Genomic DNA, 144,179 nt, shown 5'->3' with positions numbered 1-144,179 from the left:
GACAGAAAAACAGAGCGGGTGACAAACGTGTGTGCACCTTCGTTCTGTCTGCAAGCAAAATAAGACCGTGAGCTTCCAGGTTCCTGTCACTGCAACATCCGACTGTGCTCCCATGCCTGCATTTCAGTTTGGTCTGCTGCAGAGCTCCCGCATAGCACAGCGCGATTTGAAAGAGCGGAACGTCATTTCCTGCCGAGACACCGTGCAATCTTCAATGCCCAGTATCGAATTCAATCATTTTAGACCCTGTCCACCTTCTTTCACGCTCCTGCCCCACCTACACATACCGTTCGTTCCAAAGGCGGATCGTTTGGCTCGAAAATCTCTCCCTAGATGCAAAAGACCTGCTGATTTTGTTCCGATATTTCTGCTTTTCTTTGGATAACTTTATTCTGTTCTGATCACCAGCATTCAGGAAGAGTGTGTTTGCACAGGAACGTGGTCAAAGGAGATTTACCAAGGTGGTGCCTGAGCTCGACCATTTCCCCTGAAAAGTTAAGCGAAAGTGAGGGCTGCAGGTGTTGGAGCTCAGAGTCGAGAGTGTAGTGCTGGAAAAGCACAGTACATTAGACAGCATCTGAGGAGAAGAAAATTGCTGCTTCTGGCACAAGCCACCGCCATTGCATTCCCAGCCAATGCCTGGAGGAAGTACGTCCCATATTCCACCTTAGGACCCTGCAACCACAGAGGCCAAATGTGTATTTTAATAGCTTCCTCATTTCACCTCCCCCCACATTATCCCAGTGCAAAGCCTCCAACTAGGCACTGCTCTCTGGACCTGGCCAACAATCCCCCCTCTGAACTACCACCATTTCCCTAACCTTCATCCACCTCTCACTTTCCCAGCTACCTGACCACCACTCCCATTCCCCTCCCTCAACCCCGACTCAAAAGTCTCATTCTGATGAAGGGCTTATGCCCAACACATCAATTGTCCTTCTGCTGGGATGCTGCCTGACCTGCTGTGCTTTGAAAGCACTACACTCACGCCACTGCAAAGATAGATGAGCTCGACTGGGGCTCTTTAACTGAGAGCGGAGAAAGCTGAGAGAGGAATTGATTAACGTGCACAGAAAGGAGATAGATATGCGTGACAGGAATAAACTTCTTATGGGAAGGATTAATAACCAGGGATATAGATAAAACGCGCGAGAGAAAATGTTCAGAATAGGTTTAGGAAGAAAGTTTACATCCTGAGAGTGTCGTATTTGAACGTGTGGTGAAGCTGAGAGTCATTAAAATGCTTCAGGAGTACTAATCTGAACACTTGAGGAGCTAGAGCATGCACGGATGAGGACCAAGTACTCTGAATTGAGGCGTGTATAAACAGATGTTTGATGAAAAACTTGAAAACAGTAACTTTAGATGCAGTAAAATGGAGGCTAGTACAGCTCTGTGGCACAATGAAAGACGTGTTGGACTTCTACTGCATTGTTAAGGTTGCGATTCAAAGTTTGTGATTTTGAGTCCCACAGAATTGGAGTTTAGTTTGGATTTCAGCTGAATGAATGTTCGTTCTGCTGATTCATCATCAGTTCCCATCGTCTGGAGTTCTCCGCCCTGCTACTGACCAGAGAAGATTCCTCACTTTCTGGGTGGTGAGTTTCGAGGGAATCATATCACTTGAAACTTGTTCAGCCCAGAATCGGCCTCTCATTCACAAAACCCACTGCAGAAGCCCACTGTCTCTAATCGCATTTCCCTGCCACAGTTGCAGAGTTTTCCGGTTTATTCAGTGTCTCTTTCCCTTTGGGCGACAGGTTGATGTGGATGGGCTGGGAAAAGACGAAGCCATGATGACATCAAATGGAGGCGTAGCGCTGGCCAGAGAAATTGCCTCCATCTATTCCTCTCTGTCTGTGCTGTTTCTGATAAATGGTTTTAAACAATAACATGAGGAGGACCCTGTGAACCTACACCACGGAATACCAAGGACCTCCCTTTTAGCCCACTGCTCTCACAGCTGGAATACACAGCTCCTGTTGTCGCTTTAGATCAGACAGTGGAGGATTCTCCCAGGCGCTCTGTCAGACTGCATGCTCCTTCACACAGGTTTCCAACTGGGCACATGGAGCAAACGGTAGTGTGGATATTGGGGATTCAGGGACAGATTTCCCTTTGCCTGGCTAGAGTTCTGGCCACGATAATAAACATGAATTTGGGAAATTCAGTACATTTCTCTGGCTTCTTATCACTTTACAATTTAAACTGAAATTCAATTTACTCTTGCATAACATTCTTCTATCTTTAGTATTGATGAAAACTGTGCAACACGTCCTTGGATGTAGCCATGATGAAGATGGATGATGAGTGCAGTATGTTTCATGTTGTCTGTAGGAACTTGAAGAAGGAAGTTAGTGAAGAATTGTTGGATCGAATTCTGCACCAAATTGAAGCCGACAGATTAAGAAGCCCTGTGACAGCGATAATGTAACATTGTCTGTAAACAACACAGCGACCCACGGAAATCCAGTTTTCAATCAAGTCTATTTTGCGCAAGATTTTTCTGTGTCCCACTTCCTGAACATGACGCCCGAAAATTCACAGGTCCCTATCAGTTCCTCCTCCTCTACCTTATCATTAATTCCAGAACTGCAGCAAAAATAGAAAAGGCAGGTCGAAGGGCCCAGAGGTACGAGTAGGGCACTTTATCAGCTTGCTGCCGGTGGGCTCCAGCGGAGAAACTGATCAGCGCATGGCACTGAACAGTGTGTTAAAATGCCGCAGTTATAATTTCAATCCTTATCTAAAACTGGTTTTACTGACATTGTTCAGGAATTATTGGAGCATCACACTGAAGAATAATGTCGAATAAAGCAGCATCTATTCTAAAACTCCAGTTTCTGATTAGTGGGATTGTTCTGTCTTTGGGAAAGGTATCAATTATTAACCGTAAGACTGCGCATTTTCCCTAAGTGATTATCCATCTGTGGATCAAGGAACAGAGGTGATATTTTAGCTTGATGAACTTTTTCAAATCTCTAACACTGCACTGGATTACATTCTTGAAAAGGTCTTAAACTCGTTTCCTATAATCCTGTTTGCTGCAAACTCACACAGCTCATTAAACCGTTCGAAAGGAATTAGATTTATCTCTTTGGGTAGACTGAATGTTGTCAGTTAATGTGGTAAAGTTATGACAAGTAGTTTTGCTGCTGTGCAGAACAGAGAGTTCCAACAGGAATAAGAACGAGTTTTGTCGCTGGATTTTTCGGGAGGAGATCCGTGAGAGTTAAATGGACTCAGTCCCGTTCCTGGTCATTGTGAACAAATGTTCAAGGCAACAGATGGCAATGATAATGATGCTTGACATTGACAGGTCCATTCCTACTCACTAGAATCACCATTGTATTACAGATCACATGAGTGGTGGAGATGATGATGCTTATGGCAACCTGAGACAGTGCGGCAATTAATCCCATGTTGTTAGTCTCACTCTATACTGAGCTAACCGGCTGCCATTTAATGCAAAGCTAAAACAAGCAGCTCAGTACATTAGCAATTTGTAATAGTTCATATCGAACCAGCTCCTACACCTTTCAATATCACCAGCTCTTCTTACACTTAACATGTTCAGTTGCAGGTGTTATGCAATTCCTTTCTGATGAACGCTAAACGATTCGTGAGTGAGTCACTTTTGCCTCCCCATCAAGGCAGCCCAGTATCCCTGTCCCTGTTAAATTCGCTCCTTGTGTGTCTGCATATGGCCTTTTAAATATGCTGGAATCATCTTCTAAAATGTTTCTTTTTCGTTCTGAAAAATCATCACCGATTTCAAAAACTCAGGATAAAAGTATCTGCTGCAAACTTCTTTGACGTTACTCGCCGGTATAATCTCTAGTTATACCCTCACCTGAACGAGGGAATTTCCCTCTTATTTGCCCTTACCAACGTCACAACAGCTGGAAAACCTCCATTAGGACACAACTCAGTCATTCCTGATTGGTGTCGCGTGAATCTTCATCTATTTCACCATCTCATTAAATCCCTTCTTTACTTTTCTCGTGTCTTTCTCTCCCAGAAAATCTCATTTCCGTCGTCTCTAACGATATTGTATCAAGGGAACTCTGACCATATCCTTCCTAACCAAATTGAACCCCCCAAACCCCGTGTATTTCATCATGTCTTTATAAGCCAGTAAATGTCGTTCTGAGAAATGATGTTGGGTCTAATTCAACTCATTAAAACTTACCACTTTGCAATGCAATCGCATTAACGGTACAGAAAAGATGAGGGCTATTTCACATACAGCTGAATTGTTGTCTGCAGCAACATTGGGTCATATCGCAGTCACACAGGTGACTGCTGTTCTCATTTTTATTCCTTCTCAGTGTGTGCTGAAGTAACACAGTGAGAAATAAATTAATATTGTTAGACATATATAAGGGGGCGTGTTACATCTGAGGTTAGGAGAATAGGGCAGTTTTGATTAACATAGACCAGAGATTGTTCAAATCTCAGGCACCTCAGATTGATACAGAGCGATGTTGAGCGAAATAGACTGTCTTGGCAAATGCCAGTGTTATGAACTTGTGGGTGTAACGTACTTTTAATGGTGTTGAAAGGTCTGGCTGGCACAAGGAGTCCAGAACAATGTACCCACATAACATTTGCTCGAAACAGCTAAGCGCTGTGTCACGTGGATATAAAAAGAAAATTCGATTTGGACAATCAGTTTAAATTATGCTCCAACAAAGTTTGAATTTGTTATTTTTACAATGTTAAAACCAGTGAAACGATCCAACGTTGTGTGGGACAAATATCGGACATTTTGAACAATTACCTAGAGCGGCAAAGACTAGCAAAGAGAGCAGCTAAAAGACCAACAGATGTAGGATGTTAGTAAAATCTCCAAGAGGTGCCTATCTGGAGAAATAGATTGCATAGAAAAAAAGCATCAACACCGACCTGGAGAAAAAATCTTCCGAGGAAGATACAAAGACAAGATTCGACAACTAGCAAGTTTTTAAATTTGAATGTTTTTGTAAAAGTTACTGAGCTCGAGGTTGGGGAAGGTATTGTCGAGCATAAGGTTTAGAGAAAGGAGTTGTAGGTTGATTGTTCTCTGTCAATAAAAAAAACAATCAAGTTGTTATTTTTAACTTTAAGTAGTGATTATTGTGTTAGTTCTCTGCCTGTTGAATTTTAACAGAAGACAGCAGGGGTGAATCATTTCTGTCTTGTTGGTTGACATTAGCAGAGGGGGTTTAACCCGTCACGTAACACCAGTTCCTGTGGTTCCTTTATTGTTTTACTCATTTGTGCATTTTGCCTCAGTAACGATTTTGAAGTTGTCCCCTCTACACAAAACGTCCGTGCTTTAGCACCATTGTACAAAAGGAACAGTGGGTCTCGGCAACAGGGCTCCCTACAATAACATTCGACGCTGATTCAGTCTATCTATCCTGATATTGACCCATGGAAACAGCACTGCCCACTCTCCTCCAGCCTGGAAAACGATCTCTTCACAGATAATGTTACATCCCGCTCTCAAGGGGCTTCACAGAATCCGTTTCAACAGATTTTGTCACTGAGTCATTCCTTTGTTTGTGTTCAAATCCTGTGAGCAGAGGGTCATAGTTGGAGCGTACTGAGCCCATAACCCAGAGGGCTGACCATACTCTGTGAACTGTACGCTCCTGTTCATCATTTCACTAACAGCAGGTAGATGTATCTATGCTCTGCAAATTTTCATGCCTGTTTTAAGAAGCAAGATAATCAGTTCCTGGTTCCTCCTTTTGTTGTCACACAGACCAAGATTGTAAATGCTGGGAACATGGTCGGGACAGTTTGCTCTACCACATCCATTTTCTCCCCAGCAGGTGGTAAGATGATGGTCTGAATCGCCTTTTTCTGTTCCCTGTCACTCTGGGATGATGTGAGCTGTGACATCTGAGCTGGGGGTAACGTGATAAAGCTTATACACATCAGGTGCAATGTGCCTGAGCGCCAGGACTCGCTGCAGTAACATTCCATGCTGGTTCAGACAGCATAGTCCTCCTGTGAATTCGAGAAGGACACATAAACTGTTCCTGATGACTGAGAGAGATTCTCTCTTTCCCTGCAGTTCTACACATTCCGATTTATCTCAGATGGCGTTATTTGCTCAAGGTTCCCAAAAGGATACGAGGTCCTGTGAATGCGTGATCTCCATTTTGTTCCACCTTCCAGAATTTCCATAACTCTCACTCCCACTCGCCCCCTCCCGCGCTCCACAAGCCCGTGTTTGATAGAAAGCTGAAGAGCGGACTCACATTGCTCTCCCACGGCACTGATTGCCAAGAAAAGATGAGTTCATCCAGCTGCCACTGGTAGGGGCCCACTCGCGGGTAAAGTGGCTCGCACTGCCTTCGGGGAATCGGAATTCAGAATGGCAAGGAACTGTTATTAAAACTCAGTGCTGTCTTCACTCCGAAGCAACAGAAATGTTTTTTTTATACAAGCAAATTCTCCTGGTTTATGGATCATGCTTCTGCTGCGGTCTGGCTTGTTGGTCTTGGGTGTGATATTGCCTCGGGTGGGTGATGTAACTGCGAGAAGTTACACTTGAGCCCTGGAGTTTTGCATCCAGTTCCATGTTTGACTCTGAAAGTATATTTGTGATGAGATCGAGGTCAGATCAAGGTACCGAAGCTTCAAGACACACAACAGCAGTTTCTTGTAGGTCGTTACTCGGCAGAGAAATGGATTCTCTAACTTCAAATGATGATGATCCTGTTAATGTGGATTTTGCCGAGTGCACGTCCTGTGCGGAGTAATTGAAAGCCTTAATCTGCTCAAAGTTTTGTTTTTTTCATGGTGTGATCTGCATGCCCTTGATTCCTATGATCTGCCTTTACCAATCGCAAGCCAAGGTTTTTACTGTACTCGGGTTCATGTGACAATCAATCAATCAATCAATCAAATAACGTCAATCAGTCGAACCACACAGACAAATCCTAGTCGCACAGAAACCCACCGACTATCTCAAACAAAAACTAACAAACTTAAAAGACCCAGTACAACCCATTGACGAACGTCATTGTGCGAGATAAGTGGCTGTCCAGCCCCATCTACGGCACTTTTTATTTCCCTTCCCAGGAACAAAGACACGGAGGAGTCTGTCCAAAACTTTTTCATTCAAATTTGCAAAGTCGGGTGCTGTTCCCAAAGGTACACACACACAAGCATAGTAATCTCCACACATTATATACATGTATATGTCGGCTGGGTCTACTACTGCTGCCTTGACCAACGAGTGCTCGGATTCCCCACTGTTTTCCTTATTTGGGTTCTGGTGCCTGCGATTATTTTGTTATTCACTTGGCCAATCAGTGTTTGAGCTTCCCGTTCTTCCCTTATATGGATGATGTTGTACAACTGTGGTTAAGGGCGGCCTCTCAACTATCGAGGAAAGCTGTTACAACTGTTTCATTCATATAAACGTGGGGGAGGTCCGGCAACAGTTTCGAGTGTCTGCTTGTGTTTACTATGAGGTAGAAAAGACTAAAAGGCAGCTAACCGTCTACCCCCTACATGCTTGTGTTTACTATGAGGTAGAAAAGACTAAAAGGCAGCTAACCGTTTTAAAATTACACTACCCCCTACAAATCCCCCGTGTCTTTTCTTACGGCCTGTAATTTTTCAACCGTAAGTTTCTTCTCCAGGGCATTTAATAACTCCCGAGCTTGTTCATCAAACTGCCCGTCTCTAATACTACCCCCGCCCAAGAGGGATTCACGTTGTTCCATCTCGAGATTTATTCGTTCAACCTGCCCATAGGGAACATCCTTCTTAGTAAGGGTGGTTTCGATCAGTCGTTGAGTTAATCCCCGGACACAGGGAATAACGCAACACCCAAGGGCAGTGAGTACCCCTGCCACCACTATACATGAGACAAGAAAGGGAACGACCACCCCCGTCCATTTACCGAACCAAGCTTCCAACCAGTCCGTGAGGCCAGAGTCGATGCCCGAGTTTTCGGCCAGTTCGTCCGCCAATGTGGTGAGTCCATCCAGGGCGCGGGTGATGGACCCATCAGGTGCTGTGTTGTTGGGGATGAAAGTGCAGCACTGAGTGCCTATCATGACACAAACACCCCTCTTCTCTGCCAACATCATGTCTAAGGCCAACCTATTCTCCCACGCCATCCTACTAGTGGCGTCCAGTTGTTCTGCTATTCCTTTCACTGCATCCCGGGTATAATTAATGAACCTCTGCTGATTGTAGTAAATATAATTAATCCAATCCACATTCTTATTGATGGTCACCCACCAGAACAGTGACGACTCAAAACCCGCCGCTATCTGGTTCCTAGCCTTGTATTCGTCAGGAACACCCCTGGGGACCCCTATGGCATCTAAATATATGTTATCATCGAAAGAGGTCACCAAAGCTCTCTCAGTTCTTCCACTAGAACGGGGTTGCTCTTGTTTTTCGAATACCAGGGTGGATGGGATGGCCAATTGAACGATCGCACAAGTGCCCGTCCATTTTTGGGGCAGGGTCGGTCGCAGAACCCTCCCACCACAGTACCACCAGAGGTCTGCACTAGGTACATGAACGTGGGAGTAATTCCCGCCCCCGGTAGTTTCATTGACCAGCCGAATTGATCCGCTGCACTTGTCAAATGTCCCCACATCGTCGTCCCACTGTCGTCCCGTCCGAAAGACGCAGGCCTGGTGCGTACCCGTTACCCCTGAGAATGATGGCGGGCGGGGCGCCCCCTCAGACCTGACGGGGGGAAACTTCAAACTCAAGGGTCGACAAGTGGGGTCGTTCCAGGTCTCTCGGTCCTGGTACAGCCTTATCATGCAGTCCATGGCTCGTGGGTGTTTCTCCCATCCCAGCGGGAATGGGACCACCTGAGGGTTAGGGCGGGCACTCGTGCCTGCGTAGCAATCACTCTTTTTCATGCTCCTCACAGTATATTTGACCCATTCCATCCAGGCATTCGCCTCCCCGTATCCCGTTTCTATTTCAAAGGTCTTTTCCAAATCCGTCGTCTCAATTATTCTAATCTTTTCCTGCTTATCAGTGGTGGATGAGCCCCCAGACTCAGCTCAATGGCCGTGATATACGTGCAGCACAGCTGCACCCCCCCCCCCAGTATTGTTCTAATACAACTCTAATACCCAGTATTTTTCTATTAAGTCTCGCCTCGTTCTTTACCAGTTCTTTATGGTCAGATAAAGCGGATTGCACTGATTCTGCCCACAATCTCGTCCAGGGGTGATGGGATCACGGACAACTGACACCATAGCCTGGACCCCGGGGCCTGGAAGCCTACTTAGGCCTTCCCTACCATGCAATTGTAATACTAACGTCTGACCCTGGAATCCCCTTTCTCTCTCTAGGTTCCGCTTAGTTTGGTTCAGTTGACTTTTAGTCCTACAGGGCACCAACTCACATAGGTCTAAGCTAAATGTCTGTGTTGATTGGTTGGCAAGCACGGAGATGGTGAACCACTGACGGTCCTCTATTTGTTTCATCCGGAGGCCAAATTGGGTAACACGCACACTATGACCTAGCCCAAGGATAATGGCATAGCAAGTTAACAATACGATTGACCGCATTTTGTCGCGACACCCGTAGCCCGAGGGCACAGTTCCTTTAGACTCGCCAAAGTCCGATTAGTTCGTTCTCAGAGTCTCTGTTCCTTAGATGCCTTTGTCAGAGAGGTTCGTTCGTCCTCCGTCGGTTGTGGCACTGGTCCCTTGACTCGAGTGTAATGTGTCCAGCCCTTTTCGGCCGTATGGACAGCCGTTTCGGTCGTCAAAAGTACCAGGAAGGGACCGTCCCAAGTTGGTTCGAGGGTACGTTGCTTCCAGCATTTAATCAGGACCCACTGACCCGGCTTGACGGTGTGCACCGCAAACTCGAGGGGCGGCGTCTGTGCCAAAAGTCCCTGTTGGCGTAAACGAGATAGAGCAGACCCCAGAGCCACCACATATTTTTGCACAAACATATCCCGAGACTCAAATACAGGAGGTTCCCCCTTCGGCCCATGGAACGGGAGGCCAAATAACATTTCGAAAGGGGAGACGCCCAAATCCCGCCTTGGCTGGGTGCCAATTTGCAACAGGGCAAGGGGTTGGCATTTGGTCCAAGGCAGGCCGATTTCACTAGTGAGCTTGGTTAGCTGCTTTTTGATGGTCTGGTTCATTCTTTCGACCTTGCCCGAGGAGGAGGGATGCCAGGGGGTGTGCAAATCCCAGTCAATCCCCATTGCTTGCACTACATTCTGGAGGACGGTCGAGGTGAAGTGGCTCCCCTGGTCAGAGTCAATAGCGCGGGGTAGCCCAAATCGTGGGATGATTTGCTCGAGTAGAATCTTGCTAACCTGAGTTGCCGTTGCCGTGGTAGTGGGGAAAGCTTCCACCCATCCTGTCAGGTGATCTACCACTACTAATAGATACTTCAGGCGACCTATGGGGGGGGAGCTCAGTGTAATCTACCTGGATATACTCAAACGGCCTATAAGCCGGACTCCTACCCCCTTGTCTTGCATGCTGCCGCAGCCCCCTTTTGTTAATCTTTCGACATGTTATGCAATCTCCTGTGACCTGCTTGGCTACTGTGTACAGACCAGGGTGAGCATATCGGCGCAGGAAGGTATCGCACAGTGCCTGGGCGCCCCAGTGACCCCCTTGGTGTAAACGGGCAATAATGTCCCGCGTCAACGGTCGATTTAGTAGCTGGCTGCCATCGGGTAAGGTCCACTTGCCTTCCCTATCCTTTGTACCCCCCAGAGACGCGAGAAGAGTTTCTTCTTTGTCAGTAAACGTGGGCACTTCGGTAATTTCGGTGATCTGTGGAATCATTACCAGGCAGTTTATTACTTCCTTCCCCATCCCAGCCAATTTTGCCTGTTCATCTGCCAATTGATTCCCCAGGGTCTCTATTTTATCGTCTTTCTGGTGTCCTTTCACATGTACTACAGCAATCTCTTGTGGCAGCAACAAATCCTCCAAGATCATGGCTACTAGTTCCTCGGGGACCAACTCCTTTCCTCTACTATTTATCATTCCCCTTTCTTTCCAGATCTTCCCAAAGGTGTGTACTACCCCAAAGGCATACTTAGAGTCAGTGTAGATTGTCCCGGCTATTCCCTTTAAATGCCTCAGAGCCCGGTGCAAGGCGTACAATTCGCACGTTTGTGCGGACCAGGCATTCCGTAGCCGTCCACTTTCCACTAATTCCCAACCAGTCTCAGTAATGACTGCATAACCGTTGTGTCTCTTCCCATCTATCACTCGAGAGGACCCATCAATGTACCACCGCCTTCCTGCATGTAAGGGGGTATCCCTCAGATCTTCCCTCACTTTACTCTGGTACTCTATTATGTCTGAACAGCAGTGTTCCAGTTCCTCCTCCCCTTCCCCTTTCCAAAGAAAGTCCGCCGGGTTCTGGCAGCCCCCGACTTCTATTCGGAGGTCTTCTCGGTCTAACAATATGGCTTCATATTTCAGAATTCTCGAGTCAGTCAGCCACCTCCCGGCCTTCTGATTCAGGATAGTTCTAACTTGGTGGGGAGTAGTAACTGTCAAGGGGGCCCCGAAAGTCAACTTCCTGCTTTCCTCTACCAGCTTTGCCGTGGCTGCCACCGCTTGGACACACTCCGGCCACCCTCGGGAGACTGGATCCAGAATTTTTGACAGGAAAGCCACGGGCTTCCTTTTACCCCCCCAGTCCTGGGTCAATACTCCAAGAGCGGTTCCCTTTCTGGAGATCACAAAGAGGCGAAATGTCTTACTAAAATCCGGCAAGCTTAAAACAGGTGCGGCCATCAATTTTCCTTTTAGGATTTCAATTAACTTTTTCTCCTCCTCCTCCCATTTTATTCTGTTGGGTGCCTCCTCAATGAGTTTTAGGTACAAGTCTTTAGTAAGGGGGGCATAGTCGTCTATCCATAACCGACAATAGCCTAAGAGTCCCAAGAACTTCCGCAACTCCCTCTTGGTCGTTGGGAGGCCTAGTTCGATTATTGCCCGCACTCTTTCCGGACTTATTCGTTTCTGTCCCTGGCTTATCAAGTGTCCCAGGTACTTAACCTCTTTCTCGACATATTGGAGCTTCTTCTGACTCACTCTTAACCCCTTCTCAGCTAGGTAATTTAACAGGGCATTAGTCCCAAGTAGGACGTCCTCCTCCGCCGGTCCGGATAAAAGGAGATCGTCCACGTATTGTATAAGCTTAAGGGCCGGGGACAAGGTTAGTCCCTCCAATAATTGTTCCAGAATCTGCCCGAACAGAGTCGGGGACTCAGTGAATCCTTGGGGGAGTACGGTCCACCTGTACTGTTGTTTTCTGCCAGTATCAGGATCCTCCCATTCAAAAGCAAGAAGATCCCTACTGTCCTTGTCCAGGGGACACGCCCAGAAGGCATCTTTTATGTCTATAACACTAAACCAGCCGTGGTCCGGGGGGATTCGCCCCAGAATAGTGTATGGGTTCGGTACCACAGGGTGCCGTACTTGGACAATTTTATTTACTTCCCTTAGGTCTTGGACCATTCGGTAGCTCCCATCCGACTTCCGGACCGGCAGGATGGGGGAATTGTATCGTGACATACAGGGCTCTACCAATCCATCTTTTATTAGGTCTTCCATAACTGTCTTCAGGCCCTGCCTCCCTTCCCAAGAGATGGGGTATTGGCGCACTCTGACGTCGGGGCTCTGGGGCTTTAATTTTACCTCCACAGGTCGAATTGCGAGTCCCCCCCGGTTCCCTTTGGCGACCCAAACCCTAGGGTCTATCTCTGTCAATCGGGACTCACTAAGGTATGACATAGTAACGGCTAATTCTTCCTATTCTCCCACTTCTATTCGCAATCCGAAACGGACTATCAAATCCCGTCCCAACAACCCATAGCGAAGATGGGGGAGGTGAAGGAGTTCCACCTGGAGCTCCTCCTCCTCCAGCCGCAAGGGTTGTGGTTCGAATATTTTCGCATTAAAAACCCCAACCTTAACTCCTGAAATGTTTAATGTTTTAGCTTGGAAGCCAACCCCCCCCGGATGGAGGGGAATTGAGGACCTGCCAGCGCCTGTGTCATCTAAGAAGGTAACATCTTGTCTAAATGGGCCCACCCGTAAATTTACCAGGGGTTCTTGGTAGGACCGTGTTCCGATCCTCCCCTGACTTCCCTAATCCATTTGTTCACACTCCATTTCATACATCCCTTCTCTTTCCCTTTTAAACTCGGGACAATCCCTTTTGAAGTGTCCCAGTTTCCCGCAATGGTAACATCCGGCCTTCTGAGGGCGCTCAATTCCATAAGATCCTCCTCTCTCACTTCTGCCCCGTCTCGCTTCTCTCCCTCTCCAACTTTTCTTCGACGTTCCTCTTTCCACCCCATAATCTCCCTCCCCCATTCCGGTGGACTTGCAAGCTTCCCGTACGGCTGCCACCATCATTTTTGTCTTATGTTTCTCCCTTATTACATCCCTCTGAACGTACACCTTCTGTGCTTCCCGTAATAATTCTGCAACATCCTTTTCAGCCCAATCCTCCACTTTCTGTAATTTCTTCTGAATGTCAGGCCATGACTTAGTCACAAAGTGCACCTTAAGCATGCCCTTGCCTATTTCCCCATCGGGGTCTAAACCTGAATACTTTCGCATGGACTCCCGCAAACGGTCTAAAAACTCACTCGGGGATTCATCCTTTTTCTGTCCAACTTCAAATGCTTTTGCTAAATTCCGCTGTTTGGGCACGCAGGTTTGGATCCCCCTGATTATAAGGCTTCTGAGGTCTGTCATATTGGCCCGTCCCCCCGCGTCGTTATGATCCCACCGGGGGTCCTCTAAGGGGTACTTCTGCTCTCCACGCTGAGGGCCGTCCTGATGCTCCCTATCCCAAATGGCCATTGCACTATTCCGGATCTTAACAATTTCATCGTAATTAAATAGTATTCTCATCATGGCCTGCAGTTCAGCCCATGTGTATATACTGGGCCCCAGAAATTGGTCCAGTTGTATTCCCACACTGACGGGGTCGTCCAGTAGACGGGGTAGTTCATTACGGAGTTGCCGGATATCCCCAGAATTTAAAGGTTGTACTACGAACGCAGTCCGTTCATTCCCAAACGGCACCTCTCGGAAGGGGTTCAGCTGTTCAATATTGTCACTCCTCCCAGCTCTCAATCCCTCTTCTCGACCTCTCCGCATCTCGAGTCGGACTGATTTCCTAGTGCCTGGGGTGAGTTCTGCGCCCCCTCCTGTGCCCACCCCCCCCACCCCCCCCCCCCCCCCCCCCCCCAGCAGTCCCTTCCTCACTGGTCGTAGTCTGCTGGGACTCGGAATTATCCGTCGCAGGAGGGAGGTCCGCGCTGGACGCCTGGTCGTGCGCGGGTGGTATATACGGGGGCGGGGAAGACGGTGGCAAACCGTCGGTGAGGATGTCCCAAGACTTCTGGGGCTTCCTCGGGTCTGTTTGGGGAATCAGAGGATAGAGACGCGTGGGACTCTCGCCGTCGCCCGCCAACCAGGCGGCGGCATATTTGCTCTCCTCTGGGTCAAACGGTTGTTTTCTGTTAACATATACATTTAGGATTTGACACACCCAGTCTTCATCAGACCCATACTCGGGCTAAACTACCGAGGGGGCGCGGATAGGTTCTTTGGTCCATATAAAACAACAATATTTTATCATGGTCTCTTTCTTTAAGTCCTTCGTTCTACTACTGTCCGTCCATAGACTTAACTTCCGACCTAATGGACTATAGGGGGGTATTTCTTTCCCATTTGCAGTCTTCCCTGACTTTTCCTTAGAAGTCTGATTTCCCATGGTTTATCTTCAGTCCTGGTCTTAAACGCCCAAAGCGTTTTCACAGATGACCGTCAAAACCACAATTTCCCGTGGTTTATCTTCAGTCCTGGTCTTAAACGCCCAAAGCGTTTTCACAGATGACCGTCAAAACCACGCGGCCAACAAGGAAGAACAAAAGAATCTCTTACCTTGATCCGTGCACGGAGTTGTCTGGCCTTTTTAAATGTGTGTACCCACGTGTATAGTCACTAACCGGGCGTCCCAGCACTCGTCCGTGTGTTCCTTTTCCAGGATTCAAAATTATTTTTAAATGAGCCAGGTCACATCCTCTCTTGGCCGACGGCCGACGGACCAAGCTGATCAGTGAGAAGTATAAATATAAACTAGACGCGTCTTTGTTGTAATCAGGCTTGATCCGTGAGCCGAAGAGACTGCCCCCCCGGCAATAATTATTTCATCCCGGACGAGCCCCCAATTGTGCGAGATAAGTGGCTGTCCAGCCCCATCTACGGCACTTTTTATTTCCCTTCCCAGGAACAAAGACACGGAGGAGTCTGTCCAAAACTTTTTCATTCAACTTTGCAAAGTCGGGTGCTGTTCCCAAAGGTACACACACACCAGCATAGTAATCTCCACGCATTATATACATGTGTATGTGGGCTGGGTCTACTACTGCTGCCTTGAACAACGAGTGCTAGGATTCCCCACTGTTTTCCTTATTTGGGTTCTGGTGCCTGCGATTATTTTGTTATTCACTTGGCCAATCAGTGTTTGAGCTTCCCGTTCTTCCCTTATATGGATGATGTTGTACAACTGTGGTTAAGGGCGGTCTCTCAACTATCGAGGAAAGCTGTTACAACTGTTTCATTCAAATAAACGTGGGGGAAGTCCGGCAACAGTTTCGAGTGTCTGCTTGTGTTTACTATGAGGTAGAAAAGACTAAAAGGCAGCTAACCGTTTAAAAATTACACTACCCCCTACACAGAGATACAAAAGCAAGGATGGAGATGTTGTGGAGAGAGAGGAAAGCAAGACTAGAGATTTTACAGAAAAAGGAAAGCAAGGCTGGAGATGTTACAGAGGCAGGAAAGCAAGGCTGGAGATGTTGCAGAGATAGGAAAGCATGATTGGATATGTTGCAGGGAAAGGAATGCAAGGCTGAAGATGTTACAGAGAGAGGAAAGCATGATTGGATATGTTACAGAGAAAGGAATGCAAGGCTGAAGATGTTACAGAGAGAGGAAAACAAGTCTGGATACGATACAGTGATAGGAAAGCAAGGCTGGAGATGTTACCGAGAAAGGAAAGCAGGGCCAGAGATGTTACAGAGTAAGGAAGGGAAGGCAGGAGATTTTACAGAGATAGGAAAGCAAGGCTAGAGATATTACAGAGAGAGGAAAGCAAGGCTGGAGATGTTACAGAGATAGGAAAGCAAGGCTAGAGATTTTACAGAGAAAGGATATGAAGGCAGGAGATTTTACAGAGATAGGAAAGCAAGGCTAGACATGTTACAGAGAGAGGAAAGCAAGGCTGGAGATGTTACAGAGAAAGGAAAGGATGGCAGGACCTTTTTCAGAGATAGGAAAGCAAGGCTAGACATGTTACAGAGAGAGGAAAGCAAGGCTGGAGATGTTACAGAGAAAGGAAAGGATGGCAGGACATTTTTCAGAGATAGGAAAGCAAGGCTCGAGATGTTACAGAGAGAGGAAAGCAAGGCTGAGATGTTACAGAGATACAAATGCAAGGATGGAGATGTTGTGGAGAGAGAGGAAAGCAAGAATGGAAATGTTGTGGAGAGAGAGTAAAGCAAGACTAGAGATTTTACAGAAAAAGGAAAGCAAGGCTAGAGATGATGCAGAGATAGGAAAGCAAGGCTGGAGATGTTGCAGAGATAGGAAAGCAATACTAGAGATGTTACAGTGATTGGAAAGCAAGGCTAGAGACTTTACGGAAAAACGAAAGCAAGGCTGGAGATGTTACAGAGATAGGAAAGCAAGGCAGGAGATTTTACAGAGATAGGAAAGCAAGGCTAGGGATGTTACAGACAGAGGAAAGCAAGGCTGGAGATGTTGCAGAGATAGGAAAGCCTGACTGGATATGTTACAGAGATAGGAAAGCATTCTGGAGACGATGCAGATATCGGAAAGCAATGCTGGAGATTTTACAGAGATAGGAAAGCAAGGCTGGAGATGTTACAGAAAAAGGAATGCAAGGCCAGAAATGATACAGAAATAGGAAAGCAAGGCTAGAGATGTTGCAGAGATAGGAAAGCATGATTGGATATGTTACAGTGAAATGAATGAGAGGCTGGAGATGTTACAGAGAGAGGAAAGCAAGACTAGAGATTTTACAGAAAAAGGAAAGCAAGGCTGGAGATGTTACAGAGGCAGGAAAGCAAGGCTGGAGATGATACAGTGACAGGAAAGCAAAGCTGGAGATGATACAGTGATAGGAAAGCAAGGCTAGAGATGTTAGAGAAAAAGAAAAGCAAGGCTGGAGATGTTAACGAGAAAGGAAAGCCGGGCCGGAGATGTTACAGAGTAAGGAAGGTAAGGCAGGAGAGTTTACAGAGTTAGGAAAGCAAGGCTGAAGATGTTACAGAGAAAGGAAAGGATGGCAGGACATTTTTCAGAGATAGGAAAGCAAGGCTAGAGATGTTACAGAGAGAGGAAAGCAAGGCTGGAGATGTTACAGAGATACAAAAGCAAGGATGGTGATGTTGTGGAGAGAGAAGAAAGCAAGACTGGATATTTTGTGGAGCGAGGTGAAAGCAAGACTAGAGACTTTACAGAAAAAGGAAAGCAAGGCTGGAGATGATGCAGAGCTGGGAATGCATTGCTGGAGATGTTGCAGAGATAGGAAAGCAAGGCTGGAGATGTTACAGAGAGAGGAAAGCAAGGCTGGAGATGTTACAGAGAGAGGAAAGAAAGGCTGGAGAAGTTACAGAGAAAGGAAAGGAAGGCAGGACATTTTACAGAGATAGGAAAGCAAGGCTAGTGATGTAACAGAGATCGGAATGCAAGGCTACAGATGGTACAGAGATACAAAAGCAAGGCTGGAGATGTTACAGTGATAGGAAAGCAAGGCTAGAAATTTTGCAGAAAAAGGAAAGCAAGGCTCGAGATGTTACAGACAGAGGAGAGCAAGGTTGGAGATGATACAGAGATACAAACACAAGGCAAGAGATGTTACAGAGTTGGGAAAACAAGTCAGGAGAGGTTACAGAGATGTGAAAACAAGGCTGGAGATGTTACAGAGCTGGGAAAGCAAGTCTGAAGATTTTACAGAGACAGGAAAGCAAGGCTGGAGATGTTTTAGTGATCGGAAAGCAAGGCTAGATATGTTACAGAAAAAGGAAAGCAAGGCCAGAGATGATACAGAGATAGGAAAGCAAGGCTAGAGATGTTGCAGAGAGAGTAAAGCAAGTCTGGATAAGATACAGTGATAGGAAAGCAAGGCTGGAGATGTTACAGAGATAGGAAAGCAAGGCTGGATATTTTGCAGAGATAGAAAAGCAATGCTTGAGAAGTTACAGAAAATGGAAAGCAATGCTGGAGATGTTAGAGAGATATGAAAGCAAGGCCGGAGATGATACAGAGATACAAACACATAGGCTAGAGATGCTACAGAGTTGGAAACGCAAGACTGGAGCGGTGACAGAGATGTGAAAACAAGGCTGGAGATGTTACAGAGATTGGAAAGCAAGGCTGGTGATCGTACAGAGCTGGGAAAGCAAGTCTGGAGATTTTACAGAGGTAGGAAACCAGTGCTGGAGATGTTACAGAGATACAAAAGCAAGGTTGTAGATATTGCAGAGAGACAGGAAAGCAAGGCTGGAGACGTTACAGAGCAAGGAAGGAAAGGCAGGAGATTTTACAGAGATAGGAAAGCAAGGCTAGAGATGTTGTGGCGAGAGAGGAAAGCAAGACTAAAGATGTTAGAGAGATAGGAAAGCAAGGCTGGAGACGTTGCAGAGGTGGGAAAGCAATGCTGGAGATTTTACAGAGACAGGAAAGCAATGCTGGAGATGTTACAGAGATAGGAAAGCAAGGCTAGAGATGTTGCAGAGATAGGAAACAAGACTAGAGATGTTACAGAGATAGGAAAGCAAGGCTGGATATGTTACAGACATAGGAAAGCAAGGCTAGCGATGTTACAGACAGAGGAAAGCAAGGCTGGAGATGTTACAGAGACAGGAAAGCAATGATTGAGATGTTACAGAGATATGAAAGCAAGGCCGGAGATGATACAGAGATACAAACACAAGGCTAGAGATGTGCCAGAATTGGGAATGCAAGTCTGGAGCGGTTACAGAGTTGTGAAAGCAAGGCTGGAGATGTCACAGCGTTGGGAATACAAGTCTGGGGCTGTTACAGAGATGTGAAAACAAGGCTGGAAATGTTACAGAGACAGGAAAGCAAGGCTGGAGATGTTGCAGAGGTGGGAAAGCAAGTCTGGAGATTTTACAGAGACAGGAAAGCAATGATGGAGATGTTACAGAGACAGGAAAGCAAGGCTGGAGACGTTACAGAGAAACAAAAGCAAGGCTGGAGATGTTACAGAGAGAGAGGAAAGCAAGTCTGGAGATGGTGCAGAGATCGGAATGCATTTGTGGAGACGTTACAGTGCTATGAAAGCAAGGCTAGATATGTTACACGAAAAGGAAAGCAAGGCTGGAGATGTTACAGAGAGAGGAAAACAAGTCTGGATACGACGCAGTGATAGGAAAGCCAGGCTGGATATGATACAGTGATAGGAAAGCAAGGCTAGAGATGTTACAGAAAAAGGAAAGCAATGCTGGAAATGTTAACGAGAAAGGAAAGCAGGGCCGGAGATGTTACAGAGATAGAAAAACAATGCTGGAAATTTTGCAGAGATAGGAAAGCAAGGCTGGAGATGTTACAGACAGAGGAAAGCAAGGCTGGACATGTTACAGAGATAGGAAAGCCTGACTGGATATGTTACAGAGATAGGAAAGAAAGGCTAGAGATGTTACAGAGAGTGGAAAGCAAGGCTCAAGATGTTGCAGAGTTAGGAATGCAAGGCTAGAGATGTTACAGAAAAAGGAAAGCAATGCTGGAGATGTTAACGAGAAAGGAAAGCAGGGCCCGAGATTTTACAGAGTAAGGAAGGTAAGGCAGGAGATTTTACAAAGATAGGAAAGCAAGGCTAGAGATATTACAGAGAGAGGAAAGCAAGGCTGGAGATGTTGCAGAGATAGGAAAGCATGATTGGATATGTTACAGAGATAGGAAAGAAAGGCTAGAGATGTTACAGAGAGAGGAAAGGATGGCAGGACATTTTTCAGAGATAGGAAAGCAAGGCTAGAGATATTACAGAGAGAGGAAAGCAAGGCTTGAGATGGTACAAAGAAAGGAAAGGAAGGCAGGAGATTTTACAGAGAGACGAAAGCAAGGCTGGAGATGTTGCGGAGAGAGAGGGAAGCAAGGCTGGAGATGTTGCAGAGAGAGGAAAGCAAGGCTGGAGATGTTACAGAGATAGGAAAGCAAGGCTGGAGATGTTACAGAGTTGGGAAAGCAAGGCTAGGGATGTTACAGAGAGAGGAAAGCAAGGCTGGTGATGTTAGAGAGATACAAAAGCAAGCCTGGAGATGTTGTGGAGAGAGAGGAAAGCAAAACTAGAGATGTTACAGAGATACTAAAGCAAGTTTGGGGATGTTGCAGAGAGATAGGAAAACAATGCTGGAGATGTTACAGAGATATAAAAGCAAGGCTGGAGATGTCACATAGAGAGGAAAGCAAGGTTGGAAATGTTACAGAGAGAGAGGAAAGTAAGTCTGGAGATGTTGCAGAGATAGGAATGCAAGACTGGAGACGTTACAGTGATATAAAAGCAAGGCTAGATATGTTACAGAAAAAGGAAAGCAAGGCTGGAGATGTTGCAGAGATAGGAAAGCATGATTGGATATGTTACAGAGAAAGGAATGCAAGGCTGGAGATGATACAGAGATACAAAAGCAAGGCTGGAGATGTTGCAGAGAGATAGGAAAGCAAGGCTGGAGATGATAGAGAGATACAAACGCAAGGCTAGAGACTTTACAGAAAAAGGAAAGCAAGGCGGGAGATGTTACAGAGATACAAAAACAAGGCTAGAGATGTTACAGAGAGAGGAAAGCAAGGCAGGAGACGTTGCAGAGATATGAAAGCAAGGCCGGAGATGATACAGAGATACAAACGCAAGGCTAGAGATATAACAGAGACAGGAAAGCAAGGCTGGAAATCATACAGAGAAAGGAAAGGAACGCAGGAGATTTTACAGATATCGGAAAGCAAGGCTCGAGATGTTACAGAGAGAGGAAAGCAAGGCTGGAGATGTTACTGATAAAGGAAAGGAAGGCAGCAGATTTTACAGAGATCGGAAAGCAAGGCTAGAGATGTTACAGAGATACAAAAGCAAGGCTGGAGACGTTGCGGAGAGAGAGGACAGCAAGGCTGGAGATGTTACATAGAGAGGAAAGCAAATCTGGAGATTTTACAGAGAGAGGAATGCAAATCTGGAGATGTTACAGAGATAGGAAAGCAAGGCTGGAGATGTTAAAGAGATAGAAAAACAATGCTGGAGATGTTGTGGAGATAGGAAAGCAAGACTGGAGATGTTACAGAGATAGGAAAGCATGACTGGATATGTTACAGAGATAGGAAAGAAAGGCTAGAGATGTTACAGAGAGTGAAAGGCAAGGCTCAAAATGTTGCAGAGTTAGGAATGCAAGGCTAGAGATGTTACAGAAAAAGGAAAGCAATGCTGGAGATGTTAAAGATATAGGAAAGCAAGGCCGGAGATGATACAGAGATAGGAAAGCAAGGCTAGAGACGTTACAGAAAAAGGAAAGCAATGCTGGAGATATTAACGAGAAAGGAAAGCAGGGCCAGAGATTTTACAGAGTAAGGAAGGTAAGGCAGGAGATTTTACACAGAGAGGAAAGCAAGGCTAGAGATATTACATAGAGAGGAAAGCAAATCTGGAGATTTTACAGAGAGAGGAATGCAAATCCGGAGATGTTACAGAGATGTGAAAGCAAGGCTGAAGATGTTACGGAGAGAGAGGAAAGTCTGGGGATGATACAGAGATAGGAAGGCAACGCTGGAGATGTTACAGAGAGAGGAAAGCATGACTGGATATGTTACAGAGATAGGAAAGAAAGGCTAGAGATGTTACAGAGTGTGGAAGGCAAGGCTCAAAATGTTGCAGAGTTAGGAATGCAAGGCTAGAGATGTTACAGAAAAAGTAAAGCAAGGCTGGAGATGTTACCGAGAAAGGAAAGCAGGGCCCGAGATTTTTCAGAGTAAGGAAGGTAAGGCAGGAGATTTTACAAAGATAGGAAAGCAAGGCTAGAGATGTTACAGAGAGAGGAAAGCAAGGCTGGAGATGTAACAGAGATACAAAAGCAAGGCTGGAAATGTTGTGGAGAGAGAGGAAAGCAAGACTAGAGATTTTACAGAAAAAGGAAAGCAAGGCTAGAGATGTTGCAGAGATAGGAAAGCAATGGTGGAGATGTTGCTAAGATAGGAAAGCAAGGCTAGGGATGCGACAGAGAGAGAGGAAAGCAATGCTGGAGATGTTGCAGTGATAGGAAAGCATGACTGGATATGTTATAGAGAAACGAATGCAAGGCTGGAGATGATACAGAGATAGGAAAGCAAGGCTAGAGATGTTACAGAAAAAGGAAAGCAAGGCAGGAGATGTTACCCAGAAAGGAAAGCCGGGCCGGAGATGTTACAGAGTAAGGAAGGTAAGGCAGGAGATTTTACAAAGATAGGAGAGCAAGGCTAGAGATGTTACTGAGAGAGGAAAGCAAGGCTGGAGATGTTGCAGTGATAGGAAAGCATGACTGGATATGTTACAGAGAAACGAATGCAAGGCTGGAGATGTTACAGAGAGAAGAAAGCAAGTCTGGATACGACACAATGATAGGAAAGCAAGGCTAGAGATGTTACAGAAAAAGGAAAGCAAGGCTGGAGATGTTACCGAGAAAGGAAAGCCGGGCCAGAGATGTTACAGAGTAAGGAAGGTAAGGCAGGATATTTTACAAAGATAGGAAAGCAAGGCTAGAGATGTTATTGAGAGAGGAAAGCAAGGCTGGAGATGTTACAGAGAAAGGAAAGGAAGGCAGCAGATTTTGCAGAGATCAGAAAGCAAGGCTAGAGGTGTAACAGAGATACAAAAGCAAGGCTGGAGACGTTGCGGAGAGAGAGGACAGCAAGGCTGGAGATGTTACATAGAGAGGAAAGCAAATCTGGAGATGTTACAGAGAGAGGAAAGCAAATCTGGAGATGTTGCGGAGAGATAGGAAAGCAACGCTGGAGATGTTACAGAGATAGGAAAGCAAGGCTGGAGATGTTACAGAGATAGGAAAGCAAGGCTGGAGATGTTACAGAGATAGGAAAGCAAGGCTGGAGATGTTACAGACAGAGGAAAGCAAGGCTGGACATGTTACAGAGATCGGAAAGCATGACTGGATATGTTACAGAGATAGGAAAGAAAGGCTAGAGATGTTACAGAGAGTGGAAAGCAAGGCTCAAGATGTTGCAGAGTTAGGAATGCAAGGCTAGAGATGTTACAGAAAAAGGAAAGCAATGTTGGACATGTTAAAGATATAGGAAAGCAAGGCCGGAGATGATACAGAGATACAAACACAAGGCTAGAGATGTTACAGAGAGTGGAAAGCAATGCTGGAGATGTTGCAGAAAAGAAAGCAAGGCAGGAGATGTTACAGAGATAGGAAGCAATGCTGGAGATGTTACAGTGATCGGAAAGCAAGGCTAGAGATTTTACAGAAAAAGGAAAGCAGGGCTGGAGATGTTACAGGGATAGGAAAGCAAGGCTGGAGATGATACACAGATAGGAAAGCAACGCTGCATATGTTACAGTGATAGGAAAGCAAGGCTAGAGACTTTACAGAAAAAGGAAAGCAATGCTTCGGATGTTACAGACAGAGGAAAGCAAGGCTGGAAATGATACAGAGAAAGGAAAGGAAGGCAGGAGATTTTACAGATATCGAAAAACAAGACTAGAGATGTTACAGAGAGAGGAAAGCAAGGCTGGAGATGTTACAGAGAAACAAAAGCAAGGTTGGAGATGTTGCGTAGACATAGGAAAGCAAGGCTGGAGATGATACAGTGATATGAAAGCAAGTTTAGGGACGCGACAGAGAGAGGAAAGCAATGCTGAAGGTGTTGCAGTGATAGGAAAGCATGACTGGATATGTCACAGAGAAAGGAATGCAAGTCTGGAGACGATAAAGAGATAGGAAAGCAAGACTGCATATGTTACTTTGATAGGAAAGCAAGTCTGGAGACGTTACAGTGATAGGAAAGCAAGGCTCAAGATGTTACAGAGTTAGGAATGCAAGACTAGGGATATTACAGAAAAAGGTAAGCAATGCTGGAGATGTTAAAAAGATAGGAAAGCAAGGCCGGAGATGATACAGAGATACAAACACAAGGCTAAAGATTTTACAAAGAGAGGAAAGCAAGGCTGGAGATGTTACTGAGAAAGGAAAGGAAGGCAGGAGATTTTACAGAGATCGGAAAGCAAGGCGAGAGATGTTACAGAGATACAAAAGGAAGGCTGGAGACGTTGCGGAGAGTGAGGACAGCAAGGCTGGAGATGTTACATAGAGAGGAAAGCAGATCTGGAGATGTTACAGAGAGAGGAATGCAAATCTGGAGATGTTACAGAGAGAGGAATGCAAATCTGGAGATATTACAGAGATGTGAAAGCAAGGCTGGAGATGTCACGGAGAGAGAGGAAAGTCTGGAGATGATACAGAGATAGGAAGGCAACGCTGGAGATGTTACAGAGAGAGGAAAGCAAGGCTGGAGATGTTAAAGAGATAGGCAGGCAAGGCTAGAGATTTTACAGAAAAAGGAAAGCAAGGCTGGAGATGTCACAGAGATAGAAAAACAAGGCTGGAGATGTTACAGAGATAGGAAAGCTTGACTGGATATGTTACAGAGATAGGAAAGAAAGGCTAGAGATGTTACAGAGAGTGGAAGGCAAGGCTGGAGATGTAACAGAGATACAAAAGCAAGGCTGGAGATGTTACAGAGAGAAGAAAGCAAGTCTGGATACGACACAATGATAGGAAAGCAAGGCTGGAGATGATACAGAGATAGGAAAGCAAGGCTAGAGATGTTACAGAAAAAGGAAAGCAAGGCTGGAGATGTTACCGAGAAAGGAAAGCCGGGCCAGAGATGTTACAGAGTAAGGAAGGTAAGGCCGGAGATTTTACAAAGATAGGAAAGCAAGGCTAGTGATGTTACTGAGAGAGGAAAGCAAGGCTGGAGATGTTACAGGGAAAGGAAAGGAAGGCAGGACATTTTCAGAGTTAGGAAAGCAAGGCTAGAGATATTACAGAGAGAGAAAAGCAAGGCTGGAGATGTTACTGAGAAAGGAAAGGAAGGCAGCAGATTTTACAGAGATCAGGAAGCAAGGCTAGAGGTGTAACAGAGATACAAAAGCAAGGCTGGAGACGTTGCGGAGAGAGAGGACAGCAAGGCTGGAGATGTTACATAGAGAGTAAAGCAAATCTGGAGATGTTATATAGAGAGGAAAGCAAATCTGGAGATGTTACAGAGATGTGAAAGCAAGGCTGGAGATGTTGCGGAGAGATAGGAAAGCAAGTCAAGAGATTTTACAGAAAAAGGAAAGCAGGGCTGGACATGTTACAGAGATCGGAAAGCATGACTGGATATGTTACAGAGATAGGAAAGAAAGGCTAGAGATGTTACAGAGAGTGGAAAGCAAGGCTCAAGATGTTGCAGAGTTAGGAATGCAAGGCTAGAGAAGTTACAGAAAAAGGAAAGCAATGTTGGACATGTTAAAGATATAGGAAAGCAAGGCCGGAGATGATACAGAGATACAAACACAAGGCTAGAGATGTTACAGAGAGTGGAAAGCAATGCTGGAGATGTTGCAGAAAAGAAAGCAAGGCAGGAGATGTTACAGAGATAGGAAGCAATGCTGGAGATGTTACAGTGATAGGAAAGCAAGTCAAGAGATCTTACAGAAAAAGGAAAGCAGGGCTGGAGATGTTACAGAGATAGGAAAGCCAGGCCGGAGATGATACACAGATAGGAAAGCAACGCTGCATATGTTACAGTGATAGGAAAGCAAGGCTGGAGATGTTACTGAGAAAGGAAAGGAAGGCAGCAGATTTTACAGAGATCAGGAAGCAAGGCTAGAGGTGTAACAGAGATTCAAAAGCAAGGCTGGAGACGTTGCGGAGAGAGAGGACAGCAAGGCTGGAGATGTTACATAGAGAGTAAAGCAAATCTGGAGATGTTATATAGAGAGGAAAGCAAATCTGGAGATGTTACAGAGATGTGAAAGCAAGGCTGGAGATGTTGCGGAGAGATAGGAAAGCAAGTCAAGAGATTTTACAGAAAAAGGAAAGCAGGGCTGGACATGTTACAGAGATCGGAAAGCATGACTGGATATGTTACAGAGATAGGAAAGAAAGGCTAGAGATGTTACAGAGAGTGGAAAGCAAGGCTCAAGATGTTGCAGAGTTAGGAATGCAAGGCTAGAGAAGTTACAGAAAAAGGAAAGCAATGTTGGACATGTTAAAGATATAGGAAAGCAAGGCCGGAGATGATACAGAGATACAAACACAAGGCTAGAGATGTTACAGAGAGTGGAAAGCAATGCTGGAGATGTTGCAGAAAAGAAAGCAAGGCAGGAGATGTTACAGAGATAGGAAGCAATGCTGGAGATGTTACAGTGATAGGAAAGCAAGTCAAGAGATCTTACAGAAAAAGGAAAGCAGGGCTGGAGATGTTACAGAGATAGGAAAGCCAGGCCGGAGATGATACACAGATAGGAAAGCAACGCTGCATATGTTACAGTGATAGGAAAGCAAGGCTGGAGATGTTACTGAGAAAGGAAAGGAAGGCAGCAGATTTTACAGAGATCAGGAAGCAAGGCTAGAGGTGTAACAGAGATACAAAAGCAAGGCTGGAGACGTTGCGGAGAGAGAGGACAGCAAGGCTGGAGATGTTACATAGAGAGTAAAGCAAATCTGGAGATGTTATATAGAGAGGAAAGCAAATCTGGAGATGTTACAGAGATGTGAAAGCAAGGCTGGAGATGTTGCGGAGAGATAGGAAAGCAAGTCAAGAGATTTTACAGAAAAAGGAAAGCAGGGCTGGACATGTTACAGAGATCGGAAAGCATGACTGGATATGTTACAGAGATAGGAAAGAAAGGCTAGAGATGTTACAGAGAGTGGAAAGCAAGGCTCAAGATGTTGCAGAGTTAGGAATGCAAGGCTAGAGAAGTTACAGAAAAAGGAAAGCAATGTTGGACATGTTAAAGATATAGGAAAGCAAGGCCGGAGATGATACAGAGATACAAACACAAGGCTAGAGATGTTACAGAGAGTGGAAAGCAATGCTGGAGATGTTGCAGAAAAGAAAGCAAGGCAGGAGATGTTACAGAGATAGGAAGCAATGCTGGAGATGTTACAGTGATAGGAAAGCAAGTCAAGAGATCTTACAGAAAAAGGAAAGCAGGGCTGGAGATGTTACAGAGATAGGAAAGCCAGGCCGGAGATGATACACAGATAGGAAAGCAACGCTGCATATGTTACAGTGATAGGAAAGCAAGGCTGGAGATGTTACTGAGAAAGGAAAGGAAGGCAGCAGATTTTACAGAGATCAGGAAGCAAGGCTAGAGGTGTAACAGAGATACAAAAGCAAGGCTGGAGACGTTGCGGAGAGAGAGGACAGCAAGGCTGGAGATGTTACATAGAGAGTAAAGCAAATCTGGAGATGTTATATAGAGAGGAAAGCAAATCTGGAGATGTTACAGAGATGTGAAAGCAAGGCTGGAGATGTTGCGGAGAGATAGGAAAGCAAGTCAAGAGATTTTACAGAAAAAGGAAAGCAGGGCTGGACATGTTACAGAGATCGGAAAGCATGACTGGATATGTTACAGAGATAGGAAAGAAAGGCTAGAGATGTTACAGAGAGTGGAAAGCAAGGCTCAAGATGTTGCAGAGTTAGGAATGCAAGGCTAGAGAAGTTACAGAAAAAGGAAAGCAATGTTGGACATGTTAAAGATATAGGAAAGCAAGGCCGGAGATGATACAGAGATACAAACACAAGGCTAGAGATGTTACAGAGATAGGAAAGCAAGGCTGGAAATGATACAGAGAAAGGAATGGAAGGCAGGAGATTTTACTGAGATACGAAAGCAAGGCTAGAGATGTTGCAGAGAAACAAAAGCAAGGTTGGAGATGTTGCGTAGACATAGGAAAGCAAGGCTGGAGATGAAACAGTGATATGAAAGCAAGGCTAGGGACGCTACAGAGAGAGGAAAGCAATGCTGAAGGTGTTGCAGTGATAGGAAAGCATGACTGGATATGTTACAGAGAAAGGAATGCAAGACTAGAGTTGTTACAGAGAGAGGAAAGCAAGGCAGGAGACGTTTGCAGAGATATGAAAGCAAGGCAGGAGACGTTTGCAGAGATATGAAAGCAAGGCCGGAGATGATACAGAGATACAAACGCAAGGGTAGAGATATAACAGAGACAGGAAAGCAAGGCTGGAAATCATACAGAGAAAGGAAAGGAAGGCAGGAGATTTTACAGATATCGGAAAGCAAGGCTAGAGATGTTACATAGAGAGGAATGCAAATCTGGAGATGTCACAGAGATGTGAAAGCAAGGCTGGAGATGTTACGGAGAGAGAGGAAAGTCTGGAGATGATACAGAGATAGGAAGGCAACGCTGGAGATGTTACAGAGAGAGGAAAGCAAGGTTAGTGATGTTACGGAGAGAGGAAAGCAAGGCTAGAGATGGTACAAAGAAAGGAAAGGAAGGCAGGAGATTTTACAGAGATACGAAAGCAAGGCGAGAGATGTTAGAGAGATACAAAAGCAAGGCTGGAGATGTTGCGGAGAGAGAGGAAATCAAGTCTGGAGATGTTACACTGATAGGAAAGCAAGGTTAGAGATTTTACAGAAAAAGGAAAGCAGGGCTGGAGATGTGAAAGAGATAGGAAAGCGAGACCGGAGATGTTACACAGAGAGGAAAGCAAGGCCCGAGATGATACAGATATAGGAAAGCGAGACCGGAGATGTTACACACAGAGGAAAGCAAGTCTGGAGAAGATACAGAGATAGGAAAGCAAGGCAGGAGATGTTACAGAGATAGGAAAGCAATGCTAGAGATGTTGCAGAGATGGGAAAGCAAGGCTGATGATGTTACAGAGATAGGAAAGCAAGGCTAGAGATGTTACAGAGATAGGAAAGCAAGTCTGGATACGATACAGCGATCGGAAAGAAAGGCTAGAGATGACACAGCGATAGGAAAACAAGGCTAGAGATGTTACCGAGAAAGGAAAGCAAGGCAGGAGATTTTACAGAAATACAAAAGCAAGGGTGGATATTTTGCAGAGAGAGAGGAAAGCAAAGCTGGAGATATTAGATAGAGAGGAAAGCAAATCAGGAGATTTTACAGAGAGAGGAAAGGAAATCCGGAGATGTTACAGAGATGTGAAAGCAAGGCTGGAGATGTTACGGAGAGAGAGGAAAGTCTGGAGATGATACAGAGATAGAAAAGCAAGGCTGGAGATGTTACAGAGAAAGGAAAGGAAGGCAGGAGATTTTACAGAGATACGAAAGCAAGGCGAGAGATGTTACAGAGATACAAAAGCAAGGCTTGATATTTTCCGGAGAGAGGCGAAAACAAGGCTGGAGACGTTGCGGAGACAGAGGACAGCAAGGCTGGAGATGTTACAGAGTAAGGAAGGGAAGGCAGGAGATCTTACAGGGATAGGAAAGCAAGGCTAGACATGTTACAGAGAGAGGAAAGCAAGGCTGGAGATGTTACAGAGATACAAATGCAAGGCTGGAGGCGTTGCGCAGAGAGAGGAAAGCAAGACTGGAGATGTTGTGGAGAGAGAGGAAAGCAAGACTAGAGACTTTACAGAAAAAGGAAAGCAAGGCTGGAGATGTTACAGAGATAGGAAAGCAAGGCTAGAGAAGTCGCAGAGATAGGAAAGCAAGGCTAGAGAAGTCGCAGAGATAGGAAAGCATGACTGGATATGTTACAGAGATAGGAAAGCAATGCTTGAGATGTTACAGATATGTGAATGCAAGGCCAGAGATGATACAGCGATACAAACACAAGGCTAGAGATGTTACTGAGAAAGGATAGGAAGGCTAGGGGGATGTTACAGAGAGAGGAAAGCGAGGCTGGAGATGTTACAGAGATAGGAAAGCATGACTGGATATGTTACACAGAAAGGAATGCAAGGCACGAGATGTTACAGAGAGAGGAAAGCAGGTCTGGAGGCGATACAGAGTTAGGAAAGCAAGGCTGGATATGTTACAGTGATAGGAAAGCAAGGCTCAAGCTGCTACAGAGTTAGGAAACCAAGTCCGGAGATGATACAGAGATAGGAAAACAAGGCTAGGGATGTTACAGAGAGAGGAAAGCAAGGCTGGAGATGTTGCAGAGATAGGAAAGCATGACTGGATATGTTACAGTGATACGAAAGCAAGGCTGGAGATGTTACAGTGATAGGAAAGCAAGTCTGGAGATGTTACAGTGATAGGAAAGCAAGTCTCGAGATGTTACAGAAAAAGGTTAGGAAGGCAGGAGATTTTACAGAGATCGGAAAGCAAGGCTAGAGATGTTACAGAGATACAAAAGCAAGGCTGGATATTTTGCGGAGAGAGAGGAAAGCAAGGCTGGAGATATTAGATAGAGAGGAAAGCAAATGTGGAGATTTTACAGAGAGAGGAAAGCAAATCCGGAGATGTTACAGAGATGTGAAAGCAAGGCTGGAGATGATACGGAGAGAGAGGAAAGTCTGGGGATGATACAGAGATATGAAGGCAACGCTGGAGATGTTACAGAGAGAGGAAAGGAAGGCAGGAGATTATACAGAGATACGAAAGCAAGGCTAGAGATGTTACAGAGATACAAAAGCAAGGCTTGATATTTTGCGGAGAGAGAGGAAAGCAAGGCTGGAGACGTTGCGGAGACAGAGGACAGCAAGGCTGGAGATGTTACAGAGTAAGGAAGGGAAGGCAGGAGATCTTACAGGGATTGGAAAGCAAGGCGAGACATGTTACAGAGAGAGGAAAGCAAGGCTGGAGACGTTGCGGAGAGAGAGGAAAGCAAGACTGGAGATGTTACAGTGATAGGAAAGCAAGGCTAGAGATTTTACAGAAAAAGGAATGCAAGGCTGGAGATGTTATAGAGATGTGAAAGCAAGGCCGGCGATGATACAGAGATACAAACACAAGGCGAGAGATGTTACAGAATTGGCAATGCAAGTCTGGAGCGGTTACAGAGTTGTGAAAGCAAGGCTGGAGATGTCACAGCGTTGGGAAAGCAAATCTGTAGCTGTTACAGAGATGTGAAAGCAAGGCCAGAGATGATGCAGAGATACAAACACAAGGTTAGAGATGTTACAGAGTTGGAAAAGCAAGTCTGAAGCGGTTTCAGAGAGGTGAAAGCAAGGCTGGATATGTCACAGCGTTGGAAAAGCAGGTCTGTAGCTGTTACAGAGATGTGAAAACAAGGCTGGAGATGTTACAGAGATAGGAAAGCATTCTGGAGACGATACAGAGATAAGAAAGCAAGGCTGGAGATCGTACAGAGGTGGGAAAGCAAGTCCGGAGAATTTACAGAGACAGGAAAGCAATGCTGGAGATGTTACAGAGATAGGAAAGCAATGCTAGAGATGTTGCCGGGAAAGGAAAGCAGGGCCGGAGGGGTTACACAGTAAGGAAGGGAAGGTAGGAGATTTTACAGAGATAGGAAAGCAAGGCTAGAGATATTACAGAGAGAGGAAAGCAAGGCTGGAGATGTTACTGAGATACAAAAGCAAGCTTGGAGATGTTGTGGAGAGAGAGGAAAACAAGCCTAGAGATTTTACAGAAAAAGGAAAGCAAGGCTGGAGATGTTCCAGAGATAGGAAAGCAATGGTGGAAATGATACAGAGAAAGGAAAGGAAGGCAGGAGATTTTACAGATATCGGAAAGCAAGGCTAGAGATATTACAGAGTGTGGAAAGCAACGCTGGAGATGTTGCAGAGATAGGAAAGCAAGGCTGGAGATGTTACAGTGATAGGAAAGCAAGGCTAAAGATGTTACACAGATAGGAAAGCAAGGCTAGCGATGTTACAGAGATAGGAAAGGAAGGCAGGAGATTTTACAGATATCGGAAAGCAAGGCTAGAGATGTTACTGAGATACAAAAGCAAGGCTGGAGATGTTACAGAAATTTGAAAGCAAGGCTAGGGATGTTACAGAGAGAGGAAAGCAACGCTGGAGATGTTGCAGAGAGAGGAAAGCAAGTCTGGAGACGATACAGAGATAGGAAAGCAAGGCTGGAGATGTTACAGAGGTGGGAAAAGAAGGCAGGAGATTTTACAGAGAGAGGAAAGCAAGGCTCGGGATGTTACAGAGATACAAAAACAAGGCTGGATATGTTGCGAAGAAAGAGGAAAGCAAGGCTGGAGACGTTGCGCAGAGAGAGGACAGCAAGGCTGGAGATGTTACATAGAGAGTAAAGCAAATCTGGAGATGTTATATAGAGAGGAAAGCAAATCTGGAGATGTTACAGAGATGTGAAAGCAAGGCTGGAGATGTTGCGGAGAGATAGGAAAGCAAGTCAAGAGATTTTACAGAAAAAGGAAAGCAGGGCTGGACATGTTACAGAGATCGGAAAGCATGACTGGATATGTTACAGAGATAGGAAAGAAAGGCTAGAGATGTTACAGAGATACAAAAGCAAGGCTGGATATTTTGCGGAGAGAGAGGAAAGCAAGGCTGGAGATATTAGATAGAGAGGAAAGCAAATGTGGAGATTTTACAGAGAGAGGAAAGCAAATCCGGAGATGTTACAGAGATGTGAAAGCAAGGCTGGAGATGATACGGAGAGAGAGGAAAGTCTGGGGATGATACAGAGATATGAAGGCAACGCTGGAGATGTTACAGAGAGAGGAAAGGAAGGCAGGAGATTATACAGAGATACGAAAGCAAGGCTAGAGATGTTACAGAGATACAAAAGCAAGGCTTGATATTTTGCGGAGAGAGAGGAAAGCAAGGCTGGAGACGTTGCGGAGACAGAGGACAGCAAGGCTGGATATGTTACAGAGTAAGGAAGGGAAGGCAGGAGATCTTACAGGGATTGGAAAGCAAGGCGAGACATGTTACAGAGAGAGGAAAGCAAGGCTGGAGACGTTGCGGAGAGAGAGGAAAGCAAGACTGGAGATGTTACAGTGATAGGAAAGCAAGGCTAGAGATTTTACAGAAAAAGGAATGCAAGGCTGGAGATGTTATAGAGATGTGAAAGCAAGGCCGGCGATGATACAGAGATACAAACACAAGGCGAGAGATGTTACAGAATTGGCAATGCAAGTCTGGAGCGGTTACAGAGTTGTGAAAGCAAGGCTGGAGATGTCACAGCGTTGGGAAAGCAAATCTGTAGCTGTTACAGAGATGTGAAAGCAAGGCCAGAGATGATGCAGAGATACAAACACAAGGTTAGAGATGTTACAGAGTTGGAAAAGCAAGTCTGAAGCGGTTTCAGAGAGGTGAAAGCAAGGCTGGATATGTCACAGCGTTGGAAAAGCAGGTCTGTAGCTGTTACAGAGATGTGAAAACAAGGCTGGAGATGTTACAGAGATAGGAAAGCATTCTGGAGACGATACAGAGATAAGAAAGCAAGGCTGGAGATCGTACAGAGGTGGGAAAGCAAGTCCGGAGAATTTACAGAGACAGGAAAGCAATGCTGGAGATGTTACAGAGATAGGAAAGCAATGCTAGAGATGTTGCCGGGAAAGGAAAGCAGGGCCGGAGGGGTTACACAGTAAGGAAGGGAAGGTAGGAGATTTTACAGAGATAGGAAAGCAAGGCTAGAGATATTACAGAGAGAGGAAAGCAAGGCTGGAGATGTTACTGAGATACAAAAGCAAGCTTGGAGATGTTGTGGAGAGAGAGGAAAACAAGCCTAGAGATTTTACAGAAAAAGGAAAGCAAGGCTGGAGATGTTCCAGAGATAGGAAAGCAATGGTGGAAATGATACAGAGAAAGGAAAGGAAGGCAGGAGATTTTACAGATATCGGAAAGCAAGGCTAGAGATATTACAGAGTGTGGAAAGCAACGCTGGAGATGTTGCAGAGATAGGAAAGCAAGGCTGGAGATGTTACAGTGATAGGAAAGCAAGGCTAAAGATGTTACACAGATAGGAAAGCAAGGCTAGCGATGTTACAGAGATAGGAAAGGAAGGCAGGAGATTTTACAGATATCGGAAAGCAAGGCTAGAGATGTTACTGAGATACAAAAGCAAGGCTGGAGATGTTACAGAAATTTGAAAGCAAGGCTAGGGATGTTACAGAGAGAGGAAAGCAACGCTGGAGATGTTGCAGAGAGAGGAAAGCAAGTCTGGAGACGATACAGAGATAGGAAAGCAAGGCTGGAGATGTTACAGAGGTGGGAAAAGAAGGCAGGAGATTTTACAGAGAGAGGAAAGCAAGGCTCGGGATGTTACAGAGATACAAAAACAAGGCTGGATATGTTGCGAAGAAAGAGGAAAGCAAGGCTGGAGACGTTGCGCAGAGAGAGGACAGCAAGGCTGGAGATGTTACATAGAGAGTAAAGCAAATCTGGAGATGTTACATAGAGAGGAAAGCAAATCTGGAGATGTTACAGAGATGTGAAAGCTAGGCTAGAGATGTCACGGAGAGAGAGGAAAGACTGGAGATGATACAGAGATAGGAAAGCAACGCTGGAGATGTTGCAGAGAGAGGAAAGCATGGCTGGAGATGTTAGAGATATAGGTAAGCAAGGCTGGAGATGTTCCAGAGGTAGGAAAGCAAGGCTGGAGATTTTAGAGAGAGAGGAATCCAGTCTTGGCGATGGTCCAGAGATCGGAAAGCAAGTCTGGAGAATCCATACTGAGTGGGCCACTTTAAAACAACCACCCAGAAGGGCTCAACCACAGCATTGCTGATTGAGGTGGTTGGGTTCAAACGGTCATAGCGGCTTGACTGGGTCTGCACTGGGTCAGGAGGGAACGACTGACAGGGAGAAACATACTTTACCTCATCTTCACCAATCTACCAGCTGCAGACACATTGCATGATGACCATATTGGGAACAGTGACTACCGCACACAGTATTTCCGGAGATAAAGCCCCACTTTTATGTTGTGAAGTGTGTGTGTGTGTGTGTGTGTGTGTATACGCATGAGCGCACATGTGAGAAATACTATCACCATTCTAAACGGAACAGATTTCAAAGAGATCTAGAACTCGGCACTGGCCTATGTGAAGTGATGTGAGTCATAACTTACAGAAGCAGATTTTTTACTCCTGCATAACTTTCACTGTCCTTGCCTGGCATCCGCTCCACTTTACCCATACCATCAGGCCAGGGGATAAACCCTTGTGTGTCCGGGTATGTCCTGTACACACACAGACAAAACATCAGACAATTCAATGATTGCCCAATTGCTCTAATCCCTGTCATTAATAAATTGATGAAGATGTCATCTGCAGTGGGATCAAGCAGCACTTCCTCAACACCAACCTGATCACTGAAGCTCAGTTTGGGCACTCATCCCTTGGGCTCATTGCACCCTGGGTTTAAAGATGTACAACAAGAAAACACACAGCTGAAATCTCGAGGGTTGGCGACAATGACTGCACTGAACAGCATCATAACTGCATTTGACCAAATGTCGTAACCAGGATTAACAGCAAAACTGAAGCAAATAGGAATCGTCTGCACTGGCTGAAGTTATATCTGAAAGGAAGGTGGCTGGGGTTGGTGGGGAGCAGACATCTCAGCTCCAGGACAGCTCTGCAGCAGTTCCCGGAGAGGGGTTTCTGAGTAAACCTGAAGATCAAAATTGGAAAGGTAGGGCACCATACCCCGACAGGGTAATAGGGCTGCTCTCTCGTTAGGCAGAGACGACTGGTGGCAGTTTAACTGCACAGTCATCGTGCCTCAAGTAAGGGAGAGGACAGTACTTTGGTCACCCCAGTCAGTGCAGGAATTGAACCCACGCTGTAGGCATTAATATCTAGCTGTACAACTGATTGAGCTAACCAAGTCCTCCCTCAGCTCCATGCGGAAGATACTGTAACATTATTCTGCTAAGATAAGTTGTTAGACAAATCTGGACCAGGTAGAACTAGAAACAAGTTTCCTAGCTTAGAGAGAGGGACAGCATCGATGAGCCATAAGAGTGCTCTTTGCCCATGGCCCAATCATAAATGACCATTCCTACACTGTAAAGACACAAGTGGGAATGTTTGCCAATGATTGGACAATGTTCAACACCATTCGTGATTTACTCAGATCCTGAAGCAGTCCTTGTCCAAATGCAACAGGACCTGGAAATATGCAGGTGTGTGCTTAACAGTGACAATATCATTTGCATTACACACGTGCCAGGCAATGATTACCTCTAACAATAGAAAATTGAACCATATCTTCCAATGTTCAATGCCACCACCATAACTGAACACCCACCTAGCAGTATCCCAGGGATTCCCGTTATCCAGAACTGGACTGACCATATAATTTCATTACCATTCCTGTGAAGGGATTATACTAAAACGTCGATTCTCCTGTACCTCAGGTGCTGTCTGACCGGTTGTGCTTTTGCCAGTGCCACACTTTGATACATTTAAAGTGATTGGCAACAAGAATATGTCAGGAGCTAGGAATCCTGCAGAAATAACTTACCTCATGGTTTCTGAAAGCCTGCACACCATCTATAAGACACATATTGAATGTGTTTGTGATGAGATACCCCCATTTGCCTGTGTGAATGCAGCTTCATCCCTCACCCACTGACACTCAGTAACAGCAAAGTCTGCCATCTACACGGTGCTCTGCAGAAATTTACCAAGGCTCCTTACAACGTACCTCCGAAACCACGACAATCAAGAAGGACAAGGGAAGCAGACACATGGGATCATCACCAAATTCACGTTCCATTTCAAGCCACCCACTATATTGCTGTTCTGTCAGTGTCACTGTTTCAACGTCCCTCCGGAATGCACATCTACAGCACATGGACGGCAGCGGGTCAATGTGGCAGCTCACCCCCACCTTCTCAAGGACAATATGGGATGGGCAATAAATACCATCCCAATCATATTCTATGAATAAATTAAAATGAAAAATATTCATGCCCAAAGCTGGACACTGTGCTTTGGGTTTTGTGTGCTCAGGCTGGTGGGGTCCAAGCGGTACCTTGCTTTTTGTGAACAGCTGAAGGGAAATGATGTTTGAAACAATCTGTCCATCCCTCAGATGCATGGACTACATATTCAACATCACACAGACACTGCCATTCACATCCCACATTACTGAGCTCTGAGATAGAAAGAAGCAATTCAAAATGTACTCATGTCTGACTGTAACATGTTTAAATACACAGTGATATTGTTGCCGTGAAAATGATTATGAGTGAATATTAGGCGGGAGAAAGTGAGGACTGCAGATGCTGGAGATCAGAGTCAAAAAGTGTGGTTCTGAAAATAAAACACAACCGTTCAGGGCAGCATCTGAGGAACAGGAGAGTCGACTATTCGTTCACAATACTAATACAAGGGAAAATAGTTGCATATTTTCAAAGACCTTGTACTTAATAATCATCTGGTCTTTTGGTAGTGGCAATGAGGCTCATCATTTCAATGCTCCTTCCTGTGAATTGGGCACTGTTTTCATCATATTATTGTTATAAAAGTGAACTAAATAAAGGGGCGATATAATGCTGATTGGACAATCTAAAAGTTGGTATTGTGAAAGGCTATCGAAACTTCAGCAAAGAGACTTGGCTGTTCATGGTTAGAACAATGCTGTCAACATTTACACAGACATTTCCAGCTCAAGTCGCACACAAGGTTGTTGGGCTGGGATCATACTGGCCATCAATGGAGCTGCACAATTCTGTTTGGATACTGACATTATGGGGCGAATGTACACTGGATATGGTTTATGAGGGATTCAATGTAAGATGCCATGTGCTGCAGGAGCCCATAACCTTGATAAACACTTCATTCAGGATCGGGTCTAAGGTGCAGAATTACAGAGTTCAGGTGGCACACAGAAGAGATATATTTGCAAGACAGGGTTGTTGACAGGTCGTTGTTACAAATGTTGGACTGCATCTGGACCAGTGCTATGTTCTAGTCCAATGACCAATCTGCACCCACACACATCTCCCCGTTGTTCAGGTATGTCTCGAGCCAGAGCTGAAAAATGTTTTGCTGGAAAAGCGCAGCAGGTCAGGCAGCATCCAAGGAGCAGGAGAATTGACGTTTCGGGCATACGCCTTTCTTCAGGTTTCCTTCACAGCCCAACATACCTCCCACTGTACAGTAACCATCACAGCCCGACATACCTCCCACTGTACAGTAACCATCACATCCCGACATACCTCCCACTGTACAGTAACCATCACAGCCCGACATACCTCCCACTGTACAGTAACTATCACGGTCCGACATACCTCCCACTGTACAGTAACCATCACACCCCGACATACCTCCCACTGTACAGTAACCATGACGGCCCGACATACCTCTCACTGTACATTAACCATGACGGCCCGACATACCTCCCACTGTACAGTAACCATCACACCCCGACATACCTCCCACTGTACAGGAACCATCATGGCCCGACATAACTCCCACTGCACAGTAACCATCACACCCTGACATACCTCCCACTGTACAGTAACCATCACAGCCCGACATACCTCCCACTGTACAGTAACCATCACACCCCGACATACCCCCCAGTGTACAGTAACCATCACACCCCGACATACCTCCCACTGCACAGTAACCATCACACCCCGACATACCTCCCACTGTACAGTAACCATCACACCCCGACATACCTCCCACTGTACAGTAACCGTCACGGCCCGACATACCTCCCACTGTACGGTAACCATCACGGCCCGACATACCTTTCACTGCACAGTAACCATCACGGTGCGACATACCTCCCACTGCACAGTAACCATCACGGTGCGACATACCTCCCACTGTACAGTAACCACCACGGCCCGATATAACTCCCACTGTACTGTAACCATCACGAGCAGCACGGTTGCTCAGTGGATTGTACTGCTCGCTCACAGCACCAAGGTCCTGGGGTGACTGTCTGTGTGGAGTTTGCACGTTCACTCTGTGTCTGTGTGGGTTTCCTCCCACAGTCCAAAGATGTGCAGGTGAGGTGAATTGGCCATAATTAATTTCCCGTAGTGTTAGGTGCTTTAGCCAGAGGGAAATGGATCTGGGTGGATTACTCCTCTGAGGGTTGGTGTGGACTATTTGGGCTGATGGGCCTGTTTCCACACTGTAGGTAATCTATTCTACTCTCCAAGGCTCAATTCAGGAATATGATGGAATAATCATTTGTCTGAATGAATGCAGCTCCAACAGTACTCTAATATGGACTTATCCGTGATAGGCAGTTGTGTGGGGAACATCATGTCTCACAAACTTGATTGAACATTTTGAGTAAGTGACAAAGTTGATTGATGAGGGCATGGGGCTGGATGTTGCCATTTGGACCTTAGCAAGGCCTTTGATATGGTTCCTTATACAGGAAGGTGAAGTGAAAGGGGATCAGCGGTCAGTTAGTAAGATGGATAGAGAACTGCTTGGTCATAGAATAAAGAGTAATGGTGGAACAGTGTTTTGTGATTGGAGACCTGTAAATAGATTAGCGGAGTTGCAGATTGTGAGGATCATTGCCAGAGAATACAGTAGGATATAGGTGGGCTACAGGCTTGGACAGAGAAAACACAGATGTAACTTTATCTAGACAACTGTGACGTGATGTGTTTTAGAAGGTCTAAAGCAGGAGAGAAATGTACAGTGGATGGAAAAACTACTGATTGCATCAGCATCCGAAAGGATCTTGGTGTTCAGCTCCACAGTTCCCTGAAAGGGGTAACACGGGTGGATAGGGTGATCAAGAAGACTGACGGCAAACTTGCAGACGAGCATCAGAGCATACAGTATGAAAATTAGCAGGTCATATTGCAGCTGTAGAGAAGCTTAGTTCGGGAACATTTAGAATATTGTGTACAGTACTGGTTGCCACACCAGCAGAACGATGTGAAAGTGTTGGAGAGGGTATGGAAAAGGTTTCCCAGGATGTTGCCTCGTTTGGAGGGTATTAGTCAGAAGGTGAAATTGAACAAACATGGTTTGTTTGCACCTGGGCATCATTGGCTATGGGGCTACCTGATAAATATTTGCAAAATTATCAGAGGCAGAGATAGAAGGACAGTTAGAGGGTTTTTTTTCCCCCAGAGTAGAAATATCAATTACTCAAGACCGTAGGTTTTTGGTAAAAGGGAGAAAGTTTAGGAGATATGATCGGCAAGGTTTATTTTTTGTGTTCCAGACAGAATGTGTCAGTGCCTGGAATGCACTGATAGAGGGGAAGAAGCCAATATAGCAAGGTTTCAGAGGGATCTTGGCACAAGTATGAGTAAGTAGGGAATAGAATGACATGGGGGTGTCGGAGCAAAAGCGTTCTTTTTAACTTTAGAACAGCATCATGTTTCAGTGTGGTCTTGCTGGGATGAAGGGCCTGTTCCTGTGCTGGACTGATCTCGAAAACAAGGGAGTGGCGAGATTTTGACTGAATGATTACTGATGATCAACAGCCACATTCAGTGAGTCTATCCTCAACAACTTGCAGTTGCATACCCTCCCTCCCACAGTAGGGAAACTCAATATGGAGAATTTGACTTGAAAGTCCGAGCTGGTAACTGGTGACTCCATCTCGCCCCGCGCTCCTACGGCCTTCTATCTTGGACATCAACGTCTCGGTGGACACTGCACTGAGAGAAGCTGCATGTCATCCACACTCACCAATGCTGACATCTGACATGTCAGCCTCACCATGTCATCCTCGAATATCTCCGACTCACTGACAGTACGCTTCAGTACTTAAATGCTGCAGCTCAGGGTGCACTGACAACTCTCATTGCAATGCTGCTGCAAGGACACTGAGCTCAGGGACACACCCAGCTCATGGACTATCCCTCTGGGCTGCTCATTCCGTGTTTGTACGCACTCAATGCTGCTGCAAGGACACTGAGCATAGGCACACACCCAGCTCATGGACCGTCCGTCTGGGGTACTGACTCTGTGTTTGTACACATTCACTTTGAGCTGACTTGAATGCTGACAGAATTATTGCCTTGCCTTACCCTGTCTTTAGCAGTGTTACCCCTCAGCCAGAGCTACCAGGCTCACCCTCCTGCTGTATTGTTTTGGTGTTTAGCACAGACTCAAACCCAGGAAGCATGATATCATTGTCACGGTGCCCAGTAGTGAGACAAGGGGACTCTCAGATCCCAGTCCAGGAGCTTGTATGTGGTCAGTCAGGCTCCTTCCCCTGTGAGGGGGATGAGGAGCTGAATGTTGGGGAGAGCCATGCCTCGTTTGGCTCTTTCTCTCCGATTGTGGAATGGTTCCTTCTGGAATGTGAAAATTAACAAATGTTATAAAGGGAGATGGAAAAGGTTGGTACAGCTGTTAGTGCTGGGACAGCTGGGGGAAAGGTGGCAAGGTATCCTGAGTGAATGAGTAGACAGCACAAACACCAACGCAGAGTGACAGAGAAGCGGTTAGAGAAAGACTAAGAGAAGGTGCTGCATTCAGTGAGAGTGGGAGAACATAAGCCTTGGTGGGAGGTGGGTGCAGTAACAGAGAGAGCATGAGGGCGAGGTCATTAAGTGCAGATGGTGGCACTTACCATGGTGGAGTGGAGATGGTCACTGACCTGCTTCCTACACTGCTGGGCATTCACCAAGAAGGCTGACACTGCACTGACCAGGGAACCCCCTCGGACCAAGCTGGCAGGGTATAATGTCATGGCCTCCCTTGCCAGTCCTGGAGGAAGATAATGTTCCTCTCCTGCACCATGTCATACACCAGAACCTCTGAGGCTTGGCCACAAAGTGAAGCTCCAGTTTTACCCTCTCTGCCATGTCCAGGGCAGTTTCGGAGTGATAATCCAAGTGTGTAATGACTTTTTAAAGATGGCCACTGGAACAGGGAGGCTGGTGCATTCTGGGAAATCCAGGCAGTGGGTGGTTGTTATGACAAAGGGAAAAATCACACCTTAGTGTCAGATGAGCGGAAGAGCACACGGTCAGGAAGGGTAGTTAATGAAGCAGATTGTGGATGGCATCATGAGAAAATGCACTTCACCTTGTGGAGAGAAACCCTCCAGGAAACCCGATTAAAATCGGACTTGACCAAATCAAAAGATGGTTTAGACCCCTGTCTGTCTGAACCAAAATAGGGATGCAGTGTGAAATATTGGGAGCAACAAACTTGGAGCAGAGAATCATAAGGAGATTCAAATCCTCAAAAAGGGGTAACACAATGTTCCAACCTGTTAAATAAAGCCGAGGAAAATGCCCTGCCTTATAGTTACCCACATTATCCAATCCTCACTGGATGCAGGGATGGTGCCGGAAGCCTGGAGAATGGCTAACACTGCAGCTTTGTTTAATGTCGAGCAAGGGACTGACAATAGGTCGCGGCGGGAATTCTGAGACAGTGGATGAACGGTCACTGAGAAAGTCCCTGTATTTGTTCAAGGAAGCTTCTGTGTAATTAATCTGACTGTGTCGGTTTGAGGCAGTAACTTGTAACTGCATGTGACTTACATGGATTTGACGAGACATCCCATGGTAACCTATTTTAAAAAAAACAACTATGGGGACCAGGTGAATGGAGCAAACAACCCAGAGAAGTGCAAGGCAATGCATTTGGGGACATCAACAAAAGAGAGGAATGGACAATAAATGAGAGAATAGTCTGTGTGGGCGGATAAATGAAGGTAGCTGGAAACATCAATCATCTCGTTAATGCAACAATTGGCATTATTTCCTCTATCAGACAAAATACGGAACTTCGGAGGAGGAAGCTTATCCTGGAACTGTATAAATAATGAGCTCAGTCATAGCTTGGAGACTGTGTACATTTCTGTTCATCCCATCACATGGAAGGATGGAATTGGACTGGAGAGGGTCCAGAGGAGATTCTCCTCCCTGTGACAGTGGAAGTGCAGTTATGGGGAAAGATTGGAATGGAGGATGCTCAGAGGAGATTTGATTGGGGTGCACATATTGTCAGGAGCCTGGGTAGAAAGGGAGAGAACACCTTCTTCCTGTTGGAGAGCTCAGTTACCTGTGGCGAATATTTAATGTAATTGGTTGAAATATTAGCGAAGTTGTAAGGAAAGTTGTTATTTCACCCAGAGTATGGTCGGGATCTGGGAGGCACACATGGAAGTGGAGTAGAGGCAGAAACTCTCAAACCATTTTAAAAAGGTGGCGGGATCTGCAGCTGAAATCCTACATTGTCTGGGGAGACAGAACTGGGGCTTCAAACAACAACGTTACATCTTGTCCAATGCAGACAGTGGACAGAGTAATCTCCTCTGTACTGTGCTATTTTCTGAAGTTTTCAAAGGTTACCAACATCTGATAGGATCAATACGCAGGGCTGAGGGGTGAAGGCAGGGAGTAGCAGTGTGCGAATTGATTAGCATCACAATAATACTGATCCCATCCTTTTACACAATACTACTTCACTGTGTTTGCCTGCTTATCATTCCTGTAGAAATGGGGAAAACCTTTGATTATCCAGTTCTCAGTCATGGGCACACTGCAGCCACATCTCCACAATCCCAGCTCCATCTGATCTAGCTATTTAAAACTACCATTTCACTGTCCTTGTTGAAAGGTTCCCAACTTCATTCCTGCCCTATTGAAGGCTGATTGCAGTCAACTAATGTTTCTCACTCTCAATTATTGTATATCATTCTCTACCATCTTTCTGAAATTTACAATAAAATGATCGCTGCACCCCAAAACGTTCCCCTACTGACACTGCATCCACTTGCCCCATCTCTTTCCCAAGGACCTGGTCCAACAGTGCATACTCTCTTAGGCTGGACACATACTCCTGAAGTGAGCTCTCCTCCATATAATCCAGGGATACTGGCCCCTCATCACCCTGCACCACCAATAACCCAGTCAATATCTGGATAAATTCAGTTTCTCAGTATAACTAATCTGTAGTATTATCATCGCTCTCAAATGCCCCTGCATATTTATTCTCTCCATCCTTTCCAATGGCGGCTGGCTGATAGACTGTACCTCAGTGTAATTGTACACTTTTTGTTCTGTAGCTCCAGCCAAATTCATTCCGTCCTTGGATGGATCCTCATTCTCTTGGACCCCTTAACTAACGCTAATCTCAACCAGTACTTCTACCTTCATCTATTCCTTTCCCTACTATTATTTTGGAATCCTTTATACCTGCCAATATTTAACACAAAGGCCTGCCATTCCCTGAGCCAGCTCTCGGTGATCAGTACATCAGATTTGCACACACCAATCTGCACCTGGAACGCCTCACATCCCGAGTATTCATGTCCATGTCCATAAGGCTTTCTTTCTCATTCCATCTTACACTGATAAACTTGTTGTTGTAAATTAGTACCAACTATATCTCCCATTATTTTGAGATTCCTGGTAGTCTCCTCTACTATTCCTTTTTGGATCCTAAGCACACGCCAAGTTATTTTCAATCACTCCCAAACACCCCGTAAGAAATTTAGTCCTGGTTCTGTCACGTTAGCCCATCCAGCTTGTACAGCTGCTGCCTTCCCCAGAATCAGTCCCAATGTCCCAGGAATCTGAAGCCCTTCCTGCTGCACCATCGTTCCAGTCACACTCTCATCTACCTAAAACTCCGAGTTCTGTTCTCACTTGGACACGGCACTGTCAGTAACCAAGGGTCTGCTACATTTGAGGTCCTGCTTGCTAACCATCCACCTAGCTCCCGAAATTCTGATTCCCAGACCACATCAACCTTCCCTCCCAGGTCATTCCTACCAACATGGCTGCTCACTGTCCATCAGACGAATGTCCTGCAGACACCGTGACATTCTTCACTCCACTATCCTGGAATTACAGGAATACTGACACCTTCTTCAATTTCCTGACTCCCCTCTGCCTATTACTCCATCTTCCTTATCCCCCACATCTCCCCCCCCCCACCTCCTGTACAGTCAGGCTGCTTGTGGTGCAGCAGGCATTGCTCCGACTGCCCTCCCTGAGCATCCACCACCTTCATTAGCTTCCAAACCAGAAAACTGAATTGGGACGGAGATATCAGGATATTATCCCATTCCTTGAATGTTTCTCTTCGATTGTCTATTCCCCTGTTCCCTTCCTTCTTCTCGGCTGTCATGTCTGCAGGGTGATCTGCTCTGTGTATTTGCTATCCCCCTAACTCTCAGCATCACAGATGTCCCATTGAGTCTCTAGTAACTGTCTGAGCTCCAGCACCCAGTGTCCATCTAGGACACAAGCAGGGGCTATAACTTCCCAATGTAAAAGAACACATTTTCCATCTGACAAACATGTCTTGTCATGTCTTAAAATGCAACATGTCTAGAGTAACTTCATTCTTCGTAATTAATTAAGTTAATATCAGGGGAATAACAATATGGTTAACTCTGTAATTCCACTATGGCTTACTGAGGATGATTTATTATATTGGCTCAGAATTTCACTTCTTCCTCTTAGTTGTGAGTTCAACTCTTATTTCAGAAGTTGACAAAATACATTTGCTGACTTACAGCAGTTAACTGACAGTCCATCATTATAAGCCAATGAAACTTATAGCCTTTTCTGTGATGGCTCGAGCCCTTCTGTCAAACTCGGTGCAGGCAGGTCCCAGTAGCAGAAAGTTATCTCTCTGACTCCCAGGTAGGTATAGTCCTCCAGCTCCCACTCCACTCTGCTCCCTCACTGGGTCACCGTCTCTGTGACTCCCAGGTACGTGTAATCCTCCAGCTCCCACTCCACTCTGCTCCCTCACTGGGACACCGTGTCTGTGATTCCCAGGTACGTGTAATCCTCCAGCTCCCACTCCACTCTGCTCCCTCACTGGGTCACTGTCTCTGTGACTCCCAGGTACGTGTAATCCTCCAGTTCCCACTCCACTCTGCTCCCTCACAGTGTTACCGTCTCTGTGACTCCCAGGTACGTGTAATCCTCCAGCTCCCACTCCACTCTGCTCCCTCACAGGGTCACTGTCTCTGTGACTCCCAGGTACATGTAATCCTCCATCTCCCACTCCACTCTGCTCCCTCATAGTGTCACCATGTCTGTGACTCCCAGGCACGATTAGGCCTTGATCCTCAGTGCTGATTTATATCCTCCCACTTTGGTGCTTCTGTAACACCCAGGTGAGTGTGAGCCTCATGTTCCTGCTTCAAGTTGCTCCCTCACGTGGTCACTCCCTTGTGACTTGGTGCTGGTTTAGAGCCTCCTGCTCTGCTGTTTCTCCAACGCCAAGTCCCAGTCGGCCCTCATCCTCGCTGCTGATTTATATTCTCCAGCTTTGTGCTGCTCAAGGTCAGGTTTTCTCCCTTTGTCATTCCCAGCTAATGGTAGGCCTCAAGCTTCAGCTGAGATGTATAATATCCCACTCCACACTGCTCCCACATAGGATCGCCGCTGTGCCTGGAGGACAGAGGAAAAGAGGAGGTTGAGAGTATACAGAGGGTGTTACAGTGATTGAGCGAGCTGTTGGGGATGGAACAGGTTATCTGGAGAGGTAGGCAGACCTGCAGTGTCTAAAGCAGGTTACTGGAAGATACAGGGAGGATTGTAGGCACTGAGGGAGGCAAAATAAATAGAGAGATGGTGGTTTGTTGGTGACGGAGCCTTGTAGACTCTAAATGGCTTTTTGTGAGCTACTTACTGAGATGTGAAGACTTCAACAAATTCAAATTGACAGCCAGTAAGTGTTGTATGGTACTGGAGACTGTTGGATGTTACAGAGTTAGAAGACTCGCAGTAACTGGGGGGGTTACAGATGTTTGAAGCACTCGTGATATTCAAGGACCCTCAGGACATAAGGAGGTACAGAGAATGGGACCATTGCAAATTAGTGGGATTGCAGCGGCTGGAAGAGCTAAGATGGATAAGGGGGATGAAAAGTACCAATTTAGCACAACCGGCGGCTGTAATTCACAGAGATTTAAGGAAGGGAACCTATGCTGTCATTGATTACAGTTATATGGAGAGTTCCAGATACCGAGGGGTTACAAATATAGAAAGGAAGAGGTTATAGATGATCAGAAGTTTAAACAAGAATAAAAAAATTTGAGAGATCATGAGTGTAGATGGGAATGGAGGTGGTGAGACATTCTGATGAACAATAAGTGTTGTCGGTAGAAGAAGATGTCACATATACAGGAAGAGCTGCATTGTCTATGCATTTACAGACATGAGGAGTGTTGTGGCGCCTGCTGGAGGGGATACAGATAACAGCATTTCCATCGGCTGGTGCAGTGGCTCAGGAAGGCAGCTCACCACCAAATTCTCAGGGACAACTCCAAATCAACAATACATCCAGCAATTCGCATGACCACGAGTGAATAAATAAAAGATCTTCAAGCAGCACTGAGGTCACTCAGGAAGGCTCTTTCAACAGTCCTTCACAAACCCGAAACCACTATACCCTGGAAGTACATTAGTTCCAGGTGCACGGGAACACCAGCATTTCCAAAGTGACTGCCAAGCCACACTCCATCCTCCCAGCGCTGTATCTGTCCCTACACCTAAAAGGACTGCAGTGCATCAGGAAGGCAGGTTACTATCACCTTCTCCAGGGAATTACAAATGGGAAGGTAATGATGGCCGAGCAAGTGATGGCCACATCCCATCAATGAATTTGAACAAGGGAAACTCATGGACTGTTCATGTCCCCTTTGCTTCCTCCACACAACCCACATTCCTATCGAGTTCGATGTCAGCAACAAACATGGAATCAGTCGATTTTGTCCATCCATCAAATGTATTGAATCCCTTTGTGAATAGTTAGGGGTCAAGCACTAATCCATTTATTCCCGCTTAGTTTTCAGTTAAAGAATTCCCATACCATGCCAGTACATTCCCTCCAACCCCACACATGTTAATTTTGCTTATCCTCCTCTTCATTGGGACCTTGTTGAAATATTTATAAAATTCCCGACAAACCGTTCCTCCCTTTTATCTACTCTGCTGTTTACAGCCAGACAGGAAATCAAATCCGGCAGGGTTTATGAAATGGAATTTCAGTTTCAGAACAACATGCTTGGCATGGATAGAGGATTGGCTGATTGACAGAAGACAGGGAGTGAGTATAAAGGCGTTGTTTTCACGATGGGATCTGGTGATGAGGGGAACTCCGCAGGGGTCAGTGTTGGGACCACGCTGTACATGTCATGCATTAACAGTCTGGAAAAAAATGTGAAGGGGTACAAGAACTAGTTTTCCAAGAATGAGCCCAGAATGAAATGCTTGTCATATGAGGAGCAGGTGAAGTCTCTGGATCTGTACTCGATGAGGTTTAGGAGGCAGTGGCTGAAACTCATTCAAACTTACACAATACTGAGGGGCCTAAATGGAGATGATGTGGGGAAGATGTTTCCACTAGGCAGAGAGACTAGGGGCCAAGGGCACATCTTCCGTGTGAAGGTACGACCCTTTAGAATGGAGATGTGAAGGAATTTATTCAGCGAGAGGGTGATGGATCAGTGGAACTCACTACCTCATGGGGCTGTGGAGGTAAGTAATTCAGTGCATTTAACTCAGAGATAGATAGGCTGTTCATGAATGAAGAGATCAATGGTTACAGGGAGTAGCTGAGAGAATGGGGCTCAGACAAAATACAGCCACAATTGAATGGTGTGGCAGATTCGATAGACTGAATGGCCTAATTCTATTCTTGTATCCGATGGTCTTGTGGACAGTGCTTATTCCATAGGTTTCTAAGTGTGCATTTGTCCTTTCTGCCATATCGTTTACCATGCACTCGGGCATTTTCCTAATTTTTGCAGTCACCTCTTGGTTTCAGACAGACTGCAGAAAGCTGCACCACAGAGTAAGGTGGGGAGCCTTGTGTATAAACCTCAGAAAGCTGGTATACAAGGTCAGCAGGTCATAAAGAAGGCAAGTGGAATGCTGGGATTGATTCCAAAGGGAATGGAGAATAAAAGTAGGGAAAGCCTGTAACAACTATAGAGGATTCCAGTCAGCTCACACTGAGAATACTGTGAACAGGTTTGGTCGCCGATCTTGAGGGGGAATGTTCTTGCATTGGAGGCAGCCCAGAGAAGGTTCAACAGACTGTTGCTCAAAATGGAAGGATATTGATGAGAGTAGGTGAAAAAGGTTGTACTTGAACTTATTAGAATGTAGAAAATAAGGCAAAATTATTCATACACCGAATATCCTTGTGTTCTTACAGGTTCGGTACTAAGACGTTGTTCCCCTGAGCAAGAATCTGTAACCAGAGATAATGGGGAATGCCGGCACTAGGGAAGCTTACAGAGAAAAGCAGGGAGACTGGAGGATGTTATAGAGTTCGGATGGTTTGAGATCACTGGTGGTGGTAGAGATCAGATAGGTTGTCGGGATGAAACATGTCTCATAGAGATAGAAAATTATCAGTCCGGAAGAAGTTACAGTGATAGGGAGAAATATAGGGACTAGAGATTACACAGATAGGGCTGGTAGGTGGAGCTCCAGGAGATACAGAGACTGGAAGGTGGTCGGGACTGGAGATTACACAGATATGGGTGGCAGTTGGAGCGACAGGAGGTTTTGGAGAAAAGGAGGGGCGTAGGCACTGGAAATTACACAGATAGTGGTGGTGGTCGGAGCTGCAGGAGTTTTTAGAGAAAGGGAAGATTCGAGGGACTGGAGATTGCACAGAAAAGGGTGACAACTGGAGCTGCAGGACTTACAGAAATGGGGACGGTTGTAGGTCTGGAGTGTACACAGATAGGGATGGTGGTTGGAGCTCATGGAGTTTATAGGATAGGGAGGATTATTAGTGCTGGGGCATACACTAACAAGGACAGTACTTGGATCTGCAGGGATCAGTGAGATAGGGAGGTTCAAAGGGGCTGGATAAGTTCACAGAGCCAAGGAGAATTGTCGCGATTGAAGAAGTCAGAGATACTGAGGATTGTAAGGCCGCAGGTGTTCAGAGAGTTAGTGGGGTCTCTGCAGGCAGGTTTGCAGCATTCCCATCAGTTACAGAGATGTGGAGTGCTGTTATGGAGGAGGTTACACAAATCAAGAGGGTTGGAGATGCTGGAAGATGTTACAAAGACAGTGAGCTGTAGTTTTTGAGGATGTTACAGCGACAGGGTGCATTGAGGAGTTGGAGTCTGCTACAGGTATTAAACATGCTGCAAGGGATCAATAACCTTACATCGATCAGCGGGGTTAGAAGGTCTGGAGATAGAGAAAGAGAATTGCATGGAATGAAGAATATCACTGAGATAGGGAGTAACATATGAGGATTACAACATGATTGTATTCAATGGAGTCAGGGAAGATACAGGGAGATCTGAATGGACCATAGGTGATCAAAAGGACAGTGAGGCTTCTCAGCGTTGGATGGGGCAGTTTACGCAGAGAGGGAGTATTTTATGGAATGGTACTAGTTACTGAGATTACAAAGTTGTACAGAAATGAGGAACGAACAGAGATGTGAAAGGCTGTAGTTAATGTCGGATACGACAGTTCTGGAAATTAAATGGACGTGAGAGCTGGACAGTCTGTCAGAGCTTACAGAGACAGGAACATCAATAGAGCTTGGTGACAATAACACATATTAAGAAGCATTGCAAACACTGGAGGAGGTTCCTGCGGTAGAGAGGGTTCTGGGTGAGGGTGACGTTTACACAGATAGAGGTGTAAGAGCTGGAGAAGATTATGGATATGATTAGAAAGATAAAGAGACAGCAGGAGCTTACATTGACAGGGCGGGTGAAGTGACGGGAGGAGGTTACATAGATAGAGAGTTTTGAATGAACTGGATTGAGAGAGTCACAGGCATTGGAGTGGATTCTATAGATTGCGAGTGGTGCAGCAACCTTACGCAGAGGATGACGCAGATAGGGAGGATGGTAAGATCTCCACATTATCAGAGGGTTTTAGGACTGGAAGAGTTTACATAGAAAAGGAGGAATGTTGGAACTGTCGGAGTTTACAGAGACTGGGAGGTTTGGAGGGTTTGGGGTTATTTATGGATAGACATATATTTTTAGGGACTTTAATATGGAACGCAGAGGTAGAGTTTAGATTCGACTAAATCCCCTACAGTACTGAAACAGGCACTTCGGCCCAACAAGTCCACACCGACCTAACACGATGGACAAATTAGAATGGCCAATTCACGTAATCTGAATATCTTTGGACTGTGGGAGGAAACCAGAGCACCTGAAGGAAATCCACGCAGGCATGGGGAGAATGTCCAAGCTCCACACAGACAGTCACCCAAGCCTGCAATTAAATCTCGGTCCCTGCCACTGTCAGGCATCAGTGATCATCATGGAGCCACCATGATGCCCCAAATTGCAGAGTTACAGAAGGAGAGAGTTTGCGATGGTGGGAGGGTTGTAGGATGTGGAGGAATAAATAGACGTATATGGTGTTGTTTCAGCTGGAAAAGGGTCTGTAGATGTTTATATAGATAAGGAGGTCTTTAGGGATGGGAGATGGTTACTGAGGTCGTGTGGTGCTATAGGCCAGGAGGCAGGAATATGATCGTGCCTGCAGAAGGTTACAGCGATATCATGGTCTCTTGGGGCTTGAGAAAGATACACAGGTCGGTATTTTGGTCCGGGCTAGAGGACTTTACAGAGACAGGGTGGACTGTAGTTGTTTTGCAAGACTACAGGAATAGGGATTATTGTACTGAGTCCAGGATGAGGTTATTGAGATTGGGCATGTTATTGAGACCAGAGCAATTTACAAATAGGGAGAGTCGTCAGCATTGGAGTAGGTTTCAAATATATAGCAGGATTATGGGAGGGGTGGAGGTTACAGAAATAGGACATTTTCTGGGAATTACAAGCATTCAAGACACGAGTGCAGATGAGTTGGACCAAAAGGTATGTTTCTTTGCTGTATGACGCTATCACACGACAAGAGACAGTGTGAGAAAGGAACATAGAACAGAAAGATCCCAGGTTTCAATACCACCTTCCTAAGGGAGGCCTGCTTTCCCCTCTGTTGTACTGATCCTCACTAAGACAGCACAGGCCTGGATTGATAACTGTCAACTTCCTATATTGTCAGAGGAAGGCTCAGTACAGCAGAGATGAAAGTAAACAAGAGGGTGGGGATTGAGCCTGGGATCTTCATGCTCTGTGTTCACCCTTCAACACTGTATCTGTATTGTGTCTTCTGTATCAAACATCAATCCCTTAAATACGCTCTGCTCTGTTCACTGTGAGTGACCGTACCTCATTGCAGTATTTACTGAAGGTTCCAGATCTCACACTCCATCTCTCTCTGGCTGACTAACCATCCTCAATGAGGTGATTGACGAGATAGGGGTTGGGAATTCTGATGAGTCAGGAATATCTTGAGTACCGACAGGAGACAGAGAAATAGACAGAATGGGAAGTTAGATTGATGCATTGAGGGTTACACAGGGAGAATGACACTGAGTCCCAGAGATCTGAAATATCACAGTCTCCATCCCTGGCCTGTGCTGCCTGGACTCTCTGAAGTGGAGAATTCTGTTGGCTCAGGATCTGGAGTAGCTGCAAAAGGTGGAGTCAGAGACAGCAATTAGACCCTGACAGTAACAGATGCCAAATGGACAGATACTGAGTGATATCACCAGAGTGCAGGAAGGCATCAGGATCAAACCACAGTCAGGAAGAAGAGTGTTTGATTCATGGTGCACTGGGATCAGTACTCAGGGATGAGGGAGCTATCAGTGATCCAGGCAATGGTCTGGTGTTACTCTCACTAGACTGTTCATCCAGAATTTAATGCCGGTGTCAGGCATACCCATGTGAATACTCAATAGCCTTTAAGGAAGGAAATCTGTTGTAGGCAGCTGGTCTGGCCTACATATGAATTCAGACCCACAACAATGGGACTGACACTCAACTGCCCTCTGACATGATCTAGCAAGCCACTCAGCTCAAGGACAGCTCGGGGTGGGCATGACGTGCTGGCCAGCCAAAGACAGCAACATCCCATGTATGCTTTAAAACCAACCCTGCTGGGAGCTGTATCCTGGCCAGTCATATCAGGAGGTTTATTAACAGAGAGGATTCGGGGATAGGGTTCAGGTGAAAGGAGCTTTCCAAATTCAGAGACGAAAGGTGAAGCATCGGAACAGCATGGGGAATGGGGCTGAATACAAGCAGAAAGGAACGGGAAGGGACAGAGTTGAACTAAAACTGTACATCAGTGAATAGGTTTGTGACAGGACATTGTGGGAAAGAGGAAATTATAATGTTCTTTTCTGGAATTACCAAAGTATCTGCAATAAGGTAATAGACTAGTGACATAGAGATAGCTGAGATTTAGTCACCAGACAGTCATAATTACAGTGTGAACAAAAGGTGGAACATAAATATTTAATGGTAAACAACCTTAATGGATCTCAGGCCGAATAGCAGCGCAGGAGCCTAACCCTGACAGTGATGTGGAACAAAGGCAGTACAGAGAAAGCATTTGGCCTCAGATGATGTGGCTTTATCAGCCTGAATGTGAATTCTATGTCCTACGAGAGAAAAGCACAACAGAAGAACTTTTATTTTTAAGGCTCCCTAGCAGCATTTCGTTGTTCATCACTGCAATAAACAGGAATTTGTTGGAATTTGTAACAAAGGTGGTGTGATAATTTTGAGAGACTTCAATATTTGCATGATCTGGGACAGTCGCTCTGGCAAGAATGATATTCTGCAAGCTCCTGTTTGAATGTTTTTGTCAGTGTTTCTTTGAGTAACATATTGTGCAAATGGCTAGGGATGTCACTATCTCAGCTCGACCGTTGAGTGAGGAAGCTGACTGAAGGAGTGATGTAACACAGAGATCCTCCAGGAGATTGCAATATGGTGGAATTCAAAGAGATTATCAAGTTTTCAAGTGACCATAAAACACACCCGAGCATCAGAAACAAAGCCAATTACATGAGTGCGAGTGGAGAATTGACCAAGGTAAACAGGGGAAACCGACTAAAATATATGGTTGTAAATGAACAGTGGAAGACAATTAGGGTCATACAGTCATAGAGATATACAGCAGAGAAACACACCCCTCAGTCCAATTCATCCACGCCGACCAGATGTCATAACCATTCTTGTCCCATTTACCGGCATTTAGCCCATATCCCACTAAACCCTTCCTATTCATATCACCATCCAGATGCCTTTTAAATGTTGCAACTATACTAGCCTCCACCACTTCCTCTGGCAGTTGATTCTGTACATACAACACCCTCTGCGTGAAATATTTGCCCCTTAGGTCCTTTTTAAATCTTTCACCTCTCACTTGAACTTATGCCGTTTGTTCTGGACTCCCCTACCCCAGAGAAAAGACCTTGTCTGTTTATTCTAACCATGCTCCACATGATTTTATAAACCTCGATAAGGCCACCCCTCAGCCTCTGACACTCGTCTGTTTTCCCTCGAGTCTTTGTTACAAATTCCAACAAATTCCTGTTTATTGCAGTGATGAACAATGAAATGCTGCTCGGGAGCCTTAGAAATAAACGTTCTTCTGTTGTGCCTTTCTCTCCAGCTGACACTCTTCACTCCATTGGCTCATCTGATAAAGAGGAGACAGTGAGGTCTACAAATGTTGGAGATCAGAGTTGAGTGTGTGTTGCTGGAAAAGCACAAGTCAGGCACCATCTGAGTAGCAGGATAGTCGATGTTTTGGGCTGGAGCCCTTCATCAGGAATGAGGCTGGGATCCTCGGGGGTGGAGAGATAAATGGGAAGGCGGGTGGAGCTGGGGGAAAGGTCACTGAGAGTGCAATAGGTGGTTGTTGATGGGGATAAGATTGTTAGGTCAGAGAGGACGGTGGATTGGATAGGTCGGAAGGAAGATTGACAGGTGGGACAGGTCATGAGGGCAGCGCTGAGCTGGATGGTTGGAACTCGGGTAAGGGGGGAGGGGAAAAGAGGAAACTGGTGACGTCCACATTGATGCCATGGGGTTGAAGGGTCCCAAGGCAGAAGATAAGACGTTCTTCTCTCTTCCTTCCTCAGGTGGTGAGGGAGTGGCGAAGTTCTCGGCAGAGGGGGAGGGGGAGTTCAAATGTTTGGCCACAGGGCGGTGAGTTGATTTTCAGATATCGTGGAGATGTTCTGTGAAGCAAGATGTGAGAAGGCATCAGTTTCCTCATCTCCTCGCAGACCACTTTAGAGAACATCTCCTAACACCTGCACCAATCAACCCCACCGCCCTGCTGGCCAGGATTCAAACCTGTGTGGGCAAGCCCCAATGGATTTCTAACCCATCGCCTAAACCACACGTCTACCACCACATGCTTACAGAGGATACAGAGCTAAGGAGGATTGTAGGGACTGGAAGAGGTTTCACAGTTTAAGAGTGTAGTGGGGACTGGAGGAAAATACCAAAATCTGGAGGGTTTAAGATTGAAGGATTCTGCAGAGAAATGTTACAAGGTTAAAGCCAGGATTCTTGACAGTGAGGAGTAACTGAAAATTCTTGGGGTCAACTTCCAGAGATTCTTCAAAGTTGCCAACCAAGTTGTTAGGGTTGTTAAGAAAGCCAATGATGTGTCAGCTTTCCTTAGTAGGGGATTGAGTTTAAGAGCTGTGAGGTTATGCTGCAGCTTGATACAGCCTGTGGTTAGACCACAATTGGAATATTGTGCTTAGTTTTGGTTGCCTCATTTCAGGAAAAACGTGGAAGCTTTGGAGACGGTGCAGAGGAGATTTATCAAGATTCAGCCTGGACTGGAGGGGAGGACTTATGAAGAAAGGTTGAGGAGCCAGGGCTTTTCTGTTTGGAATAAAAAAGGATGAGAAGTGACTTGATAGAGGTGTATGAGATGATGAGAGGCATACATAGAGTGGGTGGCCTGGGTTTTTTTTTCCAATTGCGAAAATGGCTATATCTTGGAGGCAAAATAGTAAGGTAATTGGAGGAAGGTTGAGGGGTGATGTCAGAGGGAGGTACTTTAGACAGAGTGTGGTGGATGAGTGGAATGTATTGCCAGTATTGGTGGTAGAGTCAGATACATTAGGACATTTAAATACATTTTGGATAGGCACATGAATGACAGCAAAATTAATTTCTCAAAATGGAGACCTGTGACCAGTGGTGTTCCAATGGCATCCGTGCTGGGACCACTGTTGCTTGTGATACATATCAATGATTTGGAAGAAGGTATCGGTGCCTTGATTAGTTTGCAGATGACACTAAGATTAGTGGAGTAGCAGACAGTGAACGGGACTGTCAGAGAATACTACAGAATATAAATGGATTGGAGAGGCGGGCAGAGAAACGGCAGATGGAGTTCAATCTTGGCAAATGCAAGGTGATGCATGTCGGAAGATCCAATTCAAAAGTGAACCCACAGTAAATGGAAAAGTCCTGGGGAAAATTGATGTACAGAGATGTCTGGGTATTCAGGTCTATTATTCCTTGAAGGTGGTAACGCAGGTCAGTAAAGTGGTCAAGGTGTCATACGGCATACTTTCCTTCATTGGACGGGTTATTGAGTACAAGAGTTGGCAGGTCATGTTACAGTTGCTTAGGAGTTTGGTTTAGAATATTACGTACAGTTCTGGTCTCCACATTACCAAAAGGATGTGCATGCTTTGGAGAGGGTGCAGAGGAGGTTCAGCAGAATGTTGCCTGGCATAGAGGGCGCTAGCAATATGGAGAGATTGAATAGTTTTGGATTATTTTCATTAGAAATACAAAGTTTGATTGGGGACCTGATTGAGGTCTGCAAAATCATGGGATTTATAGACAAGGTGAATAGCAAGAAGCTTTTTTCCCCAGAGTGCGAAACTCAATTACTAGGGGCCACGAGTTCACAGTAAGAGAGGAAAGATTTAGGGCAGATATGCGTGGCAGGCCCCCATACGCAGAGAGTGATGGGGTCCTGGAACACTTTGCCAGCGGAGGAGGAACAGGCAGGAATGATAACGTCAGTTAAGATGTATCCAGACAGATGCCTGAATGGGCAGGGAGCAGATCCTCACAAAATAGGTGAAGGGTTTAGACAGAGAATCTGGATCAGCGGAGTCTTAGTGGGCTGAAGAGCCTGTTCCTGTGCTGTGATTTTCTTTGTTCTTTCAATGGTCTGCAGGTTAAATTGATCTTAGAGTAGGATAAAAGATTGGCACAACACTGAGGGCTGAAGGGCTTGTACTGTGCTGTACTGTTCCTTGTTTTAAATAGGGAGAGTTACGATGGCAGAAAGAGGTTTCAGGAGGCTGGAGAGGATGGGATCTGAATGAATAGACACATTAGGAAGGGTTTACTAGGATTGTCGGAGGTAACAGAGACAGCAATAATCTGATCTGGAGAAGACGACCCAGACTGGGAGGGTTGTGGGGAGTGGAGGTGGTTTCACAGGGAGCACATAGAGCCCCAGGATGTTACAGAAATGTGGAGAGCTGTACTGTCTACATGTGTTCATGAAGATGGAGAGGTTGGGAGGGATGGAGCAGTTTACAGGGAGAAGGATGTTAGTAGGATGGAGCGGTTTACACAGACAGGGAGGATTTTCGGTGAATGGAGGAGATTACAGAGATAAAGTGGATTGTATAAACTGGAGGACCAAACAGAGATATGGAGGGTAGTCGTGACTGAAGATGTTTACAGATATAGGACGTTTAACTTTGCAGATTATTTAGATATGAAGAGTGTGGAGTCTGACAGATTTTCCAGAAGGGCAGTAATTTTGGTTGGAGACAGTTTCACAGATTAGGGAACATTAGTAACCTCCTCCAGAATGGTCAAAGTGGGAAGGGTTGTAGGGGAGGGTGACATTTACACAAGTAGGGGCGTAAATGCTGGAGAAGGTTGTAGAGATGAGTAAATGGATGGAGATACAGGAGGGGCTTACATTGAAAAGGTGGGTGTTAGCGATGGGATGATGTTACACAGACAGTGAGTCTTGTCCGAACTGGTTCGCGAGAGTCACAGGCTTTCAGTGGGTTCGACAGATCGGGAGTGCTGCAGGGACCTGAGGGGGTTGTTGTGTCTCCACCGAGTGATCGGGTCTTTAGGACTGGAAGAGGTTACGTAGATACGGAAACATCAAAGACAATGTGTGCCGCCTTCTTTTTCTTGAACAGAGCCTCAATATCCCCCATCAGCCAGGGATCCCTAAACCTGCCAGCTTTTCCCTTCACTCTAACAGAGATCACACTTTTAAAATCCTCCCATTTGCCAGTCATTCCATTTCCTTCAAACAGACTCACCCAGTTGACAGTAGCATGATGTGGAGGAGCCGGTGTTGGACTGGGATGGACAACGTTAAAAACCACCCAACCCCAGCTTACAGTCCAGCGGGTTTATTTGGAGGCACTGGGTTTCATCGCGCTGCTCCTTCAGCAGGTGGTTGTGGAGCACAATAATCAGGCACAGAATTTATAGCAACAGAATTGCAGTGTCATGGAATGTAATACCAAACATATTTAGTTGAAGTTTTCATCTTTCAGAATGATCACCTGGATTTCGAAAGCTGGTGCTTTGAATTAAACCTGTTCGACTATAACCTGGTGTTGTGTGATTTTTAATTCACCCAATCGACCTCTGCTCAATCTGCCAAATAGCCCCAAAATTGGCCCTGCTGCAGATTAAGACCTTAATCTGTGGACCTGCCTGATCTTTTTCCATAACTATGTTAAAACGAGGACAGTTGTGGTCATTGGACCCAAAGTGCTCTCCGACTGACACTTCAGTAAATGACTGAACTCTTTTTCTGAGGGGAGGGCTCGTTTTCAGCTGCCTGAGTAGAGTGGGGCCCTCTCCATTTTGATCGAGGAAACTTTCTTGGACACATTTGACAAATTCCACCCCATACAGGACTTTTTACACTCCGGGTGGTCCAAGCAATCCAGGGGAAGGTAAAATCTCCAACCAATACTATTCTATTATTTCTATAGGTACCTGCAATCTCTCTACACATTTTCTCCTCTAGTACCCGCTGGCTATTTGTGGGTCCAGAACACAATCCCAGCAGACTGACTATCCCCTTTTTGATTCTAAATTCTAACCATATGACCTCATTTGATCACCCCGAAAGAGTATCCTCTCTCAGCACTGTTGTTATGTCCTCCCTTACCAAAAGGTACAACTCCCCCTCCTCACTTACTTGCCCTTCGATCACGCCCGAAGCTTCCGTGTCCTGGAACACTGAGTTGCCAGTCCTGGCCTTCTCCCAGCGATGTTTCTGTTATGGTTATAATATCCTAGTCCCCAGAGCCAATCCATGCTCTGATCTCGTCTGCCTTACCTGTCAGGTCTCATGTCTCAAAATAAATGTCCTTTAAACCAGAAGTCTTTTCCCCCCCTTTACTGTGCCCCTAGATATCCTGGATAGAAAACATGCTCTCGATGGCTGATGCATTTTTCCCTTGACTGATCAATGGGCCGTCTCTTACTTAGAATCCAAAACCCTGCCAAACTAGTTTAAACCCTCTGGGGTAAGACAAACAAATCTCCCCCCATGGATACTGGTGCACCTCTGGTTCAAGTCTAACCTGCTCCCCTTTTTCAGGTCACCTCTACCCCAGAAGAGATCCCAATGATCCAAGAACTGAAAACCCTGCCCCCTCCACCAGCTCCTCAGCCACGTATCCATCTAGCCAATCTTTCTATTTCTACCCTTATTGGCATGTGGCACTGGGAGTATTCTGGAGATCACAACCCTTGAGGTATTGCTTTTTAACTTCTTTCCGCACTCCCTGTACGTATTTCACAGGAGACTATCCCTTTGACTAACTGTGTCATGTGGACCGATGTGAACATTAACCTCTGAATATTTATCCTGCCACTTCAGAATGTTCTGTAACTGCTCAGAGACATCCTTGACCCTCATACCAGGGAGGCAGCACACCATCCTGGGGTCTCTTCTGCAGCCACACAACCTCCTGTCTGTCCCCCTCACAACTGAACCTCCTATCAGTATCACTATCAATAGAGAGGATCTGACAAACAGAGATTGGGAGGACTGTCTGCAGTTGGGTCTATATTTGGAAAGTGAGAGTACGTTAAAGCAATGCAGTGAGTGTTCAGGGCCAGTGTGTTCCTGACGAGGGAATAGTAAAGGCAGCAAGTCCAGCAAATACTAATCAAGTGATATCGTGAGTTTGATAAAGAAAATACAGTGCAATAAACACAGGTGAAGCCATTCAAAAGTATAGGGAGTGCAAGTTGGGCTCCAGAAAAATGAATGTATTTTAGCAGTATAGTAAGAATAGGAAAATTACTGAGGGAAGAGTTAGAAACTAAAAGACCAATCTGTGCATGGAGCCAGAGGAAGTAGGTGAGGTCTTCAATGAATACTTCCCATCTGTATTAACACAGGAGAAAGGCATTGTACCCGGGGATTTCAGTTGGGATGGCAAGTTTCTCGAACATGTTAAGATCAATAAGGCGGAAGTGTTCCATTTTTTCACATGCATAAAGTTGGAGGAATCCCCAGTGCCCAATGAAATGTATTCCAGCCTGCTATGGGAGGTAAGGAAGGAGATTGCTGGGGCCCTGATGGATATGTTTAATACTTTGTTGGCCACAGGTGAAGTGCTGAATGACTGGAGAATCGAAAATGTGGTTCCTTTATTCAAGAAGGGCAGCAGGGATAGGCCAGGTAATTACAGAGCAGATAGTCTGACGGCAGGGGCAGGGAAATCATTGGAAACAATACTGATTGACAGAATGAATCAACATTTGGAAAGGCAGAGATCGATTATGGATACTCATCACGAATTTGATAGAGAAAGATCCTGTCCCAAATTCAGCTGAGATTTTTGTTTGAAATTACGATTGAGGATTAGATGAGGGCAGTGCAGAAGATGTAGGTTACATGGAGTTCATTAAGGAGCTTGACAACGTCCCTCATGGAACGCAGGCCTAACAGACCAATGGGATCCAAGGCAATTTGGCAACCTGGATCCACAACGGTGGAGGGTAAGTTTTGTGTTTGAAATACTTTCACCAGCGGGTGTACCACAGGGATCTGTGCAGCAACCATTGCTGTTTATTATAGAAAATAGAACATCGAAAAGTACGGCACAGAACAGGCCCATAGGCCCACGAAGTTGTGCTGAGATTTAATCCTAATGTAAAATATAGTAACTTAACCTACGGACCCCTCAACTCACTGCTATCCATGTGCATGTCCAGCAGTCGCTTAAATGTCCCCAATGACTTCGTTTCCACCAGCACTGCTGGCAACGCATTCCATGCATTCACAACTCTCTGCGTAAAGAACCTACCGCTGATGTCTCCATTATACCTTCCTCCTAATATCTTCAAAGTATGACTTCTCGTAACAGTCAATCCTGCCCTGGGGAAAAAGGTCTCTGGCTATTTACTCTATGCATTCCTCTCATTATTTTGTACAGTATTATATGCATTTATGAGTTGGATGTGAAAGCAGAAGGTATCATTAGTAAGTTTGCAGCTGACGTGAAGGTGAGGGTGTTGTCCACAGTGAGGGAGATGGTCTCAGGCTACAGTCTGAAGGTTGAGGCTGGGACAGAATTTCAAGACAGGAATTTAAATAGAGGGAAAACTGATTAATTAAAGTGCATTTATTCCAAAGTAAAAAGCCTAACAGTTAAGGCAGATGAACTCAGTGCATGGACGGGAACATGGGACCGGGGTTCCATGGTATGACAGAATCACAGCTGAGGGAGGGGCAGGACTGGGAGCTCAATGTTCCAGGGTACAGATTCTACAGGATGGAGAGAACAGGTGGTGAGAGAGAAGGGGGAGTGGAGTTTTTGATCAATGAAAACATTACAGCAGGACTTCGAGAGGATATTCCAGAGAACGCCCAGTGAAGCCATAATGGTGCAACTGAGAAATGAGAATGGGTTATCAGTTTGATATGACTGTACTACAGGCCCCCAACAGTCAGTGGGAATTTGAGCAGCAAATATGTCGGGAGATCTCAGAGATCTGTAAGAACGATCGGATTGTAATGGTCGGGGAGTTTAACTTTCCAAACCAAGACTCGGACTGCTAGAGTGTTCAGAGCTTGGGAGCGAAGAATTTGTTAGTCATATTTAAGAAAACTGTCTCACTCAGAATGTAAATGGTCAGACTGCAGAAAGGGGTAAAACCTGACCTCCCCTTGGGAAACAAGGAAAGGAAAGGGACTGAGTCATTAGTGGGGCAACACTTTCGCAAAGTTCTCACGATTCTATTAGTTTGAAAATAGCGATGGAAAAGGATAAGCCTGGTCCACAAGTTAAAGATCAAAACTGGCCTTGCTTCAAGAGCTTTTAACAATTGATTGTGGAGGATATTTGCAGGTAAAGGGACGTCAGGCAGGTGGGAAACTTTCAAAAGAGAGATAAAATGAAAGGTCAGGGCCAGCATATTCCTGTTAGTGTGAATGACAATGCTGACACAAGTAGGAAACATTGGATAAGGGGGGGGGGAGATTTAGGCTTTGGTCAACAAAAGGGGGCACATGTCACATATAGCCAGCTGGATTAAGGGAATTCATTGAAGAACATTGCGGGTGGAGTAATACATTTAAGAGGGAAATCACGAGGGCCCAAAGGGGACCTGAGAAAGCTTTGGCAAATGAGGCTGAGGAAAATCCAAAGAGATTCTACAATTATATTAACAACACAAGATGAACTAGGGGGAGAATACGGCTCCTTGAAGATGAATGGAGCCAGCCACAGGAGATGGGTGAAATACTAAACGAAAATGTCACGTTTGAACTTACTGTGGAGGAAGACTGGTGAAGTCAGGGGGAAAAATGTGATGTCTTCAAAAGACTCCAGATAACAGGAGGTACTAGAGGTATTAAAATGCATATAAGGGAGACAAGTCCTTGGGAACTAATGCAGTATATTTCAGGATATTGTGAGAAGCTCAGGAAGAAATTGCGGAGTCCCAAAAAGAGATTTTTCTATCACTGATAGCCGGAAGTTATCAGTGTCTCCAAGGAGCCAGGAGGGGGGCTAATGTTGTGCCAGTGCTTAGGAAAGGCTCCGAGGGAAATCCAAGGGACATCAACACCAATTGGCTTGATGTTAGTGGTGCATACATTGTTGGAAGCAAGTCCGCAGGACAGGAGTTATATGCATTCCAAAGACAAGGATTGATTAGGGATAGTCAGCACAGCTTTGGAGTACTGCATAGAATTCTGATCATCCTGATTTAGGAAGCATTTTCTGAAACTGTAAATGCTGCAAGGATTGATGAAGATGTTACTGATACTGGAGGGTGTGACAGAAACAGAGAGGATGGATAAGCTGGAAAGTAACATGGGGGTGGGGGGGATGAGATAGTTTTGGCAGATAAGGTAAAGGAGAATGCAACGGGTTTTCTACAGCACAAAAGTACAAAAAAGCAACTGGAGAGACACTAGGGCCCCTCAAAGATCAGTGAGGCCATCAATGTGTGGAACCACAGGAGATGGGCAAGAGCCAAAATGAGCATTTCATGTCAGAACGTACTGTGAACAAAAACTAGGAAACAAAGGAAAGAAACAGTGATGGCTTGTAAAGAGTCCCTATTACAGAAGAGGTGGCACTGGAGGTCTTAGAACACAAAGGGAGAGAAAACCCTAGGTCCTAAACAAGTGTATCCCAGAACATTGTGACAGCGTAGTGGCAGGGACATGAGCAGGGATATTTATATCATTGTCTTTCTCATTTCTATTGGGTGTAGGTGGCTGAGGGGTGACCTTATAAAGGTTTAGAAAACCATGATGGGTACAGGAAAGTTGATTAGCCAACGTCTTTACCCCAGGGTAGTGGGGTCCATAACTAGATGGGATTGAACTGCAGAAGGAGAAGGTGTTAGCAATTCTGGAAAGTGTTAAAATTGGTAAGTCCCTTGCGCTAGATAGGATTGATCCTTGGATTCTCTGGTAAGCCAGGAAGGAGATTGCCGAGCCTTTGGCTTTGATCTTTATGCCATCATTGTGTACAAGAATAGGGCCAGATGGCCGGAGGATAGCAAATGTTGACCCCTTGACCAAGAAGGGAAGTAGAGACAACCCTGGGTAATGATAGACCTGTGAGCCTTACTCCGATTCTGGGTAAAGTGTTGGAAAGGCTTGTAAAAGAGGCTAGGATTTATAATCATCTGGAGGTGAATACGTTGATGAGGGATAGTCAGCACGGTTTTGTGAAGGGTAGGTCATGCCTCACAAACCTTATTGACGTATTTGAGAAGGTGACCTAACAGGTGGATGTGGGTAAAGCAGATATTGGTAATGCAGATCAACAGAGAGATCAGTGTGTCTATGGACATGGATTCATTGAAAGTCGCCACCCAGGTTGAAAGAGTTATTAAGAAGGCATTCAGCGTGTGAGCTTTTATTGGTACAGGGATTGACTGTCAGAACCATGAGATAAAGCTGCAGCTGTTCAAAACTCTGGTGCGGCCGCATTTGGAGTTAGACCATAAGACATAGGAGTGGAAGTAAGGCCATTCGGCCCATCGAGTCCACTCCGCCATTCAATCATGGCTGATGCGCATTTCAGCTCCACTTACCAGCATTCTCCCCGTAGCCCTTAATTCCTCTAGACAACAAGAACCTATCAATCTCGGCCTTGAAGACATTTAGCGTCCCGGCTTCCACTGCACTCCGTGGCAATGAATTCCACAGGCCCACCACTCTCTGGCGGAAGAAATGTCTCCCCATTTCTGTTCTGAAATGACCCCCTCAAATTCTAAGGCTGTGTCCACGGGTCCTAGTCTCCTCGCCTAACAGAAACAATTTTCTAGCATCCACCTTTTCAAAGCCATGTATTATTTTGTACGTCTCTATTAGATCTCCCCTTAATCTTCTAAACTCCAATGAATACAATCCCAGTATCCTCAGCCGTTCCTCATATGCTAGACCTGTCATTCCAGGGATCATCCGTGTGAATCTCCACTGGACACGTTCCAGTGCCAGTATGTCCTTCCTGAGGTGTGGGGACCAGAACTGGACACAGTACTCCAAATGGGGCCTAACCAGAGCTTTATAAATTCTTAGTAGTACATCTCTGCTTTTATATTCCAACCCTCTTGAGATAAGAGACAACATTGCATTCGCTTTCTTAATCACAGACTCAACCTGCATGTTTACCTTTAGAGAAACCTCGACTAGCACTCCCAGATCCCTTTGTGCTTTGGCTTTATTAATTTTCTCACCATTTAGAAAGTAGACCATGCTTTTATTCTTTTTGCCAAAGTGCAAGACCTCGCACTTGCTCACGTTAAATTCCATCAGCCATTTCCTGGACCACTCTCCCAACCTGTCTAGATCCTTCTGTAGCCTCCCCACTTCCTCAGTACTACCTGCCTGTCCACCTAACTTCGTATCATCGGCAAACTTCGCTAGAATGCCCCCGGTTCCCTCATCCAAATCATTAATATATAATGCGAACAGCTGTGGCCCCAGAACCGAACCCTGCGGGACACCGCTCGTCACCGCCTGCCATTCTGAAAAAGAACCTTTTATCCCAACTCTCTGCCTTCTGTTAGATAGCCAATCCTCAATCCATCCCAGCAGCTCACCTCGAACACCATGGGCCCTCACCTTGCTCAGCAGCCTCTCGTGTGGCACCTTATCAAAGGCCTTTTGAAAGTCCAGATAGACCACATCCACTGGGTTTCCCTGGTCTAACGTACTTGTTACCTCTTCAAAAAATTCCAACAGGTTTGTCAGGCATGACCTCCCTTTACTAAATCCATGTTGACTTGTTCTAATCAGACTCTGCTCTTCCAAGAATTTAGAAACCTCATTCTTAATGATGGATTCTAGAATTTTACCAACAACCGAGGTTAAGTTAATTGGCCTATAGTTTTCCATCTTTTGCCTTGTTCCTTTCTTGAACAAGGGGGTTACTACAGCCATCTTCCAATCATCCGGGACCTTTCCTGACTCCAGTGACTCTTGAAAGATCTTAACCAATGCCTCTGCTATTTCCTCAGCAACCTCTCTCAGAACTCTAGGGTGTATCCCATCGGGGCCAGGAGATTTATCAATTTTAAGACTTTTTAACTTTTCTAGCACTATCTCTTTCGTAATGGCAACATACTCAACTCAGCCCCGTGACACCCTTTAATTTTTGGGATATTACTCAGGTCTTCCACTGTGAAAACTGACGCAAAGTACTTGTTAAGTTCTCCTGCTATTTCCTTATCTCCCATCACTAGGCTCCCTGCATCAGTTTGAAGTGTCCCAATGTCTACTTTTGCCTGTCGTTTGTTTCTTATGTACTGAAAGAAACTTTTACGATTATTTCTAATATTACTGGCTAGCCTACCTTCATATTTGATCCTCTCATTTCTTATTACACTCTTTGTTATCCTCTGTTGGCTTTTGTATCCTTCCCAATCTTCTGATTTCCCACTGTTCTTAGCCACTTTATAGGATCTCTCTTTTTCTTTAATACATTTCCTGACTTCCTTTGTCAGCCAAGGTTGTCTAATCCCTCCCCGGTTAATCTTTCTTTTCTTGGGAATGAACCTCTGTAGTGTCCTCAATTATACCTACAAACTCCTGCCATTTTTGCTCTAGTGTCTTTTCGGTTAGCCTCTTCTTCCAGTCTATTTTAGTCAGTTCCTCTCTCATGCCTTCATAATTACCTTTATTCAACTGTAACACCATTACATCAGATTTTGCCTTCTCCCTTTCAAACTCCAGACTGAACTCTACCATATTATGGTCGCTACTTCCTAATGGTTCCCTTACTTTAAGATCTTTTATAGAGTCTGGTTCATTGCAAAGCACGAGGTCCAGAATAGCCTGCTCTCTTGTGGGCTCCATGACAAGCTGTTCCAAAAAGCCATCCTGTAAGCATTCCATGAATTCCCTTTCTTTAGATCCTTCCAGACTTATATACTCACTTTTCCTTCCCGGCTGCCCCTCTGCTCGCCGTCACTTCCTCTGCAGCTCCCGCTCTTTCTGTGGAGAGAGAGAGAAAAAAAAAACACACCGCTGCCCGCTACAGGTAAGCAATTTTAAAACGAACTGTCTTACCTTTGCTGTAGTCTCCCGGGTTCGCTTTTACTTCGACGCTGCTCCCGCTCAAATTTTGACTATGGTTCATAGTCATAGTTTTGACTATGGTTCAGACCAACGCATTACAGGAAGGATGTTGAAGATTTGGATAGGGTTCAGAGGAGACTTACTAAGATTTTACCGAGTCTGGAGTGAAGGACTTATGAGTAATGCTGAGAGACTTGAATCTGTTTCTGGTCGTGAGAAGACATTTGAGGCCTATTAATTGAGACATATAACATAAACAGAGTTAGATGAGTTGGACAGTGAGAGCCTTTTGTCTTGGATCGCGATGCCTAATGCGAGGGGAGACAGTAAATTGAGGTAGATACTAATACTAATAAATAGATATGGGACAGATGCCAGAGGTAGGTTCTTTACTCAGAGTAGTCGGGCCATGGAATGCATTGCCGGCAACAGTGGTAGACTCGTCAACTTTAAGGGCATTTAAATGGTCATTGGATAGGCATATGGACAAGAATGGACTAGTGTTAGTTACTTGGGCTTCAGATTATTTCCACAGGTCAGTGCAACATCGAGAGCTGAAAGGCCAGTACTGCACTGTCATGATCTGTGTTCTAGAGGGCATAAATATGAGATGGGAGAGGAAAGACTTAGATGGGATTGGAGGAGAACATTTTTCACACAGAGGATGGTGCAGGCATGGAATGGGTTCCCAGGGGAAGTGGTAGAGAAAAGTACAATAACAACATGTAAAAAACATTTGGGCAGGTACATGGAGAGGAGAAGGTTTGAAGGGATATGGGTCAAGTGCAGGGAAACATGACTTGTTCAGGGACTCTGGTCAGCATGGACTAGTTGGATCCAAGGAACCCTTTTATGCTGCATGGCTCTGTCTCCAGTTATTGGAGGAGGAGATAAGGCATGTGATAGACACTGTAGCAAGTCACAGTGATAGTGATTGTAGTCTGGAATGCAGTACATTTCAAATATGTGGAGGGGCTATCGGGAAGTGAGGAGGTTACAGAGACAGGAACTGTTATAGGAGTTACAAATTATTGAAGACACTGGTGCACAAGACATGCCACAGATACAGTGTTGCAGAGTAATGAGTCTTAGTACAACAGAACTTACAGTAGGGGTGGGGATTGAGCCTGAGGGGTGTGTGTACTGTGCTCCCCCTCCAGCACTGTATCTATGTCATGTCTTGTTAGCTGATGTTTGGAGCCCACTCTTGCTCTCTGCTCTGTGCGCTGTGAGTGATCTTACCTCATGCAGGATTTATTGAAGACTCCAGATCTCCCTTCCCTTTGTCTTTCTGGCTGACCAACTATATTCAATGTGGTGATGGACGAGACACCCAGCAGATGGGAAGTCTATTTAGTCATGAACCTACTGGAGACAGAGAAATAGACAGAATGGGATGTTAGACGGATGAACTGAGGGTTACACATACAGAATGGCACTAAGTCACACAGAGATCTGGAAAATCCCAGTCTGCATCCTTGGCCTGTTCTGCCTCATCTCTCTGGAGTGGAGAATTCTGTTGGCTGAGGATCTGGAGTAGCTGCAAGAGTGAGAGACACTGACAGCGGCAGCAGTTAGACCCCCACAGTGAGGGATACCACGTGGAGAGAGACTGAGTGATATCACCAGACTGCTTGAAGATGTCAGAATCAAATAATTGTGTAGGAAGAACGGGTTTTGCTTCAGTATGCACTGGCATAAACGATCAGGAATGAGCAACCTGTGAGCAGGTGAAGTGATGGCCGAGTGGTATTATTGCTAGAGCATGTATCCCAAACCTCAGCTAATGGTCAGGGGAGACAGGTTTGAATCCCACCAACAGAAATGGGGGAAGTTTAAATCAATAATTAAAAACAACTTGCAATTACAAATTCATGAATAAGTATGAAACCATTGCTGATGTCCAAAATAATCTTTGTTCATCAAAAAGACACTGGTCCTTAAGAGAAGAACATCTGCCTATCCTCACGTGGTCTGCACGACATACCCACAGTAAAGTGTTTGTCTCTCAATTTACCTCTGAAATGGCCGAGCAAGTTACTCAACTCAAAGGCAGCTCAGGCTGGGCAGCCAGAGACACCCATATCCCACAAGTAAATAAAAACAATCCCATTGCACTGGGATCCAGTGGAACCATGATGAGAACGGAGTATTGGTAATTATGTTGGCAGGTTTATGGACAGAGCTTTAAATTGATAGAGAGGATGCAGGGACAGGGTTCAAGTGAAAGGAGCTTTCCAAATCCAAAGATAAAAAGTGAAGCATCAGAACAGCATGGGAATGTGACTGAAGTCAAGCAGACAGGAACAGGATGGAAAAACTTTAACTAAAACTGTACATCAGGTTTGTGACAGGAGATTATGGGAAAGAGTAAATTATGTTTTATTTTGGAATGGAGAAAGTATTTTCAATAAGGTAGATGGATTTGTGACACAGAGATAAATGGGATTTAGACACTAGAGAGACATGGTTACAGGACGAACAAAAGGTGGAACATAAATATTCAATGGTTCACAATCTTGCGGGGTCTAAGGCAGAATGGGAAAGGACGGTTGGGTAACGCTGACAGACATGGGTAACAAAGGCATTACAGAGAAAGTATTTGGCCACAGATCATGAAGTAGAATCTGTCTGAATGTAAATTCTGGCTACTACTTGCCAAGGTCACAAGCAGCAGAACAGTTTTAGCCACCGAACAGGATTTCCTTGCTCATCATTGCATTAAACAGGAACTCATTGGAATTTTTAACAAAGGCATTGAGATAATTTTGGGAAACTTCAATATTCGCATAATCTAGCACAATCACACTGACAAGAGTGATATTCGAAGAGGAGAACTTTTTTTTCCCATCAGTGTTTCTTTGAATATCACATTGTGCAACTGGCGAGGGACGCAGCTATCTCAGAGCGACTGTTGTCTGATGAAGCTGAGTGAATGAGTAATGGCACACAGGGAGATCCTCTGGGAAACTGGGATAAAGTGAAATTTAATTAATTCTAAAGCTTTAACATGAATCACAGAATGGACAAGACACAATGTGAAACAAAATAGCCCATTTACATGGGTTTGAGAGGAGAACTGACCAAGGGTGAACAGGATGAACAGACTAGAATGTGTGTCTGTAAGCAAACAGTTGAAAACACTTGAAGAATGATGTAAAACACTCAACAAAAGGACATTCCATTGAAACAGTCAAAATCTCAGCAAGAAATTTCCTGCTGTCCCTCACTCAGGACAAATGGATCTTATTAGATTATCAGGCTTAGAAGATCACCAAAAAGTACTAACAATTCTAAAGTGAGAGAGTGTTTAGGCAGTAAGTGTTAGAGGGATTGTGAACTGTTTGCTTGCAGGAGGGGGGCAGTGAGAAGGGAAATCATTGTCAGGGTTTGATGACACGTCAGGAACAGGGAGAGGTGAAGGTGCTGGAGGTGGTGAGAGTGTTACAGAGAGTGGTCAGGGCCTGAATGGTGTTACAAAGCCAGTACGGATTGTTGCAGCTGGAGGGGTTCACAGAGGAATGGAGGGACATATGTATTTAACTTATTCATTCATGGGATGTGGGTGTCACTACCAGAACCAGCATTCTTTGCCCCAATGCTAATTACCCAGAGGGCAGCTCCGAATCAACCATATTGCTGTGGGTCTGGAGTAACATGACAGCCAGACCAGGTTAGAATGTCAGATGTCCTTCCCTAAAGGATGTAAGTGAACCAGATGTATTTCTCCTACTGATCAACAATGCTTTTATGGTGACCTCACCAGTGTCCACCACAACATGACATCCCAACTCCTACTCTCAATGCTGTGACCAATGAAGGTAACCATCCCAAACACCTGCTTCACCAACCTGTCTCCCTGAGACACCACTTTCAAAGAGCTGTGTACCTGCATCTCTGGCTCGCTGACTGACAACACTACCCAGGGCCCGAACATTAACTGTACAAGTCCCGCCATGGCTTGGTTTACCAAAATAGAACACTTCACATTATTTAATTAAACTCCATCTGCTATTCTTCAGCCCACTATCCCAGCAGTACTGTTCATCCTGTTTTATCATAGTTAACCTTCTTCACTGTCCAGTATATCACTAATCTTAGTGCCACCTACAAACGTATTTACCAGGAAAGTAATATTCTCAGCCAAATCAATTATCCAAATGACAAACACCCCCAGTCAGAAAAACAAAATGTCTCCAATGACCCTCTGTCTCCTACCATGTGGTAAATTGTATATACAGTTGACTAGCTCCTCCTGGATGCCGTATCCTTTTACTTTGATCAGAACATATTACCCAGTTTTCCATACGGAACGTAGAACATAAAACAGTACAGTATAAGGCCCTTGGGCCCTCAATGTTCTGCCGACCTTTTATCCTCCTCTAAGATCAAACCTACATACATTTCATTTTGCACTATCATCCATGTGCCTTTCCAAGACTCTTATTAAATGCCCTTAACGCACCTAACTACTACCACCACTGCAGTACATTCGACACACCCACCACTCTGTGGAGAACCAAACTCTGAAATCTCCCCTTAACCTTCTTCCAGTCACCTTAATATTATACTCCCTTCTGATAGACATTTCTGCCATGGGGGAAAAAATCACTGTTCACTGTGTCTGCACCTCTTATTATCTTATTCTCCTCGATCAAGACGTCCCTCATCCTTCTTCACTCCAATGAGGAAAGCCTTACCTCCCTCAACCTTTCTTCATAAGACATATTCTTCAGTCCAGGCAGCATCCTTATAAATCTTCTCTTTACCATCTCTTAAGCTTTCACATCCTTCCTGTAATGAGAGAATCAAAACTGAATATAATATCTAAGTGTGGTCTAAGCAGAGCTCCATAGAACTGCAGCATAGCCTCACGGCTCTGAAACTCAATCCCTCAGCTAATGAAAGCCAACACAACGTATTCCTTCTTAACAACCCTATCAGCTTGGGTAGCAACTTTGAGGGATCTATGGACATGGAACCAAACATCCAACTGTTACTCCACACTGCCAAGAATCCTACTTTTAACCCAATATTCCAAATTCAAGTAACGCCTTCCAAAACGAATCACTTCACACTTTTCCAGGTTGAACTCTTTCTGCCACCTCTCAGCCTAGCTCCCCATCATGTCAATACCCCGTTGCAACCAGCAACAGATCTCCACACTACCCACCACTCCAACAATCTTTGTGTCATTGGCAAACTTACTAACCCAATCTTCCACTCCCACATCCAAGTCATTTATAAAAATCACAAAGAGCATGGTTCCGGGAACTGATCCCTGCAGAACACGACTGGTCACTGAACTCCAGGCTGAAGGTTTTGTATCTATCATCGTCCTCTGTCTTCTAGAGGCCAGGAATTCTGTATCCAGACAGATAGGTTTCCCTGTATCCCATGCCTCCGTACTCTCTGAATAGTTCGAGGTAATGAGGTGCTGTATGAAAGGATGGAGAAGTGCTGTGGGGACCGGAGAAGTTTGCAGTGATATCATGTGCTGGAGAGGCTGGAGGGTAGATCAGTAAGGGCTGGGTGTTACCGACAGAGTAGGTTGTAGATGCTGGACAGGATGATAGACAGAAGGATAAGGATTTTTGTAGGGTTTTTGGGATAGTGGACACAACACTAAGTGTCAAAGTCATTTTGGAAAGAGATAAGGAGAGTGCAGAAGTGAAGGTGCCAAAATTTGGAGAAGCCCCCTAATCATTAGAATATTACTGTCACTGAGCATTATCATTATCACGGGACAGGATCTGGCAAACACAGACTGGGAGGAACTATTTACAGTTGGGTTCATATTCGGATTAAGGAAGAAGGTTAAAGTGATACAGGGAGAATTCTGGGCCAGTGTGCTCCCAGAAGAGAAGAGTGAAAGACAACGGCAGTAACTGCAGTGAATACTGGTCACGCGATATCGTGACCTGGATAAAGTAAGTACAGTGCAATGAAAACAGGCGAAGCACTTCAAAAGTATAGAGAGTGCAAGGGGTCCTTAAAAATGAGGAGCAAAGAATGGGCTTGAAATACCCTTGGGAGATACCGTTAAGAAAAGGCCACAAGGTATTTTATCAATACAGTTCGAGGAAGAAGATTACTAGTTAAATAGTTGTGCCTGTTAGAAACCAAAGGGATAATCTGTGCATGGAGCCAGAGGAAGTAGGTGAGGTCTCCAATGAATACTTCCCATCGTATTCACACAGGAGAAAGACATTGTAGCCGGGGATTTCAGTTGGGATGGTGAGTTTCTACAACATGTTAAGATCAATAAGGAGCAAGTATTAAATGTCTTCACAGGCATAAAGGTGGGGAAATCCCCAAAGCCCAAAGAAATATATCCCAGGCTGCTATGGGAGGTAAGGGAGGAGATTGCTGGGGCACAGGTGTATATATTTAATACTTTGCTGGCCACAGGTGAAGTGCTGAATGACTGGAGGATCGCTAAGGTGGTTCCTTTGTTCAAGAAGGGCAGCAAGAATAGGCCAGGTAATTACAGAGCAGATAGTCTGACAACAGGGGGAGGGACATTTCTGGGAACAATTCTGAGGATGAATAAACACTTGAAAAGGCAGGGATCAACTTGGCTGAGTCATCGCGGATTTGGCAGAGGAAGATACTGTCTGAGGAATTCAGTTGCGTTTTTTTTTTAAATGATCTCTCAAAATATTGATGAGGGCAGTGCAGATGATGTGGTTTACATGGACCTGAATAAGGCCTTTGACAAGGTCCCACATGGAAGGCTGGTCCGAAAGGGAAGAGCCACTGGGATTCAAGGCAAGTTGGTAAATTGGATACAAAATTCGTGGATAAACCTCTTCGTGTTTGAAATTCTTTCACCAGCGGGTGTACCACAGGGATCTGTGCAGGAACCAGCACTGGTTAATCTATTGAATAATAACTTCGATGTGAAAGCAAAAGTTATCATTCATAGGTTTGCAGTCGACATGAAAGATGAAGATGTTCTCAGTGAAGGGGATGGTCTCTCGTTACAGTCTGATGACGATCAGATGATAATCTGAGCAGAGTTTAGTTCTGATCAATGTGAGGTCATACCCTGTGGGAGGTATGATAAGCAAAGGGCAGACATAATGAATGGTTGGTTCTTGCCGACTACTGAGGAACGCAGGGACCTGACCAAATATCCCTAAAGGTGTCAGAACAGGTGGACTGGGTGGGGAAGGCACCTGAACTGGGAGCAGGAGGGGGACCCATATCCTGGTGGGGCGAATTGTGAGAGCTGCTTGAGAGGATATAATCCAATCTGGCAGGGTGTTGGACCTTAAACAGTCATAAGGTCAGAAAGAAGATTGAGGTTGGTGCACAAGTTAAAGACAGCAATTTCAACAGACAAGGCAGGCAAGAACATAGCAGGGAATAGTGGAAAACCGATGATTAAACTGCATTTATTTCATTGCAAGGGGCCTGACAGCTAAGGAAGATGAACTCAGGACATGGATTGGGACATGGGACTGGGATATTATAGTTATTACAGAAACACAGCTGAGGGAGGGACAGGACTGGCAGCTCATTGTTTCAAGGTAGAGATGCTACAGGAAGGGGAGGCAAGAGAGGACGCGTGGTGGTGGGTTTTGATTGCATGAATCATCACAGCAGTACTTAGAGAGGATATTCCTGTGGGATCGCCCAGTGAAGCTATGTTAGTGGAACTGAGAATTAAGAATGGGTCATCACTCTGACACGATTGTCCTATTGACCCCGAATAATCCGTGGCAGACTGAGGAACAAATATGTCAGGAGATCTCAAATATCGATCACAATAATAGGGTTGTTATGGCAGGGGTTTTTAAACTTTCCAAACTGAGACTGGGACTGCCAGTGTTCAGCATTTGCAAGGGAGGAATTTGGTAATTGCGTTCCAGAAAACTCCCAATCAATATGTAAATGGACTGAAAAGAGAAATGGGCAAAACCTGACCTCCACTTGGGAAACAAGGTAGGGAAAGGGACTGAGGCAGTTGTATGAGTTTGAAAATGGCTATGGAAAAGGACAGGCCTGGTCCACAAGTTCAAATTGTAAAATGGGGCCAGACTAATATTGATCGTATCAGCCAAGGAACTTTGAAAAGGTGATTGGAGAGTCCATTTACAGGGAAAGTGAAATCTGGCAAGTGAGAATATATTAAAAGTGAGATAAATTGAGCGTTCAGTGCCAGCATGTTCCTGTTTGTGTGCAGGTCAATGCTGACAGCATTCGGAAACACTGGCTGTCTGTTAAGAGTCCGGTCAAGGAAAAGGGGAACATGTCAGCTGGATGAAGGGAATCCACGAGGATCACAGGGGCTGGAGAAATACACTTTGGGTGGAAATCAGGAATGCAGAAAGGGTACATGAAATAGCCTCTGCAGAGAAGCATAAGGAGAATCCAAAAGTGGTTGTATAAATATATTAAGCGTAATAGAGTAACTCGAGACAAAATAAGGGCCCTTAAAGATGAATGAGGCAATTGATGTGCAGAAGTGCTGGATATTTCCTAAGACCCTAAACAATGTTTTCACTCCAGAACTTACTGTGGAGAAAGACTGGGGAACTCAGGGAACAAGAGCAATATGTTAGACCACAATTGAGTTCTCGGCAATTCCAGTCACCCTGCTATAGGAATGACGTTGTGAAATCTGAAAGTGCTCAGAAAAGATTAACAAGATATTGCCCGGGTTGTTGCTGAATAAGCTGGGGTTACTGTCACTGGAGAATCGGAGACTGAGGGGTGACCTTACAGAGGTTTATATAAACATGAGGGGTATGGATTGGGTAAACATTGAAGGTCTTTTCCCAGGGGTTGGGAGTCCAAAACTAGAGGGCATAGGTTTAAGGTTAGAGGGGAAAGATTTCAAAGGGACTGAAGGGACAGCTTTTTCATGCACATGGTGATGCGTGTATGGAATGAGCTGAGAGAGAAAGTAACATAGACTAATACAATTACAACATTTAAAAGGTATCTGGTTGGGTATATCAATAACAAGTGTTTTGAGGTACTTGGGCCAAATGCTGGTAAATGGGATGGATGCATTTAGATCTTCTGGTCAGCATAGATAAGTTGGACCGAAGGCTCTGCTTCCATGGTATCCATCTCTATGACTTGAAAAGAGTGCACATTATAGAAGAGGTGGTGCTGGAGGTTTTAAAACACAAAGGTATGGACAGCCCCACGACTTCATTAAGTGTATCATAGGACATTGTGGGATGCTAGGCAAGAAATTGTGGAGCACTGAGCAAAGGTATTTGTACAATTGACAGCCAAGTGTGAGGTGCTGAAAGACTGGAGGGTGGAATCGTGGACTGTGAAGGAGGTTTGCTAAAATGGATCTTGATAATATGGCTGAAATGGCTGAGAAACCGTAGATGGAATTCAATCTGAATAAATGCGAGGTAGTGCACTTGGTAAAACAAACAAGAGTAGAGCTTATACAATTAATGTTCGGGCCTCGGTTAGTGTTTTAGAGCAGAGGGCCCTCCGGATTCAGGTACATAAATCTTGAAGCTTACATCACAGGATGGATAAGACAGTGCTTGGCATGCCTGACTATTGCTCAGTCCATTGAGTGGAGGATTTGGGACGTCATGTTGAGATTGTACAGACACTGGTGAGGCCTGTTCTGCAATACTCTGTCCAGTTCTGGTCGCCCAGTTATTGTGAGGATATTATTAAGCTGCAGGGCGTTCAGAAGAGATTTACCAGGATGTGGCTGGGTATGGAAGGCTTGAGTTTTGAAAAAAAGCCCATCCAGCCAGTCTTTTTTCACTGGAGCCTGGAGGATGAGAGATGGCCTGATGGAAGTTTATGAAAAAGATGAGGGATATAGATAGAGTTAATGGCAGTTACCTTTTCCTCAGGATGGGGGAGTCTCAAGTGGAAGGGCCACATTTTTAGGGTGAGAAGAGGGACATGTTAAAAAAAAAACATGGGGGCTAATTGTTACACAGAGGGTGGTTTGAGAGTGGAATAAACTTCCTGAGGAAGTGGGGGGGGGGGAATGTGGGTACAAATACAATGTTTAAAACACATTTGATTAAGTACAGGAATAGGGAGGGGTAAGAGGGATATGGGCCAGCAACAGGCAGCTGGGATGTGTTTAGTTTTAGGTAATGTTTGGTACCAACTGAAGGGTCAGTTTCCATGCTGTATGGCTCTATGGCAAGAATATAGTTTTATTCCATTATTTATGAAAGGCTGCAATGGAAAGCCAGGGAACTTAAGGCCAATTAGCCCAACGTCAGTGGTGGGTAAGTTGTGAAAGTGATTCTGCCAGATAGGAGTCACATTCGTTTGGAAAAGCAAAGATTGATCAAAGATCGTCAGCAGGGCATTGTGCAGACAAAGTCAGGGCTCACTAACTTGATTGCTTTCGTTGAAGTTGTGACCAGATATTGTCTACACCAATGTCAGCAGGGCCTTTGACAGGGTTTAGCATGATACACTGGTTAGTAAGGTTAGATCACATGGGATCAGGGAGAGATCGCCAACTGGATAGAAAATTGGCTTCACATTAGGAGACAGAGGGAGGTGGGAGAGGGTTGTTGTTCAGACTGGAGGCCTGTGACCAGCGGTGTGCCATAAGGATCAGGGATGGGCCCACTGATGTATATCATCTACATAAACGATTTGGTTGAGAATAAAGGAGCCATTGTTTGTAATTTTATGGATGATCAAATTAATGGTGTAGTGGACAGTGAATACGGTTATCAAAGGGGATCTCGACCGACTGGTGCTGCATGCCTCTGTCTCCAGTTATTGAAGGAGGAGACTTCCGAGATAAGGCATGTTGTAGATACTGAAGCAAGTTACAGAGACAGGGATGGTAGGCTGGAATGCAGTACATTTCAAATATGTAGAGGGACGAAAGGGAAGGGAGGAGGTTACAGGGACTGGAACTGATGTAGGGGTTACACACTGTTGAAGACACTGGTCAAGGAGACATGACATAGACACAGTGTTGGAGAGGGAGCGCAGAACAGAAAGATCCCAGGCAGCAGTCCCACCCTCTCGTGGGAGGCCTGCTTTCCCCTTTGTTGTACTGATACTCACTAAGACAGCACAGACCTGGATCGATAACTGTGACACTCCCGATGCTGACTCAGTACAAAGTAAGTTAAAGTTGGGGCGGTGATTGAGCCTGGGGTGTGTCTGTACTGTGCTCCCCCTCCAGCACGGTATCTATGTCATGTCTTGTTAGCCGATGTTTGGACCCCTCTCATTGCTCCTTGCTCTGTGCACTGTGAGTGATCTTACCTCACTGCAGGATTTATTGAAGGCTCCAGATCTCCCTGCACTTTGTCTCTCTGGCTGACCAAACATCTTCAATGTGGTGATGGACGAAACACCCAGCAGCTGGGACTTCCACTGAGTCAGTAACTTCCTGAGTACCTATAGGAGACTGAAAGATAGATAGATTAGGAAATTAGACAGCAGCAGTGAGGGTTACACAGGGAGAATCATACTGTGTCCCACAGATATCTGGAAAATCCCAGTCTCCATCCCTGGCCTGTGCTGCTGTATCTCTCTGGAGTGGACAATTCTATTGGCTCAGGATTTGGAGTTGCTGCAAGAGTGAGAGACACTGACAGAGGCAGCAATTAGATCCAGACAGTGAGGGATACCACTTAGAGAGAGACTGAGTGATATCACCAGAATTCAGGATGATTTTAGGATCAAAAAGTGTGTAGGAAGAACGAGTTTAGCTTCATGATGTATCAGTGCTCAGGGTTGAGCAATCTGTGCACAGGTGAAGTGCTGACCTGGTATTATTGCTAGAGCATGTATGCCAAACCTCAGTGAATGTTCTGTGGAGGCTGGTTTAAATCCCACCATCAGAAATGGAGAAATTTGAAATCAATAACTAAAACAAATGGTAATTAACAATCCATAATTACGTATGAAAACATTGCTGATGTACAAAAAAAAAGCCCAAACACGTGTCTTTTAGAGAAGGACATCTGCCCATCCTCATGTGGTCTGCACGACACACACACAGAAAAATGTTTGCCTCTCAATGACCCTCTGAACTGGCCGAGCAAGTTAATCAGCTCAAGGGCAGCTAGGTCTGAGCAAGAAAGGCTGGTCAGCCAGAGACACCCATATCCCATACCTGATTTAAAATAATCCATTCGGATGGTCCCACTGGAACTGTGCAGGGACCAGTATCTTGGCCAATCATGTCGGTAGGTTTATGGACAGGGCTTCAAACTGACAGAGAGGATGCTGGGACTGGATTCAGGTAAAAGGAGCTTTCCAAATCCACAGAGAAAAGGTGAAGTATAGGAACAGTGTGGGAATGTGACTGAAGACAAGCAGAAAGGAACAGGATGGGACAGAGTTTAACTAAACCTGTACATCAGGGAATCGATTTGTGAGAGGAAATTGTGGGAAAGAGTAAATTATGTTTATTTTGGAATGGATAATGTCTCTTCAATAAGGTAGATTCATTTGTGACACAGAGATAAAAGAGACTTAGACACCAGAGACACGTGTTTACAGGGCAAACAAAAGGTGGACATAAGTTTTCAATGGATCACAACCTTGCGGAAACTCAGGCAAAATGGGTAACACTAACAATAATGGATAACATAGGCATTACAGAGAAAGCATTTGGTCTCAGATCATGAAGTAGAGTCAGTCTGAATGTAAATTCTGGCTACTACTTGCCAAGGACACAAGCAGCAGAACAGTTTTAGCCACTGAACAGCATTTCATTGCTCATCACTGTATTAAACATTGTTAAAAAATTCCAAACACATTATGATAATTTTGGGAAACTTCAATATTCCCATAATCTGAGACAGTCACACTGACAACAGGAATATTGGAAGAGGAGTTCAGAGAACTTCTTTCAGTGTTGCTTTGAATAACAAATTGTGCAACTGGCTATTGATATAACTATCTCAGTGCGATCGTTGTGTGATGAAACTTAGTGAATAAGTAATATCACCTGGAGAGATCCTCTGTGAAATTGTGATAAAGTGCAGTTTAAAGAAATATAAAGTTTTAAAGTGAATCACAGTAGGACATGCGACAACTAGAAACAAAAATAACCAATTACATGGGTTTGAGAGGAGAAATGACCAAGGTAAACAGGCTAAACAGACTGAAATGTGTGCCTGTAAATGAACAGTGGAAACCATTTGAAGGAACAGTGTAAATCACTCAATGAAAGAACATTCCATTGAAGCAGACAGCACGAAATTCCCACCGGCCCCTCACTCAGGACAAAATGTATCATATTCGATTATGAGGATGAGCAGATCATCACAAAGTACTTAAAATGAGAGTGTGTTGAAGGAGTAGGTGTTAAAGGCATTGCAAAGGGTCTGCTAGCAGGGGATAGGCAATGGGAAGGGGAATCATTGTCAGGATTTAATGTCACAAAAGGAACAGAAAGAGGTGAAGGTGCTGGAGGTGGTAAGAGTGTTACAGAGAGTGGCCAGAGCATGAACAGTGTTACAAAGCCACACCGATTTGCTGCAGCTGGATGTGTTTGCAGAGGTAGGGACGGACGTATGTATTTTTATTTATCCATTCATGGGATGTGGGTGCCACTGCTAATTACCCAGAGGACAGCTCAGAGTCAGACATATTGCAGTGGGTCTGGAGTCACATGTTAGCCAGACCATGTTAGAATGTCAGATGTCCTTCCCTAAAGGAGGTAAGTGAACCAGATGAGTTCTTCCCACTGATCAACAATGCTTTTATGGTGACCTGACCAATATCTTGTACAGATACAACATGACATCCCAACTCCAACACTTAATGCTCTGCCCAATAAAGGAAACCAGCCCAAACGCCCGTTTCACCAGCCTGTGATACCACTATCAAAGAACTGTGTACCTGCATTCCTGGGTCACTGATTGACAAAACTGCCCAGGGCCAGAACATTAACTGTACAATCCCGCCCTGGTTTGTTTCACCAAAATGGATCACTTCACATTTATCTAATTAAACTCCATCTGTTATTCTTCAGCCCACTATCCCAGCAGTACTGTTCATCCTGTTGTATCACAGATAACTTCATCACTGTCCACTTTACCACCAATTCCAGTGTCACCCAAAAAACTTATTTAACGGGAAACCAATATTCCCATCCAAACCATTTATCCAAATAACAAACAACAGGGGACCCACTCCACCGCTGGTCACATGTCTCCAGTCAGAAAATAAACATGTCTCCCATCGCCCTCTGTCTCCTACCATCAAGCCCAACTTCCTGTCCAGTTGATTAGCTTCTCCTGAATGCCATATCCTTTTACACTGATCTGAGCTTATTACCCAGTTTAAGATACGACAGTTAGAACACAGAACAGTACAGAACAACACCCTTCAGCCATGGTGACATGCCAATCCTTTATCCGACCGTAAGATTAAAAAAGAGTGGCAGATAAAGTTTAATTCAAATAAGTGTGAGGTGTTCCATTTTAGGAAAGTACTTCTTAACAGGACTCAAACACTTAATCGTAAGGTCCTAGGGAGTGTTGCTGAACAAAGAGACCTTGGGGTACAGGTTCATAACACTTTGAAAGTGGAATCGCAGGGAGATAGGATAGTGAAGGCGGCCTTTTGTATGCTTTCCTTTATTGGTCAGAGTACCGTGTACAGGAGTTGGGAGGTCATGTTGCGACTGTACAGCACATTAGCTAGGCCATTGTTGGAATATTGCGTGCAATTTTGGTCTCCTTACTATCAGAAAGGTGTTGGGAAACTTGAAAGGGTTCAGAAAAGATTTGCAAGAATGTTGCCAGGGTTAGAGGATTTGAGCTACAGGGAGAGTGTCAGAGGCTGAGGGGTGACCTTAAAGAGGTTTACAAAACTATGAGGGGCATAGATAGGGTAAATAACAAAGTATTTTCCATAGGGTAGGGGAGTCCAGAACTAGAGGGCATAGGTTTAGGGTGAGAGGGGAAAGATATGAAAGAGACCTAAGGGGCAACATTTTCACACAGAGGGTGGTACCTGTATGGAATGAGCTGTCAGAAGAAGTGGTGGAGGCTGGTACAATGGCAGCATTTAAGAGGTATTTGGATGTGTATATGAATTGGAGGGGTTTGGAGAGATATGGGCCGAGTGCTGGCAGGTGGGACTAGATTGGGTTGGGATATCTGGTCAGCATGGACGGGTTGGACTGAAGGGTCTTTTTCCATGCTGTACATCTCTATGACTCTAACTTCCATACCCTTCATTTTATTACCATTCATGTGCCTATCCAGAAGTATATTAAATGTCCCTAATGCATCTACTTTTACTGCCACCACTGGCAGTGCATTCCACATACACCAATCAGTCTGTAACGAGCCTACCTCTGAAATCTCCCCTTAACCATCCGCTAATCACCCGAAAATTATACCCCCTTGTCATAGCTATTTATGTCAGGGTAAAAAAATCTCTCTCAATTCACTCTATGACTCTCAGCACCTTGTTCACCTCTGCCAAGTCACCCGTCACCCTTCTTCACTCCAATGAGAAAAGCCTAATCTCCCTCAACCTTTCTTCATAAGACATGCTCTCCAGTACAGGCAGCAACGTGGTAAATCTCCTCTTTACCCTCTCTAAAGCTTCCACATCCTTCCTGTAATGAAGGGAACAGAACTTAACACAATATTCCAAGTGGGGTCGAACCAGGGCTCTGTACAGCTGCAGCATAACCTCATGGCATTAAAATTCAATTCTCAAACTAATGAAATCCAACACAATATATTCCTTTTTAACAAGCCTATCAGCTTGGGTGGCTACTTTGAGGGATCTAGGGACTTGGAACCCAAGATCCCTCTGTTCCTCCACACTGCCAAGGATCCTACCTTTAACGCTGTATCCTGCATTCAAATTCAATCTTCAAAATGAATGACTCCACACTTTTCCAGATTGAACTCCATCTGCCACTTCTCAGCCCAGCTCTACATCCTGTCAATGTCCCATTGCAACCGACAACAGCCCCCCACACTATCCACCACTCCACCAACCTTCGTGTCTTTGGCAAACTTACTCACCAACTCTTCCACTCACACATCCAACTTATTCATAAAATCACAAAGAGCAGAGGTCCTGTAACAACTCCCTGCAGAAAACCACAGGTCACTCTGCTCCAGGATGAATTGTTTCTATCGATCATCACCCTCTGTCTTATGTGGGTCAGTAATCCCGTATCCAGACAGACAGGTTTCCCTATATCCCATGTCTCCGTACTTTCTGAATGAGCCATAAAGGTGTTTCATCACATTCTCAAAAGATTCAATAAGACATGTAAGGCATGGCCTACCCCTTACAAAATCATGCTGACTACCTCTAATCAAACTATGGTTTCCCAAGGAATAATAAATCCTGTCTCTCAGAGTCCTCTCCAATAATCTGCACACCACAGACATAAGACCGAGAGGTGTGCATTTCCCAGGATTATCCCTATTCCCTTTCCTGAACAAGGGACTAATATTTTCCTGCCTCCAATCATCTGGTAAGACTCCAGTGGACAGTGAGGGCACAAAGGTCATCACCAGGTGCGCAGCAATCCATTCCCTCGGTTCGTGTAGTAACTTTGGACGCATCTCGTCTGGTTCAGCGACATATCTATCCTTATCTTTTAGAAATTCTCAGCATATCGTCGTTCTTAACATCCACCTATACATGTACATCAGCCTGTATCACGCTGTCCTCACAAACGACAAGACCCTTCTCAGCAGTGAATACTGAGACATAGTATTCATGAAGGACCTCTCATTAAGGAGCTCCTTTATCTCAGAATCTCCTCGAACAACTTCCCCATCACTGGGCTCACCGGCTGTAATTTCCTGGCTTTTCCCTGCAGTCCTTAAGTGACGGAACAGCATTAACAACCCTCCAGTCCTCCAACACCTCACTGTGTCTGTTGATAATATAAATATCTCTGTTAGGGATTCTGTAATCTCTTCCCGAGCTTCCCACAATATTCTAGCACAGACCTAATGAGTTCCTGAGGATTGATCTACCTTTATTTGATTTAAGATTCCAACACTTGCTCTTCTCTGGTGAGGATTCATTCCAACACATCACTATTTAACTCCCCAAGTTCCCGAGCTTCCATGTCTTTCGCCACAGTAAATTCTGACACGATTATTTTGTCCAAATATCTCACCCATCTCCTCTGGTTTCACACATTGGTGAGCTTATTGATCTTTAAGGGGCCCTATTCTCTACCAAATTACTCTTTAGCCCTTATTGAAACTTGTGTAAAGTTCAAATTCAAATACACCATATCCCCTATACCACTACACCCCTCCTACACCCTTACAATTCTGCCATTTATATTCACACCAACAAATTAAATCCAACAGGCTCAAAAACAAATTCTCTTTTATCAAATGTGTTTCTAAGTGGCCAGTTATTGCATATTGACATATCCTTTCTAACTATTTCAGCATGCTGGGGCCGATGCTGGGAAGTTAGAAAACTTAACAGTGCAGCACAGAAACAGACCATTCGGCCCAACACGTCTATGCTGTCTAAGATACTATTCTAACTCATCCCATCTGCCTGCACATGGTCCATATCCCTCTATTCTCTACCTGTTCATGTTTCTGTCTAAATCCCACTTGAAACCTTTACTCACATTTCTGCTTCTACGACCTCCCTCAGTAACATCCACTCTACACAAAAAAACACTTGCCTCACACATCTCGTTTAAACTTCCTCTTTCTCACCTTAAACCAGTATTTGAAACCAGCTCTAGTATTTGAAACTTACACACTAGAAAAGAGATTCTGATTATCTAAATTATCTAACCCTGTTCCAAATGTTATATTACTGTACCTGGTCACCTGTCAGCCTCTGATACTCTCATTAAACAATCCAACTTTGTATAATTTCCTCTTACACCAAACACACCCTTAAAAATCCCTAACACAGGCAATGTGCTGATAAACCCCTTTTGTCCCCTCTCCAAAGCCTCTACATCCTTCCTATTGTGTGGAGATGAGACATGCACCCAGTACTCCAAATGTGGCCAAACGACCATTTGATACAATGACAGCATCAGATGCAATCCACGATACCCAACGTTGTGACCGATGAAGGTCAGTGCTCCATTTGTTTTCTTTCCCAGCTGAAACACTTCTGTTACCATTTTCTGAGAGTTACTGACTTGCACCAAGATCCTTCTGTATATCAATATCCCTCAGTATGATAACTTTCTTATTGAATTTGACACTATCTCACACTTGTCCAGATTAAACTAAATTTGCCATTTCTGTCTATCTCTCCAACTGTTCTGTTATCTCCTGCAGATTTTAGTTCATCAGGGAAGCAAAGGTTTTGTGGAAAAGGCAGGAAAGTAGAGTTGAACAGCCATGATCTGATTGAAGGACAGAGCATACTCAATGGGCCAAATGGCCTCCTAATTCCCCTCCTAAATCTCATGGTCAGGGCACAAACTCAATATATCCTGCATAATATTATTTGTCTCTGCTCACAAAACTCCTTTATAATGGGATTCTTGGATATTTATTAGTACACAGCATTTGATCTACAAATATGATATGATGTTATAGAAAACTCTCACCTACAACCCAGGATTCTATCCGTTACAGCACTGATACCCATTGCTGTATCAATCGGCATGGAGACCACTGTCACACACAGTTACTGTCCTGCTCTTGCTACAAGTACATTCAGTGTCCTGACTGTAATCATATTGACATTCCCATCACTGGGTGGTGCCTACAAAAGAATTTCTGCTAACAGTTGCTGCTGCTTGCTTATTCTCAGCTCTACTTTTCATATTCAGATCCAGAAGTCTGTCTCATTAATGCATTAACATCATCCTTCCTTCACAACTTGTTGGCTTTTTGCCTAGTCTGCCTATTGGGACTAGATTGGGTTGGAATATCTGCTCAGCATGGATGGGTTGGACCGAAGGGTCGGTTTCCGTGCTGCATATCTCTCTGACTCTATGGCTCTATCCCAACAACCCTTCAGTATTCACTTCCCAGCGATGGTCTTTCTGCAGCTAAATCTCCGGAATGACAGTTCCATCATATCTGATCACTGTCATTCCTTCTCCCTTATGGCGAATACAGGGAGTCATTCCTCGGTAGTGGGGAGTTGAACAGATGCGTAGAGGTTACAGAGATAGGAAGGCTTACAGGACTCGAGGATGTTAGAGTTAAAGAGAGTTACATCTGGTCAAGAATGTCAGTGGGACAAAGGAGTTTGGGGATTGGAGGAACTTTCAGAGATAGAAGAGGGAGCTGCATTAGATTCTGGAGATAAGGATAGGGATGGAGAAAGGAAGAGGTAAGCAGACGAAGAGGCACAGACAGGGGGCTGTTTCATCTCAGAGATTATTGTGTATACTAATAGAGATATGGAAGGTTGTCGTGACTGAAGACATTTACAGATATAAGAAGGCTTCTAGGCTCTGGAGGTTACAGAGATCAGAAGGCAATGGAGAATGCCAGGTTACTGGGATGGAGACAGTTACACAGATGGGGAGGGTTGCACAAACTGAAAGAGGTTCCTATGGTCGGGAGGGGTATGGTGTCGGGAATGAGAGTGAAATTTAACAAAATAAAGATCAAAGAATTGGAGAAGGATAAGGAGATTACAAATTTTTCACAGCTAAGGAAGGATTGTAGGAGCTGGAGAAGATTACACAGGTAGGGACGGATGGAGAGGTTAAAGACAAATACATGGACATGGAGGGTGGTATTGGTGGGAGGAGCTTACAGGGATAGACAGGGCTCTCAGGGTTTATAGGGATGAAGGAATTTAGTATCTACTGGAGAAGGTTAGGGATTAGGGTGTTAGGGACTGGAGAACCTGACAGAGACAGAGACAGAGACACAGAGAATGATGTGGACTAGAGGAGATTCCAAACAGAGGAAGGATTATCGGGACTGGAGAATATTACAGAGATCACTAACACAGCATGGGCCAGGATTGATGCCTGCGATCCCCTGTGCTGTCGCATTGAGGACCAATACAGAAGAGGTGAAAGCAGGACCGTCACAAGATGGTGGGAATGAAACCTAGAATGTTGCTGTTCCTTGCCCAGCTCTGTATCTCTGTCCTGTCTTCCTGGTCTACCTCCACCCTGTGCTGTTTACTGTGAGCGATCTTAACAGCTGCAGGAATTACTGAAGGCCCCAGATCTCCCTCTCCATCTCTCTCTGGCTGACCAACCAGTTTCCATGAGGTGATGGATGAGACAGGAGTTAGGAACATCCTGATTACCTGCATGAGACAGAAATAGACAGAATGGGAAACTAGACTGATGCAATGAGGATAACACATGCAGAGTGGCACTGAGTCCAGCAGAGATCTCGATAATCCCAGTCTCCATCCCTTGCCTGTGCTGCTGCATCTCTCTGGAATGTTCAATTCTGTTGACTCAGGATCTCAGACCATCTGTAAGAGGGAGAAATGCTGACAGAGGCAGTAAATAGACTGACACAGCGAGGGATACCAGATGGAGAGATACTAAGTGATAGCACATTATTAGACACTGTATTAACAGGGAATTATTTGAATTTGTAACAAAGGCACTGGGATAATTGTGAGGGGATTCAACCTTCCTATCTCATCATCTCTTTGGCAGTGGCTCACAGATGAGGCTGACCCTCTCCCACTCTCAGTGGGGGTGGGAGAGTCTGGAGTTGGCTGTACAGACCGATGTGACCTTCCACAGACTCGGTTACACTTGAGGCTGATGGTGGACATGGAAAGGGGGTGGGTGGGGCGTTGATATAACAGCGCGCTCCTTGTGTTGTTTTCTCCTGGATTCCCGTTTTCCCCACAGAAAGTCTCGAGGTGCTCGACACCTTCCCAATGCTCCTTCCCCACTTCAGACGGTCTTGGCCGATTTGATTAAGAGCTGAAAAAAAAACTGATCAATTCTGAAGTAACCAACATTTAGAAATGTGGAGGAGTGCAGTAGGAAGAGGAAACATTGTCAGTGTTTAATCAGAGTAGCGGAACAGGGAGAATTGAAGGTGCTGGAGTTGGTGACAGTGTTACAGAGAGGGGCAAAGGCCTGAACAACATTACAAAGCCAGTACGGATTGCTGCAGCTAGAGCCGTTTGCAAAGGTAGGGATAGACATCTGTATTTTTCATTGATTCATTCACGGCCTAAGGATGTCACCGGATGGACCAGCATACATTGCCCTCCTGCTAATTGCCCAGGTGCAGCTCAGAGTCGGCCATATTGTTGTGGGACTGGAGTCACATGTGAGCCAGACCAGGTAAGAATGTCAGATATCCCTCCCTAAAGGACATACGTGAACAAGTTGGTTTTTTCCAATCAACAATGCTTATACAGAGGCCTCACTAATGTCCTGTACAGATACACCATGATATCCCAACTCCTACTCTCAATGCTCTGCTCAATGAAGGGTAACCCTCCCAAACACCTGCTTCACCAGCCTGTTTACCCATGACGCTACTTTCAAAAAACTGTGTACCTGCATCACTGGGTCACTGACAACAGTACCCTGGGCCCGAACATTAATTGTACAAGTCCAGCCTGGTGTGCTTTACCACAATACAACATCTTGCATTTCTCCACCTGTTATTCCTAACCTCACTGGTCCAGCAGTACTGTTGATCCCATTGTACTCTTCGATAACCCTCTTTACTGTCCACATTATCACCAATTTCAGTCTCACTCACAAACTTGAGAACCATGGCGACTGTATTATCATCCAAACTGTTTACGTAAATGATGCACAACAGTGACCCAGCACCGAACCCCATGGCACATCGTTGGTCACAGGCCTGCAGTTTGAGCAGTCACCCTTTATGAACATGCTCTGTCTCCTACCATCAATCCTGTTTTGTATCCAGTTGGTGAGCGCTCCCTGGTTCTGTCTGACCTAAACTTACTAACCAGTCTGTCATGCAGAACCTTGTCAAAGGCCTTGATAAATTTCATGTGGACATCGTGTACTGCTCTGCTTTGACCTCTCACTTGTCTACCTCCACACTCAGGTTTGAGGCATGATTTCCCGTGCACAAAGCCATGCTGATGGTCATTAATCTGTCCTTATCTTTCCAAATGCACGATGATCGTTTCTCTCAGAATCTCCTCCAACAACTTACCACCCTGCCATCAGTCTCACTGGTCCGTAGTAGCTGTTGATGATACAAATATCTCTGGAAGGTGCCCTGTAATTTCCTCCCTCGCTTCTCACAAGGCGCTGGGATATATCTGACCATGTCCCAAGGTTTTATCTAACTTATTGCATTTTAAGACATCCAGCACCTCCTGTTCTCCAATGTGCACTCTTTTCAAGACATCACTATGTATTTTCCTAACTTACCGAGCTTCCATGTCTTTCACCACAGTAAATCCTAACGCAAAATATGTGTTCAGTATCTCCCCCATCAGCAGTGATTCCACACAGACAGCCTCATTGATCTTTCAGGGTCCCTATTCTCTCCCGAGCTAAGTTTTAGCCCTTGTTGAAACTTGTCAAAATACTTCTGAAATTTCAAATATCCCTCTACCACAACTAGCCTCCCCCAACCTTATCTATTCTGCATTTATATTCACACCAAAATATAGAATCCAACAGATTTAAAAATATTCTCCTTTTATAAAATCATACATCTCCCATTGTTTCTAAACATCCAGTTATCATTTATTGTCATATTCTTTATAGCACATTCCAGCACGTTACCGACTTACTGTCAGGCTAACACCGTTTGGTTCAGACTCACTGCACAAAGGATTTTGGGAATCCATGTGCATCAATCTGAAACAGGTAGCTTCCAGGATCAGCAGGTCATAGAGAAGGCAAAGGGAATGGAGTCTAAAAATAGGGAGGTCTTGCTAAAACGATGCAAGGTACAAGTCAGACCACACCTAGATTATAATGAGCAGTATGCGTGCCCTAAGGAAAGACATTCTTGTGTTGGAGGCAGGCCAGGGAAGGTTCACTCGGCTGATCCTGGAGATGGCAGGATTTTCCAATGAGAAGAGGTGGAGTAGATTGACCTTGAACCTAATGGGGTTTTGAAGAACGGGAGAGAAATTGAATGAAACATCCAGGATTGTGAGGGGCTTTGACAGGGTGGATGCCGTGAAGTTAGAAACTAGAATAGTACAGCACAGGAAAAGGCCCTTCGGCCCACCATGGCTGTGCTGACCATGATGCTATTCTAAACTAATCCCATCTGCCTGCACATGGGTGATATCCCTCTCTTCTCTGTTTGTTCATGTTTCTGTCTAAATGCTACTTCAAAACTGAGTGACAGTCTGCAGAGAACAACAGAATCCATGAATCCCCGTTGCATGTATCAGGGTCAATGACAAAAGTTTCATTCTTTTAAAAATGACAACTCCTCAATTCCTGCATCTCATAAAACTGCCATTTAAAAATATTAAAATAAAGAACATTCTAAATGAAGGTTTTGATGCGGTGACCTCTGGTCAGTCCTGTCGATCTGTTTGTTACCAGATGCATGGAGAGTGCTTTTTACCAGAGCATCACCAGGTCAGTGTCAGGCACACAGAGAGAACGGGCAAATAGATTCACACCTGAATTCACATCTCCCAGCCTGGCAATCGTAAGCTGTGCTCACCATTCCGTTAAGATCTCTAGAAACAGGACATCAGAGCCAGAAGACTGGAGGTTGGCTATCGTGTTGCTACTATTTATCAAAGGCAGTAAGGAAAAGCCATGGAACTATAGACTGGTGAGCCTGACATCGGTGTGTACGTTGTTGGAGGGAATCGTGAGGGGCAGGATGAACATGTATTTGGAAAGGCAAGGACTGATTAGGGATAGTCAATATTTCTTTTTGAGTGGGAAATGATGTCTCACAAACTTGATTGAGTTTTTAGAAGAAGTAACAGAGAAGATTGATGAGGGCAGAGCAGTGGATGTGATCTATATGGACTTCAGTAAGGCGTTCAACAAGGTTCCCCATTGGAGACTGGTTAGCAAGGTTAGATCTCACGGAATACAGGGAGAACTAGCCATTTGGTAAAGAACTGGATCACAGGTAGAAGACAAAGAGTGGTGGTGGAGGGTTGGTTTGCAAACTGGAGGTCTGTGACCAGTGGAGTGCCACAAGGATCGGTGCTGGGTCCAATATTTTGCATTGTTTCCATAAATGATCTGGATGTGAGCATAAGAGGCATAGTTAGTAAGTTTGCAGATGACAACAAAATTGGAGGTGTAGTGGCCAGCAAAAGAGGTTACTTCCAATTACAATGGAATCTTGATCAGATGGGCCAATGCGCTGAGAAGTGGCAGATGGATATTAATTCAGATAAATGCGAGGTGCTGTATTTTGCGAAAGCAAATCTTTGCTGGACTTATACACTTAATGGTAAGTTTTGACGGAGTGTTGCTGAACATAGAGATATTGGAGTGCAGGTTCATAGCTCTTGAAAGCAGAGTTGCAGGTAGGTAGGATAGTGAAGAAGGCATTTGGTATGCTTTCTTTTATTGGTCAGAGTATTGAGTACAGGCGTTGTGAGATCATGTTGTGGCTGTACAGGACATTGCTTAGGTCACTTTTGGAATACTGTGTGCAATTCTGGTCTCCTTTCTTTGAGAAAGATGTTGTGAAACTTGAAATGGTTCAGAAAAGATTTACAAGGATGTTGCCAGGATTGGAGGGTTTGTGCTATAGAGAGATTGAATAGGCTGTGGCTGTTTTCCCTGGAGCATCGAAGGCTGAGGGGTGATCATTTAGAGGTTTATAAAATCATTAGGGGCGACCATATAGAGTTGTATAAAACCATATAGAGCTTTATAAAGTAGGGGCATGGAGAGGCTAAAGCGACAAAGTCTTCACCCTCGGGAATGGGAGTCCAGAACTGGAGGACACAGGTTTACGGTTAGAGGAGAGAGATATAAAAGAGACTTAAGGGGCTTTTTTTCCACGCAGAGGGTAGTACGTGTATGGAATGAGCTGCCAGAGTAAGTGGTGGAGGCTGATACAAAGATATCCAGATGGGTATATGAATAGGAAGAGTTTGTATGAATATGGGCCAGATGCTGGTAGGTGGGACTGGATTGGGTTGGGATATATGTTCGACATAGACAGGTTAGACTGAAGGGTCTGCTTCCATGCTGTACATCTCTTTGACTCTAAGATCGGCTGAATGGTCCAATCGAAGATGATCTGTGATTCAAATCTTAACATCCTTCAGGGTCCACAACCCATTCTTGGTCCCATCATGCAGGCTCTATGAATCCCACACTGTCTAACCTCCTGCAGGATCCACGTTCCTTCCTACATTAGTACCATCCTCCAGGTTCTGCAGCCCTTCCTACCTCCGTAACATGGCCCGGTCTCTACAAATCTTCCTTCCTTTGCAATGTTCCCCAGAAAGGCACTGGAGGATGGTGGCATTTACAGAGTTAGGGAGGGATATCGGGATTGGAGGATTTTGCAGGCATTAGGAATATAGGGACTTGAGGAGGTTTCACAGTTTATGAGTGTTATATAGATTGTAGGAAGTTACAAAGATAAGGATGGTTTCAGATTGGAAGAATCTGCAGAAAACGTTTACATGGTTAAAGGCAGGAACCTTAGCAGTGTGCACGAACAGAGTGATCCTGTGTCCCTGAAGTTACCACCCAAGTTGAGAGGGTGTTAAGAATGCATATGGTGTGTTGGCTTTCATTAGCAAGTATGGCTAAGACCCTAAACATTTGTTTTCCCTCCAGAACTTACTGTGGACAAAGACTGGGGAACACAGAGAACAAGAGTAATACGTTAGACCACAATTGGAGTTCTCTGCAATTCCAACCTCCCTGCTACAGGAAGGATGTTGTGAAGCTTGAAAGTGTTCAGAAAAGATTAACAAGATGTTGCAAGGATTTCTGCTGAATAAGCTGGGGTTATTTTCCCTGGAGCATCAGAGACTGAGGGATGACCTGACAGAGATTTATATAAACATGAGGGGCATGGATTGGGTAAACAGTCAAGGTCTTTTCCCGGGGTTCGAGAGTCCAAACCTAGAGAGCATAGGTTTAAGGTTGAAGGGGAAAGGTTTAAAAAAGGGACTGAAGGGACAACTTTTTCATGCACATGGTGCTGTGTGAATGGAATAAGCTAAGAGAGAATGTAATGGAGACGGATACAATTATAACATTTAAAAGGTATCTGGATGGATATATGGATAGTCAGAGTTTAGCGGTACATGGGCCAAATGCTAGTAAACGGGATGAATTTATTTACATCTTCTAGTCAGCATGGATGAGTTGGACTGAAGGCTCTGGTTCCATGCTGTACACCTCTGTGATTTGAAAAGAGTGCATGTTATAGAAGAGGTGGTGCTGGAGGTTTTAAAACACAAAGGAATGGAAGGCCCCAGGACCTGATTAAGTGTATCACAGGACATTGTGGGATGCTAGGGAAGAAATTGTGGAGCTTCTAGCAAGGGTATTTGTACCATTGACAGCCATGTGTGATCGGCTGGAAGGCTGGAGGGTGGCATAGTGAATTTCTAAGATTCCAAAGGGATCTTGATGAAATGGGTGAATTGGCTGAAAAACCGCAGATGGAATTCAATTCTTTGGGTGACGGAGTCACAAGTGGAGGGGCCACATTTTTCAGGTTAGAGGAGAGATATGTTCAAAAAAAAGGATATAAGGGGCAAATAGTTACACAGAGAGTGGTTTGGGTGTGGAATGAACTTCCTGAGGTGGATGTCGGTACAAGTACAACGTTTAGTTAAGTACATGAATACGAAAGGGTTGGAGGGATACAGGCCAGCAACAGGCAGCTGGGACGAGTTTAGTTTGAGATTATGGTTGGTATCAACTGAAGGGTCAGTTTCCATGCTGTACAGCACTGACAACACTATGGTTTTGATCCATTATTTAAGAAAGGCTGCAAGAGAAAGCCAGGGAACTGAAAACCAATTAGCCCAACATCAGTGGTGGGTTAGTTGTGAAAGTGATTCTGCCAGACTGGAGTTACATTCGTTTGTAAAGACAAGGATTAATGAAAGATAGTCAGCATACAAAGTCAAGTCTCACTAACTTGATGGCTTGTGTTGAATTGGTGACCAGACATTGTCTACACCAACGTCAGCAGGGCCTTTGACGGGATTTAGCATGATTTAGGGTGTAGGTTTGCTCGCTGAGCTGTAGGTTTGATATCCAGATGTTTTGTTACCTGGCTGGGTAACATCATCAGTGGCGACCTCCAAGTGAAGTGAAGCTGTTGTCTCCTGCTTTCTATTTATATCTTTCTCCTGGATGGGTTTGTGGTGAACCCCAGGAACCCCATCCAGGATAAAGATATAAATAGAAAGCAGGAGACAACAGCTTCGCTTCACTTGGAGGTTGCCACTGATGATGTTACCGTGCCCAGGCAACGCAACGTCTGGATATCAAACCTACAGCTCAGAGAACAAACCTACATCCTAAACCTCAATCTGAGCAACGAACCTTCATAAACCTTGCATTTAGCATGATATACTGGTTCGTAAGATTAGATCACATGTGATCAGGAAGAGCTAGTCAACTGGACACAAAATTGGCTTGACAGTAGGAGACAGGGGTTGGTGGGAGAGGGTTGTTGTTCAGACTGGAGGCCTGTGACCAGCGGTGTGCTACAAGGATCAGGGATGGGACCACTGATGTGCATCATCTATATAAACAATTTGGTTGAGAATATAGGAGTCATTGTTAGTAATTTTGTGGATGATCAAATGAATGGTGTAGTGGGCAGTGAATACGGTGATCAAAGGGGATCTCGACCAACTGGGCCAGTGGACCAAGGAATGAAAGATGGATTTTAATTCAAGTATTAAGTTTTGGACGAACACAGGTAATGGTACAGCCCTGGGTAGTGTTGTCAAACAGAGAGAGACCAAGAGGTGCAGTTACATTGTTCTTTGGAAGTAGCATCACACTGGACAGGGTGGGGAAAGCGGTACTTGGCACACTTGCTGTCATTGGCCAACACTTTGATACATGAGTTGGAGATATTTGTAACATTGTCTTCAATATTTCCCTTGGAGAGAGGTGGCTTATAAGGGGTGACCTTATAAAGGTTTATAAAACCATATGGAGAGTAAGAATGGTGAATAGCCACGGGTAAGTCAGTCCAAAACTAGAGGGTATAAACGTGAGGTGAGAGAACAAAGATTTAAAGAGGGAGCTGAGGGGCAACATCCACAGAGGATGGTGCATAGACGGAATGAACTGCCAGGGGCACATGGGAGAAACAAGAACAATTACAACTTGGAAAAGAAATTTAGGCAGGCACATGGAGAGGGGAAGGTTTGAAGGGATATGGGCCAAATACAGGCAAATGCGACTCGTTCAGGTTTGGGGAAAATAGTCAGCATTGATGACTTGGACTGAAGGTTCTGTTTTCATGCAGCATGACCCTGTACCCAGTTAAAGAGGAGGAGAATACGGAGATAAGGCATGTTGTAGACACTGAAGGAAGGTATAGTGATAGGGATGGTAGTCTGCAATGCGGTACATTTCAAATATGTGGAGGGCCTAGATGTAAAGAAGGAGGTTACAGAGATAGGAACTGTTATAGGAGTTAAAAATTATTGAAGACACTGATCCACAAGACATACCTTAGGTACAGTGTTGGAGAAGGTACACAGAACAGAAAGATCTCAGGCAGCATTCCCACCCTCTCGTGGGAGGCCTGCTTTCCCCTTTGTTGTACTGATGCTCACTAAGAGAGCACAGGCCTGGATTGATAACTGTGAACTCTCTACGTTGTCTCAGTACAATGTAAGTTAAAGTAGACGTGGTGATTGAGCCAGAGTTGTGTCTGTACTGTGCTCCCCCTCCAGCACCGTATCTATGTCATGTCCTGTTAGCTGATGTTTGGATCCCTCACATTGCTGTCTGCTCTGTGCATTGTGAGTGATCTTACCTCACTGCAGGATTTATTGAAGGCTCTAGATCTCCCTGCACTTTGTCTCTCTGGCTGACCAACCATCTTCAATGGGGTGATGGATGGAACACCCAGCAGCTGAGAAGTCTATTGAATCTCCCTGAGTACCTACAGGAGACAGACAAATAGACAGAATGGAAAATTACACTGATGTAGTGAAGGTTACACATGTAGAATGGCACTGAGTCCCACAGAGTCCCTGTGCTGTTGCTTCTCTCTGGAGTGGAGAATTCTGTTGGCTCAGGATCTGGAGTAGCTGCAAGAGTGAGAAACACTGACAGAGGCAGCAATTAGACCCACACAGTAAGGGATACCACATGGAGAGATACTGAGTGATATCACCAGAGTTCAAGAAGTTGTCAGGATCAAACAATTGTGACAGAAGAAGATGTTTAGCTTCATGATGCACTGGTATCAGTGCTCAGGCATGAGCAACGTGCGAGCAGGTGAAGTGATGGCCTCGTGGTATTATTGTTAAAGCATGTATCCAAAACCTCAGCTAATGTTCAGGGGAGACAGGTTTGAAACCCACCATCTGAAGTGGTGGAATTTGAAATCAATAAATTCAAATATTATAATTAACCATCCATAAATATGTATGAAACCATTGCTGATGTACAAAAAACCCAAACACTTGTCCTTTCGAGAATGACATCTGCCCACCCTCACATAGTCTGCATGACATACCCACAGCAAAGTGTTTTCCAAATCCAAATAGAAAAAGGTGATGCATCAGAACAGCATGGGAATGTGGCTAAAGACAAGCAGAAAGGAACAGGCTGGGCCAGAGTTTAACTAAAACTCTACATTAACGAATTGGATTGTGATAGGACATTGTGGAAAAGAGTACAGAAACTTGTTTTCCGCATAGACAAAGTATCCTCAATAAGGTAGCTGGATTTGTGACACAGCTGAAAGAGATTTAGATACCAGAGAGATGTGGTTACAGGGTAAACAAAATGTGGAACATAAATATTCAATGGTTTACAACCTTGTGGAAACTCAGGCAAAATGGACAACACTAACAATAATGGGTAATAAAGGTGTTAGATAGAAAGCGCGGGGGGTGGGGGTGGGGTTTCTTAAAAATAAACGGGCAAACAATGGTCACAAAATATCCTTAGCAGATAATGTTCAGGATAAGCCACGAGATATTTAATAAGTACAGTGAGAGGAAGAGGATCCCCAACTAAGCAGTGGGGCCTGTTAGAATCCAAAGGGACAATCTGTGTATGGAGCCAGAGGAAGCAGGTGAGGTCTACAATGAATACTTCCCATCTGTATTCACTCAGGAGAAAGGCATTGTAGGGATTTCAGTTGGGATGGTGAGGCTCTGGAACATCTTATGATCAATGAGAAGGAGGCGTTAAATGTATTCATAGGCAAAAAGGTGGAGAAATTCCCAGTTACAATAAAATATATCCCAGGCTGCTATAGGAGGTAAGGGAGGAGATTGCTGGGGCCCTGGCGGATATATTTAAAACTTTGCTGGCCACAGGTGAAGTGCTGAATGACTGGAGGATGGCGAATGTGGTTCCTTTGTTCAAGAGCAGCAGTGATAGGCCAGGTAATTACAGAGAAGCTAGTCTGACAGCAGGGGGAGGGAAAATATTGGAAAACAATTGTGAGGGACACGATGAATCAACATTCAAAAGGACAGGAATACATTAGGGATTGTCTGTATGGATTTGGTAGAGGACTGTCCTCTGATATTGATGAGGCCAGTGCAGATGGTGTGGGAACATGGTGTTTATTAATGTCTTTGACAAAGTCTCACATGGAAGGCCGGTCCAAAAGGAAAGAGCCCATGGAATTCAAGGCAAGTTGGAAAATTGGATCCATAATTGGTGGAGCAGGTTTTTCACGACTGGAAAACTTTGCCCAGCGGGTGTACCACAGGGTTCTGTACAGGAACCATTGCTGGTTATTATGTACATTAATATCTCAGATGTGAAAGCAGAAGGTATCATTGGTAGGTTTGCAGATGACATGAAAGGTGAGGGTGTTGTCCACAGTGAGGAGCATGGTCTCAGGCTGCAGTCTGACATTGATCAGATGATAAACTGAGCAGAGTAATGGCAGATGGAGTTTACTTCTGATCACTGTGAGGTAATGCACTGTGGGAAGTCTAATCAGCAAATGATATCCATCATGAATAGTAGGTCCTCCTGGAGTACTGAGGAATACAGGGACCTTGGTGGGCAAGTCCCTGGATGTCTGAAGGTGTCAGCACAGGTAGACAGGATGGGGAAGATACCTGAACTGGGAACAGGAGGAGGACACATATCCTGGTGGGGAGAGTTGCTGGAGCTGCTCGAGAGGATTTAAAATCATCTGGCAGGGATGTGGGACTGCAAACAGTCGTAAGGCCAGAAAGAAGTTTGAGGCTGGTATAGATGTTCAAGAGAGCAATTTAAATAGACAAGGCAGGCAAGAACATAGCAGGCAATGAGGGAAAATTGATTAATTAAACTGCATTTATTTCAATGCAAGGGGCCGCACAGATAAGGCAGATGAACCCAGAGCATGGAAGGGAACATGGGACTGGGATACCATAGATATTACAGAAACACAGATAAGGGAGGGACAGGACTGGCAGCTCAATGTTCCACAGGACAGAGGCAACAGGAAGGATAGAACAGGAGGCAAAACAGGAGGAAAAACAGGAGGAGAGCTGGTGGTTTTGACTGGGGGAAAACATCACAGCAGTACCGAGAGAGAATATTCATTCAGGATCGCCCAGTTAAATGATATTAGTAGAACCGAGAAATAAAAATTGGTCATCAGTTTGCTACGATTGTACTACAGCGATAGGCAATGGGAGATGAAGGAGCAAATATGTCAGGAGATCTCAGATATCTGTTAGAATGATAGCGTCGTAATGGTAGGGGATTTTAACCTTAAACCTCGACTGGGATTGCTACTGTGTTAAGCAGTTGGATGGAAGGAATTTGATAAGTGTTCCAGAAACTCCCAGTCATTATGTAAATGACCCAACTGGAAAATGGGGCTAAACCTGACCTCCACTTGGGAAACAAGGTTGGAAACGGGACTGAGCTGTTAGCGGGGACGCACTTTGGAAAGTCACCAGAATTGTATTAGTTTGAAAATAGCGATGGAAAAGGACAGGCCTGGTCCACAAGTTCAAGTTATACAATGGAGCAAGATAGTCATGAATTTTTAAAGTAGATTTGGGGAGGTTATTTGCAGGTAAAGGGAAGTCTGGCAAGTAGGAATATTTTAAAACCGAGATAAAAGGAGTGTTCAGCGCCAGCCTGTTCCTGTTAGTGTGCAACTCAATGCTGACTGAATTAGGAAACACTGGCTGAGATTCGAGGCTCCAGTCAAGAAGAAAGGGGGCACATGTCAGATATAATTGGCTGACTCAAGGGAATCACTTCAGGAGCATCAGGGCTGTAGAAATACATTTAGGATGGAAATCAGGAATGTAAAAAGGGGACACGAGATCGCTTTGGCAGAGAAAGTTAAGGAGAATCCAAAGAGACTCTACAAGTGTATTAAGAGCAAAAGAAGAGCTCGGGACAAACCCCGTCTCCTTAATGATCAATGAAGGCAACGATGTGTGAAACTACAAGATCCAAAACAAATATTTCACTTTGGAACTTACTGTGGATAAAGACTGGGGCGCTCAGGGAACTAAACAGTGTTTGTCCTGACTACTATTGGAATACTGTGTGCAATTCTGGTCTCAATGCTGTGGATGTTGTGGAACATGAAAGGGTTCAGATGACCAAGGATTTGCCAGGGTTGTAGGGTTTGCGCTGCACGGAAAAGCTGAATAAGCTGGGGCTGAATTCACTTGAACATGGGAGGCTGAGGAGTTACCTGATAAAGGTGTTTAAAATCATGATGGTCATCGATAGGGTGAATAGATAAGGTCTTTTCCCCAGGTTGGGGGGATTACAAACTGATAGGCCTTTACTTTAAAGTTCGAGGGGAAATTTTCAAAGGGACCTAAAGGACAACTGGTTCCTGCAGAGTGTATGGAATAAGCTGCCAGAGGAAATAGTGGAGGCTGATAGAAATACATTTAAAAGGCATGTGGATGGGTGTATGAATAGGAAGGGTTCAGAGGGATATTGGCAAAATTGTGGCAAATGTGACTAGAAACGTCATGCAGGAGTTGGTTTGAAGGATCTACTTCTGTTCTGTACATCTCTGTGACTCAATGTCCTAAATGTTCCCACATTATAGAAAAGGAGGTGCTGGAGGTTTTAATACACAAAGGTAGATAAATCCCCAGGACCTGATCAAATGTATATTGGGACATTGTGGGAAGCTGGAGAAGAAATTGTAGGGGCCCTAGCAGAGATGTTTGTACCATAGAGAGCTATGTGTGATAGGCTGTTAGACTGGAGGGTGGCATTGTAAACAGTGAAGAAGGTTTTCTAAGATTACAAAGGGATCCTGATGAAATGTGTGAATGGCTGAAAAATAGTAGATGGAGTTCAATCTGAATAAATGTGAGGTAAGGCATTTGGTACAACAAACACAGGCAGGACTTATACAATTAATGATTGGACCCTCGGTAGTGTGTTGTAGAACTTTGAAGCTTGCAACATGGAGAGACAGGATGGTCAAAAAAAAGGTGCTTGCCATACTTCCTTTCATTGCTCAGTCCTTTGGATATAGGAGTTGGGAAGTCACATTGAGATTGTACAGGCCATTGCTGAGACCTCTTCTGGAATACTGTGTCCAGTTCTGGTCGCCCAGGCTATCGGAAGGATATTATTAAGCGGGAGAGGGTTCAGAGGAGATTTGCTGGGACGTGGATGGGTATGGAAGGTTACAGTTATAAAGAAACCTGGAGAGATTGGTATTTTTTCATTGAGGAGAAAGTGAGGACTGCAGATGCTGGAGATCAGAGCTGAAAATGTGTTGCTGGAAAAGCGCAGCAGGTCAGGCAGCACCCAAGGAACAGGAGAATCGATGTTTCGGGCATCAGCCTGAAGAAGAGCTAATGCCCGAAACGTCGATTCTCCTGTTCCTTGGATGCTGCCTGACCTACAGCGCTTTTCCAGCAACACATTTTTTTTCACTGAAACCTGAATGTTGACAGATGACCTCATAGAAGTTTATAAAGTCATGAGGGGGATAGATAGAGTTAATGGGAGTTGTCTTTTCCCATAGACAGGGGAGTTTCAAGACAAGGCACTACATTTTTAAGTTTAGAAGAGGGACATAAAAAAATGATACGAGAGGCACTTTGTTACACAGAGGGTGGGTTGTGTGTGGAATGAACTTCCCAAGGAAGGGGTGAACATGGGAACAATTACAATGTTTAAAAGACATTTGGATTACTCCAGGAATAGGAAAGGTTTGAAGGGCTATGATCCAGGAACAGGCAGGTGGTCAGGCAGGAGATCAGTTTTAGAGTATGGTTAGCACTAACCAACAGTGCGGTATGACTGTCTGACTGTGATTATAATATTGTGTTATTAATTAAGGAAGGATGCAAGATAAAGCCAGGGGTGTACAGACTGGTGAGCCAGACATCAGGGTGGGTCAGTTGTTGAAGGTCATTCTGAGAGGTATGACTTACTTGCAATGGGAAAGATAAGGACTGATTACAGCCAGCCAGCATGGCTTTGTGCGTGAGAAAACATGTCTCACAAACTTGATTGGAGTTTGTTCAAGATGTGACCAAGAAGACGAAGGCAGAGTAACAGACGTCAAGGTGTTGCATGATATATTGGTAAGTAAGGGTAGATCACAAGGGATCAGGGAGAGCTCGCCAACTGGATACACAATGGGATGACAGTGGGAGACAGAGGGTGGTGGGAGAGGGTTGTTGTTCAAACTGGAGGCCTCTAACCAGCAGTCTGCTTTCAGGATTGGTGCACCATTTACATAAACAATCTGAGTGAAAATATAGCAGTCTCTGTTAGTATGTTTGCTGATACCAAGATTAGTGAAAGAGTGGGCAGGGAATATAGTTATCGAAGGTGATGTTAATCAACTGGGCTCGTGGGCCAAGGAATGAAAGATGGAATTTAATTCAGGTGCTGGATTTAATTAAGACAAACCAGGGAGGACTAATACAGTTAATGGTCGGGCCCTGGACTGTGTTGTCAAACAGGGAGAGACCAAGGGGTGCAGTAACATGGTTAGTTGGAAGTGCCATCACAGGTGGACAGAGCGGTGGGGAAAGCAGCATTTGGCACACTTGTCTTCATTGGTCAGAGCATTGAGTACATGAGTTGGAGTTATTTGTAACATTGTCGTCAATATTTCTCCTCAGCAGAGGAGGCCATGGGGTGACTTTATAAAGGTTTATGAAACCATGTAGGGCCTAAGTAAGGTGAATTGCCAAGGGTAGGTGAGTCCAAAGCTAGAGGCATAAACGTGAGGTGACAGAGCAAGTATTTAAAGAGGGAGCTGAGGGGCAACATTATCCACAGAGGATGGTGCATAGATGGAATGAGCTGCCAGAGGAAATGGTAAAAACAAGTACAATGAAAACATGGAAAAGATACTTGGGCAGGTACATGGAGAGGAGAAGATTTCAAGGGACATGGACCAAACACAGGCAAATGTGACACATTCCATTTTGGAAACCTCAGCCAAAGAGCCATGCCGCACAGAAACAGACCCGATGTCTCCAGTTATCGGAGGAGGAGAAGACTATCGAGACAAGGCATGTTGTAGAGACTGAAGCAAGTTACAGCGATACGGATGGTCATCTGGACTGGAGGTTTCAAATATGTGAAATAATTGGTGAGGGGGAGGAGATGACAGAGATAGGAACTGTTATAGGAGTTAGAATGATTGAAGACACTGGTCCACAAGGCAATCCATAGAAACAGTGTTGGAGAGGGAATAAGGAACAGGAAGATCCCAGGAAGCATTAACACCATCTCGTGGGAGGCCTGCTTTCCCCTCTGTTGTCCTGATGCTCACCAAGACAGCACATGCCTGGATTGAAAATTGGGAACTCTTGATGCTGTCTCAGTACAAAACCAAACTTAAAGTAAAGGTGGTGACTGAGCCTGGTGTGGGTCTGGACTGTACTCACCCTCCAGTACTATATTTATGTCATGTCTTATTAGCTGATGTTTGGAGCCCTCTCCTTGCTCTCTGCTCTGTGCCCTGGAAAGATCTTACCTGGCGGCAGGATTTATTGAAGGGTACCAACCTCCCTGACCTTTATCTCTCTGGCAAACCAACCATCTTCCCAACCAGCAGTTGGCAAGTCTATTGAGTCATGAACTCCCTGAGTACCTGTAGAAGACAGAGAAATAGGCAGAATAGGAAATTAGACTGATGCTGTGAGGGTTACACATGTAGAATGGCATTGAGCCCCACAGAGATCTGGAAAATCCCAGTCTCCAATCCTGGCCTGTCCTGCCTGATCTCTCTGGAGTAGAGAATTCTGTTGGCTCAGGATCTGGAGTAGCTGCAAAAGTGAGAGGCGCTGACAGAAGCAGCAATTAGACCCACACAGTGAGGGATACCACATGGAGAGATACTGAGTCATATCACCAGAGTGCAGGATCAAACAATTGTGCAGGAATAAAGGGTTTTGATTCATATTGCAGTGGAATGCGCAACCTGTGAGCAGGCGGAATGACGGCCTAATGGCATTATTGTGAGACAATTAATCCAGAAACTCAGCAAATGTTCTCTGGACACAGGTTTAAATCCCACTATTGCAAATGTTGGGATGTGAATGAAATGTTTCAAAAAAGATTAGATTTAAAACCCATAAGTGAGTATTAAATAATTGCTGATGTTAAGAAATATCCATCGAGTGCATTCCTGTCTTTAGTGAAATAATCTAAGATGGGACTGGGATATCACAGGTATTACAGAACAACAGCTGAGGGAGGGACAGGACAGGCAGCTCAATGTTCCAGGGGACAGATGCTGCAGGAAGGACAGAAGGGGAGCTGAGAAAGGAGGAGAGCTGCTGGTTCTGATGGGGTGAAACATCACAGCAGGACTGAGAGAGGATATTCCTGCAGGATCGCCCAGTGAATCTGTGTTCGTGGAATTAATTGCTGGAAAAGCGCAGCAGGTCAGGCAGCATCCAAGGAACAGGAGAATCGACGTTTCGGGCATAAGCCCTTCTTCAGGAATCCTGAACCTTGGATGCTGCCTGACCTGCTGCACTTTTCCAGCAACAAATTTGCAGGTCTGTTCTCCAGCATCTGCAGTCCTTACATTCTCTTCGTGGAATTAATCAATAACAATGGGTCTTCTCTTTCCTCTGATTGTTCTACAGACCCCAGGAGCCCCGCCCTCCTGCACCTTGACCTTCTTAAGATGGCGGCCCTCAGGCCCGTGCTCCCTCTTCCCTCAAACAAATGGCAGCCGTGATCATGGGCCTCTTCCCTGATCAGAGACCGCCACCTCCTGACCCGGACCTGAAGGGTCTTTTTCGGGGTTTTTAACCTTTACTTGGGACTTGTGAATTTTCTCCACTCCTTTCTCCCAGCGAGGCTCCCACACACCGGCTCTGAGCGCCGCTCTTTGAAGCCGATCGCAGCCGCTGCCGGAGAAAGCAGCTCCATGTTTCTCTGTCCTGGTCAATGTGACACTGCGCATGCTCCACATAGAAAGCAAACGACGCGTGCGTCTGAAGTTATCAATGAGTTTACAGAGAATATTCATACCTGCACAGAATCATGGGGGAAATACTAGTCATTAATAATTGCTCTGTCGAGTTATAGTCATGGCGCTATCTAGCATGTAAATAGACTGGTCGCCTCAATTTAACCATACCGGCCAGGTATGTAAATTAACAATTGTTCTGGGATTTGAAAAGAGGTTTCTTACTCGAAATGTGCAAATATGTAGCACTATTTGTTAAAATTTCACATAGATTTTTGAGAGAGGTTTAATGCTCCACTATGTTAATGAGAATTATCAATCCTGCAAAACAGTTTGCTTTCTGACCAATTTTCAAGCGTTTACTCTGCGAGAATGCTTTGGCCCCGATCCTCACTCACTTTTGGTTGGAGGACCGGCCGCTGCTCGGTCATCAGTTCCGCCCCTTCCTCCCAATTGCAGACTTGATTCAGGCGTGACTCAGCAGGCTCAGCACAAGAAACAATAAGGGACAAGGGAAGTTAGAGTCGATGTCTTGTGATGCAGTGAAAATATCCCGAATCTTGGATCGAGAGGCTTGAGTTCAATTCACAGCTAGTGCAGGTGTGTTTAATAACTACTTTGAACAGGTTCATTAGGAAAAACAAGGGAAGTCAGGAACAGAGGAAAAAAATATAGAAAATAAATACAATGTGGTGGGGCTCCCAATGCTCAGAAGATTTCAGTCTTTACCAAGTGTTTCAGGGCCCCATTGGGTCCCAATACATACTGTTGCACTCCTCCTTGTGCACAGTCAGATACCACGATTTTGGGGCAAAGTGTTGTGGTGGGATATGGAGGTGCTTTTGTAGAATTTCCTCAGTTTTGGAGGGGAAAATAGGTGAGAAGGTGTAGGGTTTTGCATGGAGTTACCTATTCCGCTCCGTTTGCAGCATCATATTATTGAACTGACTATACCTCGTACATTGTTGGCAGAGATCGCTGACATTTTGTAAGGCCACAATACAAGATCCATCACTCTGTTTAAGACAGCAGAAATCTCTTGTAGCACGATAGTCATAGAACAATACAGGGCAGAACAGGCCCTTCGGTCCTTGATGTTGCGCCGACCTATGAATCATTCTCAGCTCGTCCCCCTACACTATCCCAAAATCACCCATGTGCTTAAGTAAAGGATTGTTTAAATTTCCCTCATGTGGCTGAGTTAGCCACATTAGCAGGTAGTGCATTCCATACCCTAACCACTCTCTGAGTAAAGACCCTGCCTCTGACGTGTTTAAATCTATCACCCCTCAATTTGTAGTTGTACATACATGCTAGCGTCATCATCCTAGGAAAAAGACTTTCACTGTATACCCTATCTAATCCTCTGATCATCTTGTATGTCTCTATCAAATCCCCTCTTAGTCACTTCTTGCCAATGAGAACAGGTTCAAGTCGCTCAACCTTTCCTCATAAGACCTTCCATCCAGACCAGGCAACATCCTGGTAAATCTCCTCTGCACTTTTTCAAATGCTTTCACATCCTTCTCGTATTATGGGCACTAGAACTGCACACAATATTCCAAGTATGGCCGCACCAGCATTTTGTTTAGTTGCAGCATGATATTGCAGCTCCGGAACTCAATCCCTCTATGAATGAAACCTAACACACCGTATACTGCCTTAACAGTACTATCCACCTGGGTGGCAACTTTCAGGCATCTATGTTCATGGACTCCACCATCCCTCTGCACATCCACCCTACCAAGAATCTTTCCATTAACCCAGTACTCTGCCTTCCTGTTATTCTTCTCAACGGTATCACCTCACATTTAGCTGCATTTAACTCCATTTGTCACCTCTCAGCATAATTCTGCAGTTTATCCAAGTCCCCCTGCAATCTGTAACATTCTTCCATACTGTCCACTCCACGGAATTTAGTGTCGTTTGCAAGTTAACTGATCCAGCCACCCATGCCTGCATCTACGTCATTTATAAAAATAACAAACAGCAGTGGTGCCAAAACAGATCCTTGTGACACACCACTACTAACCTGAGGCCAGGCTGAATATTTTCCATCAGCCACCACTCGCTGCCTTCTTTCAGAAAGCCAGTTTCGAATCCAAACTGCTAAATTACTCTCCATTTCATGTCTCTGCATTTTCTCCAACAGCCTACCATGTGGAACCCTATCAAAGGCTTTACTGAAGACCATGTATATCATGTCAACTGCCCTACCCTCATCTACATGTTTGGTCACCTTCTCAAAAAACTCAGAGGTTTGTGAGACATGACCTGCCCTTGACGAAACCATGTTGACTATCTGAAATCAAATTGTTGTTTGCTCGTTGATTATAAATCTTTTCTCTTATAATCCTTTCCAAAACCTTTCCTACAACAGAAGTAAGGCTCACTGGTCTATAATTACCTGGATCATCTCCATTGCCCTTGGAATCAAGGGAACAACATTTGCAATCCTTCAGTCCTCTAGTACCAAACCTGTAGAGAAAGACGACTCAAATATCAAAGCCAAAGTCTCTGTTATCTCCTCCCTCGCTTCCCAGAGAATCCTCAGATAAATCCCATCCAGCCCAGGGGACTTGTCTACTTTCTGGAATTGATAACACCTGATCGTAACTAACCTCGATCCTTTCTAGTCTAATATGTTGTACCTCTTCTCCTTTACAATATTCTCCTTTTCCTGAGTGAAAACTGTTGAGAAATGTTCATTTAGCACCTCACCGGTCTCCACAGGGTCCACACTGAACTTCCCACTTCTGTCTTTGACTGGCCATATTCCTACCCTACGCTTTTGTTTCTCACATACCTATAGAAAGCTTTAGGGTTCTCCTTTATTCTATTCACTAAAGACTGCTTGTGTCCTCTCTTTGCTCTTAACTCTCTCTTTAAATCCTTCCTATCTGATATGTAACTCTCCATTGCCTCATCTGTTCCATCTTGCCTCATCAACACATAAGCCTCGTTCTTCTTCTGAACAAGAGATGCAATTTCCACAGTAAACCATGGTTCCCTTACCTTATCACTTCATTCCTGCCTTATAGGGACATACCTGTCAAGGACATGTAATATCTGTTCATTAAACCAGCTCCAGATTTCAATAGTCTGCATCCCCTGCATTTTGCGACCCCATTCTATGCATCCTAATTCTTGCTGAATCGCATTATATTTGCCCCGTCCCATCGATAAGGAGGAGGTTAATTAGGTTGTTTCCAGAGTTGAGGGGTTTGGCTTAACAGTAGATTGGTAATATATTCATTGGAATTCAGAAGAATGGAAAAATATAAAATAATGAATGGAATGGATAAAATAGAAGTAGAGAGGATGTTGCCACTGGCAGGTGAAGCTAGCACAAGAGGGATCATCTCAAGATTAGAGGCAGCAAATTTAAGACTGAATTGAGAAGGAACTTCTTGACCTCTACAGAATTCATTGCCCAGGGAAGTAGTTGATGCTAGTTCAGTAAACATTTATAAAGCTAAGGTAGGTTTTTTAAAAAAAGAAATAATTAATTAAGGGATACGGTGAGAACGTGAGTAAATGGTTCTACATCCACGAAATGATCAGCCATGGTCACATTGAATGGCAGAGCAGGCTCAAAGGGCAGGACGGCCTTCTCCTGTTCCTAGTTCTTATGTTACGTTATGCATTCCTCCCTCACTCGACTTGGAAGTGCTGGTTCTGGATTAGTGGTGCTGGAAGAGCACAGTATTTCAGGCAGCATCTGAGGAGCAGTAAAATCGACGTTTCGGGCAAAAGCCCTCCATCAGGAATAAAGGCAGAGAGCCTGAAGTGTGGAGAGATAAGCGAGAAGAGGGTGGGGAGCAAGTAGCATAGAGTACAATAGGTGAGTGGGGAAGGGTATGAAGGTGATAGTTCAGGGAGGAGGGTGGAGTGGATAGGAGGAAAAGAAGATAGGCAGGTAGGACAAGTCAAGGGGACAGTGCTGAGCCGGAATTTTGGAACTAGGGTGAGGTGTGGGAAGGGGAAATGAGGAAACTGTTGAAGTCCACATCGTTGCCCTGGGGTTGAAATGTGGACTTCAACAGTTTCCTCATTTCCCCTTCCCACACCTCACCCTATTTACAAACTTCCAGCTCAGCAGTGTCCCCTTGACTTGTCCTACTTGCCTATCTTCTTTTCCACCTATCCACTCCACCCTCCCCCCGACCCATCACCTTCATCCCCTGCCCCACTCAACTATTGTACTCTATGCTACTTTCTCCCCACCCCCACCCTCCTCGAGCTTATCTCTCCACGCTTCAGGTTCTCTGCCTTTATTCCTAATGAAGGGCTTTTGCCTGAAACGTCGATTTTACTGCTCCTCGGATGCTGCCTGAACTGCTGTGCTCTTACATCACCACTAATCCAGAATCTAGTTTCCAGCATCTGCAGTCATTGTTTTTACCTTAGAGGTGCTGGTGTTGGATTATGATGGACAAAATTCAAATTCACAGAACACCATGTTATAGTCTAATGGGTTCATTTGAAAGTACGAGCTTTGCTGCTTCTTCATCAGGTGGTTGTGTGATTTTTAACTTTGTCCCTCACTCTTGTAACTGATAAACAGCAACAAAAGTCATGAAGCAGTGCGCATGCTCTAGCCAACAATCGGGCCCGGGTTGAGCAATTCATCAACTTCACCAACACATTCCACCCTGACCTTAAATTTACCTGGACCACCTCTGACACCTCCCTCCCCTTCCTGGACCTCTCCATCTCCATTAATGACTACCGACTTGACACTGACATTTTTTACAGACCCACCAACTCCCACAGCTACCTGGATTATACTTCTTCCCACCCTACCTCTTGCAAAAATGCCATCCCATATTCCTAATTCCTCCGCCTCCACCATATCTGATCCCAGGAGGACCGGTTCCACCACAGAACACACCAGATGGCCTCCTTCTTTAGAGACCGTAATTTCCCTTCCCACGTGATTAAAGATGCCCTCCAATGCATCTCATCCACATCCCGCACCTCCGCCCTCAGACCCCACCCCTCCAACCATAAAAATGACAGAATGCCCCTGGTGCTCACCTTCCATCCTACCAACCTTTGCATAAACCAAATCATCCACCGACATTTCCGCCACCTCCAAACACACCCCACCACCAGGGATATATTTCCCTCCCCACCTCTTTGGGCCTTCTGCAAAGACCGTTCCCTCCGTGACTACCTGGTCAGGTCCATGCCCCCCCTACAACCCACCCTCCCATCCTGACACTTACCCCTGCCACCGCAGGAACTGTAAAACCTGCACCCACACCAACTCCCCTACTCTATCCAAGGCCCTAAAGGAGCCTTCCACATCCAAAGTTTTACTTGCACATCCACCAATATCATTTATTGTATCCGTTGCTCCCGATGTGGTCTCATCTACATTGGAGAGACTGGGCACCTCCTAGCAGAGCACTTTAGGGAATATCTCCGAGACACCCGCACCAATCAACCAAACCGCGCCGTGGCCCAACTTTTCAACTCCCCCTACCACTCTGCTGAGGACATGGAGGTCCTGGGCCTCCTTCAACCCCGCTCCCTCACCATCAGACGCCTGGAGGAAGAACGCCTCATCTTCCGCCTCGGAACGCTTCAACCCCAGGGCATCAATGTGGACTTCAACAGTTTCCTCATTTCCCCTTCCCCCACCTCACTCTCGTTCCAAACTTCCAGCTCAGCAGTGTCCCCATGACTTGTCCTACCTGCCTATATCCTGTTCCACCTATCCACTCCACCCTCTCCTCCCTGACCGATCACCTTCATCCCCTCCACTACTCACCCATTGTGCTCTATGCTACTTTCTCCCCACCCTCCTCTAGCTTATCTCTCCACGCTTCAGGCTCACTGCCTTTATTCGGGCTTTTGCCCGAAACGTCGATTTTGAAGCACCTTGGATGCTGCCTGAACTGCTGTGCTCTTCCAGCACCACTCATCCAGAATCTGATTTCCAGCATCTGCAGTCATCGTTTATACCCCGGGTTAATGATGTCAGTGGTGGACCAATGGAAAGGCAGGGGTAGAGCTGGAGGACCTGGTGGGGCAGATGGTCCTCAGGTCAATCAGTGAATGAGGGGCGGGACTTGACTATACCACGTGATCATTCTCGCGGTGGGCGCGGATGTTGGGGATGGATGTGCGGAGAGCTGTCGGTAAGGAAAGAAATAAACAGCCGTTAGTGGGAGGAAAATGGAGTTGGTATGGTCTGAGAGGTTTTACAATCATTTGGTACACATCGGAAAATACAAATTTGAAACTTTCAGTCTCATGTTTGAAGTAAACGGGAAAATGCCTCGTTGAGTAATCGACCCGAGTGAGCGCCGCCATCTTTATTCGGGGCAATGATTCACTGGACACGTGCGCGGCCGCCAGCTTTGTAGGGGGCAAAGTTCAGAGGGATGTATGTACAGCCTTCCCTGGTAAAAAGAGTCATAGGGCAGGATTTACACACAGCACATTCAAACCCAGAGAAATGGACTTTTTTCTGGATTTGTTTCGTAATTCATTTAAATGATTTGGATATGAATAGAGGCCGTTTAGTTAGTAAGTTTGCAGGTGACACCAAAATTGGAGGTATTGTGGACAATGAAGAAGGTTATCTCAGAGTACAGTGGGATATTGATCAGATGAGGAGTGGCAAAAAGGATTTAATGAAGGTAGATTAGATTAGGATATCTGGTTGGCATAGGTTGGACCGAAGAAGTCTGTTTCTGTGCTAGACATCTTTGACTGTGGGATCATAAAAGTGAACTCTGCCCTGGTTCATCTCTGGGTTCTCTGATGTCCACTTGTTCATTATCTAGCTTCCTCAATCTCTCATGGGTATATTTTTGCTCTGTATAGTATTTTACAATTACTTTCACAGCTGTTTTGAAAATGAATTGAAAAATGTAGAGTTGGAAAAACACAGCAGGCCAGGCAGCATCCGAGGAGCAGGAGTATCAATGTTTCGGGCATAAGCCCTTCTTCAGGAATGTAAATGAATTGTCCACTGCTGCCCGGCTCCTGACCGTATGATGTTCCATTATCAGGTTACTTTTTTCCACAATATCTTTGACAGTCAAGAATTATTTTTTCCAATAAGCGAGTGGATTTTCCTTCCATTTCTGACAGTCAAATTCTGCACCATTTTCATTCCCTGTAATTCATGTTGTACTCCCTGAAACATCAACTGTGTATTTCTCCTTCCACAGAAACCAGCGATCAATGCCAAAGCCTTGTTGCCTGTGGAGAGGGTGATGTTTGACTTCCTTGTACTGCTGCAGTTTGTGTGGTGAAGGTGCTCCCACAACGTGGTTGGATAAGAGACGTTACAGATTATTCACTCAGCTATATTGAAGAGTAGAAGATATCTGTACAAATCATCATGGTTTTAATTTCACAAAAATATTATTGAGAAGTTTTGACATAAGGTTACAGATGGAGAATATTGTGTCCAGTGACCAAAACCATTGCCAAATAAGCAGTTTTTCAAGAATGCCTTGAAGTAAGAAAGTAGATCTTAGAGAGTTAGAGTGGGGATTCCAGACCATGTTCCCTTGGAGTCTATAGAAATATTCACACAGGAGAACTCAAAAATAAACACATCATTGAGAGTCTGGACTAAAATGAGTTATTGAGATATGTAAAGGTGTGTGGTGCAGGGAGATAGGAATGATTACAGCCAGGAATTAATTCAAAGGAGCGAAAATAACTTGTTGTTGCTTATAAATGGGAGTCTTTTGATTGATCAGCAAGTTTTGGTACAAGTGAGCACTTCGGCAGTAGAGTTTTCAATATTCTTGAGATTATCGGGAGGGTGAATGTGATGCTGGCCAGGAGTGGGTTTAGATAATGAAATCTAGAGTCAACAAAAGGAATGAATGAGAGTTTCAGCAAATGAGCTGAGACTGTGGTGAGGTCAGGTGATATGACTGAAGTTGAAATAGTGGTCTTGGAGGGGGGCTGACCTGTCATCCTCACCTCATTCAGCTGTTTGTCAGTTTGTGAATCAAGTCTGTAACAAGCTCAGGAACTGAGTGGCCCTGGCAGAACCCAAACTGGGCATCGCTGAGCAGGTTATTGCTGAGCAGTTGCGTGACAGCACTGTTGATGACACCTTCCATCATTTCACTGCTGAGCGAGTGTGGACTGATGGAGGGCAATTGGCTGAGTTGGATCTGCCCTGTGTTTTTGTGTTGGAACATCCCAGAGCAATGTTTCACAAAGTCGGTAGGTGCCAGTACTGGAACAGTACTTGCCTTGGTGGGCAGCAGGTTCTGGAGCACAGCCAACAGTATTATTGCCAGAATATTGGCAGGGCCCATACCTTTACACTGCTTATCCATTTCTTGATCTGATTGGAAATGAGTTTTCAACCAAGTCGATTCATATCTGTGATGGCAGGGACCAATGGAGAAGGCTCATCCACTTGGCACTGTTGGCTGAAAATCGCTGCTAATGCTGTCCTCTTATCTGTTGCATGAATGTGTGAGACCCCTCCATCAGTAAGGGTGGATATATATGTGATGGTTCCTCCAGTGAGTTGTTTAATTGTCCATCACTATTCTTGACTTGGTGTGGCAAAACTGCAGAACTCCAATCTAATCTGTTGGTTATGGGATCACTTAGTTCTATTTGGTGTTGCTTGTGCTGTTTGGCATGCAGGTTTGGTAGCTGCACCAGGTTGGCACCTAATTTTTAGGTATGCCTGGTACTGCTCCTGACATGCCCTCCTGCATTCACCATTGAACCAGGGTTGATTCCCCTGGCTTGATGTAAATGGTTAAGTGGGGGATATCAGGCCATGAGATTTCAGATTGGGCTGGAGTACAGTTCTGCTGCTGTTGTTGGCCCACAGTGAAACAGAAGTTGCAGGGTCAAGAGGGCTGATTGTGTGGTTGTATTTTCCAGTGCATTGGTAGATGTAATGTGGTCCATCCAGTTTCATTCCTTTGTTGAGACTGTGCAGTGATTAATACAATGAGTGACTTGATGGGCCACTGTCGGGTTTCTTTCCCTCAAGGACATTGTCGATAGCAGAAAAACATCCCCAATGGTTCCATGGCAAACAGTAGATTCTTCATTCCAGTTATTTTTTTCTTGAATTCAGAGCTACCCTCTACCGATTTGGGATTCAAACCTGAACTTCAGTTGCATATTTTAATATTCTTGATAAATGATAAATACGACAGGTTTGTTCACTTATTTTCATAATCACTATCACAGGTTTTATTTATTGTTTTGGACATAAAAACACTGTCCATTATCCTGTCTCCTCCATCCTCCCCTCCAACAACAAGAGTGAGGAGCACATGGAGTTTCTCTGTCAATAACATTGAGACAATCCGATCAGCTGCCTCTGCTTCTTTCCTCCCTCTCCACTAGCCCACCGAGCCAAACTGCCTCACAAGAGTGCTCCTCATTTTAGTCCTAAACTTGCATTTCCTCGAGTCCCTTGTCAAGCCTTATTAGAGGTCCTCTTGACCATTTACCCTCGTGTAGCTAAATCATGGACATTCCAAATCTGTCTCATCCTCCTGCTTGTCACCGCCCTCCCTCCCTCCACCACGGTCACCCCCCCCCCCCCCAACTTGCAATTCACAGATATTGTTCCATGATCTGTCTGTCTGTTTTTTCTGGTTATGTCCTTCTCTCCCATTCTGCTAAAACCTAATATTTGACCTCACCATCGTTGGAAAATCCTGCTCCGTCTCCACTCTCTGTTTCCTTTCTGAATTCCTTGTATTTGGTGTCCCTCCAGGGTCTATCCTTGGTCCCTCCTGTTTCTCACCTCCACACTGCCAGGAGGTAACATCGCCCAAAAGCACCGTGTTAGGTTTCACATGTACACTGACGATGCCCAGCTCTCCCTCCCCATCATCCCTCTCCATTACTCCACGATTACTCAGTTATCAAACTGCTTACCTCGCTTTGATTAGCTGCAATTCACTCCAATGACACACTGTCATTGTTAAACCCATTGCCTTCAGTTGCTATTCCAAATTCATTTCCCTTACTGCTGTGTCCCTCCCTCTCACTGGGAAGTGTCTGAGGCAGAACTACATTCTTCACAATATTGCTCTCATATCTGACCCCAAGGTGACCTTCTGATCAGACATCTACACAATCACAAACACCAGGAATTCCAATCTCTAAAACGTTGCTTATCTCCTTCTCACTCCAGCTCCATTGCTACTGAAACCCTAACCTGTGTCGGTGTTGCCTTTAACTTGAGAAATCTGAAACAGAGCCCTTGATTCCGCGACTGATCCAGAATCTGGTTCAAGACTCACCGTAATGGGACACATCCTCTCCATATTTACCCTGTCAAACCTTGACAGAATCCTGTATGTTTCAAAGAGATCACCTCTCATTCTTCCAAAGTCCAGTGAGTAGATTCCCAACTTATTCACCCTTTGCTTACAGGATAATCCCTTCAAAACAGGGATCATCCCAATGGATCTTCTCTGAAATGCCTCCAATAAACTGCTCTATTTCATGAACTAAAGTGACCAAATCTGTTCACGTTACTCCAGATGTGGTCTCACTTGTCATTTGTTTAGTTGCCCTAAGGTATATATTCCAAACTCTTATATTGCAAACTCTTTGCAATAAGGGACAGTATTCCATTCCCTTTCCTGATTCCCTGTTGTAACTGTGTGCTCGCTTTCTGTTTCCTGCTCATTTTCCCCCAGTCCCTTTGTGATGCAGCTTTCTACAGTTTATCCCAAGTTATACTCTATTTGCCAACTTGTTGCCCAAGTTTCCTGTGAATATCTCTCTGTAAACTGTTTATAATCCTTTTGGAACTTTCCTGTTATGCCTTTTCTAGGAGATTTCCCCCCTCATTATTCGAAACATGTACTGTGAGAACTGGGCAGTGGGAAGCATGCGCAGTTGCTATCTTTCAGGGATACTCTATTTCATGACTGGGAGGAGCTTGCTGCCCATTGGTCAGAATGGAGATAACTTGCCCATCAAGGTGCATGAGCCTTTCACACCCCATGTCTTATTGAGGAGGCTCAGCAGCAGAATGGAAGGAAAGAAACGGAAGCAAATTCTGCTCTCCACATCTCACTGAATCTTGGAACATTCTGTCCCATATTCAGTCACATGAAGTTCCAAGGTGGACATTCATAGGAACCCACATAGATTTTCCCTTGAAGAGCCTGCTGACCTCCACTAGGGGTAATGTGTACAGTCATCCTGGGCCAGGAGGAGGGGATTGTATGAGTTTCAAACTTGAACTGACAGTGACGGATTTTATAAACTTGTATTACAGGCAGATATTCAGATGGTAATCTCAGTCATTGTAACGCCAAACTCTGACAGAATTATTCCATTCATCAGGACCTGGATATTCGTATTGTGTGAGAGTATTGTGTTCCAGATCAATACCATTTGCTGAATAAAAGTTCTCCTTTGAATAAAAGTTCTCCTTTGAATCAAACCATCCTTTCAATAGATCTTCCCAAATCTTCAACATGTGTCCTGGAATCCTTGTATAATGAGCTGAAGGATCTAAGGTTTATTATAATAATGCGTAACTTTTGTAAACCACTTTGTCACAGCTCCCCAAATTTCTTTTGCTACAAGGAGAACACCTCAGTTTCCCCAAACTCCTGATTCCCCAATGTCTGTTTGCTCTCTATAAGGTACACATCAGGGTTGTGTTGGAACATTCTCCATTTGCCTGCATCAGTGCACCCCCCCCCCCAACAATATTAAAGAAAGTGAACATCCTCCAGGATAAAGTACTGTACCCGAGTGATTTCCCATCCACCGCCTTCAGCATTCCCTCTCCCCACCCTAGAGGCACAGTGGCATCACTGTGTAAAAGATCAAGTCAGCATTGTCCTACCGACCACAGGACTGCTCTCTCATTAGAGAGAGATGTCTGGTAGTGGTTAACCTGAATATTACCACAGCGCAGGCAAGGGGAGAGGTTGAAAAGGAGAGTCCATTAATTGCGGATGGTTATTCTTGATGTATATTAGCAACACACATGTCACGTGAACAATTAATGTTAAAAAAGGCCCACAAATTCTGCAACTAAAATCCCCCATTCCTTGAACCATCCTGGTAAATCTCCAGTGCCCCCTGTCAGGGACCCTGCCATCCTTCCCAATGGGCGATCTCTGATTCGCACTAACCGTGCTGCTCTGAACCCTGTGGGTGATAGCATCGAGCAACAGTTGCATTAAACCTCACTGTCTGGAAGAGAGTGAGAGACAGAAATCCTGAAGGCATTTAAAATCTATTTAGGAACACACTTGCAAGGCCAAGGCTGACAGGTCTATGGGCTCTGTGCTGGAAAATGGGATTAAAATCGTTAGCTGGGAGATTTCTTTACAGCATAAATCCAATGGACCACAAAACCGTTTTCTGTCATGTAGACCACAAACGCGCAATATAGGAATATGACAAGCCACAATAGAAACCAGGTCAGAGAAGGCGATATTAGAATAGATGATACGTGATTAAATAATGTTTTTTGGAGGAAAATGGGACAGAGGTTAAGCGGGACATTGTGGATCTCTGGGTGCATGAATCTGAAATAAAAATGGGTTATCTTGAAGGCTGGAATTAAAGAAAGGCACATCACTGAGATTTGAGAGGGTGGACAAGATTAAAGATAGAGAGTGTGTTGAGACTGGAGGAGATTAGAGATTGGAGGATGTTGCAGAGATTGAGATGTCTTTGATGCAGAGATAGTGGTAGTTCTGAGGCTAGAGAGGAATTATAGAGATAAGGATGGGTTGTTCGCTTTCCCAACACTACCTCTTTACTGATAATGATTGTTTCTCTGTCATCATCTGCCACATCCTCCATAGGCCTGCAACAATGAGAGTACACAGACAGTATGTTCCTGTTAAGGCCAAGGCTGGGAGGCATCGAGAATGCTGCATAACCTGAGAAACTGAGGCTCTGGTCAAGAAAATGAAGGAAGGATATGGCAGGTACAGACCGCACTGTGTTTGTGTGAATCCCGAGAGGACTATAAGGGCAGTAGGAGTATACTCGCGGGAAACCAGGAGGCGAAAAAGGGGACATGAGATAGCTTTGGGAAAAAGGTTTAAGGAGAATCCAAAGAGATTCTACAAATACACTAAAGACAAAAGAATAACTAGGCAGCGAATAGCGACCCTCAAAGATCACAAGACTGTCTATGGAACAGCAGGAGGTGGGAGAGATTCTGTAATTATTTCATGTCAGTTTTTACTGAAAGGGGATATGGAAGTTAGAGAAGTTGGAGAAATAAATATTGATAACTTGGCGAGTGTGCATATTGCAGAGGAGGTGGTACTGGATGTCTTAAAATGCATAAAAGTTGATAAATCCCTGGAATTTAATCAGGTATATCCCAGAACTTTGTGGGTAATTAGAGAAGCTTTTGCTGGGCCCCTCGCTATGATATTTGTATCATTGATCGCCACATGTGAGGTGCTGGAGGATTTGTCCCATTATTTGAGAATGGTGGTAAGGAAAAGCCAGGGAACTATAGACCGGTGAGCCTGAAGTCAGTGGCAAAGAAGTTGTTGGAAGGGATTCTTAGGGACAGGATTTACATGTCATTGGAAAAGCAAGAAAATATTAGGGAGAGTCAGCATAGCTTTGTGCATTGAAATGAGTACCGTGGACTTGAGAAAGACACAAGGTTTCACATAACACACTGGTTAGCAGGTTCAATACCATAGAATTCTGTCAGAACTAGCTGTTTGGATACGGAATTGGCTGGAAGGTCAAACAGTCATAGATGGACAGCACAGAAACAGAGACCCGTCGGTCCAACCAGGACATGCTGATCAGATATCCCAATGTAATCTAGTCCCCCCTGTTAGCACCCGGCCCATATCCTTCCTATTCATATACACATGAAGATGCCTTTTAACTGTTGCAATTGTAATGGCCTCCACCACTTCCTCTGACAGCTCATTCCATGCACGTCCCACCCTCTGTGTGAAAACGTTGTCTCTCAAGTCTCTTTAAAGTCTTTCCCCTCATACCATAAACCTATGCCCTCTTGTGCTGGGAACCCCCACGCCAGGGAAAAGACTTTGTCTATTTATCATATCAATCCATCTCAGGTTTTTATGTACATAGGTAAGATCACCTCTCAGCCTCCGACGCTGCAGGGAAAACAGCCCCAATCTATTCAACCTCTATTCAACCCCCCAGCCTAACTCAAATCCTCCAACCCTGGCAAAGGTCTTGTAAATCTTTTCTGAACCCTTTCAAGTTTCACAACATCCTTCCCATAGGAGGGAGACCAGATTTGTATACAACGTTCCAAAATTGGCCTAACCAATGTCCTGTACAGCCACAACATGACGTCACAACTCCTGTACTCAATACTTTGTCCGATAAAGGAAAGCATACCAAATGCCGCCTTCACTATCCTATCTACCTGCACTCCAAGGATTCTTTGTTCAGTAACACTCACCAGGACCTTACCATTAAGTGTATAAGACCTGCTAAGATGTGAGTTTCCAAAATGCCAATCCTCAGCCCATTCACCCATCTGATCAAGATCCCATTGTACTCTGAGGTACTGTTTATCACTGTCCACTACACCTCCAGATTTGGTGTCATCTCACTAACTATACCTCTGATGTTCACATCCAAGTCATTGATATAAATGATGAAAGGTAGTGAATCCAGCAGTGATCCTTGTAACAGTCCACTAGTCACAGGCCTCCAGTGTAAAGAGCCAGTTCTGTATCCAAATGGTTAGTTCTCCCTGTATGCCATGAGCACTAACCTTGCTGAGAAGTCAGTGTCAGAGTGGAGGAAACTTTTTGGACTGGAAGCCTGTGATGACCAATATGCTGTCAGGCTGTGTACTGGGTCCACTGCTTTTTGCCATTTATATAAATGATTTCTATGTGAATATAGGAGGTATGGTTAGTAGGTTTACAATAGACACCAAAATTGGAGGTGCAGTAGACAGCAAAGTTACCCGAGAGTACAATGAGACTCCAATCAAATGTGCTGAGGAGTGGCAAATGAAGTTTAATTTAGATAAACATGAGGTTCTGCATTTTGGAAAAGCAAATCAGGACAGGATTTCTACACTTAATGGGAAGGTCCTGGTGATTGTTGCTGAACAAAGAGATCTTGGAGTGCAGGTTCATAGTTCCTTGAAAGTGGAATCATAGATAGGCAGGGTAGTGAAGAAAGTGTTTGGTGTACTTGCCTTTATTGGTCAGTGCATTGAGTACAGGAGTTGTGACGTCATTTTGCGGCTGTACAGGACATTCATTCAGCCACTTCTGGAATTCTGCTTTCAGTCCTGCTCTCCCTGCTATCGAAATGCTATTGTTAAACTTGAAAGGATTCAGAAATAATGCATAGATATTGCCAGGGTTGAGGGATTGAGCTATAGGGAGAGGCTGAATAGACTGAGGCTGTTTCACTGGAGAATCGGATGCTGAGAGGTGACCGTAGAGTTTGATAAAATCGTGAGGGACATGGATAGGGTAAACAGCCAGGGTCGTATTCCTGTTTAGGTGAGTCCAAAACTAGAAAGCACAGGCATGAGGGAAAAGATTGAAAAGGGATATTAGGGGCAAAGTTTCAAGCTGAACGTAGTATGTGTATGGAATGAGCTGCCAGAGAAAGTGTGGAGGCTGGTACAGTTACAATATTTAAAAGGCATCTCATTGGACAAGTGATTGGGAAAGGTTTCGAAGGATATGGGCCAACTGTTGGCATATGGGCCGAGATTAATTTAGGATATCTGGTCAGCATGGACAAGTTGGACTGAAGGGTCTGTTTCTGTGCTGTACATCTCTATGGCACTAATAAATTAAAATTAAGATAGGTTTCTCTTTTATGGAGAGTTAGCAGAAGGTCTCCTTGGAGCTGAGAAGTTTAAGCAGTGATTTCGACCAGGAGTTGATTTGTTTCCAGGGTATTTCATTTACAGAGAGACAGAGTGAGAAATTTTTAACGTCACAATTTTTAGTAACTATTTTCAGGTAACTGGCAAATAATGCAAAGAAAAATGTGAAGATTATTTTACTCACTAAGTTCTGAGCATCTGGAACAGTTTGACCAACAGCTGGATGCAGATTCAGTAATTATTGTCAAAACAAATTTGAAATTTAACATTTTTAAGGAAGGATTTGGAGGGCTCTGTCCAAATGGGAGGTGAGTTGGGACTGACTGGTACCATCTCCAGAGGGAGAGAGTACAGCCCCAATGGGCTGAATAGCCCTCAGCCCCTGTCCTCAGTGATATTGACCCATTCACTGTGAATGATGAAGCTCATCACAGGGCAGAGCCGTAGAGATGTACAGCATGAAAACAAAACCCTTTGGTTAAACTGAACCATTCTGACCAGATATCCCAATCTAATCTTGTCCCTTTTGCAAACACTTGGCACGTATCACTCTACACCCTTCCTATACATATACCCATCCAGATGCCAAATGGTATAATTGTACCAACATCCTCCACTTCCTGACAGAAGACTCCATACATGCACCAACCTCAGTGGGGGAAAAAAAAGCCCCTCAGATCCATTTTAAATTCTTCCCCTCTCACCTTAAACCTACACCCTCTCATTCTCGACTCGCCGACCCCAGGGAAATGACCTTGTCTATTTATCCTACCCATGCCCCTCATGATTTTATAAACCTCTCTGAGGTCACCCCTCAGCCTCTGATACACCTGGAAGGATCCCAACACTCATGTCACAATGGGGCCTGGCTGATTGACACAGCTTCAGACCAATAGGAGAGTTGGCGTGATCCTCCAGCCAATGGGAGTGAATGAGGGGTGGGTCCAGCAGGCCAACACATGACCATCAGCTTTGCAGGAGCAGTGTCACTGTGAGGGGGGACTGAATGTGAAGGAGTGGGAGAGACAGCAGATACTGGGAGAGAGATGGAGTTAGTGTGGACTGGGAAGGTTGATAAACACTGTTTCAGTCTGCTGGACCTGAATTAGATACTCGGGTAAATTAGAACCACAAGAACTGCGGATGCTGTAAATCACACGCAACAACCAGAAGGTACTGGAAAAGCTCAGCAGATCTGGCAGCATTTGTGAAAAGAAATCAGTTCGCATTTTCGATCCAGTGACGCTTCCTCAGGAACTGACGTTACTGAGAAAAAAAGTCTGTTTTATGCAGAAGGTAGGGGTTAAGGAGTAAATGATAGGTGGGGATAGAGTCCAAAGAGAGAGATAGGAGCAGTTGGACAAAGGAGTGAATAACGATCGGATTGGGGGGCGGGGGTGGGGGAGGTGAATAGCTGTTTATGGGGACTGTTAGTGGCTAACCATAGGTAATGTGTAATGGTAGGCTACGTAATAACAAGGCCTGGTATGTGGGGTAGGGGGCAAAGATGAGGTGTTCTTCCTCCAGATGTTGGGTGACTCGGATTTGGGGATGGAGGACTTGCATGTCCTTGGCAGCATGGTGGCGGAGGGAGTGGGGGGTAGCCGAAATGGTCGGCCACAGGGCGGTGGGGTTGGTTGGTGCATGTGTCCCATAAATGTTCCCTGAAATATTCCACAATTTGGCGTCCCGTGAGCAAGGGACACACTAGGTGAGGTGTTTGGGTGGGCAGGGAAATGTCTGCTGGATGTGGGAGGATCCAGTGGTGCCTTGGATGGAGTTAAAGGGAGGGTTTGGGCAAAGATTTTCCATCTCTTGCAGTGGCAAGCAAAGGTGCCTGGAGTGAAGATTGGGTTGGTGGGGAGTGTGGATCTAAAGTGGAAGTCACAGAAGGTATGGTCTCTGTGGAATGCTGAAAGGGGTGGGGAGGGAAATATATCTCAGGGGGTTGGATCTGATGGTGGAAACAGCAGAGGATGATGCGTTGTATCTGGGTGGAAGGTGAGGATGGGGGGATTCCATCTTAGTTGAATTTGACGGGGTGGAGTTCAAGGGCAGTGGTGTGGGAAGTGGAGGAGATACACTGGAGGGAATTGTTGACCACATGTGAGGGGAAATTCCAGTCTTTTAAATAGGAAGCCATTTGGTATGTTCTGAAGTGTTCTTCCAGCTTGCATCAAGCTTCACTGGAACACTGCAGTAAGCATGAGACAGAGATGTTGGACAGGGAACACTCTTGTGTGTTAAAGAACAGGCAACTGGTAGCTCAAGGTATTTTTTGCAGGCGCAATGTAGCTACCATTTCCACCACTGCCACTGAAATGCTAGAAGGTTCCTGTCTCCTCCATTAACAACTTTCCAACTTCCCACTCCCTTATCTTTCCAAATGTTCCTGTGTCTCTTTGGGCTCTGTCCCCACCTATTATTTACTCTTTAACCCTTATCTCCTGTAGTCCAAAGAGCTGTAGGTTCGGTGAATTGGCCCAGCAAAGGTTCCTGTAGTGTTCAGGGATGTGCATTAGGTCGAGGGAAATGGAGAGTAATAGAATAGGAGAATGGGTCTGGGTGGGATAAACTTCGGAGGGTGGGTGTGGAATTGTTGGGCCAAAGGGCCTGTTTCCTGAAGGGATTCTAATTTTCCCAGCTGTCATCGGTTCGGAGGAAGGGTCATTGGACCCGCGGTCACCCATGGTGTGTGCAGGAGGCGGAAAGGGGAGAGTGGCAGCAGAAACCGGATGAAATGTATCAGTGTAGACCGGGAGGGTTTAGTTACACTCTGGGCAGGTCGTTAGTCTGAATTAGAAACTCTTGGTCCCACATTTGCAGCAAAGGGGAAGATGGCAGTGACAGGTCCTGGGTTATGGCCACCATCTTTATTTGGGGCAAAGTACAGTAAGGAGCATGTACTTGTCCTCTTCCTGGGTGGAGGCGGGGTGATTTGAAGAGGAGCATTTACACATCAAACACATACCAAGAGAAGTGTTTACCTTCACTTTTCATCTTGCACTGACTGTGAGCTTTGTTTTGTGAATTCATTTTATAGAATATTAATTGAGAATAATTGAGACTGGGATCTCAAAAAACATGTTTCTACAGTCAGTGGAGTCATCAGGATCTGAATATCATTGGCATTTAACTGTGGAACGAGAAAGGTTTGTCTGTTCTGTCTGTGGGAACATATCTTCAATATTTTTGTCAAGCCAAAAGCAGAAAGATGTTCAAGTTCATGGTTGGATCCCCCTTGGGGTATGTGTTCAATTCTTGGCCCTGCAGCTGTGGAAGGAGGTATTGACCTGAGAGAGAGCACAGATTTATCCAAATTACACCTCGTCTTTTTGCAGGAACTGTCAGATTTAGTCTCAATCATCCACTTTATAATGTTAAACTGTAAACTCCCTACTTCCAATTCTCTGCAAATTTCTCATTGAAATTCCTTGTGGACTCAAATTCCAGCACCATTTCAGGTGGAATGTTCCAGAGTCTGACAACTGTCTGTTCATTCAGAAACTGCTGAAGTCCATTTTGACTGGGGTTACAAAGGGCTGAATTGAAAGATGATTTGCTGTTCCTGAGCTCCCATTGAGATGCATTTGAACAGTACAGGAGGCTGAGGGAAGTGTAGGTGTGAGCAGACAATGAAAATGCCCGGGCTACACTGTGAGTGCTGCTTGGCTCAATGAGAATGTTTTGGAGTTGTGTGTAAATTGTGAGGTGAGACAGGGAGAAGGTGAAGCTGAAACTCCATTTTAATTCAGGCCTTTCAGAAATTCACAGTCCAAATGGGAATAGCCAATTTGTCAGTGATACCTGTGGAGTATTTAAGTTTTTAAAGTATGACATATCAGCTTAAGTAAAGATATTTTTTGTTATTATAATGGACATGTTTGAAGTGAAGGAAGGTTACTCACTCATTTAAATTCTCTTAATGGGAGTAACTAGATGAATGTAGCGAGACGTTGTGACAGGAGCCCTCAGACCCGTGGTGTGCTCCTCTTGCACAATGTGGGAAATAAGGGCCGCTTCCAGTGTCCCTGACGGCTATTTGTGCAGCAAGGGTTCCCATCTGCAGCTACTGGGAAACTGCTTTTCAAAGCTGGAGCTGAGCGTGGACTCACTGTGGAGCATCTGCAATACTGAGAATGTTATGGACAGCACGTTTAGGGAGTTAGTCACACTGCAGGTGAGGGTTACACAGGCAGAAAGGGAATGGGTGAACATCAGATCTAGTAAAAGGCTCAGGAAGTGAGTACAGGAGTCCCCCATTGTTATCCCCTTCTCATACAGATACTGTATACCACTTGGGATTCTGTAAGGGCGGGAATGGGTGGGGTGGCTTCTCGGGAAATCAGCATCAGCCAGTTTCATGACACCACAGAGAGCTCTGCTGATCAGAACAAGAGGAATGAGAGTGGCAGGGCTATAGTGACAGGGGATTCAATAATCAGGGGTACAGCCAGGCACTGCTGTGCCCACAGACAAGAATCCAGGATGGGATGTAATCTCCCTGGTGCCAAGATCCATGATATCATGGAGTGGCTGCAGGACATTCTGGAGCTGGAGGGTAAACAGGCCGTTGTGGTGCAACACACAGATACCAACGACATCGCTAAACAGAGGGATGAGGGCCTGAAAGCTGGATAATAGGAGAGCAGAGATACATTGAAATGTAGCTCCTGAAATGTAATAATGTCAGACTTACTCCCAGTGCCATGTGCTAATGAGAGCAGGAATGAGAAGGTAGATCAGCTGGATGTGTGGCTGGGGTAATGGTGTACCACAGAAGGGTTTTGATTCTTCAGGCACTGGGACTGTTTCAGGGTGGGAACCTGTACCAGCCTGATCGGTTATCCAGGGCAGAGCTGAGACAAATCTGGTGGGGGCTTTTGCCAGTTCTGTTGGTGAGTTTGTAACTAGTCTGGCAGGGGGATGGGAACGAAAGTGTAGGCTTAGATGGGTCAGATTCAGGACAGGGAATGGGAGGTAGAATATTAGTGATGTAGTTAGTGGCTCAGAAAGCCAAAGGAAAGGAGCATTAAACGAAGATTGAGTCCCTCTTCAGCCATCAGTCCTGACATCCCAGGAAGGTGAGTCAACAAAATATGGAGCTGTTTACATGTCTATGAATCTGTGCTTCAGCAAAATGGGGGAAATCTGCAATACAAACAAAAAGCGCTGGAGATCCTCGGCAGGTCGGGCAGCACTGGAAATGGTGACAGATGCAGGAAACATTGCAGCCTTGTAGAAGTGTTTAGATGATCACACCAAGCAGTACAATATCGGTTACACACTGAGTGCCAGAACGTTGGACTAGCATAAATAGGTGCTTGATGACCAGCATGAATACGATGGGGCTGGAAAGTTGACGTTTTGGGTCAGGGTTATTTATCAAGACTGACAAAGGGTCCCGACTCAAAACATCAACCTTCCTGCTCCTCTGATGCTGCCTGACCTGCTGCACCTCCCTAGGTCCACATTGTACAGACTCTGACTTCCAGCATCTGCAGTCCTTAACTATCTTCACATCCCAGGACTCATCTGGTGATCCTCCTTTACACTCTCTCAATAACCAGGAGAGCCTTCCTTGGAAAAGGGGAACAAAGGTGGATACAGTACTCCAGGTGTGGTCTCACCAAGGCCCTTCCAGAAAGAGATCCCTGCCCCCATCTTCTCCATACCGGTCATCACGCACAAGTGCCTGGTGTGATCATCTCAACACTTCTTCAAGGCTGCAATGTTTCCTGCATCTGTCACCATTTCAGATGCTGCCAGACCTGCTGAGGATCGCCAGCACTTTCTGTTTTCTCTGTTATAGAGTATTGAATGGGGGGATTTGCAGTTGAGAAATTCAAATTGAACTTCATGTTACATGATCCGTGCCGATCTGAATATCATTGGCCTTTTCATCTGGAAGGAAATGTTTTCATTCTGTTCATGGGCAAATATTTCAAATGTCCGTGTGACGAAAAAAGTACTGAGACAGTGAAGTCCATGTTAGCGTGGGGACTTGGATTTGAATGTCTAAAAAAATCATGGCACATTTCCCTGGAACAGTCAAGCCACAGATTGGTTTTGTATGAGGACAATTAGCCATGAAACCAGAAAGACCAAAGGATTCCTGCATCATGGAAAAAGCTATGAAAATGGGATTGTTGTAATGGAGTGAATTATCGATCATTGATTGTAATCCATTGGTGTTGTCACATCGGTTCCAGCGCCGTAGGGAAACACAGGAAATGTGATGAATGCAGTATCAGTTTAAGTTATTCAACTGGAAAGGTGAAGAAGAAATTTACAAGGATGATGCCAGGTCTCAGGGGTCTGAGTTACAGGGAGAGGTTGGACAGGCGAGGACTTTTTTGTTTAGAGCATAGGTAACTGTGGGGGAATATTTTATAGTAGTGTATAAGACCATGAGAGGCATGGGTAAGGTGAATGCCTCGGTCTTTTTCGCAGGGACTCAAGGATTGGACGGCATCCGGTTAAAGTTAGAGGAGAAAGAATACATGGGAAACTGAGGGGCAAGTGTTCTACACAAAGGTGGTATGTATATGGAATGAGCTGCCAGTGGAAGTGGTTGATGTGGGTATATTAACAACAAGTGAAAGACATTTGGACAAATACAAGGATAGGAAAGTTTCAGAGGCAGATGGGCCAAGTGCAGGGATATGGGGTTAGCGTGGATGGACATTCTGATTGGTATGGGCCAGTTTGGGCCTGTCTCTGCTGTAGGATTCTATAACTCTAAGTGCATTTGCTATTTCTCCCACTAACTCTGTTGGTATCCTGGGATGTATTCCATCAGGGCAAGGAGACTTGTTTACCTTTAGCTCCATTAGCTTGCCCAGCTCTAACTCTTTCGTGATAATGGTTGTTTCTAGATCCTCACCTTCCTCAGTCTCCTTATCAATTACTGGCATGTTCTTCGTATCCTCCACTGTGAAGACTGACTGCTGTGTCCTCATATTCCTGAACCCTGTTGGATAGGAATAACCAGGCACAGAACTCAGAGAGATCTTCTTTGAGTCTTTATTGATGAGACACGGCAGTTACCTGGATAGTGTACATGCAAAACACCTCCAGGCAGCATCAGGTAACTCCCCGCCTGTCCGATGTGCCACTCCCATTCTTAAACCTTTGTGGTTTCGGATCCTTGAATAGAGACTGTCTCTCAGTATTATCTCCATGGCAACGGCAGTTAGAAAGTCTAGTTCAGTTCAGCACTTTGTGGCTAAAACACACACCCTTCCCCCACACCCCTGTGGCTCCCTCAAGTATCTGACAGGCACTTCAGTTTCAGTGGGGCTGTCTGTCAGGATTCTGATGTGGAGGAGCCGGTGGTGGGGTGGACAAAGTTTAAAAACCACACATCACCAGGTTACAGTCCAACAGGATTATTTGGAAGTACAAGCTTTTGGAGTGTGCTGTGATTTTTAACTTGATCAGGATTATCTCTATGGTAACTGTTAATGCTTCAACAATTACAGAGGCCATATGTTCACCAAACAATAAGTTTCCCTCTAGCAGTGTAAACTGCTATTCTGGCCCTGGGGATAGCTACTCATCACTTTTTATCCCCAATTTCATCATGCTTTCTGTAGATCTTTGAAGTTTTTCCAATCTCCGAATTTATCCTTGGTCTTTGACAGTTTGTATGCCTTCTACTTCAATTTGACAGTCTCCCTTATTTCCTTAGACATGGCAGATTACTCCTTTTCCTACAGTCCTTCCTTTTCACTGATATATACTTTTGCTGAGAAATTTGAAAAATTACTTTGATATTCCTCCACTGTCTGTCAACTGTCCCACAGTAAAGTCTTTGCTTCCATTCTGCATTCGCCAACTCCTGCCTCATCATATTGTAGTCTCCTTTGTTTAAGCACAGTATCTTGGGATTGGATTTAATCTTCCCGCTTTCCATCTGTGTTCTAAATTCTATCAGATTAATGACAAGTCTTTTATCAGATTACGAGGGGAGGCAATGTTTCCTGGGTGTTTTGGTTTCATTGTCAGTGACCTTGGCTTTGTAATAAAGTACAGGATAGATATTCACAACAGAGTATTCTGGACGCTGTGAATGTACTACACAGTCTAAAACCATAAATCACTGTCACCCCTCAGTTTAAAATTGCAAAATCATTATCTCCTAGACGCTTCCTTACTACCTAAATTTGGAACACTAATCCACCTGACTATCCTGCTGTTTCTGAAAATCTCCTTTGGTGAAGATGGTGAGTTTTGGATTCATCTTTCTGGTTAGTACCATAAGAAGATAAGCCCTGGGCACAGGAGAGGCAATGCAGCCCTTTGAACCAGCTCCACCATTTAATACGGTGATGATTGAGCTCACCTCGCTCATAGCTGGATTTTCCTGCCTGCTCTCTCTCACGCTTCAACTCATTGCAAATTAAAAATCTGTATCTCTTCATTAAATTTGCTCATTGTCTTGGCATCCACCGCATTTTGAATAGGAAATTCCACAGATTCACAACACATTGAGATATGTACATTCTTCTTCATGAGAATAGAATAGAGTCCCTATAGTGCAGAAACAGGGTATTCATCCATCGATTCCACACCAACCCTATGATGAGCATCCCACTCAGACCCACCCATTACCTGTAACCCTGCATTTCCCGTGGCTAATTGCCTAACCAGCACATGCATGGACCCTGTGAGCAGTTTGGCATGACCAATCCACCGAACCTGCACGTCTTTGGACTGTGGGAGGAAACTGGAGCACCGAACAAAACCATTCAGACGTGGGGAGAATGTGTAAACTCCACACAGTTGCCTAACGCTGGAATCAAACCCGGGTCGCTGACGCAATGAGGCAGCAGTGTTAGCCACTGAGCCACCTCTGCTTAAAATCTGCTGCCCATTACTAACCTCCCCACCCCGCAATTGGCTGAATGTATTTTCCTTACGTCAGAAGTCCGGGTGTCTAAGCGGATGTCTCAGTAAATCCCAGTGGCAGCCCACATGTCCTGTGTGTCTGAATGGATATCCTATACACAACACCCTCCAGCCCACACTTCCTCTCACTTTCCAGGGACAGGTCTCCAGAGGCTTCATGGGAACTACAACTCCCACAGTCCCTGAGGCAGGGACCACACGTGTGTGAGGAAACCCACCACTGTACATGTACAGAATGTGGGCGGGTTTTGGAGCATGTTCTTTGGGGTAACTCGCGGAAAGCATTTCACACTGTCATTGGCAGGAGAAGGGACGCATCTGCCTATAGTATTGATCAGTTTTGGGGGGATCAAAGTGTCACTATGCCTAGATGGGAACAAGTTCCATTCGCAACTTGTCATAACACTGGGAATTGACCAATGGGAAACAAGGAAGAATCTGACCCATTCTCCCAGTCTGAAGGTGAGAGAGAGCAGGCAGGAAAATCCAGCTATGACCGAGGTGAGCTCAATCATCACCGTATTAAATGGTGGAGCTGGTTCAAAGGGCTGCATTGCCTCTCCTGTGCCCAGTGCTTATCTTCTTATGGTACTAACCAGAAAGATGAATCCAAAACTCACCATCTTCACCAAAGGAGATTTTCAGAATCAGCAGGATAGTCAGGTGGATTAGTGTTCCAAATTTAGGTAGTGAGGAAGCGTCTAGGAGATAATGATTTTGCAATTTTAAACTGAGGGGTGACAGTGATTTATGGTTTTAGACTGTGTAGTACATTCACAGCGTCCAGAATACTCTGTTGTGAATATCTGTCCTGTACTTTATTACAAAGCCAAGGTCACTGACAATAAAACCAAAACACCCAGGAAACATTGCCTCCCCTCGTAATCTGATAAAAGACTTGTCATTAATCTGATAGAATTTAGAACACAGATGGAAAGCGGGAAGATTAAATCCAATCCCAAGATACTGTGCTTAAACAAAGGAGACTACAATATGATGAGGCAGGAGTTGGCGAATGCAGAATGGAAGCAAAGACTTTACTGTGGGACAGTTGACAGACAGTGGAGGAATATCAAAGTAATTTTTCAAATTTCTCAGCAAAAGTATATATCAGTGAAAAGGAAGGACTGTAGGAAAAGGAGTAATCTGCCATGTCTAAGGAAATAAGGGAGACTGTCAAATTGAAGTAGAAGGCATACAAACTGTCAAAGACCAAGGATAAATTCGGAGATTGGAAAAACTTCAAAGATCTACAGAAAGCATGATGAAATTGGGGATAAAAAGTGATGAGTAGCTATCCCCAGGGCCAGAATAGCAGTTTACACTGCTAGAGGGAAACTTATTGTTTGGTGAACATATGGCCTCTGTAATTGTTGAAGCATTAACAGTTACCATAGAGATAATCCTGATCAAGTTAAAAATCACAGCACACTCCAAAAGCTTGTACTTCCAAATAATCCTGTTGGACTGTAACCTGGTGATGTGTGGTTTTTAAACTTTGTCCACCCCACCACCGGCTCCTCCACATCAGAATCCTGACAGACAGCCCCACTGAAACTGAAGTGCCTGTCAGATACTTGGGGGAGCCACAGGGGTGTGGGGAAGGGTGTGTGTTTTAGCCACAAAGTGCTGAACTGAACTAGACTTTCTAACTGCCGTTGCCATGGAGATAATACTGAGAGACAGTCTCTATTCAAGGATCCGAAACCACAAAGGTTTAAGAATGGGAGTGGCACATCGGACAGGCGGGGAGTTACCTGATGCTGCCTGGAGGTGTTTTGCATGTACACTATCCAGGTAACTGCCGTGTCTCATCAATAAAGACTCAAAGAAGATCTCTCTGAGTTCTGTGCCTGGTTATTCCTATCCAACAGGGTTCAGGAATATGAGGACACAGCAGTCAGTCTTCACAGTGGAGGATACGAAGAACATGCCAGTAATTGATAAGGAGACTGAGGAAGGTGAGGATCTAGAAACAACCATTATCACGAAAGAGTTAGAGCTGGGCAAGCTAATGGAGCTAAAGGTAAACAAGTCTCCTTGCCCTGATGGAATACATCCCAGGATACCAACAGAGTTAGTGGGAGAAATAGCAAATGCACTTAGAGTTATAGAATCCTACAGCAGAGACAGGCCCAAACTGGCCCATACCAATCAGAATGTCCATCCACGCTAACCCCATATCCCTGCACTTGGCCCATCTGCCTCTGAAACTTTCCTATCCTTGTATTTGTCCAAATGTCTTTCACTTGTTGTTAATATACCCACATCAACCACTTCCACTGGCAGCTCATTCCATATACATACCACCTTTGTGTAGAACACTTGCCCCTCAGTTTCCCATGTATTCTTTCTCCTCTAACTTTAACCGGATGCCGTCCAATCCTTGAGTCCCTGCGAAAAAGACCGAGGCATTCACCTTACCCATGCCTCTCATGGTCTTATACACTACTATAAAATATTCCCCCACAGTTACCTATGCTCTAAACAAAAAAGTCCTCGCCTGTCCAACCTCTCCCTGTAACTCAGACCCCTGAGACCTGGCATCATCCTTGTAAATTTCTTCTTCACCTTTCCAGTTGAATAACTTAAACTGATACTGCATTCATCACATTTCCTGTGTTTCCCTACGGCGCTGGAACCGATGTGACAACACCAATGGATTACAATCAATGATCGATAATTCACTCCATTACAACAATCCCATTTTCATAGCTTTTTCCATGATGCAGGAATCCTTTGGTCTTTCTGGTTTCATGGCTAATTGTCCTCATACAAAACCAATCTGTGGCTTGACTGTTCCAGGGAAATGTGCCATGATTTTTTTAGACATTCAAATCCAAGTCCCCACGCTAACATGGACTTCACTGTCTCAGTACTTTTTTCGTCACACGGACATTTGAAATATTTGCCCATGAACAGAATGAAAACATTTCCTTCCAGATGAAAAGGCCAATGATATTCAGATCGGCACGGATCATGTAACATGAAGTTCAATTTGAATTTCTCAACTGCAAATCCCCCCATTCAATACTCTATAACAGAGAAAACAGAAAGTGCTGGCGATCCTCAGCAGGTCTGGCAGCATCTGAAATGGTGACAGATGCAGGAAACATTGCAGCCTTGAAGAAGTGTTGAGATGATCACACCAGGCACTTGTGCGTGATGACCGGTATGGAGAAGATGGGGGCAGGGATCTCTTTCTGGAAGGGCCTTGGTGAGACCACACCTGGAGTACTGTATCCACCTTTGTTCCCCTTTTCCAAGGAAGGCTCTCCTGGTTATTGAGAGAGTGTAAAGGAGGATCACCAGATGAGTCCTGGGATGTGAAGATAGTTAAGGACTGCAGATGCTGGAAGTCAGAGTCTGTACAATGTGGACCTAGGGAGGTGCAGCAGGTCAGGCAGCATCAGAGGAGCAGGAAGGTTGATGTTTTGAGTCGGGACCCTTTGTCAGTCTTGATAAATAACCCTGACCCAAAACGTCAACTTTCCAGCCCCATCGTATTCATGCTGGTCATCAAGCACCTATTTATGCTAGTCCAACGTTCTGGCACTCAGTGTGTAACCGATATTGTACTGCTTGGTGTGATCATCTAAACACTTCTACAAGGCTGCAATGTTTCCTGCATCTGTCACCATTTCCAGTGCTGCCCGACCTGCCGAGGATCTCCAGCGCTTTTTGTTTGTATTGCAGATTTCCCCCATTTTGCTGAAGCACAGATTCATAGACATGTAAACAGCTCCATATTTTGTTGACTCACCTTCCTGGGATGTCAGGACTGATGGCTGAAGAGGGACTCAATCTTCGTTTAATGCTCCTTTCCTTTGGCTTTCTGAGCCACTAACTACATCACTAATATTCTACCTCCCATTCCCTGTCCTGAATCTGACCCATCTAAGCCTACACTTTCGTTCCCATCCCCCTGCCAGACTAGTTACAAACTCACCAACAGAACTGGCAAAAGCCCCCACCAGATTTGTCTCAGCTCTGCCCTGGATAACCGATCAGGCTGGTACAGGTTCCCACCCTGAAACAGTCCCAGTGCCTGAAGAATCAAAACCCTTCTGTGGTACACCATTACCCCAGCCACACATCCAGCTGATCTACCTTCTCATTCCTGCTCTCATTAGCACATGGCACTGGGAGTAAGTCTGACATTATTACATTTCAGGAGCTACATTTCAATGTATCTCTGCTCTCCTATTATCCAGCTTTCAGGCCCTCATCCCTCTGTTTAGCGATGTCGTTGGTATCTGTGTGTTGCACCACCACGGCCTGTTTACCCTCCAGCTCCAGAATGTCCTGCAGCCACTCCATGATATCATGGATCTTGGCACCAGGGAGATTACATCCCATCCTGGATTCTTGTCTGTGGGCACAGCAGTGCCTGGCTGTACCCCTGATTATTGAATCCCCTGTCACTATAGCCCTGCCACTCTCATTCCTCTTGTTCTGATCAGCAGAGCTCTCTGTGGTGTCATGAAACTGGCTGATGCTGATTTCCCGAGAAGCCACCCCACCCATTCCCGCCCTTACAGAATCCCAAGTGGTATACAGTATCTGTATGAGAAGGGGATAACAATGGGGGACTCCTGTACTCACTTCCTGAGCCTTTTACTAGATCTGATGTTCACCCATTCCCTTTCTGCCTGTGTAACCCTCACCTGCAGTGTGACTAACTCCCTAAACGTGCTGTCCATAACATTCTCAGTATTGCAGATGCTCCACAGTGAGTCCACGCTCAGCTCCAGCTTTGAAAAGCAGTTTCCCAGTAGCTGCAGATGGGAACCCTTGCTGCACAAATAGCCGTCAGGGACACTGGAAGCGGCCCTTATTTCCCACATTGTGCAAGAGGAGCACACCACGGGTCTGAGGGCTCCTGTCACAACGTCTCGCTACATTCATCTAGTTACTCCCATTAAGAGAATTTAAATGAGTGAGTAACCTTCCTTCACTTCAAACATGTCCATTATAATAACAAAAAATATCTTTACTTAAGCTGATATGTCATACTTTAAAAACTTAAATACTCCACAGGTATCACTGACAAATTGGCTATTCCCATTTGGACTGTGAATTTCTGAAAGGCCTGAATTAAAATGGAGTTTCAGCTTCACCTTCTCCCTGTCTCACCTCACAATTTACACACAACTCCAAAACATTCTCATTGAGCCAAGCAGCACTCACAGTGTAGCCCGGGCATTTTCATTGTCTGCTCACACCTACACTTCCCTCAGCCTCCTGTACTGTTCAAATGCATCTCAATGGGAGCTCAGGAACAGCAAATCATCTTTCAATTCAGCCCTTTGTAACCCCAGTCAAAATGGACTTCAGCAGTTTCTGAATGAACAGACAGTTGTCAGACTCTGGAACATTCCACCTGAAATGGTGCTGGAATTTGAGTCCACAAGGAATTTCAATGAGAAATTTGCAGAGAATTGGAAGTAGGGAGTTTACAGTTTAACATTATAAAGTGGATGATTGAGACTAAATCTGACAGTTCCTGCAAAAAGACGAGGTGTAATTTGGATAAATCTGTGCTCTCTCTCAGGTCAATACCTCCTTCCACAGCTGCAGGGCCAAGAATTGAACACATACCCCAAGGGGGATCCAACCATGAACTTGAACATCTTTCTGCTTTTGGCTTGACAAAAATATTGAAGATATGTTCCCACAGACAGAACAGACAAACCTTTCTCGTTCCACAGTTAAATGCCAATGATATTCAGATCCTGATGACTCCACTGACTGTAGAAACATGTTTTTTGAGATCCCAGTCTCAATTATTCTCAATTAATATTCTATAAAATGAATTCACAAAACAAAGCTCACAGTCAGTGCAAGATGAAAAGTGAAGGTAAACACTTCTCTTGGTATGTGTTTGATGTGTAAATGCTCCTCTTCAAATCACCCCGCCTCCACCCAGGAAGAGGACAAGTACATGCTCCTTACTGTACTTTGCCCCAAATAAAGATGGTGGCCATAACCCAGGACCTGTCACTGCCATCTTCCCCTTTGCTGCAAATGTGGGACCAAGAGTTTCTAATTCAGACTAACGACCTGCCCAGAGTGTAACTAAACCCTCCCGGTCTACACTGATACATTTCATCCGGTTTCTGCTGCCACTCTCCCCTTTCCGCCTCCTGCACACACCATGGGTGACCGCGGGTCCAATGACCCTTCCTCCGAACCGATGACAGCTGGGAAAATTAGAATCCCTTCAGGAAACAGGCCCTTTGGCCCAACAATTCCACACCCACCCTCCGAAGTTTATCCCACCCAGACCCATTCTCCTATTCTATTACTCTCCATTTCCCTCGACCTAATGCACATCCCTGAACACTACAGGAACCTTTGCTGGGCCAATTCACCGAACCTACAGCTCTTTGGACTACAGGAGATAAGGGTTAAAGAGTAAATAATAGGTGGGGACAGAGCCCAAAGAGACACAGGAACATTTGGAAAGATAAGGGAGTGGGAAGTTGGAAAGTTGTTAATGGAGGAGACAGGAACCTTCTAGCATTTCAGTGGCAGTGGTGGAAATGGTAGCTACATTGCGCCTGCAAAAAATACCTTGAGCTACCAGTTGCCTGTTCTTTAACACACAAGAGTGTTCCCTGTCCAACATCTCTGTCTCATGCTTACTGCAGTGTTCCAGTGAAGCTTGATGCAAGCTGGAAGAACACTTCAGAACATACCAAATGGCTTCCTATTTAAAAGACTGGAATTTCCCCTCACATGTGGTCAACAATTCCCTCCAGTGTATCTCCTCCACTTCCCACACCACTGCCCTTGAACTCCACCCCGTCAAATTCAACTAAGATGGAATCCCCCCATCCTCACCTTCCACCCAGATACAACGCATCATCCTCTGCTGTTTCCACCATCAGATCCAACCCCCTGAGATATATTTCCCTCCCCACCCCTTTCAGCATTCCACAGAGACCATACCTTCTGTGACTTCCACTTTAGATCCACACTCCCCACCAACCCAATCTTCACTCCAGGCACCTTTGCTTGCCACTGCAAGAGATGGAAAATCTTTGCCCAAACCCTCCCTTTAACTCCATCCAAGGCACCACTGGATCCTCCCACATCCAGCAGACATTTCCCTGCCCACCCAAACACCTCACCTAGTGTGTCCCTTGCTCTCGGGACGCCAAATTGTGGAATATTTCAGGGAACATTTATGGGACACATGCACCAACCAACCCCACCGCCCTGTGGCCGACCATTTCGGCTACCCCCCACTCCCTCCGCCACCATGCTGCCAAGGACATGCAAGTCCTCCATCCCCAAATCCGAGTCACCCAACATCTGGAGGAAGAACACCTCATCTTTGCCCCCTACCCCACATACCAGGCCTTGTTATTACGTAGCCTACCATTACACATTACCTATGGTTAGCCACTAACAGTCCCCATAAACAGCTATTCACCTCCCCCACCCCCGCCCCCCAATCCGATCGTTATTCACTCCTTTGTCCAACTGCTCCTATCTCTCTCTTTGGACTCTATCCCCACCTATCATTTACTCCTTAACCCCTACCTTCTGCATAAAACAGACTTTTTTTCTCAGTAACGTCAGTTCCTGAGGAAGCGTCACTGGATCGAAAATGCGAACTGATTTCTTTTCACAAATGCTGCCAGATCTGCTGAGCTTTTCCAGTACCTTCTGGTTGTTGCGTGTGATTTACAGCATCCGCAGTTCTTGTGGTTCTAATTTACCCGGAGTATCTAATTCAGGTCCAGCAGACTGAAACAGTGTTTATCAACCTTCCCAGTCCACACTAACTCCATCTCTCTCCCAGTATCTGCTGTCTCTCCCACTCCTTCACATTCAGTCCCCCCTCACAGTGACACTGCTCCTGCAAAGCTGATGGTCATGTGTTGGCCTGCTGGACCCACCCCTCATTCACTCCCATTGGCTGGAGGATCACGCCAACTCTCCTATTGGTCTGAAGCTGTGTCAATCAGCCAGGCCCCATTGTGACATGAGTGTTGGGATCCTTCCAGGTGTATCAGAGGCTGAGGGGTGACCTCAGAGAGGTTTATAAAATCATGAGGGGCATGGGTAGGATAAATAGACAAGGTCATTTCCCTGGGGTCGGCGAGTCGAGAATGAGAGGGTGTAGGTTTAAGGTGAGAGGGGAAGAATTTAAAATGGATCTGAGGGGCTTTTTTTTCCCCCACTGAGGTTGGTGCATGTATGGAGTCTTCTGTCAGGAAGTGGAGGATGTTGGTACAATTATACCATTTGGCATCTGGATGGGTATATGTATAGGAAGGGTGTAGAGTGATACGTGCCAAGTGTTTGCAAAAGGGACAAGATTAGATTGGGATATCTGGTCAGAATGGTTCAGTTTAACCAAAGGGTTTTGTTTTCATGCTGTACATCTCTACGGCTCTGCCCTGTGATGAGCTTCATCATTCACAGTGAATGGGTCAATATCACTGAGGACAGGGGCTGAGGGCTATTCAGCCCATTGGGGCTGTCCTCTCTCCCTCTGGAGATGGTACCAGTCAGTCCCAACTCACCTCCCATTTGGACAGAGCCCTCCAAATCCTTCCTTAAAAATGTTAAATTTCAAATTTGTTTTGACAATAATTACTGAATCTGCATCCAGCTGTTGGTCAAACTGTTCCAGATGCTCAGAACTTAGTGAGTAAAATAATCTTCACACTTTTCTTTGCATTATTTGCCAGTTACCTGAAAATAGTTACTAAAAATTGTGACGTTAAAAATTTCTCACTCTGTCTCTCTGTAAATGAAATACCCTGGAAACAAATCAACTCCTGGTCGAAATCACTGCTTAAACTTCTCAGCTCCAAGGAGAATTGTCAGACCTTCTGCTAACTCTCCATAAAAGAGAAACCTATCTTAATTTTAATTTATTAGTGCCATAGAGATGTACAGCACAGAAACAGACCCTTCAGTCCAACTTGTCCATGCTGACCAGATATCCTAAATTAATCTCGGCCCATATGCCAACAGTTGGCCCATATCCTTCGAAACCTTTCCCAATCACTTGTCCAATGAGATGCCTTTTAAATATTGTAACTGTACCAGCCTCCACACTTTCTCTGGCAGCTCATTCCATACACATACTACGTTCAGCTTGAAACTTTGCCCCTAATATCCCTTTTCAATCTTTTCCCTCATGCCTGTGCTTTCTAGTTTTGGACTCACCTAAACAGGAATACGACCCTGGCTGTTTACCCTATCCATGTCCCTCACGATTTTATCAAACTCTACGGTCACCTCTCAGCATCCGATTCTCCAGTGAAACAGCCTCAGTCTATTCAGCCTCTCCCTATAGCTCAATCCCTCAACCCTGGCAATATCTATGCATTATTTCTGAATCCTTTCAAGTTTAACAATAGCATTTCGATAGCAGGGAGAGCAGGACTGAAAGCAGAATTCCAGAAGTGGCTGAATGAATGTCCTGTACAGCCGCAAAATGACGTCACAACTCCTGTACTCAATGCACTGACCAATAAAGGCAAGTACACCAAACACTTTCTTCACTACCCTGCCTATCTATGATTCCACTTTCAAGGAACTATGAACCTGCACTCCAAGATCTCTTTGTTCAGCAACAATCACCAGGACCTTCCCATTAAGTGTAGAAATCCTGTCCTGATTTGCTTTTCCAAAATGCAGAACCTCATGTTTATCTAAATTAAACTTCATTTGCCACTCCTCAGCACATTTGATTGGAGTCTCATTGTACTCTCGGGTAACTTTGCTGTCTACTGCACCTCCAATTTTGGTGTCTATTGTAAACCTACTAACCATACCTCCTATATTCACATAGAAATCATTTATATAAATGGCAAAAAGCAGTGGACCCAGTACACAGCCTGACAGCATATTGGTCATCACAGGCTTCCAGTCCAAAAAGTTTCCTCCACTCTGACACTGACTTCTCAGCAAGGTTAGTGCTCATGGCATACAGGGAGAACTAACCATTTGGATACAGAACTGGCTCTTTACACTGGAGGCCTGTGACTAGTGGACTGTTACAAGGATCACTGCTGGATTCACTACCTTTCATCATTTATATCAATGACTTGGATGTGAACATCAGAGGTATAGTTAGTGAGATGACACCAAATCTGGAGGTGTAGTGGACAGTGATAAACAGTACCTCAGAGTACAATGGGATCTTGATCAGATGGGTGAATGGGCTGAGGATTGGCATTTTGGAAACTCACATCTTAGCAGGTCTTATACACTTAATGGTAAGGTCCTGGTGAGTGTTACTGAACAAAGAATCCTTGGAGTGCAGGTAGATAGGATAGTGAAGGCGGCATTTGGTATGCTTTCCTTTATCGGACAAAGTATTGAGTACAGGAGTTGTGACGTCATGTTGTGGCTGTACAGGACATTGGTTAGGCCAATTTTGGAACGTTGTATACAAATCTGGTCTCCCTCCTATGGGAAGGATGTTGTGAAACTTGAAAGGGTTCAGAAAAGATTTACAAGACCTTTGCCAGGGTTGGAGGATTTGAGTTAGGCTGGGGGGTTGAATAGAGGTTGAATAGATTGGGGCTGTTTTCCCTGCAGCGTCGGAGGCTGAGAGGTGATCTTACCTATGTACATAAAAACCTGAGATGGATTGATATGATAAATAGACAAAGTCTTTTCCCTGGCGTGGGGGTTCCCAGCACAAGAGGGCATAGGTTTATGGTATGAGGGGAAAGACTTTAAAGAGACTTGAGAGACAACGTTTTCACACAGAGGGTGGGACGTGCATGGAATGAGCTGTCAGAGGAAGTGGTGGAGGCCATTACAATTGCAACAGTTAAAAGGCATCTTCATGTGTATATGAATAGGAAGGATATGGGCCGGGTGCTAACAGGGGGGACTAGATTACATTGGGATATCTGATCAGCATGTCCTGGTTGGACCGACGGGTCTCTGTTTCTGTGCTGTCCATCTATGACTGTTTGACCTTCCAGCCAATTCCGTATCCAAACAGCTAGTTCTGACAGAATTCTATGGTATTGAACCTGCTAACCAGTGTGTTATGTGAAACCTTGTGTCTTTCTCAAGTCCACGGTACTCATTTCAATGCACAAAGCTATGCTGACTCTCCCTAATATTTTCTTGCTTTTCCAATGACATGTAAATCCTGTCCCTAAGAATCCCTTCCAACAACTTCTTTGCCACTGACTTCAGGCTCACCGGTCTATAGTTCCCTGGCTTTTCCTTACCACCATTCTCAAATAATGGGACAAATCCTCCAGCACCTCACATGTGGCGATCAATGATACAAATATCATAGCGAGGGGCCCAGCAAAAGCTTCTCTAATTACCCACAAAGTTCTGGGATATACCTGATTAAATTCCAGGGATTTATCAACTTTTATGCATTTTAAGACATCCAGTACCACCTCCTCTGCAATATGCACACTCGCCAAGTTATCAATATTTATTTCTCCAACTTCTCTAACTTCCATATCCCCTTTCAGTAAAAACTGACATGAAATAATTACAGAATCTCTCCCACCTCCTGCTGTTCCATAGACAGTCTTGTGATCTTTGAGGGTCGCTATTCGCTGCCTAGTTATTCTTTTGTCTTTAGTGTATTTGTAGAATCTCTTTGGATTCTCCTTAAACCTTTTTCCCAAAGCTATCTCATGTCCCCTTTTTCGCCTCCTGGTTTCCCGCGAGTATACTCCTACTGCCCTTATAGTCCTCTCGGGATTCACACAAACACAGTGCGGTCTGTACCTGCCATATCCTTCCTTCATTTTCTTGACCAGAGCCTCAGTTTCTCAGGTTATGCAGCATTCTCGATGCCTCCCAGCCTTGGCCTTAACAGGAACATACTGTCTGTGTACTCTCATTGTTGCAGGCCTATGGAGGATGTGGCAGATGATGACAGAGAAACAATCATTATCAGTAAAGAGGTAGTGTTGGGAAAGCGAACAACTCATCCTTATCTCTGTAATTCCTCTCTAGCCTCAGAACTACCACTATCTCTGCATCAAAGACATCTCAATCTCTGCAACATCCTCCAATCTCTAATCTCCTCCAGTCTCAACACACTCTCTATCTTTAATCTTGTCCACCCTCTCAAATCTCAGTGATGTGCCTTTCTTTAATTCCAGCCTTCAAGATAACCCATTTTTATTTCAGATTCATGCACCCAGAGATCCACAATGTCCCGCTTAACCTCTGTCACATTTTCCTCCAAAAAACATTATTTAATCACGTATCATCTATTCTAATATCGCCTTCTCTGACCTGGTTTCTATTGTGGCTTGTCATATTCCTATATTGCGCGTTTGTGGTCTACATGACAGAAAACGGTTTTGTGGTCCATTGGATTTATGCTGTAAAGAAATCTCCCAGCTAACGATTTTAATCCCATTTTCCAGCACAGAGCCCATAGACCTGTCAGCCTTGGCCTTGCAAGTGTGTTCCTAAATAGATTTTAAATGCCTTCAGGATTTCTGTCTCTCACTCTCTTCCAGACAGTGAGGTTTAATGCAACTGTTGCTCGATGCTATCACCCACAGGGTTCAGAGCAGCACGGTTAGTGCGAACCAGAGATCGCCCATTGGGAAGGATGGCAGGGTCCCTGACAGGGGGCACTGGAGATTTACCAGGATGGTTCAAGGAATGGGGGATTTTAGTTGCAGAATTTGTGGGCCTTTTTTAACATTAATTGTTCACGTGACATGTGTGTTGCTAATATACATCAAGAATAACCATCCGCAATTAATGGACTCTCCTTTTCAACCTCTCCCCTTGCCTGCGCTGTGGTAATATTCAGGTTAACCACTACCAGACATCTCTCTCTAATGAGAGAGCAGTCCTGTGGTCGGTAGGACAATGCTGACTTGATCTTTTACACAGTGATGCCACTGTGCCTCTAGGGTGGGGAGAGGGAATGCTGAAGGTGGTGGATGGGAAATCACTCGGGTACAGTACTTTATCCTGGAGGATGTTCACTTTCTTTAATATTGTTGGGGGGGGGGTGCACTGATGCAGGCAAATGGAGAATGTTCCAACACAACCCTGATGTGTACCTTATAGAGAGCAAACAGACATTGGGGAATCAGGAGTTTGGGGAAACTGAGGTGTTCTCCTTGTAGCAAAAGAAATTTGGGGAGCTGTGACAAAGTGGTTTACAAAAGTTACGCATTATTATAATAAACCTTAGATCCTTCAGCTCATTATACAAGGATTCCAGGACACATGTTGAAGATTTGGGAAGATCTATTGAAAGGATGGTTTGATTCAAAGGAGAACTTTTATTCAAAGGAGAACTTTTATTCAGCAAATGGTATTGATCTGGAACACAATACTCTCACACAATACGAATATCCAGGTCCTGATGAATGGAATAATTCTGTCAGAGTTTGGCGTTACAATGACTGAGATTACCATCTGAATATCTGCCTGTAATACAAGTTTATAAAATCCGTCACTGTCAGTTCAAGTTTGAAACTCATACAATCCCCTCCTCCTGGCCCAGGATGACTGTACACATTACCCCTAGTGGAGGTTAGCAGGCTCTTCAAGGGAAAATCTATGTGGGTTCCTATGAATGTCCACCTTGGAACTTCATGTGACTGAATATGGGACAGAATGTTCCAAGATTCAGTGAGATGTGGAGAGCAGAATTTGCTTCCGTTTCTTTCCTTCCATTCTGCTGCTGAGCCTCCTCAATAAGACATGGGGTGTGAAAGGCTCATGCACCTTGATGGGCAAGTTATCTCCATTCTGACCAATGGGCAGCAAGCTCCTCCCAGTCATGAAATAGAGTATCCCTGAAAGATAGCAACTGCGCATGCTTCCCACTGCCCAGTTCTCACAGTACATGTTTCGAATAATGAGGGGGGAAATCTCCTAGAAAAGGCATAACAGGAAAGTTCCAAAAGGATTATAAACAGTTTACAGAGAGATATTCACAGGAAACTTGGGCAACAAGTTGGCAAATAGAGTATAACTTGGGATAAACTGTAGAAAGCTGCATCACAAAGGGACTGGGGGAAAATGAGCAGGAAACAGAAAGCGAGCACACAGTTACAACAGGGAATCAGGAAAGGGAATGGAATACTGTCCCTTATTGCAAAGAGTTTGCAATATAAGAGTTTGGAATATATACCTTAGGGCAACTAAACAAATGACAAGTGAGACCACATCTGGAGTAACGTGAACAGATTTGGTCACTTTAGTTCATGAAATAGAGCAGTTTATTGGAGGCATTTCAGAGAAGATCCATTGGGATGATCCCTGTTTTGAAGGGATTATCCTGTAAGCAAAGGGTGAATAAGTTGGGAATCTACTCACTGGACTTTGGAAGAATGAGAGGTGATCTCTTTGAAACATACAGGATTCTGTCAAGGTTTGACAGGGTAAATATGGAGAGGATGTGTCCCATTACGGTGAGTCTTGAACCAGATTCTGGATCAGTCGCGGAATCAAGGGCTCTGTTTCAGATTTCTCAAGTTAAAGGCAACACCGACACAGGTTAGGGTTTCAGTAGCAATGGAGCTGGAGTGAGAAGGAGATAAGCAACGTTTTAGAGATTGGAATTCCTGGTGTTTGTGATTGTGTAGATGTCTGATCAGAAGGTCACCTTGGGGTCAGATATGAGAGCAATATTGTGAAGAATGTAGTTCTGCCTCAGACACTTCCCAGTGAGAGGGAGGGACACAGCAGTAAGGGAAATGAATTTGGAATAGCAACTGAAGGCAATGGGTTTAACAATGACAGTGTGTCATTGGAGTGAATTGCAGCTAATCAAAGCGAGGTAAGCAGTTTGATAACTGAGTAATCGTGGAGTAATGGAGAGGGATGATGGGGAGGGAGAGCTGGGCATCGTCAGTGTACATGTGAAACCTAACACGGTGCTTTTGGGCGATGTTACCTCCTGGCAGTGTGGAGGTGAGAAACAGGAGGGACCAAGGATAGACCCTGGAGGGACACCAAATACAAGGAATTCAGAAAGGAAACAGAGAGTGGAGACGGAGCAGGATTTTCCAACGATGGTGAGGTCAAATATTAGGTTTTAGCAGAATGGGAGAGAAGGACATAACCAGAAAAAACAGACAGACAGATCATGGAACAATATCTGTGAATTGCAAGTTGGGGGGGGGGGTGACCGTGGTGGAGGGAGGGAGGGCGGTGACAAG

At 45.0% G+C, this 144,179-nt stretch overlaps 1 protein-coding gene and 2 long non-coding RNA genes across 3 annotated transcripts; all 3 read right to left on the bottom strand.

Moving 5' to 3' along the window:
* Positions 1–9,479: 9,479 nt before the first annotated feature.
* Positions 9,480–14,173, bottom strand: LOC140470167 (uncharacterized). Its single transcript, XM_072566589.1, has 2 exons — positions 13,634–14,173; positions 9,480–10,407 (listed from the first exon to the last, which is right to left on the bottom strand). The coding sequence occupies exons 1-2, from the start codon at positions 14,148–14,150 to the stop codon at positions 9,623–9,625; spliced, it is 1,302 nt and encodes a 433-aa protein (XP_072422690.1). The 5' UTR covers positions 14,151–14,173; the 3' UTR covers positions 9,480–9,622.
* Positions 14,174–45,978: 31,805 nt separating this feature from the next.
* LOC140470142 (uncharacterized) lies at positions 45,979–78,236 on the bottom strand. The gene is made up of 4 exons (XR_011956416.1): positions 78,097–78,236; positions 68,095–68,220; positions 66,711–67,083; positions 45,979–46,338 (listed from the first exon to the last, which is right to left on the bottom strand). It is a non-coding gene; the product is annotated as an uncharacterized lncRNA (long non-coding RNA).
* An 8,774-nt stretch (positions 78,237–87,010) lies between these two features.
* Positions 87,011–103,064, bottom strand: LOC140470143 (uncharacterized). The gene is made up of 3 exons (XR_011956417.1): positions 102,837–103,064; positions 95,691–95,819; positions 87,011–87,051 (listed from the first exon to the last, which is right to left on the bottom strand). It is a non-coding gene; the product is annotated as an uncharacterized lncRNA (long non-coding RNA).
* Between the last annotated feature and the right edge of the window lie 41,115 nt (positions 103,065–144,179).

Source organism: Chiloscyllium punctatum, chromosome 50 (assembly GCF_047496795.1).
Source record: "Chiloscyllium punctatum isolate Juve2018m chromosome 50, sChiPun1.3, whole genome shotgun sequence".
Lineage (NCBI taxonomy): Eukaryota > Metazoa > Chordata > Chondrichthyes > Orectolobiformes > Hemiscylliidae > Chiloscyllium > Chiloscyllium punctatum.
The sequence above is the reverse complement of the archived record's forward strand: the minus strand, read 5'-3'. Positions and strand labels throughout refer to the sequence as shown.

Coding starts and splice junctions, on each gene's coding strand:
- LOC140470167 (XM_072566589.1), bottom strand. CDS start 14,150: ATGCGGAGAGGTCGAGAAGAGGGATTGAGAGCTGGGAGGAGTGACAAT. Junction 10,408..13,633: donor GAAAAAGGATGAATCCCCGA/GTGAGTTTTTAG, acceptor CCCCCCCCATAG/GTCGCCTGAAGTATCTATTA.